Below are 144,179 nucleotides of genomic sequence, written 5' to 3'. Positions count from 1 at the left end.
CTTCATCCATGAGAAAGCTGGAGAACTGTGAGTACTGTGAGTGCTGAGGAGTGAGACTGACTTTCCAAAGTATAAGCTTCTTTGTGAACAACTTCTATATGTCTCCATCTTCGGTAACAACTATATTCTTTATTTATTTTTTAGTTGGAGTATAATTGCTGTACAACAACATGAATCGGCCATATGTATACATATACCCCCTCCCTCTTGAGTCTCCCTCCCACTCCACCCCATCCCATTCCTCTAAGGTCATCACAGAGCACCAAGTTAAGCTCCCTGTGCTATACAGCAGCTTCTCACTAGCTAGCTATTTTACACATAGTAGTGGTAGAAGGCAATGGCACCCCACTCCAGTCCTCTTGCCTGGAAAATCCCAGGGACGGGGGAGCCTGGCAGGCTGCAGTCCATGGGGTCGCTAAGAGTTGGCCACGACTGAGCGACTTCACTTTCACTTTTCACTTTCTTGCATTGGAGAAGGAAATGGCAACCCACTCCAGTGTTCTTGCCTGGAGAATCCCAGAGACGGGGGAGCCTGGTGGGCTGCCATCTATGGGGTCGCACAGAGTCGGACACGATTGAAGCGACTTAGCAGCAGCAGCAGCAGCAGTGTATATATGTAGACTATATATGTCAGTGTTACTCTCTCAGTTCGTCCCACCCTATCCATCCCCTGCTATATCCATAAAGTTCATTCTCTAGGTCTGTGTTTCTACTTCTGCCCTGCAAATAGGTTCATCAGTACCATTTTTTCTAGATTCCATATATACGTGTTAATACACGATATTTGTTTTTCTCCTTCTAACTTGCTTCACTCTGTATGACAAACTCTAGGTTCAGCGGTTAAGAAGCTGCACTTCCATGGCAGGGGTAACAGGTTCAATCCCTGGCTGAGGAACTAGATACATAGCTAGTGGGGATAGGGTCTGTGTCTGAAGCAGCGGCAGTAGCAGCAGTGGCTTGGCATTCAGAGGCAGGAGGCCTGAAGTGGGCAAGGGCAGAGAGTGCAGTGCTGCCACTGTGGGGAGCCAAGGCTCAGCAGCACCACCTTGAATTCCATGCGCTGCTTGGATGTCACCATGCACAACGTTCCAGGGACCAGGGACCATATCAATAAAATTAAAAGTTTAGATAAAATCGACAAATTTCTACACACAGAAATTTGACCAAATCAGCACAAAATGATGCAAAAACTGTGAATGATGAATGCCAGGAATCATAAATCTTTCCACCAACCCATAAAGTAAATTTCAAAAGCGAGCGATTTTAATGTGTGTGTGTGCTCAGTCATGTCTGACTCTTTGCAAACCCATGGACTGTAGCCTGCCAGGCTCTGCTGCCCTAAGGGTTCTCTAGGCAAGAATACTGGAGTGGGTTGCCATTTCTTCTCCAGGGGCTCTACCTGACCCAGGGATCGAACTTTTTATATTCTACAAAATATTTAAAGAGGAAGTGGTGCTGGTGAAGACTCTTGAGAGTCCCTTGGACAACAAGGAAATCAAACCAGTCAATCTTAAAGGAAATCAATCCTGAATATTCATTGGAAGGACTGATGCTGAAACTGAAGCTCTAATCCTTTGGCCACCTGATGCAAAGAGCTGACTCATTGGAAAAGACCCTGATGCTGGTAAGACTGTGGGCAGAAAGAGAAGGGGGCGACAGAGGATGAGATGGTGGGATGGCATCAATAACTCAATGGATGTGAGTTTGTGCGAACTCCAAGAGATAGTGAAGGACTGGGAAGGCTGGTGTGCTGCAGTCCATGGGGTTACAAAGAGTTAGACACAACTTAGAGACTGAACGATAACAACAAATGCGAACATTATATAAATACATAAAAAAATTAAGACTTGTGAACACTCCAATATAATATTTATATCAAACTTGATAAAATCAATATAAAACAGAAGAGTGACATGCTAATAATGACCTAAGTTATACAATATGAAGAACATGAAATTGCTGATATTAAATCATTTTACCCTAGAAAAATGACAATTTTATGTAGATCAACATATTCTAAATACGTATTAGCAAATCAGACCTAGTCTATGATCAGTTGAGGCAGTCTATTTTCTATCATGACCAGTTAGTAGTCCAGTCCAGAGAAGATGGGATTCCAGGCAGATCTAGGGCAGGGATGTGAACTGAAATAATCAAGCAGCATATAAAAATGAGGGAATGGCAGTGCCGGGGGAAATAGATGCTATTACCAATCATTCCTTTCTTTTTACCATTCAGTCACTATAGTCTCATCCAGGAACGACCTGGATTCTCTTCTAGGCTCTGTTTTTATCCTCCTTTCAGTCCAATCTTCTATGTGGCAAGGGAATTTCTGCTATGCTCCTTTAAACTCCCCACCTACCACCCCTTCTTACATATTTCAGCTAGAGCAAGGCTTACTTACGATCACACACCATTCCACATATATTATGTCGCAGAGAGCTTGTGAAAACTGTAATTCCTGCCCTTACACTTTATCCATTGTCTTCCTCATCATCGGATTCTACTATAAAAGGAAATGTGTTGGAGCAGTGGGTTAGAAGTAATGTGTCTCTCATGCTTCCCTCCCTTTTTCTTCTTGAATATTCAGGAGTGTTTCCCTTTCTAGCTCTCAGGGGAACCAGAACTCAGTAGTGTGATGGTGCAGGCAAAAAGAAGTAACAAAAATACAAAATCTATTTCCCTAGATTCGACTATTTAGATGCATAATTATTATTATATAAGATGTAATTGCAAAAGGAAGCACTTACCATTTAAAGAAATCTTTCAAAACTAAATAGAGACACAGACACAGGGAACAAACGTATGGATACCAAGGGGGAAAGGGGGGTGGGATGAATTGGGAGACTGGGATTGATGAATATATACTATTGATACTATGTATAAAATAAATAACTAATGAGAACCTACTGTATAGCATAGGGAACTCTACTCAGTGCTCTGTGGTGACCTAAATGGGAAGGAAATCCAAAAAAAAGAAGAGATATATGTGTTGATTCACAAACTATACAGTAGAAACTAACACAACATTGTAAAGCAACTACACTCCAATAAAAATTAATTTAATAAATAACTGGTCCATGCTTTCATGTTTATTCAGAGCTATTGTGTTTGGTATAAAAGCTATGATAATCAAGCTTTTCTGGCTGAGTGGTGAGCAGGGCTATAGTCCTTAAGTTTCTTTGTCTCAGATAAACGCAGGTGGGATGTCGCAGTCATACTCATATTCCTTCACATCCATACTTAACTAACTCAGCCGTGACGTTTGTTCAGCAGTGTGGCAGTCTGGTTACATTAACAGAAGACTTAGTTCCATTTAATACAATAACTTTGAGAACAGAATTAATATTACTTTTTTAATAAAGCCTTGCTGCAAGTCATGCAGCACCCAGCAAATAGATGTCAAGATTATAACCTAGGCCAGTGGGCCAGTGTGATTTAATCTGTTACACTGCTCACCTTCTCCAGGTGTGTGTGGGTTTTACAACATGGACCACAAGGGCATCAGAATTTGAAGTTCCCCCAGTAGGGATCCTGGAAGTCAGTAAGAGAAAAGGGTAGGATCTAGTTCAGATGAAGATGTTGAGCAGGTAGTTACTATATTTCAGCAGGCTGGCAGGGTTCAGGATCCAGCAGCTCAGAGAATCAGCTGAAATAGTCCCAAAGAACAGATCGGGCAGGGAGGCTGTCATTGCTGGGCTCTGTTCTCTTTTGTTTGCTAGATGAACCTCCACATCTAAACTGATTGTCAACAGTACCCTCAGGGCTTAGAATACGCTTCATCGTGACGCTACATGAAGGTCTCACTGGAACAAAGTTGGGCTTGGGCCAAGGCAAGGGTCAGTGACCTGACCACAAGGAGGTTCTACTTCCCTTGATGGCTAACTTTATATGGCTACTTGGGTAGGTCACTGTTCCTAGGGTTTGGTGAAACACCAGTCTAGATGTTGCTGTAAAGATATTTTTTGGTCCAATTGACCTTTAAATCAGTAAACTTTGAGTAAAGAAGATTCCCCTCAGTGATATGGCTAGGCTCCCTCTAACCAGCTGAAAGCTTTAAAAGACCAAGTTCCCTGAGGGTCCATACTCCTGGCGTGCCCTAGATCTCAGACTTGCCAGCCTACACAGTTACATAAGCAAAATAAATCTCTCTATATGTGAATACACATCTGATCGGTTTTGTTTCTCTGGGAAACCTTGACAAATCCACTCTCTGGAAGAAAATTTGACTCAGCCCTGTGGAAATCACTTTCCACCATGTGGGTGTCACTAATTGCTACCACTTTAATTCTCCCACAGTGGATCATAGAGCCAAGAGGCAGAGTCAGCATTCTGCAAGCTTTCTCAGAAGTCACACTATCTTCCTTTCAGGTAAAAATCCATTTTTCTTGTTTATTGATATTATTTAACCAAGTAGTACTACTTTTAAGTTTCTTACTTTTGACATTGACCAACCTTCACACTACTTCTAGTCGTTCATTCAAGATAACAATGTCGGGCTCCAGCCTAGGGTTTGAGACAGTCACATCTCTCTTGAAGAACAGTTGTTAGGTCTAAAACGCTGAACATTGTGAGACTCAGAGGAGGCACTTGATGGGTGCTATTAGCAATTATTATGCTTCTGTTCAGTACAGGTCCTTGTACAGCCTTATGGGGTTTCAGTAGCCCTAGGAAGACTTCCAATACTCATAGTTTCAAAGTTCTTTGACCTTTACTGCAAAATCTTTGACTTGAATTCCTCTTTGTCCACTCACTCCCCAGCAATATCTTCTATTTTGTTAGTTTAAGAGGGGAGCACGTTCTTTAAAGCTCCCCATCCACTTATCACAAACTCCTTTTATATATTTCAGCACAAGAAAATGTCTATTTAAGAAAACCATTCCTGTGATTTCCACGAGAAGGAAATTTCCCCCAACACGACTGGCCTCTTGCCCAGTGACTTTCCTTAGCCCATCAGAAGGGAATAAGGTGTTATGATCGGTTGATGGCAGCATTAGCTCACATTTTTTTCAATTTGCATGGAGATAATTTCTCAAAAGTCAATTACCACAGGGATTAAATCTCTTTCTTAAACTCAGACTAGAGTAAAATTCTAGACAGTGCATTTGTTCTTCAAGCACTAATCTCCTTTCAGGTGGTTGGTCCTGTGATGATATGGGTGGGGGAGGATTGTTGGGCAGGGAGCACTAACACGCTCATTTGGTTTTTACATTAAGCCAGCAATTTTGTTGGTGCTAAGGAGCTGGAATTACTAGCCTTAGACCTCAGTTGTCATCATCAGAAACTACTCTACCTGTCTGAAATCTTACAGGATAAAATAATAATTTCTGACAGTACCTTTACACCCATAGGTTTTCTCACATATTTTCTTATTATAACTGTTCTTTTATCTCATTAAGACCTAGCCCTGAACTGCCTCTCTGCTTTGCCATAATAACCTGGAAGGGGCTATTGGATCTGCTGTCTAGAGTCCAATGGGCTTTATGAGTTAGAAATCTCTAAAAGGTCACCGTTGAGAGACTGGAAGGTCCCTGACAGACACAAGCAAGACACAAAAGGGAAAACTCCAAAAGGGGAAAAATGTCTGTTTGGTTGTGATCTTGTTATGCTCTGAGATTCTTTAAGCATGAACCACTGGAGCCCCTGCTGGGCAAACAGTGATTAGAAGTGATGAGAAGTCACATCCTGGCTCTGGACTCTAACTTTCGATATACCTAAAGTCCCCTAACCTCTTGACCATAACTGACAACAGGTCAGAGTCAAATCCCTTCGCTGATGAATTCCTTCTCTTTACCCAAAATGAGGGCTATTTTACTTTCTTTAGGATTTCAGAAGACAGGGATAATTGATGATACAAATTTCCAGTTCCAGAAGCAGGAGAGTTATAGCAGACAAACAAAAAAGACCAAGTCAAGTTCTGTAATGTGATACCAGAGAGGGGATGTTTGGGAACGCATGTACACCCGTGGTGGATTCATGTCAATGTATGGCAAAACCAATACAGAATTGTAAAGTAAAATAAAAAATAAATTAATTAAAAAAAAAAGAAGAAATATAAAGGAAAAACAAAAAATATATAATCATAGTGAGGCATATTAAAATTTCTCTAAGAACATTTTATTAATGCAGAAAAATAATAGGAGCATTTTGAATTTGGTCATTAATAATTTAAATATAATAAATTTCTATTTATATTAGTTTTATATCTTACACAAATATATTTAAAATTTTGTATCTCAAACATTATTATTAGATGTCCATAGTACAGTTCAGTTCAGTCGCTCAGTCGTGTCTGACTCATTGCGACCCCAGGAATTGCACCACGCCAGGCCTCCCTGTCCATCACCAACTCCCAGAGTTCACTCAGACTCACGTTCATCGAGTCAATGATGCCATCCAGCCATCTCATCCTCTGTCGTCCCCTTCTCCTCCTGCCCCCAATCCCTCCCAGCATCAGAGTCTTTTCCAATGAGTCAACTCTTCTCATGAGGTGGCCAAAGTACTGGAGTTTCAGGTTTAGCATCATTCCTTCCAAAGAAACCCCAGGGCTGATCTTCAGAATGGATTGGTTGGATCTCCTTGCAGTCCAAGGGACTCTCAAGAGTCTACTCCAACACCACAATTCAAAAGCATCAATTCTTTGGCACTTAGCCTTCTTCACAGTCCATCTCTCACATCCGTACATGACCACAGGAAAAACCATAGCCTTGACTAGATGGACCTTAGTCAGCAAAGTAATGTCTCTGCTTTTGAATATGCTATCTAGGTTGATCATAACTTTTCTTCCAAGGAGTAAGCGTCTTTTAATTTCATAGCTGCAATCACCATCTACAGTGATTTTGGAGCCCAAAAAAATAAAGTCTGACACTGTTTCCACTGTTTCCCCATCTATTTCCCAAGAAGTGATGGGACCAGATACCATTATCTTCATTTCCTGAATGTTGAGCTTTAAGCCAACTTTTTCACTCTCCTCTTTCACTTTCATCAGGAGGCTTTTGAGTTCCTCTTCACTTTCTGCCATAAGGGTGGAGTCAGCTGAATATCTGAGGCTATTGATATTTCTCGTGGCAATCTTGATTCCAGCTTGTGTTTCTTCCAGCCCCGCGTTTCTCATGATGTACTCTGCATAGAAGTTAAATAAGCAGGGTGACAATATACAGCCTTGATGTACTCCTTTTCCTATTTGGAACCAGTCTGTTGTTCCATGTCCAGTTCTAACTGTTGCTTCCTGACCTTCCACACTTCTTAAGATGCAGGTCAGGTGGTCTGGTATTCCCATCTCTTTCAGAATTTTCCAGTTTATTGTCATCCACACAGTCAAAGGCTTTGGCATAGTCAATAAAGCAGAAATAGATGTTTTTCTGGAACTCTCTTGTTTTTTCCATGATCCAGTGGATGTTGGCAATTTGCTCTCTGGTTCCTCTGCTTTTTCTAAAACCAGCTTGAACATCAGGAAGTTCAAGGTTCACATATTGCTAAAGCCTGGCTTGGAGAATTTTGAGCATTACTTTGCCAGCATGTGAGATGAGGGAATTGTGCAGTAGTTTGAGCATTCTTTGGCATTGCCTTTCTTTGGCATTGGAATGAAAACTGACCTTTTCCAGTCCTGTGGCCACTGCTGAGTTTTCCAAATTTGTTGACATATTGAGTGCAGCGCTTTCACAGCATCATCTTTCAGGATTTGAAATAGCTCAACTGGAATTCCATCACCTCCACTAGCTTTGTTTGTAGTGATGCTTTCTAAGGCCCACTTGACTTCACATTCCAGGATGTCTGGCTCTAGATAAGTGATCACACCATCGTAATTATCCGAGTCATGAAGATCTTTTTTGTACAGTTCTTCTGTGTATTTTTGCCACCTCTTCTTAATATCTTCTTCTTCTGTTAGGTCCATACCATTTCTGTCCTTTATGAGCCCATCTTTGCATGAAATGTTCCCTTGGTATCTCTAATTTTCTTGAAGAGATCTCTAGTCTTTCCCATTCTGTTGTTTTCCTCTATTTCTTTGCATTGATTGCTGAAGAAGGCTTTCTTATCTCTTCTTGCTGTTCTTTGGAACTCTGCATTCAGATGCTTATATCTTTCCTTTTCTCCTTTATTTTCACTTCTCTCTTTTCACAGCTATTTGTAAGGCCTCCTCAGACAGCCATTTTGCTTTTTTGCACATCTTTTTCTTGGGGATGGTCTTGATCCCTGTCTCCTGTACAATGTCACGAACCTCCTTCCATAGTTCATCAGGCACTCTATCTATCAGATCTAGGCCCTTAAATCTATTTCTCACTTCCACTGTATAATCATAAGGGATTTGATTTAGGTCATACCTGAATGGTCTAGTGGTTTTCCCTACTTTCTTCAATTTGAGTCTGAATTTGGCAATAAGGAGTACATGATCTGAGCCACAGTCAGCTCCTGGTCTTGTTTTTGTAGACTGTACAGAGCTTCTCCATCTTTGGCTGCAAAGAATATAATCAATCTGATTTCAGTGTTGACCATCTGGTGATGTCCATGTGTAGAGTCTTCTCTTGTGTTGTTGGAAGAGGGTGTTTTCTATGACCAGTGCATTTTCTTGGCAAAACTCTATTAGTCTTTGCCCTGCTTCATTCCACATTCCAAGGCCAAAGTTGTCTGTACTCCAGGTGTTTCTTGGCTTCCTACTTTTGCATTCCAGTCCCCTATAATGAAAAGGACATCTTTTTTTGGATGTTAGTTCTAAAAGGTTGTAGGTCTTCATAGAACCGTTCAACTTCAGCTTCTTCAGCGTTACTGGTTGGGGCATAGACTTGGATTACCGTGATATTGAATGGTTTGCCTTGGAAACGAACAGAGATCATTCTGTTGTTTTTGAGATTGCATCCAAGTACTGCATTTTGGACTCTTTTGTTGACCATGATGGCTACTCCATTTCTTCTGAGGGATTCCTGCCCACAGTAGTAGATATAATGGTCATCTGAGTTAAATTCACCCATTCCAGTCCATTTTAGTTTGCTGATTCCTAGAATATTGACATTCACTCTTGCCATCTCCTATTTGACCACTCCCAATTTGCCTTGATTCATGGACCTGACATTCCAGGTTCCAATGCAATATTGCTCTTTACAGCATTGGACTTTGCTTCTATCACCAATCACATCCACAGCTGGGTATTGTTTTTGCTTTGGCTCCATCCCTTCATTCTTTCTAGAGTTATTTCTCCACTGGTCTCCAGTAGCATATTGGGCACCTACTGACCCGGGGAGTTCCTCTTTCAGTATCCTATCATTTTGCCTTTTCATACTATTCATGGGGTTCTCGAGGGAAAAATACTGAAGTGGCTTGCCATTCCCTTCTCCAGTGGACCACATTCTGTCAGACCTCTCCACCATGACCCGCCCGTCTTGGGTTGCCTTGCGGGCATGGCTTAGTTTCATTGAGTTAGACAAGGCTGCGGTCCTAGTGTGATTAGATTGACTAGTTTTCTGTGAGTATAGTTTCAGTGTGTCTGCCCTCTGATGCCCTCTTGCAACACCTACCATCTTACTTGGGTTTCTCTTACCTTGGGCATGGGTATCTCTTCACGGCTGCTCCAGCAAAACGCAGCCACTGCTCTTTACCTTGTTCGAAGGGTATCTCCTCACCGCCGCCCTTCCTGACCTTCAACCTGGGATAGCTGCTCTAGGCCCTCCTGCGCCTGCACAGCCATGGCTCCTTGGATGTGGTGTGGCTCCTCCTGGCCGCCACCCCTGCCTCTTGAGAAATCTGTATGCAGGTTGGGAAGCAACAGTTAGAACTGGACATGAACCAGCAGACTGGTTCCAAAAAGGAAAAGGAGTACATCAAAGCTGTATATTGTCACCCTGCTTATTTTACCTATATGCAGAGTACATCATGAGAAATGCTGGACTGGAAGAAACACAAGCTGGAATCAAGATTGCGGGGAGAAATATCAATAACCTCAGATATGCAGATGACACTACCCTTATGGCAGAAAGTGAAGAGGAACTAAACAGCCTCTTGATGAAAGTGAAAGAGGAGAGTGAAAAAGTTGGCTTAAAGCTCAACATCCAGAAAACGAAGATCAGGGCATCCGGTTCCATCACTTCATGGGAAATAGATGTGGAAATAGTGTCAGACTTTATTTTGGGGGGCTCTAAACTCACTGCAGATGGTGACTGCAGCCATGAAATTAAAAGACGCTTACTCCTTGGAAGAAAAGTTATGACCAACCTAAATAGCATATTCAAAAGCAGAGACATTACTTTGCCGACTAAGGTCTGTCTAGTCAAGGCTATGGTTTTTCCTGTGGTCATGTATGGATGTGATAGTTGGACTGTGAGGAAAGCTGAGCACTGAAGAATTGATGCTTTTGAACTGTGGTGTTGGAGAAGACTCTTGAGAGTCCCTTGGACTGCAAGGAGATCCAACCAGTCCATTCTGAAGGAGATCAGCCCTGGGATTTCTTTGGAAGGAATGATGCTAAAGCTGAAACTCCAGTACTTTGGCCACCTCGTGCGAAGAGTTGACGCATTGGAAAAGACTCTGATGCTGGGAGGGATTGGGGGGCAGGAGGAGAAGAGGACGACAGAGGATGAGATGGCTGGATGGCATCATGGACTCGATGGACATGAGTCTGAGTGAACTCCGGGAGATGGTGATGGACAGGGAGGCCTGGCGTGCTGCAATTCCTGGGGTCGCAATGAGTCAGACACGACTGAGCGAATGAACTGAACTGAACTGACCTGGAAGTAATTAGATGTATTCAAGAGAATCTCCTGGATTCTCTCTGCCTTAATGGTACCTGTTTCCCTTTAATACTCTTACTTATTTATTTATTTGTCTGTGTCCGGTCTTAGTTGTGGCATGAGGATCTCTGATTTTCCTTGCAGTATGCAGGATCTTTAGTTGTGGCATGTTAACTCTTAGTTGTGGCACGTGGGATCTAGTTCCCTGACCAGGAACTGAACTCGAGACCCCTGCATTGGGAGTGTGGAGTCTTATCCAATGGACCACCAAGGAAGTCCCTTATACTCTGATTTCAATATTTTTTTATTTGCCTGTTGATTGGTGGCTCAGCTGATGAAGAATCTGCTTGAAGTAGTGGAGACCTGGGTTCGATCCCTGGGTTGGGAAGATCCCCTGGAGAAGGGAAAGGCTACCCACTCCAGTATTCTAGCCTGGAGGATTCCATGGACTGTATAGTCCATGGGGGTCACAAAGAGTTGGACATGACTGAAGGACTTTCACTTTCAGTGGCACAGAGAGCCCAAATCAGTTATGTGGCAATCTCCACTTACACATCACCAGGCAAACACTGCTTACTTTTATGTTGTTATTCCTTCCTTGAGAAGGTCTTTAACCTAACATACTTCAGAATTGTGGGAATAGAGAGCAAGAGCAGGAATGTGGATTATTGGGTGTGGTAGTAAAAGAACTCTGTTCTATCTTTGTCTCTCTAGTCTTAAACCTATATATTTTGGAAATGGAATAAAAAAGCACCACTTGCAAGTCATTGATCAGGAAAAGAATGGCAATTTATGAAGCAGTATCACAGCTTTATGCATAGTGCTTTCCAGCTAGCACCATAACAAGAGTCTTCAATAGGCCATCAGTGGTCTATAAGATGAGCTGCTTCTGTGTGAAGGAGAATATGGTAAGTTCCACAGATCCCATAGGTAGGAGCTCATCACTCCTCTTCTTTTATGGTGAAATAAGTCTCTCAATTAGAAACTATATTAATACTTTGTAAGGAACACCACAGTGACAATAAGGCATTGTTGCATCTGTTCTTGGTGATGCTGGCAGAACCACTGTAGCCAAGGAAGGCAAACACACATAGGGATAATTATCCCACCCAGTGAAAACAAAGTTTCCTTTTCTTTAGGGTGGCAGAGGTCCAATACAATCAATTAGTGGAGAATGATTTGTCATGCAGGACATTAGTTGAAGATATGGGGCTTAATGTTTAATCCTGGGTATTGACAGTTGGGAGATCAATAGTTCCAATAGGTAGAAGCCATGGGGAGGGAAAATCCGTCTTGTTGAGCTCATGCATTACCCCACATCCCTCTGCAAATACTTGAGCCCATTAATCAAGTACCAGGGTTGCTCATAAAAGAGACTGATGGATGTTCACAGGATGGGCACCTTACTCACGTGGCTAATTGAGGGCTTCCCCTACAATAGGCAACTTTGGATGACATGCAAATAACTCGCAAATGTGTTCATACTTTGTGCTCATTGAAAGAGGTGAATTCACACATGTAACTTCTCAGTCATCACTAATCTTACAACTTGGTTTATTCCACGATTCTGACCAGCTGGTGTTCATGAGCTAGGGTAGATTTTTATGCTCATCCACTGTCTCCTTATCAGGCTACTAGTGTCTATTAGAGTGCAGGAACAGCCCAGAAGCTGGCTCCCTAAAGCAGAATAGTTATTTGTAGAAGATGGGGTGCCTTTTCTCCAAATCTGTAGATATTTACATGATGATTCACAAAAGAGAACTGAGTTGGGCAATTGGATTTCAAAGCTCAATATAAAATTACACTAATTAAAACAGTGTTCGCTGTAAACACACACAAATGGATCCGTGAAATAGAATACAGTCTAAAAATGTATCCAATTTTTTTGTTCTTTGAACCCTTGTCAAAAATCAGTTACTAACATATGTATCAATCCCTCTGACCATTATATAATCTATAATGGTTTTATAATATACCTTGAATTTAAATAATATAATACATCTTGAAGTTAAATGATGCCTCTAACTTTGTTCTTTTAAAAATTGTTTGTCTATTCAATATCTGAACTTTCCCATATCATTTTGTATGCACTATGTCAATTTACTCATCAAAAACCTGCTTGGCTTTTGATATTAAGCTTGGTCTCTATATAAACTTTGGAAGGAGTTTCTTGAAAGAATTTCTCTCATGTTTTGTTCAATCAGCAGCAGCTACTATTTTGCACTTGAGGAATGTCCTGTGTACCTTAGGGAAGAGCGCTCTCACTTCTTATGCTCTGTCCCCAGTCTTTGGTGTACTATTTCCATGTACAAATTAAATTTCCATGCAGGAAAAATTAGTGTTTATACTGACTTGTGTATAATCTTTTGTAAATACACTGTTAATTTTTTATAGGATTTAAAAGTCCTTATTTCTGTTTACCTTTTCTACCAAATACTGAAAGAGAAGGGTTAAAATGTGCAACTATAGTTGTGGATTTGATTATTTCTCTTTTAGTTTGGTCAGCTTTTGCTTCATGTCTTTTGAATGTCTTCAGCTAGAAGTATACATATTTATGATTTCTATGTTTTCTTGATAAATTGCATTTTCATCACTTTGTGCTGTTCCTCTTTATCTCTATTAATATTGTTTGTTCTGAAGTCTATGCTGTCTGATGTTAATATAGTAAGATTGTAATATGTTTGCTGTTCACAAAGTATATATTTTTTCAAGCATTTACTTTTAAACTTTTTGTGTATTTATATTTAATTTAAAATTATAATAATATAATGATATGATACCTCACTTTTATCTAGTTTGAAGTCTCTTTTATTTTCCTTTTACAACTTGTTTTATGCTCGATGAGTATCTCTTAGCATTCTACTACTTTCTTATTAATTATGGATTTTTAATGGTTGCCTTTGCTTTGAAATATACATCTTTAACATATCAAAGTACACTTTAAAATAATATCATATCAGTTAATGTATAACATAAGAAACACCCAAGAGTACACTTCTGTTCTCTTCTCACTCCATTTTAGTGCTGTTATTCTTTTTTACTTCTGCATGTTATAAGCTGTATTATATTTTTATTTTTCAGTAATCAGCCAATAATATTTTAAGAAAGACAATTAAGAGAGAAGAAAATGTCTTTAAATTTACCCACTCATTTACTATTTCTAGAAATTTTCTCCTCTGATAGATTGGAATTTACATATGGAATAATATTCCTTCCTCCTGAAAACTTCACTTTATACTTCTGGTAGCCTAGAAATGCAAGCAAATAATTCTTTCTGCTTTAATTTTTCTCGAGATTTCTGACTTACATTTTAACTTGATACAGAGGTTAAGGCTGATTTTTTTTCTCTTGCAGCCTGTTACTCATTTCTGTATTCTTATGTCTTGTTTCACTTCTGTTAAGAAGTCAGTAGTGATTCTCATCTTTTGGCCCCTGTATATAACATGTCTCATTTCTCTGGTTACTTTTGCTTTTAAGCAATTTAGTCATTATATGCCTTGGAGTGTTTTCCTTTGTATTTCTCCTGCTTTCAGAGTTGTCAAACAACTTTTTCTTCCCCATTGTTGAAATGATTGTTACAGAGACTGCTCCTAGCCTTCTTCTTATGTCAGAAACATTCTCTTGCATGTCACCTTGACAATTTCAAAAGAATTTCTTAGAGGTATATATCTAAATATGTCCTTCAGTTCAGTTCAGTCACTCAGTCATGTCCAACTCTTTGTGACCCCATGGACTGCAGCATGCCATGTCTCCCCATCCATCACCATCTCCTGGAGTTTACCCAAATTCATATCCATTGAGTCAGTGATGCCATCCAACCATCTAATCCTCTGTCATCCCCTTCTCTTCCCACCTTCAATCTTTCCCAGCATTAAGGGCTTTAAAAAAATTATTATTCTCTAGGCCAGAATGTTGGAGTGGGTAGCCTTTCCCTTCTCCAGGGGATCTTCCCAACCCAGGAATTGAACTCAGGTCTCCCACATTGCAGGCGGATTCTTTGCAGCTGGGCCACCAGGGAAGCCCAAGAATACTGGAATGGGTAGGATCCAGAGGATCTTCCTGACCCAGAAATTGAACTGGGGTCTCCTGCATTGCAGCTGGATTCTTTACCAGCTGAGCTATTAGGGAAGCCCAAAATATGTCCTTCAGTTTAGTTCAGTTGCTCGGTCATGTCCAGCTCTTTGTGACCGCATGAATCACAGCGTGCCAGGACTCCCTGTCCATCACCAACTCCCAGAGATCACTCAAACTCATGTCCATCAAGTCGGCGATGCCATCCAGCCATCTCATCCTCTGTCGTCCCCTTTTCCTCCTGCCCCCAGTCTCTCCCAGCATCAGAGTCTTTTCCAATGAGTCAACTCTTCGCATGAGGTGGCCAACGTACTGGAGTTTCAGCTTTAGCATCGTTCCTTCCAAAGAAATCCCAGGGCTGATCTCCTTTAGAATGGACTGGTTGGATCTCCTTGCAGTCCAAGGGACTCTCAAGAGTCTTCTCCAACACCACAGTTCAAAAGCATCAATTTTTCAGCGCTCAGCCTTCTTCATAGTCCAACTCTCACATCCATACATGATCACTGCAAAAGCCATAGCCTTGACTAGATGGACCTTTGTTGGCAAAGTAATGTCTCTGCTTTTCAATATGCTATCTAGGTCGGTCACAACTTTTCTTCCAAGCAGTAAGAGTCTTTTAATTTCATGGCTGCAATCACCATCTGCAGTGATTTTGGAGCCCAGAAAAATAAAGTCTGACACTGTTTCCACTATTTCCCCATCTATTTCCCATGAAGTGATGGGACCAGATGCCCTGATCTTCGTTTTCTGAATGTTGAGCTTTAAGCCAACTTTTTCACTCTCCACTTTCACTTTCATCAAGAGGCTTTTGAGTTCCTCTTCACTTTCTGCCATAAGGGTGGTGTCATCTGCATATCTGAGGTTATTAATATTTCTCCCCGCAATCTTGATTCCAGCTTGTGTTTCTTCCAGCCCAGTGTTTCTCATGATGTACTCTGCATAGAAGTTAGATGATATGGGGAGGGTGGTGGGAGGGGGGTTCAGTATTGGGAACTCATGTACACCCATGGTGGATTCATGTCAATGTATGGCAAAACCAATACAGTATTGCAAAGTAAAAAAATAAAAAAATAAAAATAAAATAAAGAGCAAAAAAAAACACAAAAAACAGAAGAAGTTAAATAAGCAGGGTGACGATATACAGCCTTGACTTACTCCTTTTCCTATTTGGAACCAGTCTGTTGTTCCATGTCCAGTTCTAACTGTTGCTTCCTGACCTGCATATAAATTTCTCAACAGGCAGGTAAGGTGGTCTCATATTCCCATTTCTTTCAGAATCTTTCACAGTTTATTGTAATCCACACAGTCAAAGGCTTTGGCATACTCAATATGTCATAAATACTTAAATCCTTAATTTAATGCTGTTAAGAGATTCCAGTGGCTTTCCTGGTGGTTCCAGACTGTAAAGAATCCACTTGTAATGCAGGAGACCTGGGTTCGATCCCTGGGTCAGGAAGGGTATTCTCTTGGAGAAGGGAATGGCTACCCACTCCAGTATTCTTGCCTGGAGAATTCCGTGGGCAGAGGAGCTGGGAAGGCTACAATCCATGGGGTCTCAAAAAGCTGGACATGACTAAGCAACTAACCCTTAAAGAGATTCCAGAATAGATGGGTTTATTTTCACTCCCACATGCCCAGTGTGCTAATCCTTATCAGTACTCAGTGTTATCCAACTTTTTAATTTTGCTTATCTAATGGGTAATAAATTGTATCTCCTTTTGCATTTAAATGCCTTTATCTGATTACTAGCAAGATTATTAATTTCTTGATACAAGTTTAGATGGTCAGTTCTACTTTTGTGGATTTCTTATTTACACAATGTAACAAATTATTTGTCAGATTTTGTCTTGTTCCCCTGTGATTTGCAGGCATTCCTATCTAGGTATTGATCCCTTGATATCATTAGGCTTTGAAAATATCTGTCATGTCAGACATCTACTAACTTCGTCTATACTGTCCTTAATTTAGCATAGATATTTAAGGTTGTCAAATTAATTTTTCCCATACAGTTTGTACTTTACGGTTCTATTAAGAAATACTTTGCACCCCAATATCTCAAAGACATTATCCTGAGTTTTTACTTGCGTGGTTTTTTTCCCAAAGAGGGAACAAATTTTCCTCTGGAACCCCTCTTTTTTCAACTGATATGTGATTCCACCTGTTTTTAGTCAGAACTACAATGCAGATTCAAATGACATTCTGAATATCATCAAATGAAGAACATGTTTATTTAAGAGTGGTTGGAATTAAGTAGGTCAACAAGATCCTCAAGATCTGGCTACTGTTGGAACTTGTCACTCCTCATACATTAACGACAAGTGGTGAAAGAGTGTTGTCAGAGCCTGTGTGATCTGGGCCATGGGCAGGAGCTGTAGTGGTAGGGGGATGAGCCCCCTGATGTGTGGCAACAAAACAGGAAGGGAGCAAGGAAAGAGACGCTTTGGCCTCCTTCTCTTCTCATCCTTCAGTCTCCCATGACTCTCATAGGCCAGGAGGGAAGGGCCCCCAGGTGACTGGCTTGGTAGAGAGCAGCTCTGCAAGCTAGAGAATAAAGGAAAGAAGAAGAGAATGGATCTGAGGGGACAAATGGAGAAAGACATGCATACACCAGTCACATCAAATACTACATTTACTTTTCTCATCTCTCTAGTCTGCTCCATTTGGATTTGTCTTTTTGCACCAATACCACTCTGTGTCCTTTTACTATGGTTTTATTATATATGTAAATATCTAGTACAGTGAGTTTAGAAACATTTCTCTTTACTGTTTTATGATTATCTTTGTTATTCAGTTCAGTTCAGTCGCTTAGTCGTGTCCGACTCTTTGCGACCCCACAAATCGCAGCACGCCAGGCCTCCCTGTCCCTCACCAACTCCCAGAGTTCACTCAAACTCACATTCATCGAGTCGGTGATGCCATCTAACCATCTCATCCTCTGTTGACCCCTTCTCCTCCTGCCCCCAATCCCTCCCAAAATCAGAGTCTTTTCCAATGAGTCAACTCTTCACATGAAGAGTTGGCCAAAGTATTGGAGTTTCAGCTTTAGCATCATTCCTTCCAAAGAACACCAGGACTGATCTTCTTTAGGATGGACTGGTTGGATCTCCTTGCAGTCCAAGGGACTCTCAAGAGTCTTCTCCAACACCACAGTTCAAAAGCATCAATTCTTCGGCGCTCAGCTTTCTTCAGAGTCCAACTCTCACATCCATACATGGCCACTGGAAAAACCAGAGCCTTGACTAGACGGACCTTTATTGGCAAAGTAATGTCTCTGCTTTCGAATATGCTATCTAGGTTGGTCATCACTTTCCTTCCAAGGAGTAAGCGTCTTAATTTCATGGCTGCAATCACCATCTGCAGTGATTTTGGAGCATAGATAGTTTAAATTGACCCAAATGACATGTTACATAATAAACATTGTTTCATGCTTTACTTTCAAGGGGATGCGAGTCAAGTTGAAACCTGTGCTTGCTTGAGAATTGTTGTTGCATCCTAATGGTAAAAATGAGTTTGAACAAGCAATCCTACACACTGGGTGAGGCTGCAACCTTCGCATTTCTTTTGTGAGGGAAATGTATATTTTAGGCTGGGAAAATAAGCTGTTGCACATAGGTATCCATTGGGGCTCTTACAGAAAGTCCTGCGGGTTGCCATGTGACTACCGCACATCTGCTTGTGGTTTTTGCAACAGCAGGAACCCGGCTGATCCAGGTATAGATCTACAGGCATTTGGATGAGGTCCTTTCTGAAGAGCCTGGAGCCTTTCTTAGATCTGTCTTTTATTTTGGGGAACAAGTAAATGAGAAAATTTGAGATGCTTCTATTTGGTTTCTTTCTTTCATTACTCCTTTGCTTGACTATGTAAGCTCCATATAAAGCTATCCAATATTTTTGACTTTAGGTACTTTTTATTCTGTCTGGGTTTTGTTTTGATGTTTATTTGTTTTTTTTTGTTTTTGTTTTTGTTCCTTTTTCACTTCTTTCCTTCAGAGTAATTTGCTTTAGAGGTTAAGAAAAGTTATATGTCCAGTAGGTCTCTATTGTTTTAAAGAGTAGACATTTCAACTGCCATTAGAAATGAGCTTAGAAATAACTCTATGTATACTAAGTACCAACAAGTATGTGCCACTCATTCCTTTGGATTGGTGATAATAATAAAAAAACATTGACTCTGTTCAAGGTATCTCTAAAATAGACTAAACTAATTGTTCCATTTCTAGATAGAGTAGAAGCCAAAATTGTACCTTAAGTAACTAAGTCTATGAAAATTAAAACAAAATTGTAATGAGGTGATTCACTTTATATATACATATTTGTGTATATATATTAATATGCTACATGACTTTTTATAAATCATAAATATAAATCTCCCACACACATAAGATATAATTTCAGTGATTCTTAGCCTGTATGTGTGTTTAAGAGTGGGTGAGATACATTCAAAGTATCTGGAAGGAATGTAGGTCTTTAAGCAGTTTTGGTAAGCTAGCTTACCAGTCTTAAAATGCTTGCCTTTGGTCTTTCATTTTAAGAAAACTTTAAAGATAAGTATTTAACTTGTATAAATATTATTTATAGTATATTTGCATTATAAAGAAAAACAGTAAACTGAACAACCATGTAACTCAACCCATTTAAGTAAAAAGACCTGTTTCATCATTAAATGAGGTAAGAGAAGACCAGAGGTAACTTCCAAGAGACAGCTTCATAAAGTTAAGGACCAAGCTGCTATTTTACTTTCTGCTCCACTTCAAGGTCCATGTTCTATCTTAGGTATAGCCATAGGATGGGCTTCAGTCTGGCTGTAAAGAGGAAGGGAAGGTTTCTCTTCTGAATTTAAGAATTAAAGTAAGTTCTTTATAGTTTACATCACATTGACCAGAAACCAGTCCTATAGCTCACCTGGTTGCAAGGAATCTGAAAAGTATAATCTTTGAGTTGTCCAAGTTACTCAATGAACATTGGATAGGCTCTCTAAGTAAGGAAAGATTTGTCTTTTTTCAAAGACAACCGGCAATTTGAATGGCAAGGATTAATTAATACATTTTAGATACTGAGCCTTTTGAGCTCTAGTTGTTGTAAATGTTTTCTTTATCAGAAGTTATTTTCTTTATATCTTTTGATATAAACACACTTAAATTTAATGAGGTTGAATTTAACATTTGCCATCATTTTATTCAGTCTGAGGAATTTGTTCATATCCCAATTACATGAAGAGTCTATTGTTACAAAGTGGTCTAATATTTGCATAGCTTTGGTTTTCACCTTTGTGTCTTTGATCTGTGTGTGGTGTGAATGGAGATTCCAAAGCTCTGCTTTCCTGTGCATTGTCTCAGCACCATTCACAGAACAGCAATTCTTTCTTCAGTTTGCAGTCCTAGTGTTATCATGGATCAGGTTTCCACATGTTTGAGTATAATATTGGAAGAAGAAAAAACAATCTTACTTCTTATTTCTTGTATCTGATTGATCCAAGATTTTCTGCCAGGCAGTTAGCACACTTTTATAGCTGAGATTTTTTCTGCAGGCCCTCTGGGCAGCTAGTGGGGAGTCCAGGTCCCACCTCTCTGATATGGTGTTTCCTTTGAATGTGGAAGTAGTGGATGGAGCCAGAAGGTCGTAGATCCAGGCACACCCTGCCTGTAATGGAGGAATTATGAATGTTTTGCCAAAACTGGCCTGTTGCCCATAGTAGAAGGCACACGAGTGTTTCCATTAGGAAGTGAGGCAACATCAGAGGCAGCAGACAGGGCTCCGAGTGAGTGGCTTAAGCCAAGATGCAGTTGAGGCCAAGTGAATCTGGGCTGTGCGTAGCTGAGTTCTGCATGCTGTTTATGCTCTTGTCTACCACAGCTGCCCTCCATAGTAGTCATCTAATGAAGGCATGAGCCACAGTAAAGGCACAGGAAAGAAAGAGGGAGAGGCCTGATCTCAGCGGGTCTGACACCTGTGGTTTGCTGAGTTATTCAGTGGCACATCAAAGAGAATTCCCTCAAAAGGCAGGATTTCAAAACTGTCTCTGTTTATTATTTTCCTATGTTACCCGCAATTGCTATTTCATTTTCCAGGTGTGATAGAGCCTGCATTTTCCTGAGTAACTGGATACTCTGTAGCCATTCTCTTACAAATGGTAGCACTCCTCTCAGGTAGGGTTATCTACTTGTTTTTCATGGTATGTTACATCTGTAAGGGAAAATAATGCGATAAAGGACACTGAAGGAAATGAGGAAGCTTTTCCACTGCTGTTCTCAGATTCTACCTTTTCTGTTCTGGTCTTGAGGATGGAAATGAGTGTTAAAACAACTTATAAGACATTATTTTAATTCCTGTGTCTTCCTGAGCCCCGACTCCATGCCACAGTGCTGCTATGATGTGCCAACAAGGGAGACTTCCCTCCCCGGCTCTCCAGAGGTTAAGAATCTACGCTTCCATTGCAGGGGCTGCAAGTCTGATCCCTGGTCAGGGAACTACGGTCCCACATGCCATGTGCTGTGGCCAAAAGAAAAACAAAACAAAATAAAACTACCCATATGTCTAAAACAAGAAGTGATGTGCCAAGGAGAAGACAGATACCTGTCCAACATCTACCTTTGGGAGCCTCAAATTCTCACTGGCAAATCATAATAAATAGATCCCTTATGTGCAAGAACAAACCATGGTCATTTATGTGGTAATATGAATTGTAAGTTTAGTAGGGCCTCAGATAAAGAAGTTGGTATGAACTGGAGCTGTTCACAAATTTTCTTTGAATAGACCTTAAGTCTGATAATTCAGATACCTTATAGTGAAAAGGATAAACATTGGTGGCAGAGAAATGAATGAATTCAGTATACTTGAAAAGAGGGAAAACTAAGATTATGGGAAGAGCTGTGTGATAGCTTCATAGCAAATTATCTCCAAGATTAGTGATTTAAAGTAACCATTTTATTATATCTCATATCTTCTTGATCAGGAATTCAAGCCAGTGGTCAGCTGGGTGAATCCTCTGTTCCATGTGATAGACTGAAGTCTCTTTGTATATTCAGCTTGTGGGCAGAGTGGTTCAAAGAGCTCATGGTGGCTTCATTCATATGTCTAGCATTTTGGCAGAGTAGGCTGGAAGGCTGGGATCCCGCGGCACTGTCAACTGGCATGTTAACACATGGCCTTTCTGTTATGATGGTCTCAGGGTCATCAGACTTTGTATATGGCTACTGATGGCTTCCAGAAAGAATGAAAAAAAAAAAAGGAATGATACCTGCTCATTTCTAAGACAGATCCAGATTACAGGTAGTCTTCCGCTATGTTCTATTGGGCAAAACAGTATCTGAGGACAGTTTTAAAAGGAGGGGACATAGGCACTTTCTGTTCATGGATGGAGCATCAGAAAATTTGTGGCCATCTTTAATGCACCAAAAACTGATACTGAAAAAAGGAGCTGGTATATTTGATAAGTAAAGGCTGTTTTTCAGCCATAGTGATCCACATCCCCCCTCTCAATGGTGTAAGCAATTCACATTCCTTTATTAAATATTTATGGAGTACCTCCCATGTTCAGGCAATGTTTTATGCACTGGGGATAATACAGAACATTTTTAAGAAGATACTCTGTTATTGTACAGCTTACATATTAGTTGGTTATAAGAGAAAATAAAGATAATTTAAAATATCAGTAATAATAAGTGCTATGAAGATATGACTAGGGGAAATGTTAAGTGGGTGGTGATAAACTTTTTCCCTAAGAAGTCGACACAGAAGCTGGGACCTGAGACGTAATAAGGAAGCAGGGGTGGGAGAGCGTGAAAGAAGAGCACTGCTGTCAGAGCGAAGGTATCTTTGAGAGCAAAGTTCTAAAATCAGAAAGGACTTGGCATCAAGAACTAGGAATTAGGCCAATGTGTCCAGAGCAGAGGGACCTAGTTAAAGCTTTGTCCTGTGGCCTTCGGAATGAATCCTTGATCTCCGACTTTGTCCACAGAGCAGTTCACTGTGAGCAGCTCCAGGAGCCACCAGGTGGCCCCGGTGGCAGGCCGTGCTGAGCTCAGCTGCCAGCTGTCCCCACCACAGAGGGCAGAGCACATGCGGGTGGGCAGCTGGTCTACCTGTACGAGGACGGGGACGAAGTCTCTGGAAAAAGCACTTGCAACTATGTGAATTGCACAGTACTCCCGAAGGACACCCTAGGAGAAGGCAAAGTCACCCTCAGGATCCATAATGTCAGTGTTCTCAATGGGGGACAGTACCACTGTTTCTTTAAAGATGGTGAGAGGCCATCATGGATCTGAGGGTATCAGGTAAGGACAAAAAAAAGCAATCTCCACGTTTCCTTGATAACACTGAACCACTTCCGGAGATAGTTTGCTTATTTATATATGTGCATAATGTACATATACATACATATGTATATGTCCTTGCAAACATATAGACATACAAGTATTTATCCTTATATAAATATTTATATATCCATAACTTCTTTCTAAATGCTAATACAGTATATACTTGTTTTGCCACTTGTTTTTTTACCTAATAGTGTAAACTGAAGTCGTATCAGTGTATTGATTTTTTTCCTAGTCCTTTCATGCTTGAAAAGTTTTCCATTGTGTTGATGATTCAGAATTATTTTACCCATGTCCTGTTAAAGGACATATAGGTTGCTTTCAACCTTTTCAACTCTATTTAATTATTTAAATAAATTACTACATATGTAATTTCACACATGTCCAAGTGTGTGTCTGTGTTTAAAATTTTAGCATCAGTTTGTCAGATCACACATATACTCACACAAACACGTGGACACACACTCACTCATTTTTGTGGCTTTTAATTCAGTTCAGTTCAGTCACACAGTTGTATCCAACTCTTTGTGACCCCATGGACTGCAGCATGCCAGGCTTCCCTGTCCATCACCAACTCCCAGAGCTTACTCAAATTCATGTCCACTGAGTCGGTGATGCCATCCAACCATCTCATCCTCTGTCATCCCCTTTTCCTCCCGCCTTCAGTCTTTCCCAGCATCAGGGTCTTTTCCAAGGAGTCACTTCTTCCCATTAAGTGGCCAAAGTATTAGAGTTTCAGCTTCAGAATCAGTCCTTCTAAAGAATATTCAGGACTGATTTCCTTTAGGATTGACTGGTTTGGTTCCCTTGCAGTCCAAGGGACTCTCAAGAGTCTTCTCCAACACCACAGCTCAAAAGCATCAATTCTTTGGCACTCAGCTTTCTTTATGGTCCAACTCTCACAGCCATACATGACCACTGGAAAAACCATAGCTTTGACTAGACAGACCTTTGTCAGCAAAGTAATGCCTCTGCTTTTTAATATGCTGTCTAGGTTGGTCATAGCTTTTCTTCCAAGGAGCAAGTGTCTTTTAATTTCATGGCTGTAGTCACCATCTGCAGTGATTTTGGAGCCCAAGAAAATAAAGTCTGTGACTGTTTCCATTATTTCCCCATTTTCCATGAAGTGATGGGACCAGATGCCATGATCAGTTTTCTGAATGTTGAATTTTAAGCCAGTTTTTTCACTCTTCTCTTTCACTTCCACCAAGAGGCTCTTCAGTTCCTCTTTGCTTTCTGCCATAAGGGTGATGTCATCTGCATATCTGAGGTTATTGATATTTCACTCGGCAATCTTGATTCCACCTTGTGCTTCATCCAGCCTGGTATATTGCATGATGTACTCTGTATATAAGTTAAATAAGCAGGTTGAAAATAAATAGCCTCAACATACTCCTTTCCCGATTTGGAACCAGTCTGTTGTTCCATGTCTGGTTCTAATTGTTGCTTCTTGACTTGCATCCGTATTTTTCAGGAGTCAGGTAAGGTGGTCTGGTATTCCCATCTCTTTAAGAATTTTCCAGTTTGTTGTGATTTACACAGTCAAAGGCTTTGGCCTTGACTCAATAAAGCAGTAGTATTACTCAATCAATAAAGCAGAAGTAGATGTTTTTCTGGATTCTTTTGTTTTTTCTATGGTCCAATGTATGTGGCAATTTGATCTCTGGATCCTCTGTCTTTTCTAAATCCAATTTGGATGTCTGGAAGTTCACAGTTCACATACTATTGAAGCCTTGCTTGGAGAATCTTGAGCATTATATACTTTGCTAGCGTGTGAAATGAATACAATTGTGCAGTAGTTTGAGCTTTCTTTGTCATTGTCCTTTCTTTGGGATTGGAATGAAAACTGACCTTTTCCAGTCCTGTGGCCACTGCTGAGTTTTCCAAATTTGCTGGCATATTGAGTGCAGCACTTTCACAGCATCATCTTTTAGGATTTGAAATAGCTCAACTGGAATTCCATCACCTCCACTAACTTTGTTCATAGTGATGCTAAGGGCCACTTGACTTTACATTCCAGGATGTCTGGCTCTAGGTGAGTGATCATACCATTGTGGTTATCTTGGTCATGAAGATCTTTTTTGTACAGTTCTTCTGTGTATTCTTGCCACTTCTTCTTAATATCTTCTGCTTCTGCTAGGTCTATACTATTTCTGTCCTTTATCAAGCCCATCTTTGCATGAAATGTTCCCTTGGTATCTCTAATTTTCTTGAAGAGATCTCTAGTCTTTCCCTTTCTATTGTTTTCCTCTATTTCTTTGCACTGATCATTTAGGAAGGCTTTCTTATCTCTCCTTCCTATCCTTTGGAACTTTGTATTCACATGGATATATCTTTCCTTTTCTCCTTTGCCTTTAGCTTCTCTTTTTTCATCTCAGCCATTTGTAAGGCCTCCTCAGAAAATCATTTTGCCTTTTTGCATTTCTCCTTCTGGGGGATGGTTTTGATCACTGCCTCCTGTACAGTGTTACAAACCTCCATCCATAGTTTTCAGTCACTATATCTATCAGATTTAATACCTTAAATCTATTTGTCACTTCCATTGTATAATTGTAAGGGATTTGATTTAGGTCATACCTGGATGGTCTAGTGGTTTTCCCCACTTTCTTCAATTTAAGTCTGAATTTGGCAATGAGGCATTCATGATCTGAGCCACAGTCAGCTCCTGGTCTTGTTTTTGTTGACTGTATAGAGCTTCTCCATCTTTGGCTGCAAAGAATATAATCCATCTGATTTTGGTATTGACCATGTGGTGATGTCCATGTGTAGAGTCTTCTCTTGTGTTGTTGGAAGAAGGAGTTTGCTATGAGCAGTGCATTCTCTCATCAAAACTCTATTAGCCTTTGCCCTGCTTCATTCTGTACTCCAAGGCCAAATTTGCCTGTTACTCCAGGTGTCTCTTGACTTCCTACTTTTGCATTCCAGTCCTTTATGATGAAAAGGGCTTTTAATTAGACTTCATTAAATTGACAGAGAAATTTGGAGAGAACTGATATTTCTTTCTGCACCTTGTACAGTTTATTCTCCCGCATCGGTATGAACTCTACAAGATCCTAATCCATAGCATCCCTTTTTATGTTGAAATTTCTGTGTTGGTAGGTGCCAAACTCCTTTAATGAAGGGTCTCTTCTACTTTTAGGGAACTCCAAGCTGCTCATTATTTTCAAATTGCCTCTAGGTGATCAGAAAAGCTCTCCAGGGGAAAGGCCAGTAACTGTCTGGTATCTATATGGGTATGGAGTAGGGTTGATGTACCAGGATCTTCACCCTCCTGGGCCTCTAGTTTCCAATCCTTTCTCTTTTACTCCCAGAAGTTCTCTTAAAAACAAACAAACAAACAAACAAACAAAAAAAAACACGGTCATGAGTTACATTCCTGACAAGCTATGACCAGAGGCAGAAATGGCTACATCCTCCCTGAATTCCAATCCATTACCTCTCCATGGACTGTAGTCCACCAGGCTCTCTGTCCATGGGGATTTTCCAGGCAAGAATACTGGAGTGGGTTGCTATGCCTTCCTCCAGGGGATCTTCCCAACCCAGAGATTGAACCCTGGTCTCCTCCATTGCAGGAGGATTCTTCACCAGCTGAGCTACCAGGGAAGCCCTTTACCTCTCCAAGTCCTGTAATTTCTCTGTCTTGTTAGATATTTGAGAAAATCTTAGGAGATGAGTTTCTGTTATTTCATTCACCTTTGGGTTGTCTTCAGCAGAAAGATTGGTTCAAAATACTGCATCATCATTACTACTCTAAAGACACCATTGATGTTTTTAAAGTTGTATTTATTATTTGTATATTTATCTACTCCCCCAAATAAATTGATTCCATATCTATGCTCAAAGAGTGAATGCAAATTTCAAAATAACCACTATAGAGATGGGGATACCTAGTGGAATTTGGTTTTAGCTTTGGATTTTTAAAAATTATTTTTCTTTTTGTACTGATGTATGCTTTACATACAGTAGAGTACACAAATCTTAAAGTACAGCTCAGTGAATTTTTACATATTGGGATACCCATGAACTTGCCCTTCAGATGAAGATATTACCCAGGTGGTTCCATCTTGCTCATTTGTAGTCAATACCATTCTCTTCCTACTGAGGGAAACAGTCCTTTAACTTCTATCACCATAGATGAGTTTGCCTCTTCTAGAACTTGATATAAGTGAAAACATATGTTTAATATTTATGATTACCATTACCTGCTCATCATTATTCATTTATGTTGTGACTAGCAAAAGTTTGTTCTTCTGTATTTCTTTGTAGTATTCTGTGTTATGACTGAACACTTGGGTCACTTTCAGTTTGGGGCTATTAATGAATAACACTGCCATGAATATTCTTGAAAATCCTTTTAGGTGGACATTAGTACTCATTTCTCTTACATGGTTAAGCAGGAGTGAAATTGCTGGGTCATAAGTATATGCTTAATATTAGTAGATACTAATAATTTTCCACAGAGATTGGCCCCATTTACCTCCCTGGAGCCAACCGTGTAGAAGACCTCTGCCATCGCCCTGTCCCTTGGTAATGCTGGTCCCAGTCCCGTGCATTGTAAACAGGTAAGCATTCTGTTGGGGGTAAAGCGGTATCTCATTGAGACCTTACTTTGCCTTTCTCTGATAGCCGGTGATATTGAGCATCTTTGCATGTATGTGTTGACCATCTGAAGATATATATACATACATATATATGTATATATATATATATACATACATACATAATCAAATGCTTCAAATCTTTGCTAATTTTTTGGGCTTTCCTTGTGGTTCAGCTGGTAAAGAATCTGCCTGCAGTGTGGGAGACCTGGGTTCGATCCCTGGGTTGGGAAGATCCCCTGGAGAAGGAAAAGGCTACCCACTCCAGTATTCTGGCCTAGAGAATTCCACGGACTGTATAGTCCATGGGGTCGCAAAGAGTCAGACACGACTGAGCGCATTCACTTTCACTTTGCTAATTTTAACAACCAGGTTTGCTGTCTTATTGATTTATAGTATTTAAAAAATATATTCTGGACTCAGATTCTTTCTCAAATGTATCATGAACATCTTCTCCTAGTCTATAGCTTGCTTTTTCACCTTCTACCTGTTGTCTATTGATGAACAGAAATTATTAAACACTGTAAAGTCTAATTTATGAATTATAAACATAATGATAATCTTTTCTTGTATGGTTCATACCTTTAGTGTCCTGCTATCCTGGATTTGGATTGGAGTATTCGGTTCAGTTCAGTTCAGTTCAGTTGCTCAGTCATGTCCGACTCTTTGCGACTCCATGAACCACAGCACGCCAGGCCTCCCTGTCCATCACCAACTCCCAGAGTCTACCCAAACCCATGCCCATTGAGTCGGTGATGCCATCCAACCATCTCATCCTCTGTCATCCCCATCTCCTCCTGCCCTCAATCTTTCTCAGCATCAGAGTCTTTTCAAATGAGTCAGCTCTTTGCATCAGGTGGCCAAAGTATTGGAGTTTCAGCTTCAGTATCAGTCCTTCCAATGAACACCCAAGACTGATCTCTTTTAGGATGGACTGGTTGGCTCTCCTTGCAGTCCAAGGGACTCTCAAGAGTCTTCTCCAACACCACAGTTCAAAAGCATCAATTCTTCAGCATTCAGCTTTCTTTATAATTCAACTCTCACATCCACACATGACCACTGGAAAAACCATAGCCTTGACATGGACCTTTGTTGACAAAGTAATGTCTCTGCTTTTTAATATGCTGTCTAGGTTGGTCATAACTTTCCTCCCAAGGAGTAAGTGTCTTTTAATTTCATGGCTGCAATCACCATCTGCAGTGATTTTGGAGCCCCCAAAATAAAGTCAGCCACTGTTTCCACTGTTTCCCCATCTATTTCCCATGAAATGATGGGACCAGATGCCATGATCTTCTTTTTCTGAATGTTGAGCTTTAAGCCAACTTTTTCACTCTCCTCTTTCACTTTCATCAAGAGGCTCTTTAGTTCTTATTCACTTTCTGCCATAAGGGTGGTGTCATTTGCATATCTGAGGTTATTGATATTGATATACTCCTGGAATGGAGTATTACCCTTGCCCTAATTTGCCCACCTGTATTAAACTTATGCATATAGCAGACCACAGAGAATCAGAGGAAACATTTATGTTTCAGCCTTTGAGTCCACAACAATAATTATAATGGCATTTCTGTCTTCTCCTAAAGCTCTAGGCTTGGATATACAGATTAATGTTCAGGTTCCTGACACAAAAATGCTCATGCTGGAGTGTAACTGAGGAGGATGGTTTCCATCACCACAGATGGAGTGGAGAGACAGCAGGGGAAATGTAATTCCACACTCATCAAAGTCCTCCTCAGTGGATGGAGCTGGATTATTGCACCTGAAGATGAGTGTTCTTCTCAAAAACAGCACCCGCAGTCCTGTCACTTGCTGCATTTGTAATCCAGTCACTGGTCAAGAGGAAAAGGCAGGTGGTATCCTACCAGGTGAGTGCTTGTGGCTTGGCTCTATCAAGGAGAAACTATTTTCATCTACGTGACAGATGAAAGATAAAACTGACTGAAATAAATAAATGAAATTGCTTTATAAACTACAAACTGCTCTAGACATGTAATATTTAAACCGTATTAAGTTCCTGGGAGCAGGGAAAACACAGGATGTTAAAGGGGATAATTTTTTAATGGAAATAAATATATTAATTAGATAAAGAGCCCTTACTCTGTTTAGCATGTTAAGGCTTCAAAAATTATATGTCATTCAAATGCTAGGTCCACTATTTTCTAGCTTTGTGAACTTTGTTATTTGAGGTCTATATTCACTCTTTCTAGATTTCTAGATCCACTTAACCTTTAAGACCACTCACTTTTCTCATTTGGAAATGATAGCATAGATAGATGGCATTTTGAATTTGAAATGAAACATTGCAAATGAAATGGCTTTACAAGACATAAAGCAAAATGCAGAACTAAGATTAACTTAACAATTACGGATGCCACAAGTGGTCTTTATTACCACCTTATGAATAGATATACAGAACAGTTAGTAAATATCTAGCAACCAGTAAGTGACAAATCTATGATTGGGGCCCAGTTCACATGGTGAGTACCTATGATCTAAGCAAGGCTATTTTTTTTTTCTGACAAAGGGTAAGTATGATCAGGGAAGTCAGAGGTAAACACAATAAATTGTGTCCTTTGTGCTTCAGCCAGTGACTAGGTACAGTCCCCAAAGAAGTCAAGGTGGGTGGAAATGACTGGAGGAGAGAAAAGGCCCATTTAGTTAGAACTACAGTTCAACTAAAGATTACTATCCTCAGCAGTAGTTCAAACACAACAGAAATAGTCAAATAGTTTATGAGGCTCTCTGTACTCCTTGAGATACTCAGATACCTGGGTTCTTTCTACCTTACTGCTCTGCAATCTCAAATGTTCTAGTCCTCCTTGCATGCATCATTACAACTTTACCCCAAGTCTTGGGGATGTAGAAAGGGAAGAAGCAGAAAAAAATAAATTTTCTTTCACATTTGGAAGTTGCATATATTACTCCAGTTCTATCCCATTGACTTAATATTAATTGCCACAGCTAACTGCCAAAGAGACTGATAACGTATAATCTTTCACTTGCTGACCATATGCCACTCTAATAGTTAGAATTGGGGTTTCTGTCCATGGGGTTGCAAAAGAGTCAGACACAACTTAGCAATTAAACCACAACTACAGGTCACTGGCAATTGATAGTAATGATGGGGCAAATGCTGGCATTATACTTTTTTGCACTTTGGGGAGTTTGAGAACTTCCTTGATTTATTTCCACTGAGAAATTTGTAGCTTTACAAAATATTTTGAGAAGGATATTGGGTTTTCTTTCCTAGGGGAAGTTTTATCATGTCAGTCCTAAACTGGAGAGAATTTAAACACTGAATGTTAGGTAACTCAGTTTTATTTCTAGAATTTCAGAGATTTTGTATATTTTAAAACTTTCTAAAATTTCACTGAGGCATGTCCTGATCCAGTTCCATGGCCATTGGCAACCCCAAATGTTACATGTATTGTGGTACCCAGGTCCCTGTCTGTAATTTTTTTCATTTCATGGATTTGTCCCCTAGAATTAAAAGGAAAAAAGTAAGAAGTTATTCCTCCATCCAATCCAAGCCTGTCCCATCCTTGGCCCCCAAATTCCCCAATTTTAGTCTATCCCCCAGTCCAGCTTCTTTGGACAGTAGCCTTCATCTGAGCCCGGTACATAGTGCAGAGTGTAATGGGGGCCTTGAGAGTGGGTCCTGCTTCCTTAGCAGCAGTAGTCTATGCCCAGTGGAGCCTTGTGATACCACTGCCCTGCTTATCACATCTTTCTCTCTCTCTTTCAGATATCCTGTTCAAATCAAAGTGTGCGTGGATGTTATGTGAGAACTTATACCTCCCGATATATCTGATCATTTTACTTGCTCTTTCGTGTTTCAGAATAAAATGTAATTTACTCGGGAAGGGTAAAAAGCTCTGAAGTCACCCCATTATTTACCTGATATCAAATGCCTAGGGAAGACTCATACAAAACTATAAACCCACACCTCAATGTACCCCATTCCTCCTTTTGTCAAAGAAGGTCTCAATGTCTTGAGTTATGCCAGGTTAGGCTGCCATCTTCTCTCCTCCTGTGATTCTCCAGCTATAGTGTCTATCACTACCAAGTTCTCCTGGTCCTTTCAGAGATACTGTTTCCCATCACTTGGGCCATTTTCTGAAATCTTAATGATAATAATCTGTCCTTTTCCATAGGCAGCCATGGATCTTTAAACTTATCACTAGAATGGTTCAGAATATTTTACCTGATAACAAGAATAAAAGAAAAACATAAATACAACAAAAAAATAAAAGAAAAACCAATACCCAGATTTCTTTCCCTTCTCAGTTTGCTCTCAACTCCACTTTTTCTCTTCCTATAAATTAACCTGAACATACACTCTTTTTTCCCCATTAGAAGTAGGAAATAGAGGCTTAATTTAAGCGAACTGAAAACAGGGCAGTTGAAGTTATCAGATATGTTGGAGAATGACTTTGACCTTAGGAACTTCACACCATGCAAGATGAGTAACAGAAGTGACTGCTTATGACATCAAATACTTTAGACTTTCTGAGAGAAAGAAGCTGTCATACATTCTAGGCTTTTCTGAAAGGAGGAAGAGATGGATCAGGAAACTTTGGGAGATTATCTGATATATGAAAAAATGACAGAAACACAATTCACAAGACAGGTTCCTTTTGAGAGCTGTCATGAAAATGAGACTTACCTATGATCCAGGAAATATAAAGCTAAAAAAGACATAGGGTTCAACTTGTCCAGCCTTTTACCCAACTCATAAATCCCTCTATAACCTTGAATGAGTATTTATCATATGTCAACTGATGAGACAAACAATAAGTAGTAACCACTTACTAACTTATCCAAACATTCCTATAAGGTAGGCTCTATTTATTATCATCATTCTTTAGATGAAGAAATTAAGGAGCATTGTCTTTAAGTGACTTGGTCAAGTTCAGTTCAGTGAGTTCAGTCGCTCAGTCATGTCTGACTCTCTGCAACCCCATGAATCGCAGCACGCCAGGCCTCCCTGTCCCTCACCAGCTCCCAGAGTTCACTCACACTCATGTCATCAAGTTGGTGATGCCATCCAGCCATCTCATCCTCTGTCGTCCCCTTCTCCTCCTGCCCCCAATCCTTCCCAGCATCAGAGTCTTTTCCAATGAGTCAACGCTTCGCATGAGGTGGCCAAAGTACTGGAGTTTCAGCTTTAGCATCATTCCTTCCAAAGAAATCCCAGGGATGATCTCCTTTAGAATGGACTGGTTGGATCTCCTTGCAGTCCAAGGGACTCTCAAGAGTCCTCTCCAACACCACAGTTCAAAAGCATCAATTCTTCGGTGCTCAGCTTTCTTCACAGTCCAACTCTCACATCCATACATGACCACTGGGAAAACCATGGCCTTGACTAGATGGACCTTTGTTGGCAAAGTAATGTCTCTGCTTTTGAATATGCTATCTAGGTTGGTCATCACTTTTCTTCCAAGGAGTAAGCGTCTTTTAATTTCATGGCTGCAATCACCATCTGCAGTGATTTTGGAGCCCAAAAAAATAAAGTCTGACACTGTTTCCACTGTTTCCCCATCTATTTCCCATGAAGTTATGGGACCAGATGCCATGATCTTCGTTTTCTGAACGTTGAGCCCTAAGCCAACTTTTTCACTCTCCTCTTTCACTTTCATCAAGAGGCTTTTTAGCTCCTTTTCACTTTCTGCCATAAGGGTGGTGTCATCTGCATTTCTGAGGTTATTGATATTTCTCCCAGCAATCTTGATCCCAGCTTGTGCTTCTTCCAGCCCAGCGTTTCTCATGATGTACTCTGCATAGAAGTTAAATAAGCAGGGTGACAATATACATCTTGATGTACACCTTTTCCTATTTGGAACCAGTCTGTTGTTCCATGTCCAGTTCTAACTGTTGCTTCCTGACCTGCATATAGATTTCTCAAGAGGCAGGTCATGTGGTCTGGTATTCCCATCTCTCTCAGAGCTCAAACAACCTATAAATATAGAGGCAAAATTGGAACCCAGATGTTTCAAACGTCAAACACCAGCCACCATGCTCTTCTTCATGTTGATGTTGTGTCTTATCTAGACTATGCTTAACTTATTGTACAATGATGGAGAGGGCACTGGCTTATTAAAAAATTGACTTATTTATTCAGCATATTTATATTAAACCTCTCCTAAATACTAGGGACTGTTCTAGATATAGACAATTAAGTACAAGAAAAAGCCAAAAAGTCTTTGCCCTTGTAGAGTTTACTTCTAGGATGACATGAGAAAACTCTTCCTTTTGGAACTTTCTTGTGGGTAATTTCTGGTATTTGTGGTTTAAAAAAACAAAACAAAGAACTAAGACAAAAATAAAAGCAAATACTTTCTGGGCCTTCTCTATTCTAAGCCAAGCATTCACAGTTATTTGTTCCTTGCATTGTATATTTCAGGAGTACCCGACAATCTTTTCATTTTCCTCTAGAAGTGTTAAGAATCAATAAATGAATCTTTTTCATCTTACTTGCTGTAGGAACTCATGGTTTAATAAGAAGAGATGTCTAGTCTTGAAATGATCTTTCTTACATTGTAGTAAGATTCTTAGTATATGAATATTCAAGCAAAGATTAAATAGCTAAATGACAGAGATGCCGTAGGAGAGAGGCTTTCATTTTACCTTAAGGCTCTTACATCTGTTAAATTCTTGGCTTCCAAGGTACTTTTGTCCTGTTAGCTAAATCAGAGTTTCCGCAAACTACCACTTTGTTGGTCCTATAAACTTTAGATCCTTAAGCATTTACAAGGTTATAGTGACCAGGCCCCTACTCTTTCTAGATCTTATTCCAAGGCTGATCATGTGCTGCACTATGCAGAGCGAGGTAATTCTTCCTAACCCTTCTCTATCTTCAATGTAAATGTCTGTAAGCCCAAACTTCAGCCCAACTCCTAATTTTTATGCCTGAGCTCTGACATAGGTTAAACACACATGAATAGATATAGCAATGAGACCTTTCCAAATCTTCCTGTAACCAGAATGTTTGTTGTTATTCCAATGTATCCCCAAAGACCTATCTTCCTAACTCTCTTTCTCTTTGACTTTTTTTTTTTTTCAGTTTCACAGAATAGATGGTTTGTTCTCTTTTCATACTGTATCCTTTCCATGATACATGCTGACATCTCGCCTGTCTACTTGAAATCCAAGATTGGAGGTAAACGGGACTCTGAAAATGGGATCTCTCTTGCCTGGTACCCTTGTGATTAGTAGTATTTAAATAAAGCTGGGTGATCTTTGTAGCAGCAACAGGATAAGGAGTTGGGGTTTAAGTGACATGCCAGAGGCTTTAGATTCTGCTCCCTGAACTGTTTCAGGCCCAGAGTTTTGGGCTGTACTGATAGCCGCATTTCTGCCACCACTTATGGTCATATGTGCTTGTGCTCTAAGGGAAAATATATATTCCTTCAGGCCTTATAGCCATTTCATCCAAATTTATCAAATCTAAGCATGTATTTAAAAAACCTAATTATTATTTCTTTGAAGTGTCATTGATATACAATATTGTGTTAGCTTCAGGTATATAGCTAAGTAATTAGCTTCAGTTCAGTTTGATTCAGTCACTCAGTCGTGTCCAACTCTTTGCAACTCCATGAACTGCAGCACGCTAGGCCTCCCTGTCTATCACCAACTCCCGGAGTCCACCCAAACCCATGTCCACTGAGTTGGTGATGCCATCCAACCATCTCATCCTCTGTTGTTCCTTTTCCTCCTGCCCTCAATCTTTCCCAGCATCAGGGTTGTAATATGCAGACGACACTACCCTTATGGCAGAAAGTGAAGAGGAACTCAAAAGCCTCTTGATGAAAGTCAAAGAGGAGAGTGAAAAAGTTGGCTTAAAGCTCAACATTCAGAAAATGAAGATCATGGCATCTAGTTCCATCACTTCATGGCAAATAGATGGGGAAACAGTGGAAACAGTGTCAGACTTTATTTTTTGGGGCTCCAAAATCACTGCAGATGGTGACTGCAGCCATGAAATTAAAAGACACTTACTCCTTGGAAGAAAAGTTATGACCAACCTAGATAGCATATTCAAAAGCAGAGACATTACTTTGCCAACTAAGGTCCGTCTAGTCAAGGATATGGTTTTTCAAGTAGTTATGTATGGATGTGAGAGTTGGACTGTGAAGAAAGCTGAGTGCCGAAGAATTGATGCTTTTGAACTGTGGTGTTGAAGAAGACCCTTGAGAGTCCCTTGGACTGCAAGGAGATCCAACCAGTCCATTCTAAAGGAGATCAGCCCTGGGATTTCTTTGGAAGGAATGATGCGAAAGCTGAAACTCCAGTACTTTGGCCACTTCATGCGAATTGACTCATTGGAAAAGACTCTGACTGGGAGGGATTGGGGGCAGGAGGAGAAGGGGACAGCAGAGGATGAGATGGCTGGATGGCATCACCAACTTGATGGATGTGAGTGTGAGTGAACTCTGGGAGTTGGTGATGGACAAGGAGGCCTGGTGTGCTGCAGTTCATGGGGTTGCAAAGAGTCGGACATGACTGAGCGACTGAACTGAACTGAACTGATATATATACATTTCAAAATTATTTTTCACTGTAGGTTATTATAAGATATTGAGTATACTAATAACTCCCTGTGCTGTAGACTAAATCCATGTTGCTTATTTATTTTATGTATAGCAGTTTGTATCTGTTAATCCCATACATCTAAATTATCCCTCTCCTGCCTCCTTTTTACCCTTTGCTAACCATGTTTGTTCTCTATGTCTTTGTTTCTGTTTTATATATAAATTCATTTGTATTTTTTTAGGTTCTACATATATCACATAGTATTTGTCTTTGTCTGATTTCACTTTATATGATATTCTGTAGGTCTATCCATATTGCTGCAAGTAGCAATATTTAATTCTTTTTTATGGTTGAGTAATTTTCCTGTGTGTGTGTGTGTTTCACATCTTCTTAAACCAATCATCTGTGGAGGGGCACTTGGACAAAACCCAATTTTTTAAAAGTTTATTTTATTGAACTATAGAAAAGGCAAATGAACCAGAGATCAAATTGCCAACATCTGCTGGATCATGGAAAAAGCAAGAGAGTTCCAGAAAAACATCTATTTCTGCTTTATTGATTATGCCAAAGCCTCTGACTGTGTGGATCACAATAAACTGGAAAATTCTGAAAGAGATGGGAATACCAGACCACCTAACCTGCCTCTTGAGAAATCTGTATGCAGGTCAGGAAGCAACAGTTAGAACTGGACATGGAACAACAGACTGGTTCCAAATAGGAAAAGGAGTACGTCAAGGCTGTATATTGTCACCCTGCTTATTTAACTTCCATGCAGAGTACATCATGAGAAATGCTGGACTGGAAGAAACACAAGCTGGAATCAAGATTGCTGGGAGAAATATCAGTAACCTCAGATATGCAGATGACACCACCCTTATGGCAGAAAGTGAAGAGGAGCTAGAAAGCCTCTTGATGAAAGTGAAAGAGGAGAGTGAAAAAGTTGCCTTAAGGCTCAACATTCAGAAAACAGAGATCAGGGCATCCGGTCCCATAACTTCATGGGAAATAGATGGGGAAACAGTGGAAACAGTGTCAGACTTTATTTTTTGGGGCTCCAAAATCACTGCAGATGGTGACTGCAGCCATGAAATTAAAAGACACTCCTTGGAAGAAAAGTGATGACCAACCTAGATAGCATATTCAAAAGCAGAGACATTACTTTGCCAACTAAGGTCCGTCTTCAAGGCTATGGTTTTTCCTGTGGTCATGTATGGATGTGAGAGTTGGACTGTGAAGAAAGCTGAGCGCCAAAGAATTTATGCTTTTGAAGTGTGGTGTTGGAGAAGACTCTTGAGAGTCCCTTGGACTGCAAGGAGATCCAACCAGTCCATTCTGAAGGAGATCATCCCTGGGATTTCTTTGGAAGGAATGATGCTGAAGCTGAAGCTCCAGTACTTTGGTCACCTCATGCGAAGAGTTGACTCATTGGAAAAGACACTGATGCTGGGAGGAGTTGGGAGCAGGAGGAGAAGGGGACGACAGAGGATGAGATGGCTGGATGGCATCACTGACTCGATGGACATGAGTCTGAGTGAACTCCGGGAGTTGGTGATGGACAGGGAGGCCTGGCGTGCTGCGATTCATGGGGTTGCAAAGAGTCGGACACGACTGAGCGACTGAACTGAACTGAACTGATAGGTGATTTACAATGTTACTTTTTGCTGTACAGTAAATTGATTCAGTTACATGGTTATTATATATCTTTCTGTTGTAAAACCTGATTATTGATATTACCTATAGATTGACTCCAAGTCACGATTCATAAGCAGTTTTGGATTGGAGATCATCTTTGAAAAATTAATGAAAAAATTAAAATGTAAAGTTTTGCTTATTTTTATTATCTACTCAGTTTCAAGACTATTGAAAGCTATCTCTTAACTCTCTTTACTATATATTTAGGTGTCATTTAGAAGTGAAATTATACTATGCCATATGCCTTATGATGCTAATAACTGAGAATTTAGCAATATTTTCATTAGTTTGCAATCACCGGGAAATATTTACATAGAACAATGACTGTCAAAGTAAACAAAAGAATCCCTTTATTATTTGCTAGGGCTTTTTCCAATCTATTACATATTTCTTGCTGCTGCTGCTGCTAAGTCGCTTCAGTCGTGTCCAACTCTGTGCGACCCCATAGACGGCAGCCCACCAGGCTGCCCCGTCCCTAGGATTTTCCAGGCAATAACACTGGAGTGGGTTGCCATTTTCTTCTCCAATGCAGGAAAGTGAGAAGTGAAAGTGAAGTTGCTCAGTCATGTCAGTGACTTTTAGCGACCCCATGGACTGTAGCCTAGCAAGCTCCTCCATTCATGGGATTTTCCAGGCAAGAGTACTGGAGTGGGGTGCCATTAATTGCCCACAAATAAAGCACATTTTCATCTCCAGTTTGCATCTCCAGTTATAAATCATTTGCATCTCCAGTTATATATAAACTATTTGCATGTCCAGGTATATATAAACCAATTGCACCTCCATTTACAAACCCAAGTCTCAAATCCTTACAAATATGAACACAAAGGCCAACCCTCTGAAGTTAATTAGAAAGTAGTAAAACTATGTAAGACTGTACAAGATGAAATTCTAACAGTGTGGGAGGTCTGAGTACCCTAAACCAATGTCAGACTACAATATGCATGCTGTAATACCTATCTATGTATCTACCTATTTATCTAATCTTCTAACATCTACATATTTCTCTATCACCTATCTATCATGTACCTACACACCATTAGTTTCAGGTTCGCTATTGAGAAGCATTGCTAAAAGAAAATTTTCAAACAGAAGGGAAATAATACCAGAAGGAAATATGAACATTAGGAATTAAGGAAGAAAAAGAGAAAGTGGTGGGCTTCCTGTGTAGCTCAGCTGGTAAAGAATCCATCTGCAATGCAGGAGACCCTGGGTTGGGAAAATCCCATGGAGGAGAACATGGCAACCCACTCCAGTATTCTTGCCTGGAGAATCCCCATGGACAGCAGAGCCTGGTGGGCTACAGTCCATGGGGTCACAAAGAGTTGGCCACGACTGAGTGACTAAGAGGAGCAAAAGAGAAATGGTAAATAGTTGGATATACCTATTAGAATGTCCTTCTTCTCTTGAGTTCTTGAAAAACCATTGGCTATTTCTCTCCATGTTGTCCTACAAATTGACTCTGGACAAAGGTACCATCACTGGAAGTGTATAACAAATGGCTTGATCTTGGTCCATTGAGGCTACTATAACAAAATGCCACAGATCTGGTGGCTTATAAACAATAGAAATTAATTTCTTACAGTTCTGGAAGCTGAAATGTCCAAGATTAAAGTGCCAGGATGATCATATTCTAGTGAGGGCCTTCTTCCTGTTTCATAGCTGGTACCTTCTTAGTATGTCCTAACATGGCAGAAGGGACCTGAGGAACTTAGTGTGGTCTCCTTTATAATAACACTAATCCTATTCATGAGGGTTCCAACCTCATGACCTCCCAAAGGCTATACTTCCTAATACCATCACATTTGGTGTTAGGATTTTGACATATAAATTTTGAGAGAGACACAAAAATTCAGACCATAGCAATGGAAGTAAGTAAAAAACAAACAAACATACAAAAACAACCTTCAAAAATGTTTGATAGTAGAAAACAAAAATCAATATTGTCCCACTGGATTTTAATGTATCTAGATATAGATGTAATATATAAGATGACTATAACATAAAGTAGTGACAATTAAAGGGACCTAGTTGTAGTGGTAAAATTGTGATTCCAATTAGGTTGTAGAAAGTTGAATATGTATATTTTAATGTATATTTTAGTGCAATCATCGAAACAAAAAAACAACCAAAACTGTGTAAAATGATAGAATTTCAAAACACAAAAGATAAATTAAAATACAATAATAAAAAGTTCAAAGTACCTCAAAAATTCAGTAAAGGGGAAACAGAGAAATAAGAAATAGGGAAAATATAAAAAGTAAATTTAAAAAATGATAAAAACTTAAGTCCAAAATATGAATAATTGCATTGAATATAAATGATTTAATTTTTCAATTTTTCTTTACACTTCTTTAATTTGAAGCCATATTAGGTACACATACATTTAAAATTGATAAATGTTGCTGATGAAAGAGAATATTAACCATTACAGTGTAGGTAATAATGCTTTCTTGCCTTAGTATCTACTTGGTTAAATGTAGTGTAGCTGCACTGGTAATCTTTTGTTTGCATTGTATATCTTTTTTTAACCCTCAATCTTATAAAAATCTTTATTTAAATTTGTCTGTGTGCTTATGCTTTTATATTCTTCTTGCAAAAAATCATATAATTAAATTTTAATTTTTAAATCGATGTTGATGATAATTGTCATTTAAATGGATCATTTATCCCTTTTGCTTATTGATGTTTCAAATCTCTAATAATATTTTGTGCTTATTAATATTTTGTGACCTTCTTTTATGTATGTTTCCATTCTTGCATTCACTTTTGTTGTATATTTTTAGTAATTACATTTTTATTTTTATAATTTCAAACAATTCCATCTGTTTTCACTTATAATTGTCATATAATTTATACATGTTTCTATTATCTAAGCGATTCCCTTAGAAATTGTTAACACGTACACTTCACTTACCGAGTCCAAAGTGAATTAATACTTTAAACACCATTAGAAGATAAAATGACTTTAGAATAATTCAATAGCATTTAGCGTTGTTGAGTTACATACTGTTGTTGGGAATTTTAATTCTGTGTGTAGTTAATTTTAATGCTGGGAATTTTAATTCTGTGTATAGTTAATTTTAATGCTGTGTATAGTTAAGCCTCAGAAGAGGTTATTATAACCATTGCTTTATATACCATTGTTTATATAAGTATCTATATATTTACAGTTTTTAAAAAACATTTATTCTCTCTTGGATCTCAGACTTTACAAATACTAACATTCTGACTGGCAATCTTTACCTCAACTTTATTTCAATAGTTACAGAATTTAGGTTGGAAGTTATTTTCTTCCAGTGCATTGAATATATTATGTCAGTATTTTGGCTTCTATTCTATTGAGAAATCTGCTGTCAGTTTGACTGTGACTCTTGAACGTGAACTTTATCTTCTGGCTGATTAAAGAAACTTTATTTGCCTCTGTGTGTGTGTGTGCACACCTGTACTGTGGGATTTTTAAAAATTTTCATAATAGATATTTGTAGGGCTCCCTGATTTTTTAGATTAGTGTTTTTTATGAGGTCTCAAAAATTGTCAACTACCATTGTTTCAAATTCTTCCCTTTTTCCATTCTTTAACTCTTCTTTTTTTACAGCTGTAGATAACTATCAATCAGAACTTGCTACTCCATGGTACTTGTCTCTTTCCTTTTCTTTTTTGTTTTCTCCTCATGTTCGTATCTTCCCATTTATTATTTAGTTTATTAGTTACCTCCTGAGATATGACTACTCTGTTTTGAAACCCACCTTTAAATTCTCTATTTTAGATGTTATGTTTCAATTCCATCTATTTACTACTTTCCATAGGTGCCATGTCTCATTATCTGTACTGCATATATTTCTTACATTTCTAATATTTCTTGTTTATTTCAAGTTTTGAAATATAATATGCATAGTGTTTATAAGATTCTGTCTTATAATTGAAATATCTAAAATTATTTTGAATCTGTTTTGGATTTATGCTTAATATTATCTTTGTAGTTCTAATTCATTCAACAAATATTTATAAGGGCCAGACATATTTCTAACAGGAGATTCAGCAATAAACAAAAAATTAGAAGACCCTGACCTCCTGGAGTGTACATTTTAGTGACAACATTTGCGATTAATGAAATGAAGACTACTATCTCTAACTTTTCATTTGGTTCTTCCAGGGTTTTATCACTATGACAGACTTTAAAGATTTGAATTGAGTGATCATGACTCCCTTTTATCACTGTTTGTCCATTTGTTATTTAAATAGATTGAGCTCCTTAGATATTGTGATCATATCCAGTGCATATTCAAATTTTGCCTTCCACCACTGACCTGCAGTTACACATAATTTTGTTTTAGCCACCTGCACAGAGGCCCACTGTATTATATCTATGACATTTCTGGAACATTTTGCTTCTTTATCTCCTAACCAAGAGTATAGAAGCAAATAAGAGTCTGTCTTCAGTTATCTGTGGATAAGTGAGTAGAGACGGAACGTCACAGTTTGCATTCCAGACTCAGTTCAAACTGCATGCGCACCCTGGTTCATTCAAACTAGCAAGTCTTATCTTGTCATAAAGCCTGGAGGTGTGGTCACAAACTGGGCTCAGAAAATACATGTAAATGAGGGCCAGAAGGCAGATTTTCCTTTATCAATGCTCCATCTTCTTATCAAGTGGGCTCTACACGTTTCCCTTATTTGTGCATCTTTTCCAATTCGATTTCATTTTGTTTAAAAACCACCTTTATTTTAATCCTCCCTCTTCTCCAGTCTCAGATTCGGATACCCTGTTCCCATTGTCTAGTACCTGGATACATGATATATGTGTGATCCTGACTATACTGATGATATTTTTCCCTGTATTCAGTTCTTGTCTACTGCAGACCCTGGAAGGTAAATGAGGCAGCAACGGGAGGAGCTCTGAGAATGTTATCTTCTATACCTCGAGCTGAACCGCTTGAGTGTTAAACCTGCACTCTTGAAACTTCTCTTACATAGTTAAATAAGCACACACACACACACACACACACAAAATGTAGCTTGGGTTATTCGTATGTTTTCTTCTACATTAGCAAGCAGAACAAGGGCATTTTAGGGTTTAACCTCTTGCCTTGTTAAATGCTCATTCCATTAAATTCTAAAATTCCCCTTCCTTAATAAAAGAACACAGAAGTGTGAGAATAGGGGTTTTACCGTTTATATTAGGTAAAGAGTTAGTGTCACCAGAGAAAGACCTCAGCCCAGCCACACCTAGCTGTTGACTGATTAATTATTGAAGATTTTCTTTTCACAGGGAAGGCCCTCTTTGACATCTCCATGGAACTCTTCCTTTACTTGAAGCTTATGACATGGTGATGAAGACACATATACAGGGAGGAATGGTATATAATCCAGATCATGAGCAATCTCCATGTAAGAGTCACATGTTAGCAAAAAGGAAGAGCAGATTCAATAGCGTAAGGGCCAGAGCAACGAAAGCAGATTCATTTCATACCCTTCTGAAGGCCATAGTTCCAAACTCTAATTAATTACTCAGTCATTATACTTCTCTGGGACTAATAAACAAGTGTCATTTCTTTAAGGATTTGGAGGTTACATAGTGAAGAAGAATGGAGATCACATTAATCTTCCTATTCTGCACTTTCAAGTTCATGAATAAAATGTTCAAAAAATCCTACTGAAACTTTTTCTCATTTTGCTTAAAGTTTGACATTTTAATTCTAGATGCTTTTCTCTTCATGTGGGCCATAGATACCTAAACATTAGTCTCTTTTATAATAATTCCTTCCAGTAATAGATACAGGAGATAGAAAAGAAGGAGAGATATTTAGGCAAGGTTACAGAATCTAAATCCTCTATTCTTGTTATTTACTATCCACTGATTACACAGACAGTATTCCCAAGGCAAGTAATAAACAGAGACATGGCTAGGAAAGTTACCACTCCATAGTACTGAGAACTTTCTACAAAAGAGTTAAACTTCAGTAAGTGGAGACTGAGCCTACTGCCATTTATATTTGAGTTGAGCTTCATACCATGAACTAAAGTGGCACCAAATATTTTAGACCCATAAACCCAACAATGATCTACCCTGTTGACTTTCCCACTACAATTGTGTAGGAAGGCCAGTCCAACAGGGCACAGCAGTCAGGCAAAAAAAAGTCAGGACAAGGGAAAGGAAGACAGGACAAAAGTGTGTTTGTCTGAGTTTTCTGAGCCAAACAGCAAATTCCCGTTGGCTATCTATTTTACATATAGTAATGTAAGTTTACATGTTATTCTTTCCATACATCTCACCCTCTCCTCCCCTCTCCCCATGTCCATAAGTTTATTCTCTACCTCTGTTTCTCCACTGTTGCCCTGTAAATAAATTCTTCAGTACGGAGGGAGTTCGAAAAGGGAGGGGATATATGTATACCTATGGCTGATTCATGTTGAGTTTTCACAGAAAACAGCAAAATTCTGTAAAGCAATTATCCTTCAATAAAAAATAAATTAATTTTAAAAAGAAATAAAGCCGGGAATTATAAATTTGGTGATATTAAAAAAGTGACTCTAATTGACCAGGTATATTAAAAGAAGAACAAAATAAAACTTTTAGAAATGACACAAAAAAAGCATGTTTGTCCCACTGGAGACTTATATTAAGGCTCTGCTTCCTGCCAGAGATGAAAATGAAGGTCCACATGGAGGCCGAGATAGCACACCATCCCCATACTAAACAATGTCTCCAGAGGAATAGCATGCCACCCAAAGAAAGAACAAAGTGAGAGCGTGAGAGCCAGAAAAGGGCTCTGCTCACTCTAACATAAACTCCTTTTGTCCCTCTCTTGCTACTGTTCAAGCGTTTTCCCTTCTGTCAAAAGAGGATCAGATAGATTCCAAATTGGTCCTAATTTGCTGATGTCCAAAATACCCATCAGTTCCCTAAGCTTGTGAATCAGGAATTTCCTTTTCTGAGAGGTGTCGGAGTGTGTCTTGTCCTGACTTGTTCCTAAGTCAGTCAAGCAGTTTCAGAAGTATCAGGCTTCCTTTTCCTGGACTGCAATTGCCAAAGAAATGGGTCATAGCTATGGTATTTGAGTTAATGTTCTCCTTCCAAATAATACCACTTAATGTTTTCCCTGAAAAATATATTGCAAATATTCCATCATGGAATTAGAACTATATCTGTCTTGGGAGAGATTCTATTCTCTTTTCAGAATTGTATATTCCAAGTTTATTGTAGGCAGTTCTCAAATTTTGTGGCTTGCATGATACTTAAAGCATTATCTTTGTTTGTGTCTATGTATCTCTCTATCTTTCAAGCCTTCTTGAATGACCCTTGTAATTTAAAAATGATTGCTAATATTGCTTTATGCACTAGAACTTAACTGTAAAGAACGTTACAATCAAAGGAGTTCTTCTTTCTCCAATTTTGTTTTATCTAGAAAATGTAGACCTTGACCTTGATCTCCACTGTTTTGTGGATGTCATGGAGTACCAACATGGCCTCTGGTGTACACTCCCCCATATCTAACTAATTAGACTTGAACTTATACACCTTCAATATTACTCACTGCTTCTGTAACAACTTTTCTACAATGATGGACATTCAACTTCTCATACAAAACATAGGATACTTGAAGACGGTAGAACCAACAGTATAAAACTTTGAGGAAAAAGCATTTTGGACCAAGAGCCTATACTTTTGTGTAAACCCAAATAATTGCCAATGTATGAGAACAAATTAAAATTTCTATATATAGTCTAAGAACTCCTAAAATATATCACCTATGTATCTTCCTTGCAAATTTATGTGAGAAATTACCTAAGGCAAGTGCAATTGTACCATAATTAAGATTTCAAGCTAGGAGACTATCTCATATACAGGAAAAGTGGTATGCTGAGAAACAACTAAATGTATCATAAAATCTAAATGTTTCCCTTAAATAATCCAAACATACCATCGTCAGAAATATAAAAGGACTAAAATCTTTGACTTGCAAACTGAGACTTAAATTGGATGAAGTTACAAAATAGAAGATGGTTGGTCTTCAGGACATATGCTTTGATGGTTAATTTTATGTGTCAACTTGACTGGGCTAAGGGACCCCCAGATAAGTGACAAAACACTTCTGGGTATTTCTGTGAGTATGTTGCCCAAAGAGTTTAAGATCTTAATCAGTAGACTGAATAAAGCAGTTAGGTCTCTCCAAGATGGAAAGACATCATCCAATGTGTTGAAGGTCTGTATAAATCAAAGAGGTGGAAGAAGGGCAAATTCTGTCTCTTCTTAAGCTGAGATCCATATTTTCCTGACCTCGGACATCAGAGATCCTGGTTCTCAGGCCTTCAGACTCCAGAACTTAACACCAATGACCCTCGATTCTTAGGCCTTAGATTGGGAGTTACACCTTCAGTTCCCCTGGTTCTCAGGTCTTGAATTTGGGCTGAATTATACCATGAGCTTTCCTGGTTCTCCAGCTTGCAGTTGGAAGACGGTGGTACTTCTACTGGTATCTGCAACCATGTGATCCAATTACTATAACATATGTCCTGTTATAGGTTCAGTTTCTCTGGAGAATAATGACTAGTATATATGCTTAAAACGTAATGATGAAAGCAGTTTCAGTGTAAAGGGATTTAAAAAACCTGGAACATAATAGCTATATACTGATATCAGGACTTCCTAGGCAGCACAAGTGGTAAAGAATCCCCTGCTGATGCAAGAAACTTGAGAGATGTGAGTTGATCCCTGGGTCAGGAAGATCCCTTGGAGGAGAGCATGGCAACCCACTCCAGCTTTCTTGCCTGGAAAATTCCACGGCTGGAAGAGCCCAGCAGGCTACAGTACATAGGGTTATAAAGATCCAGACATGACAGTAGTAACTTAGCATGCACACGCATGCATACTGATATTAATACTTGTAATTATAAATAAAATATAATTCATATAGATAAAGTGGATTACTATTGTTGTTCAGTTGCTCAGTCGTATCTGACTCTTTGCGACCCCATGGACTGCAGCACGTCAGGCTTCCCTGTCCTCCACCAACCCTTGGAGCTTGCTCAAACCCATGTCCATTGAGTTGGTGATGGCATCCAACCTTCTCATCCTCTGTTCTCCCCTTCTTCTCCTGCCTTCAATCTTTCCCAGCATCAAGGTCTTTTCCAATGAGTTGACTTCACATCAGGTGGCTGAAGTATTGGAGCTTCAGCTTCAGCATCAGTCATTCCAATGAATATTCAGGGTTGATTTCCTTTAGGATTGACTGTTTTGATCTCCAGGATTACTACACAGCATTTTAAACTTTAGCCATTTTGGTTGGCATGTAGTGCTATCTCACTGGGTCTTAATTTATATTTATGTGATAACTACAAATGTCACTTAGTGAAATGTACTGGGAAAAGGAACACATTTAGACATGATATACTTGTCTTTCATAGTACAAAAATCAATCCAAGGCAATGCATAAGTGTCTACATGAGACTTTAAGAGAGTGAACTGTTATACTGTAATCCAAAATGCTAGATTACAGAAGGAAAAGTTTGATGGGCACCTAACACCTCAAAGAAAGATTTCTAGAGGTGGAGTTTGAATTGGACGTTTAAGATTATTAATGTTTTGGGCTCAGAAGTTAAGAGAAATAAAGCAAGAGGAGAAGACAATTAGTGATGCTAAGGAATAGGACTGTTGTAAGAATGACTTGTTTTTAAGCAGTCTTGCTTCTCTCTTAGGTCCCCGGTGATTTGAAAAGTTCCTCTGTGAGATCTGCATGGTGGATGAGAATTAGGAACGTGTTAATATACTTCTCTGATGACAAAATTAAATGAGTCATAGAGTCTGAGTTCAGCATCTTTCTGAGAATATGTTGTATCTGGAAATCCTTCACTTTCTTGCAGGACTGAATTTTTATAAGAATATTTTTTTCAATATAGTTAGATCTGAAGAGTAAATTGAAAAGGACATTTTTTCCTAGGGCTGTACAGGTATACAGATTATTTCTTTTTCTCTAAGCCTGAAACCATCATGGTCTGTATTGCAATTCATATATTGATTTTAAAATACACATATTATTACACTATTTTAAGTTGTTATACCTAAATTTTAGAGTCACAAACACTATATGTAAGTTAAGGAAATACTTAAAATGACCTAGGAAAGTGCTTTTTACTGCCTCTTCCTTGGTCAGATCTATAAATATTTCCAACTTTTAAATAAACATCACTGTTGCTTCTTGGAGAAAAGAACTTCACTTGATTGAAATGCAATGTTTTTCACAAGTAAGTTGTGTGACAAGAAAGTAAATGAGCTCATTAAAATCACATTGTCTTGGGCTTCATTTCCTCATTGATCATTACTGGGTTTTGATAAACTAATTTGTATTGAAGTATCAGTATTTTATTTGTCATCCTTGAAATATGACATTCTACCACAATGCCCCATTACATTTTAGTAGTAGCCTCAGGTTAGATAAAGCACTAGGATAAAATTCAGTGAACTGAATTTTCAAGTATTATGGCCAGAACAACTAGTCACAAGGAGCGGATTTTTTTTACTCTTTAGCAGTTAGCAAAGAAGCAACATGAGATTTAGCTAGCAAAGTTTCTGATAAAAGCAGTAATGGCTTCACTAACCCTGTATCTGTCAGATATTTATCCCCATAAGCCTCTGTTTTGATGGTTCTCCAAAATATTTATATTACAGAGAGCTCTTTTACCTTTACTACCCCATAGTTTTATTTTCTTGTATCATCTAATTTTATGCTTTCATATATTTCTGTTAAGTTGATAATTTCATTATCTCACTAGTCATGACCTGAGACCAGATCCTGATACACTTGACAGCTAGCTGTCTTCACCATTAGTCAGTTCAGTTCAGTTCGGTCACTCAGTCGTGTCCGACTCTTTGTGACCCCATGAATTGCAGCACGCCAGACCTCCCTGTCCATCACCATCTCCCGGAGTCTACCCAAATCCATGTCCATGGAGTCAATGATGCCATCGAACCATCTCATCCTCTGTCGTCCCCTTCTCCTCCTGCCCCCAACTCCTCCCAGCATCAGAGTCTTTTCCAATGAGTCAACTCTTCGCATGAAGTGGTCAGAGTACTAGAGTTTCATCTTTAGCATCATTCCTTCCAAAGAACACCCAGGGCTGATCGCCTTCAGAATGGACTGGTTGGATCTCCCTGCAGTCCAAGGGACTCTCAAGAGTCTTCTCCAACACCACAGTTCAAAAGCAATTCTTCAGCGCTCAGCCTTCTTCACAGTCCAACTCTCACATCCATACATGACCACAGGAAAATCCATAGCCTTGACTAGATGGACCTTAGTCAGCAAAGTAATATCTCTGCTTTTGAATATGCTATCTAGGTTGGTCATAAAACGTATCAAAATCAGGACTCAGAGTTGATACACCTTTCCCTTCGGTGCTCTTAATTCTGTTTCCCACCTCCTGTATTTCTATGTTGAGTATCAGTATCTCCATTTTTATGATCTCCCAAAAAACACATCTGGGCATGGTTATTAACTTCTTTATTCTTCTCAGACTCTTTTCCTGCCCAACACATCCTCTTGTTTCATCAATACTGTTCACTTCTCCTTTAAAATATGTCTTTTAGAAGTACTTCTCACTAATGAGGAATTGGAAAATCACATTGGGAACTCTGAGGATGGCAAGTATATTAGAAATTTTGGAACAGGGAGAGGATAGGAATTGATACCATCCATATGAAAAATCTGCAGATGATAGCCCTACTTGTGTTTAAAAATGGAGTAAATTACATGAAGAAGAAAATAGAAGAAAATGATAAATAATGTATTATTACAAAACTTTATTCTGATGATAGAGACTGTTTTATGGACAAAAATACTGAAAATCATATCAATCACACTGTATCATGGATAATTCTTAGAAAAGTAAGGGATGCAGATTGTTGCCAAAATCCTATTCCTGGAGTTTGGGGTAGGGTAGGATTTAAATATTAGTGACAGTATATTCTGAGTCACAGACTAAAACAAATATATCTCTCGATACCTCAAGTTTATTTAAAAACAGAGTGGGTTAGAGATGAACTATTTTTAAATAACCCTTTTTCCAAATCTTTCACAACATATTTTCATTGGTGCACTTTTTATTTTTGAAGGGAAGTAGGAAAAAAGAAAAATTTCCTGATTATTTGACAAAGTTAGTGAATATTGATAGGCACAGTGTAGAAGAGCACAAAAACTTCATATAACCTTTGATTTATGCAAGAATCATACATATAATTCTTGTAAGTGAAATTAAACATTACATGAAAACTAACTCTAACTCAACCAAGAGGAGGATCAAAAGGATCCTTTACTATTAAGAAATTTATTAGGATAATATAATGCATCAATTATTCCAATGAGAAATATGATAATAATATAGTTGATGTCATTAGAGTTATTACATTTTGAAATAGTTTCTAACTCAAGCTAATCAAAAGAAAATGCCTATTTTAACATTATATATATTAACCTTCAAAAACAGAGTATTGGAAATATCAACTATTATTATTAAGTAGCTGAATATGAATTTGGGCAAACTCTGGGAGATGGTGAGAGACAAGGAGGCCTGGTGTGCTGCAGTCCGTGAGGTCGCAAGGAGTCAGACACAACTTAGCAACTGAAAACAACAAAAGCTGGAGAGAATGCTCCTTGTAGCTTGCATTAGCTTATTTAGGTGATGGGCTGAGATACAGAGTTTTAAAATGAGCTCAAGATCAAAGAGTTAAAAGTCCCTGTATTTTTGAGGTGTTGTTTATACCACTGGTAAAAATTTTGGAAGATCTGAGTATCCTGTGGCTTGACTGGTACTACACTTCTAGTGCAGCCGGAAATGAAGAGCTCGGATTCTATAGACCCTGACAGGGACCGTGTTTCATTTGAAAGTAAACCTTTACCAAATCAAGAAGTTAGATATAAACCAAAAAGCTGGAAAATGAATTTCAGAAAGTAAAACATAGAAACAAATAACATAAAAGCATAAGTAAAAAAATGTTCAGAATACCAACAAAAAACCTTGATTTTTCCTCTAGTAAAATAGACATATACCACTGTTAAAATTTTTTATGAAAAAAAGGGACAGGTCGTATGTAAAACTATAACAAGAAGGAGTAGATAGTTCTGCCTCAAGCCATGATGAAACAAGATGTTCCTAAACTCTTCTTTGTGAACTGTTTAAAAAGATGAGTAAAACATGTGTTTACAAAATGCTTGAGTATGTCAGTGAGGATGGTGAAGTAAGAAACTTCAAAAATCCTCCTCTGATAGACTGTTTGTGGTCCACCCCCACACCCAAAATTCATGGGTTCACACCCTAGCCTAATTTACTTGGAAATAGGACCTTTACAGAAATAATTAAGGTTAAATGAGGTCATAAAGATAGGGCCATGACCCAATAGGATTAGTTTCTGTGTAAGAAGGAACATGAGAACTAGTGCACTCTCTCTCTCTCCACTTGTACACAAAGAGGTCATGTGAGCACACAGCAAGGAGGTTGTCACCTACAAGTCAGGGAGAGAGGTCTCACCAGGCATGAGACTGGCACCCTGATCTTGGACTTCAAGTCCCCAGGACTAGGAGAAAATACACACCTGTTGTTTCAGTCACCCAGTTTATGGTATTTTGTTATGGTTGCCTGAGCAGATTGATGATTTTCCTTTATGAGATAGTAAGTACTCTAGGAAAAAAAAAAATGCCAGAAATCAACTTTTTTCAGAATTCTGGAAAGTAACCACAAATTTGCAGTCAGGGGAACAATTAGGAAAAATAGCTGAATTTCACTAAGAATAGTGAGTTTTGTGGCATTCTAACTTAACCTGTTCTTATCCCCTGCTTCCCATCTCAGTGGTAACCTTGCAAAGAATAGCCTTAATTCACCTACTAGTATTGGAAGAGGTGGTAGAATGGACTTCAATAGCAAAGATACAAAGAGGATGGAACCCACATGCATGGACTAGACCCTCATTTGTTGCTGTTATTCAGTCCCTCAGGCTTGTCTGATTCTTTGAGAGCCCTTGGACTGTAGCACACCAGTCTTCCCTGTCCTTCACTATCTCCCTGAGTTTGCTCAAACTCATGCCCATTGAATTGATGACACCATCAAACCATTTCATCTTTTGTCGCCCCCTTCTCCTCTTGCACTTAATCTTTTCCAGCATCAGGGTATTTTCCAATAAGGAGGCTCTTTGCATCAGGTGGTCAAAGTATTGGAGGTTCAGCTTCAGCATCAGTCCTTCCAATGAATATTCAGGGTTGATTTCCTTTACAATGGACTGGTTTGATCTCCTTGCTGTCTAAGGGATTCTCAAGTGTCTTCTCCTGCACCACAATTCTAAAGCATCAGTTCTTTGGTGCTCGGCCTTCTTTATGGTCCAACTCTCACATCAGTACATGACTATGGAAAAACCATAGCTTTGACTATATGGACCTTTGTTGGCAAAGTGATGTCTCTGACTTTTAATATGTTGTCTAGGTTGGTCATAGCTTTTCTTCCTAGGAGCAACTGTCTTTTAATTTCATGGCTGCAGTCACTGTCCACAGTGATTTTGGAGCCCAAGAAAATAAAGTCTCTCACTTTCCACATTTTCCCCATCTATTTGTCATGAAGTGATGAGACTGGATGCCATGATCTTAGTTTTTTGAATCTTGAGTTTTTTTTAATTAATTTATTTTTTAATTGAAGGATAATTGCATTACAGAATTTTGTTGTTTTGTGTCAAACCTCAACATAGGTATACAGCCATAGGTATACATATGAAAGTGAAAGTGAAGTCGCTCAGTCATGTCCGACTCTTTGTGACCCCAGGGACTGTAGCCCACCAGGCTCCTCCTGTGTCCATGGGATTCTCCAGGCAAGAATACTGGAGTGGGTTGCCATTTCCTTCTCTAGGGGATCTTCCTGACCCAGGGATCGAACCCAGGTCTCCTACATTGCAAGGCAGACGCTTTAACCTCTGAGCCACCAGGGAAGCCCAGGTATACATATACACCCTCCCTTTTGACTTCTCTCCTGTCTCCCTCCCCATGTTTGTGTTTCCTGAGCCATACAGCAAATTCCTATTGGCTATTTTACATATGGTAAGTTTCCATGTTATTCTCTCCATACATCTCACCCTCTCCTCCCCTCTCCCCATGTCCATAAGTCTATTCTCTATGCCTGTTTCTCCATTGCTGCCCTGTAAATAAATTCTTCAGAACCATTTTCCTAGATTTTGTATATGTGCATTAGAATACAATATTTATCTTTCTCTTTCTGACTTACTTCACTCTGTATAATAGGCTCTAGGTTCATCCACCTCATTAGAACTGATTTAAATGCATTCCTTCTATGGCTGAGTAATATTCCATTGTGTTTATGTACCACAACTTCTTTATCCATTTATCTGTTGATGGACATCTAGGTTGCTTCCATGTTCTAGCTATTGTAATAGTGCTGCAGTGAACAATGGGATACCTGTGTCTTTTTCAATTTTGGTTTCCTCAAGGTATATGCTTAGGAGTGGGATTGCTGGGTCACATGGTGGTTTCATTCTTAGTTTTTAAAGGAATCTCCATACCATCTTCTATAGTGGTTGTATCAATTTACATTCCCACCAACAGTGCAAGGGTGAGACTTTCCTCCACACCCTCTCCAATACTTGTTTGTAGACTTTTTGATGATGCCCATTCTGACAGGTGTGAGGTGATATCTCATTGTAGTTTTGATTTGCATTTCTCTAATGCCATCACTTCATGGCAAATAGATGGGGAAACGGTGGAAACAATGGCTGACCTTACTTTTCTGGGCTCAAAAATCATTGCGGATGGTGACTGCAGCCATGAAATTAAAAGACGCTTGCTTCTTGGAAGGAAACTTATGACCAACCTAGACAGCATATTAAAAAGCAGAGACATTACTTTGCCAACAAAGGTCCGTCTAGTCAAGGCTATGGTTTTTCAAGTAGTCATGTATGGATGTGAGAGTTGGACTATAAAGAAAGCTGAGCGCATAAGAACTGATGCTTTTGAACTGTGGTGTTGGAGAAGACTCTTGAGAGTCCCTTGGACTACAAGGAGATACCACCAGTCCATCCTAAAGGAGATCAGTCCTGGGTGCTCATTGGAAGGACTGATACTGAAGCTGAAACTCCAATACTTTGGCCACCTGATGTGAAGAGCTGACTCATTTGAAAGGACCCTGATGCTGGGAAAGATTGAGGGCAGGAGGAAAGGGGATGACAGAGGATGAGATGGTTAGATGGCATCACCGACTCAATGGATATGGGTTTGGGTAAACTCTGGGAGTTGGTGATGGACAGGGAGGCCTCACGTGCTGCTGTATCATGGGGTTGCAAAGAGTCGGACACGACTGAGCAACTGAACTCAACTGAACTGAGAAGTGTATGGCAACTAGTATTGGCCAATACATTCCAGTATCTTGCCTGGAGAACCCCGTTTGACAGAGAAGCTTGGAGGGCCACAGTCCACAGGGTCGCAAAAAGCTGAACATAACTGAAGTCTTTTTTTTTTGCCTGTGGCAGCTCTGCCCCTGTGAGGGTTGAGCATGAAGGTGGTGAGCTGCTTGGCTTGCAGGAACCCTGGAGGTGCCAAGTTTACAGGGACACCGACTGCCTCTGCCACAGGCGTTATGGCCCTATCAGAGTCTTTTTTTGAGCCTCTTATAGCTGGTGATCAGAAGGCCTCTTTGGCCAGTCTTTCTCTGTAGCTCTACCCATTCAGGCACTCAAAAGGCTTCCTCGCCTGGGGCCCTTCTCTGTTGTTTGGTGATTCAGGCATATAGAGGGGCCCCCGGCAGGGGTCTTTCTCTGTAGATCAGCATATCAGGCACTTAAAAGGGGCATGCTGGGTGGGGTCTTACTCTGTAGTTCAGTGTGTCAGGCGTTTGATGTGCCAGCTTCTCTACTGTTCAGCTGCCGATGTTGGCATGTGAGGAGAGAGGGGCTATGGTGATGGCTGCATCCCCTACACATGACTCAGCAGTATCGCCTTGCTTCCATGGCTGCCTGGCTTTCCTCCACAAGCATTTCCCACCACAGTCTCCTCCTTCACATCCCTAGATCCATCTCTTTGCAGTCAACAGCAGCCCTTGCCCTGAGATTGCTCCACAATCACTAAACAGCTCCCAGCTGCTGGGCCTTCTAGGGAACCTGCGTCACTGTCCAGGGTACGTCTGGCTGTGGCAAGGACTGTCTGATTCTTATTCCATTTAGGCTGCCGCAGAGCAGCTGTTTCACTCTCAGCCTTAAATATATCTCCTCTGACTCAGACACTTGCCCCAGTGTGGGGGTCAGACAGACCCCTGCTTCAGTTCTTCCACCCGCCAAGGGCCAGTGCAGTGCTACTAACACTCGTTTTTCCCTCTAGTTCCTTTGTTCTACCAAGTTTTGCGTGGTTCCATATATTCTTTTCTGCTGGTCAGGTACTCCTGTCTGCTCTCAGTTGGTGTTCTTCAGGCACTTGGAGAGATGTACTCCACATCCACCTACTCCTCTGCCATCTTGTTCTCCTCGAACGTTGTATTTTAAGCCAGCTTTTTCACTCTCCTCTTTCATCTTCATCAAGAGACTCTTTAGTTCTTCTTCACTTTCTTCCATAAGGGTGGTGTCATCTGCATATCTAAGATTATTGATATTTCTCCTGATGTCTTGATTCCAGCTTGTGATTCACCCAGCCTGGCATTTCACATGATGTACTCTGCATAGAAGTTCGAAAAGCAGGGTGACAAAATACAGCCCTGCTGTTCTCCTTTCCCAGTTTTAAACCAGTCCATTGTTCCATGTCTGGTTCTAACTGTTGCTTCTTGACCTGCAAACATGTTTCTCAGGAGGACAGTAAGGTGGTCTGATATTTCCATCTCTTAAGAATTTTCTAGTTCATTGTGATGCACATAGTAAAACGCTTTAGCATAGTCAGTGAAGCAGAAATATGTATTATTATTTCTGATCTTGTTGAAGAGGACTCCCCAGGTGGCTCAGTGTTAAAGAATCTGCTAATTCAGGAGATGCAAGAAATGCGGGTTGATCTCTGAATCAGGAAGATCCCCTGGAGGAGGAAAGGGCAACCTACTCCAGTATTCTTGCCTGGAGAATCCCATAGACAGAATACTTTGGCCAGGTGATACAGAGCTGACTCCTTTTGAAATGACCCTGATGCTAGGAAGGATTGAAGGCCAAAGAAGAAGGGGGTGGCAGAGGTTGAGATGGTTAGATAGCATCATTGACTCAATGGACATGAATTTGAGCAAACTCCAAGATAGTGGAGGACAAGGGAGTCTGGTGTGCTGCAGTCCGTGGGGTCACAAAGAGTCAGACATGACTTGGCAACTGAAAAACAACAACTTGTTGAAGAAAATATATTGCAGAAGCTAGAGCCCTTCATCTCAGTTGACTTAGCACTCAGAGAAGTCAAAGGAGGATTCATGGGAAAGTAGAGCAGTTTCAGATCTAGCTTCTGCATCATGCCAGTGAAAAGAATCAGCAGATCAGCAGCAACATATATAATACAAGCTGCAAAATGGCAGCTGCTTCCTTTTCACTCTCCATCCCCCAAGAATTTTCCTTATGGCCTACCCTAACTGGAGACACAAAAGAAAGGACTTTCTGAAAAGTATAGTCAAGTTGACACACATTTAATGATACCATCACAATGTCCTTAAATCAATATTTATTTTTACATATGAGAAAGGACAGAATCATCTGAACATAAACCAATGGGAGAAATGGACAGTGGAAACAGACCTAATAGACCAAAGCTGACTGAGATGGTGAAATTAGCTGATAAGTTTAAAATAACTTTAATTGATTTGTCCTGGCATGTCGAGGAAAAGATATTTAATAGATAGCATTACCATAGAAGTGGAATCTATAGTAGAAAAATACTTGGGCTTCCCACAAGGAGAAATATAACTTCTGAAATAAAAACTCATTAAAAAGAGTTTAGCAGCTTATTCAGCTGAAATACCATGGGATTAGTGAATTGGGAGACTATTTAATTGTAAATATCCAAACTGAAGAACAGAGAGGAAAAAGAATGTAAAATAAAGAAAAAGCATAGGGAGATGAGAGACACAGTGAAGGATCTAACAGGCATATAACTAGAGACCCAAAAGCAGAAGACATATTTGAAGAAACGATGACTGAAACATTATCATTTGGGGGGGATGTTATTTTTAAACCCATGTATTAATGGAGATACATTAACCTCAAGCAGTATCAATATAAATTAAACCATATCAAACACATTGTAGTCAAGCTATGAAAACCAAATTGAAGCAAATCTGTTTAAAGCAATCTGAGAATAAAAGACATATTGTCTTCAAAGAAGCAACAATAAGACAAATAATTGACTTTTCAACAGGTAATACAAAAGGCAGAAAATAATGGAATAATCTACTTGACATGTTAGAAGGAAATAAGTTTCAACCAGGATTTTGTTCCAGATGACACTATCCTTTTAAAATGTAGGTTAAATAAAGATGATTCCATAGAGGCCTTGGAGAATTATTCTACTTTTTTAAGGAGAAATTTACAGCAACCAAATCTCTTGGTTCTTAAATCAAATTAAACAAGATTATATGTCTATTTTTTTTGTTGTTTAGTCCCTCAGTCATGTCCAACTCTTTGCAACCACATGGACCATAGCCCGCCAGGTTCCTCTATCCATGGGATTTCCCAAGTAAGAAAACTGAAGTGGGTTGCCATCTCCTTCTTCAGGGGATCTTCCTGACCCAGGGATCAAATCTGAGTCTCCTGCTTTGGCAGGTGAATTCTTTACCACTGAGCCACCAGGAAAGCATTATATCCTGTCATAAAAACCACAGTCAGTGCCTGTATTTCTGTAAGTCAGTGTCTTTACTTGAAGATTTCTAGTTTTTCAGAAAGGTTATTACCCTGATGAACTTCCCAGGTAGCACTGGTGGTAAAGAACCCACCTTCCAATGCAGGAGAGGTTAGACACAGGTTCCTACTCTAGTATTTTGCCTGGAGAATCCCATGGACAGAGGACCCTGGTGGGCTGCAGTCCATAGGGTCACAAAGAGTTGGACATGACTGAACTGACTTAGTGGGTTACCCACTGAATGGAAATTTTTTCCAAGTTTCTTCTAGATTACAACTTGAACTTGTTTCTACCCCATGGCCTTTGTTACTTCAGTCATTATGAAAACCAATCCTGAAATAAATTTATATACTAAAATTTTCCTTATGTCCCTTATCAGAGTAAGTATTCTGGCTTCACTTGAAAACTTTATCCCTCTTACATTTAATTTAATGTACAAAATCATTCTTTTAGCTCAATGTACAGAAGATGTGTTATCTGTTTATGTAATTTTTATTATGGACTCTCATGCTAAGAGCCTTCTGATGCATTTCCCTGGTTGATGTCCTGGATATGTTTAATTGCTGATAGATATGACATTTAATTCTGATAGGTATAGATTTATTTCTACTCTCAGAGTTACTTTCATTTTCCCATGTAGATTATTGACTTTATTTCAGTCATTACCCTAAGTTGTTATCTTCTGTCTTCTGATTACTTTTCTATCCATAGTTTGTACAAGAGCTACAAATGAAATGCAAATTTGAGGGTATATTCTATTTGCTCTCCACCTGGCAATCATTTGACTTTATATAAGATTGCAAGGGAAAAATTGAATTGTGAGGGCATAGCTACTTTTCTTGGAGATCTTAGCTTACTGATCCTCCGTAATCTATCCATTGTCCCAGATGAAATGTTCGGCGCTCGCTTAATCCCTTAATTTTGTAGGAAACCAGTGGAGGAAATAAAATGTACTCAAGCTCTTGTAAATTCACATTTTACTAAAGGCAACTAGTTGAAATAAAAACTAGAGAACATATTGATCTCTTCCAAGATGCCAAAGTCATCCGTGGAAAAGCCATGAGGAAACAACTTTTATTTAGAAGTCATTAACTTGACTTCTCTGGCTTAAATCAATGAGAGGAAAATCTCTGCTGGGAGGATGTGTGTAAGGAATAAAGGTATTCTAGAAAGGAGTCTGATTTAATTTGCACAGTATCTCTTTGCAACTGAAGTAAATGGATGCCCTGGTGAAACTATAATCAATAATATATATTCACACACCTACTTTATCTCTTCCTGTCTTTTTTCTCTTTTTCTCTTTTCTGCTTCACTCTCATAACTCAAACAACAGTAAATCACTCTATGTTGTGGGCATTTGCTTGGAAAAGGCTCTCATTGCACAATGTTATCTGATGCTTAATATTACAAGGCACATCAGAAACTACGGTGAATCTGTGGACTTGCTTTTTAAATTTTTCTAAATATTTTTTTATGTATCCCTTTAACTTTCTGGAACTTGAAAAGTTGTGAAACATAAGAGACAGAATTGGAATAATTAACTTTTCAAATAAGAGAAGAACTAACTCATTCAGTGAAAGGGTGCGGAGAAAGTTGTTACTGAAAAAGCAATGAGATTCATCCTAAACCCTAATACAAACTTGGTAGAACTGGAGAAAACATTAAGAAAAATTGCTGAAAAAGTATTTGGGGCAATTATTTTTTCTTTGTAAAACAAAAGTATTTGGGGCAATTATTTTTTCTTTGACTTGATTATGAGAAATGGCTTCTTTTCTTTTCTTTTTTTTGGCCACACCCCATGGGATGCAGGATCTTAGTTCCTCAGAGTAGGGATCGAACTTCAGCCAGCCTTCAGTGGAAGTATGGAGTCCTAACCACTAGAATTCCCAATTTTTAAAAACTTAAAAATCTGGTAGCTAATGTAGAGCATTTCAATTTATGGTCAAGTTTGATCTTTTCCAATTTTGGCCTCTTGTGAGGTTGCTGCTATAGATTCTATAAGATTAGCAATGTGAGATATATTAGTATTAATAGACTGTAAATTGTGATAAGTAGAATGAATTGGGTCTTTTTAGTCAACTACATTGCACAATCTTTCTTTCAAATCAATTAATATATTTTCTTGATTCATTCATAAACATCTGGGAAAGCAAAAAAGGTAACTGACAAAATCTTTGAGTGGCTAAAGCAACTCCTTCATTGGTCTGCATGGGACAAAGAAGAGCAGTGCTGAGAAATGGCCTTATGATACCACATGTTTGAAAACAGGATTCATTTTTTAATAGCTCTGGTATCCAGTGTGAAAGACAATAAAACCTCTCCTTAATTCTAACTCTTCTTTTAATCCCACTCAGTCAGCAGGTAAGCCTGGCTTTTGAGTGAATGAATATTGGCTACAGGCTCCTTCCTGCTCTCTGCTATCACTAATCTGTGCCTCATAAGATGCAAGGATAGTGATTGAGTTGTTTTCCTCAGTGGTAGAAACTAGGCCTGAGAAGCATAAATGTGTGGGAAGCACACATTTGTCCTTGCAATTGTTTAATCTCAAAGGGTGGAATGTTTCTCAACATTGGAGAGGTAATGAAGGGTCTGTCTCCAGTCCAGATTACTATTATGTGATTCCTTATGTCAGACCATAGGAAATGACAAAGGATTTGCCTCGCAGGCTCCTCACACCAGACTTGGTGCACAGTCAGCACCTTGCCATTTCTGGAGGGAGGTGCAGTCCAGGACTAGGTCCTTCACTCCTAGCAGCCATGTTCATATGCATACCTGCATTCCTAGCCCAGGTACCTCTTTTTGGAGGCTTCCTTACTAGGGTCCTCAGCTAAAATGCTTTTCTTTTATTTTTAGTACCCTCTGCTGAGAGCTTTTACTGGGGGAGGGCATCTTGATTAAATTATTCTTCTCCACTTTGACTCAGGATTGTTCCATTCTAGTTCTCTCTTTCTCCTTCCCATCCATTCTCCCCCGAGTTTGTAAAATGCCAGGAGTCTTTTGTGCAGTGTTCTTTATAGTGAGACACTATTTCAAACCCAGGTCTCCTGCATTGCAGGTGTGTTCTTTACTGACTGAGCCACAAGGGAAGCCCCAGAATACTGGATGGGTAGCCTACCCCTTCTCCAGGTCATCTTCCTGACCCAGGAGTTAAACTGGGGTCTCCTGCATTGCAGGCAGTTTCTTTACCTCCAGAGCTACAAGGGAAGCCTTAGTGTTCTTTATAGTGAGACACTATTTCCCCAACCTGTGCTGCAGGTCACCTGACCCTTGCCCAGTGCTGGAACTATGAGGAGCCAGCACTATTTTCCTTTTTGGCCTCTTACACACCCACAATAAGGGGATAAATGCATGACTGCTGCCTTTAGTTTCTCTTGTCATCCTAACTGGCCACCTCAATACCTAGCAGCTCTCGACAGGTAGTCCAGAGAGACCGAAGAGTCAATGGATGCAAAGATGAGAGAGCAAAGTACCCATTCTTTGTGGTTCTAGGCCTTTTTAAGCTTAAGTAAAAAGCTTGTATGTATTGTCCATAATAACTCATCATAGATTTGCACTGTATTTAGGGGGAAAGAGCCTACTAGTAATTAAGAGTATATATTTTCATAACCCTGCATACATTTTTTAATGGAACATTTTAGGATTGTAGGTTACTGGTGGAACACAAGAATCAAGTATTAAAATGTTTCTTCTCTCATGTCTAGTTTTACATTTCCTTCCACTGATTTCATAAGCAGACTATATTTTGAACATAAAGCCAGGACTTTCAATGTTGGGTGTTAGGGAATTTCAAAAATATATACTCTACTGTGAAAATAGCTTCAGAAATGTTCCTGGTTCAGCCTTTGTAGATGGCTACAAGTTTCTATAATGTTCAATTATCAACTATAATATTAAATTTTTAATTCTGTCTCCAGATCAAAAAAGAAGAAAATGCACAGCATTGAATGTTTCTGGATGAAACACTTGGACCTTCCAGTTCTACTAGAATTATCACAAGTGTGAAGTCAGAACTGAGACTGTCATTGGAATCTGAGGCACTAACATTGCACTTGTAGAAACCCCAGGGAACCTCAAGATGGCTACAATCAGAGAGCATACAGGACATAAGTCTTCTTCCTTTCCCTCTAACATTCCTTCCTTCTTTCTTTCCTCTCTTCCTTCTTTCCTCCTTTTCTTTCTTCCCTTTTTTTATGAAGAGACTATATTGTGTTCATTTCTTTTCAGTGATATCAGCTGATACCTCCGTAAGAATTTGAGCGAACAGGCAGAGACAGTGAGAGGTAGTAGAGGTGGATGTTTCAAGAGATGTAGAAGCAGAGAGAAGACAGACTTCACTGGGGTAGAATCTGACCACTTCTGGTCTTCCTCCCTTCTGATTGCCTCTCTGATGTGTGTGTTTGAGCAGGTATATGCCCATGTGTGTGCATGTGATATTTATTTGAGTACACAATGTTAGATCTTTACATCAAAATTCCCCAGCTGAATAATCTCACAAGGCATGACTTATCTTCCCCATTTTGTGGAGGAAATAAAATTAGATCAGAAGAGAAAAGCCATTTACCCAAGGTCACTCAGCATGGTTAAGCCAGGATAAAACCCAAGCTTATTGGATTCAAAAACTGTGTTCTTTTCATTAAGCAACCATCCTTCTCTAGCCTGAGTATAACCTTGTCTCAAAATTACCTTCTTTCTGCCCCCCTCCGCCACTTTTGTTTATTAAACAGGGTGCTCCTCTCACCTCTTTTTTCTTTATTCAAATTCTATTTAGTTGAATTTAGAGTTATCCTGAGACTATTATTATCTTGCTTGGGTGGCTTCATTGCACGTGCAGTTTCACTACATGTACCAAACACATCATGTTAGAAAAGTATAAATTCTGGCAAGAAAATCTCTAAAGTATTATTCTTACATCAAATTCACAGAGCTTCACACACTAACAGATCAAAAGAAAATGCACAGGTCTTTGTTTTCCCCCTAGCTATTAATGCGCAAGGACTGGAAAGGTCACTTTTGTCGAAACCCCAGGAGACTCAAGAAGCTACAACCAGAGACTGTATCTGGAGATCAGTTAGAAGAATGCTGCCTTCTGAGTTATCACCCTTCCCATTCCACTTACCTCTGAGTCTAAAGTAAGCAGAGGAACTGATCACAGTGATGAAGACCATCAGAACACACAGGATCACAGTTATATCCTCCAGCCGCGTGACATCCAACTCGAAATGTGGATATGAAACGGGGACTGTAGAGAGATTCAAGCATTAGAAGAGTCACAGCAGGGAAAGGAGGACTGGATGACAAACTAACAGTAGGTTTGCTTTTCACATTCCTATTGCTCCATACTTCGGGGCTTGTATGAGGGTGAAGGAAAAGTAGGCTGGGTTGCATAGACGATCCTGGAGAAGAGCACATTTGGGCTAAGTGTGGAAGAAGGCTGTGAAGAGGCAGATATTGTTTCTTCCACCCAAGCATCATGACACTTGCTCTGGTTGGCCAGAGTCTGAAGGATGGATAGACACATTATACCTTTGTCTACTTCATGAAGTTCTGCAGGCCCTCAAGAACTCTAGACCTCTTGAGAAATATGGTGAAATAGAATAATCTGGAATGAGCAGAATCTCTGAGATGAAAAAGATATTATAATTCTCAAAAGTTATCCTCTTATCTATAGCAGACATCTTCTGTAAAGTATGTTTTCTGGGTGATTATAAAAGTGGAGAATATCCCCACCTCATAATACTGATTAATATGTCTTGTGATGGGAGCACCATTACCAACAGTTAGGGTATCTGTTTCATTACTGGTCAGCTACGCCTATTCAAAATTACTTTCCTGTATTAACTCTAGTTTGTTTCACTGACATGATTGTTCACTGATTCATACTATCTTGTAGAGGACAACCAAGACAGTAAGGATGGGGAAATAGGAGTCAGGAGTCTTAAATCCATGTCCTTGAAATAATAGTTGAAATAACTGACAATATTCTTCTTGGAGAAGAGAAAACTCAAAAGTCACCAAAATTGTTGCCCTCACAATATATTCCATATGGTCCTAGACTGCACAAATGGAGGGTAAACTGTTTCCCTGATAAATATGTACTTTACCCTATAATTTGATATAAATTCTCAGCCCTTGACTAGATTGGAGGTCCCGTTTATAAGAGTGATAGCTTGAATTTTTTAAAATAGAAAAATTTCTCTGGGAGCTTGTGCAAAATGATCAGAGAGTGAAGAGTCTACAAGTCTCTCTCTTGGTCACACACCTCTATTTTTCTCAGATTAACATTAAGGAGAACTTCAAAGCTCTTCTCCTAAGGGGTAGAACAAAATTTAAAATAAAATTGAAAGAAAAGCTTGGAAATAAAATAGCTCTAGGATGCTAAGAGTACCAGAAGATTGTGTGTGTGTGTGTTTAAATCTATGCTGACTTTTTAGTTTTCTTTCCTTTCTACATGGTTAGAGATGTCTATGCTTAGAAGGAAAGTTAAGGTCATGGTGGGGCGCGAGTGAAGAAAGACATGTCATGAGCTTAGGAGAAAAGGGAAGAAGGATGATGGCAACACATGTAACCCAATCTTCCCACCAGCTGAGACACCAGACAGGGAATTGTGACAGAATCCATAGATAATGCTAATAATAATGATAGTAATAATAGTATCAAACATTAGTGTGGTTTGCACTATGTGTGAACCCAGACTAAATGACTTCAATATATTGACTAATTTAACCTAAAATAACCCTATGAAATAGGCATTATCATCGATATTTTAAGGACGAAGAAACTACAGTTCAGAGACTTTAAATAAGTTCCTCAAGTTCACACAGGTAGTAGTATAGCCAAGAAAGCCTGACTCTAGTCTGGCACTGATTCTTGGATATAAATAGTATACATCTCTTGCAGGTTTCTCTGTGCATGACCTCCACAGAAAGCAGGAAGAGCAGAATCTGTCTGTTGGAGACTCAAGGCAATCAATTTATTGTAAAATATTCAGAACAAGGGACACATGATTCGAACCCCAGTAATAATTTTATTATTTGCTGGGTCAACTGATGTAAGTTGATCAAATTTTACATTCTTCTGTATCTGCAGCTCCAAAGTGAAGATAATAATAAACACTGCATAAAGATGTTAAGAATTAAAATATACAATGTTTGTGGAATTTCCTGGAAATTTGTATTTGTTAAATGAATTGACAAGTGCTTTCTGAATTGATAAACATCAAGAAGGAAAATCAGTCCAGAAAGTCACAACAAACAGAAAGTTGCCTAAATAAGGAATGAGGCTGCTAAATGAGATAGTTATAGAGGAAGCAATATCCATGGAGGAAAGTCCATTTTAAGTAAGGAGAAGAAAGTTCAGTAGCAATTAGAAAAGAGATTAGTGGATGGGTGTTCCTTGCCTAATTACCGGGAGTTGTGAGTACTGTGGGTGGAGGCCTCTGTGATCAATGACTTAGTTTTAGGTCTTCAAGTTAGAGTAAGCAAAAATAAAATTTTAATTCCCAGATTCACTGTTAAGGATTCCAAGTCTGCTTCGACAATGACAGTGACCTGCAACCTATTCTTGGGGTTTTCTGTTATATCCAACGGAAGCCTCATAAATCATTAAGTACCCAGGCAATATTTCCCTGTAATGATCAATTCCTTTTCACAAGACTGCTTTCTTTTTAATTTTATTTTTAGTCTTTCCATAGAGGAACAGTACACTACAGTTATTGAAACAGAGGCCTAAGTGCCTGGTTGGGGTCCGGGCATTGCCATTACTTAGCTGTGTGAATAGCTACTCAACTTCTTTGTATTCCAGATTTTATCACATATAAAATCTAGTTCACTGAAGAGTAAATGATTTAATATTATAAAATCCATACAGCACATAATAAATGTTTAATATGTACTAGCTCCACACCCCACTCCAGTACTCTTGCCTGGAAAATCCCATGGGCAGAGGAGCCTGGTGGGCTGCAGTCCATGGTGTCACGAGGAGTCGGACATGACTGAGCTTTCACTTTTCACTTTCATGCATTGGAGAAGGAAATGGCAACCCACTCCAGTGTTCTTGCCAGGAGAATCCCAGGGACGGGGGAGCCTGGTGCGCTGTCGTCTATGGGGTCACACAGAGTCGGACATGTTTGATGCGACTTAGCAGCAGCAGCAGCTATTACAATAGTATCTTGCTCCTTTCCTCTAGCACAAATGGAGAGAGTATTTAGTTTGCTAACATGCAAAGCAAGATTCAGGTATGGCTTTTCTTAAAGTGAAATATAAAAGCATTTTCCAGTCTAGTATTATTTAAGACTATTTGGTCTTTATTGCATAGGAGAAAATTAATAAATAAAATCTTCTGAATAGTTCAGCCCCACTTTGTGCCTGGGGACCTCAAAGATAGAGCTGAGGACCCATTTTAAAATATGCTGGGTTCAGCTATCCCCAGACTTTTACAATTGCCCTTTCCACTTCACCTTCAAAGAGAGTCAAAGGGAAGAATCAGTTTCAGTTGTCCATACAGACCATGAGTAGTAGTAGGGTTAATCTGGCTCTTGGTGACCCCGTGGACTGTGGCCTGCCAGGCTCCTCTGTCCATGGGATTCACCAGGGAAGAATACTGGAGTGGGTAGCCATTCCTTTCTCCAGGGGATTTTCCTGACCCAGGGATCCAACCCATGTTTCCTGCATTGCAGGCAGATTCTTTACCACCTGAGCCACCAAGGAAGCCTGAGAACAGATCATAAACTTAAGCAAAATATCTGTGGACATATAAATCATTTTGAGAAGAAGACTTTTTTCTTTGTATCAGTCTCTTAAAGTAATCTATAGCGCCCAGTGTTTAAGATATACTGAATTATTATCTCGTCTAAGCTAAGCTAAAAGTACAGAAAGAATTGGCTGGATTTTTGGCAGAATATAGCTGTTTTACTGAAGAAAATATTTTCTTTTGCTAGGGAGAAGAGGTATCAGCAGTTTGTATCATTAAACTCACAAAATTCTGGAGGCTGGAATCCAAGTCCAGTGATATGAGACCCAAAAATTTATTGTTCATGGAATTTAAACAAATATTTGAGGTACAAGAAGAAACCCAAGCTTTCAGATAAACAGCACTGTTACTCTTCTTTGGCTAAATGTTTTACCAGATACTGAGCACTTGGAGATATTTTCACAAACTTTTCATCTTTTTGGTCCCACATACCTCTTTTTTTGTAATGCAAATAGACAATGAGGGAGACAATCATTCTGAATAAAGTCAAGACTATTAGTATGCCCACTAACCAAGGACATACTGCACTGCAGGAGCAACCTGAAAAAAAAAAAATGGAGATCACCATGAGTTATTGGTGTGGAGATACTTCAGGTTGGGGGCAATGCACCAGAAAAACAAGATTTATAGTTTAATGCCATCCCTTTGTATGTATTTAAAACAGGACTAAGGGTGGGGAGTTCAGAGTTCAGTCGCTCAGGGGCGGCGGGTGGGGGGCAAGAAATATAGGGCTAAGGCTTAGGACTAGCGGATCCCAAGTATCTAACGGCTCAGGTCTAAAGCTGTTGGTCACTGGGACAAAAGCAGAGCTGTTTCTAGGATGGGAGTGGTTTGGGGCTGAGGCTAAACAGACCCAGAGGAAAGTAACTCATTTTTCTTTTTCTTCCTCTAGCCCATCAATCAGTGTGCTGCATTAGAGAGAGTGAGACAGAGCTACGCACTAGTCCTTATTATATCTAGATTCAAAATAGGCCAGAGTAGGACAGGTCTGGAGACTTCTGAACTGCCTAAGAGATCATAAGACCTCTGAAAGTAAGAATCTCATGAAAGGGTTGTTAGACAACATACTGCTTAAAATCTTATTTAGCACACATCACTGTGGTGTCATTTGGCTATCCAGTCTTCCCATGAAAATACTCTATTACATAGGGGCTTAGCAACACAGTGGTGCCCGTTCCTCCATTGTGGAGTATTATGCATAGTCCAGGGTTTCCCAGATGGCTCACTGGGTAAAGAATCTGCCTGCCAAGCAGGAGATGTGGGTTTGATCCCTGGACTGGGAAGATCCCCTGGAGGAGGGCAAGGCAACCCACTCCAGTATTCTTGCCTGGAGAATCCTATGGATAGATAAGACTGGTGAATACAGTCCGTAGGGTCACAAAGCGTTGGACATGACTGAAGCAACTTAGCAGACACACATGCACAGTCTAACTTAATGTTTAAAATCTGGGATACAAAGATTCATGAGCTTCATGGTGGCATAGATGGCTCTCATTTTTGTCTCCCCATCAACATCAAAACTGTGGCATCTATCCATAAAGAGAAGTACCTCTATAGGGCACAGAATCATACACCAAGGGGCCTGGGAAGGGGCCTGGGAAGAGTTCTGCTCACCTGTGTGTCAGGTAACAGAAGACAGTATCCAGCACAGGCTCCCAAACGTAGTGGAGATTGCAAATTGTTTCTGGCTCCTCTTATCTGTGCTCCTAGAGAACATGCAGAACACTGAGCTACTAAAGAGAGAGGCTTTGCGGAAGTCCAAGTTTTCAGCTAGAAAGAGACCTCAGAAGAATATAGTCTTGAAAGATAGAGCTATACCAGAAAGGATCTGTGAATTTGAAGGTTTATTAATTTATTTATTTTAATTGGAGGATAACTACATCAGCATGAATGGGTCACAGGTATACATGTGTCCCTCCCATCCTGAACCCCCTGCCCACCTCCCTTCCCTCCCTATCCCTCTGGGTTGTCCCAGAGCACTGGCTTTGGGTGCCCAGCTTCATGCCTCAAACTTGCACTGGTCATCTATTTTACATATGATAATGGATATGTTGAATTTGAAGGTTTTAAAACCTTCGAGTCATGAACAGCTATTTTTTTGTATGTCTTAAAATTTCCCCCTAAATCCTCCAAGTCCGTTTCCCCCGAAGCAGCTTGGTTGAGATGGATGAAAACTTTCCCCTTGGGAAAGGTAAGTTACCTGGAGTAACTCTCCCTGTATGCTCTACTTTTCTGATGCTCTGTACTATTTAAGTGACCTCTATGCAGCTGTTTCTGCCCTGTGCAGTCAGGGCTTTATTTCCTGCCCTGACAGAGTCATTGTACTATTTAAGCAGTCAAGTGAGAGATACGTGTAAACTGTGTTAAGTGTTAAATGCTAAATGTTTAAAAGCTCTCCCAGTTTGCTGGGAAAGCTATCACCATAGGAAAAAAATAATAATTTGAATTTGATTGAGGTACAAGAAAGCCCAGGCTTTCAGACATACAGCATTGTCAGAAGGTCAAGGAATGGTGAAGAGCATCTAGTAATGTCCTAAGAATTCAGAACTTTCTGAGGCACACAGGCTTGGAAATCAAGGATCATGCAGCTTTAGCTCCCCCTTCCCCCTTACATCTCCCACCCTTCAAACCCACTTACTTTGCAATCTACGATGTAGAGCAACACTGGATACCATGAAAAAGGTCAGCAGTAGAGCCAGAATTAAGCCCAGAATCAACTTCCAAACTGTATTCCATAGAAACAGTTTATCTGCAATAGATTCATCCAAACCATTCAAAACCCCACAATGCTGAGATATTAGACCTAAGCTATTTTGGGGAGGCAGTTATAATTGGGTGAGTGAAAAGCAACCAAGAGTCTGAAGTGGGACTAAGCCAAACGTGATTTAGTTTGAGATTGGAGCAAAGGTGAGTGAAGACTCCTCATTCCAATTCTTCCCATCCATTCTATCTCATGTTCCCCTTGAAATAGGGCTGGTTTCTTCCCACTAAGCCTCAGACCAACTCAGTTCTTTAGTCCTTTTGTTTAAGCAACCAGTATATATGTAGTCCTGAGTTCTCCAATGTGTTCCTGGGTCTGGCATTATTCTTCTTGAATACATTTAGAGATTATGTAAACTTTCCTCCTCTCCTATTCACATGAACAAACATCTGCTTTTGTTTGCTGATTTGCACATACTGTACATAGATACCTGTCATTTCACTGGGAATCTGATATTTTTCTCCCCAGAGAAATAGACACAAAAAGTATTCTAAAAGTAGTAAATTGCTAAACCTGTTTGGAACTTATTCCTATTATAATAATCTTGAATTGGGATTATTCAATTATTCAATCTCAATTCTCTTGAATTGAGATTATCCCTCTCAGTATGTGGCTGCAATATTAATTTCACAGACATATACAAATACTAGTATGTATACAGTTACTTAGAAGTTTCCAAGGCACTCATTTTGTTTTATTTCAATCTTTCAAGTATCTATTAATTTTTTGCTTATCAACTACATGCCATGAAATATTTGAAGAGGCTGGGGTATATCAAATACAACCAAGATCTCTACCTCTGTTTTAGAAAAGGAGATAGATAAGTGACAAAAAAACCATAATAAATAATCTATATAGTAGGTTAAAAGGTGATACTACTATATAAAAAAGAAAAATGGAAAGAGGGTAAGGTGATAGGAAATCCCAGGTAGAGGGAGGGGTACAAGTTGCATTTTTTTAAAAAATTGGTTTGTCAAAGTGGTCTTTATTTCAAAGGTGAGATGAGTATAGACTTGAGGGAGATAGGTAGTTTATTGGAATTATAGCATTCTGGCAAGAGGGAACAACTGGAGCAAAGACCCCAAAGCAGGAGCAGTTCTGGCTTAGTTGGGGAACAGCAAGGAGGCCTGCGTAATTGGACTAGAGGAGACACGAGAGAACATTAAGGGGTAGGCCAGGTAGGGATAAGGAGCACAGGTAGTGCAGGCCTTTGTGGGTCATTCTACTCAGAATAAAATGGGGAATCATTGCAGGGTTTTAAACAAAGGGTGACATATATTTCACATTTTAAATGGGTCCTGATATCCATATGATGAGACTACACTATTGTGGACAGGAGAAGAAGTAGGGAGAACTTTATAGATGCTATTGCCAGTATTCAGACCATGGACAATAATGTCTTTGACTTGGACAGCAGCAAAGTGGTAAGAAGTGGTGAGACTCTGGGTATATTTTATAAGTAAAACTAGTATTATCTCTTGACACATGTGATATCGAATATAAGAGAAAAATGGGAGTCAAGGATGACTTCAAGGATTTTTTTCTAAGAAACTAAAAATATGAAGTGTGATTGGGAAGGCAATGAATCACACAAGTTAACAGGTAATTAAGAGTTTAATTATAGATCTCTTTCATTCGCAATATTTACTAGATGTCAGTATTGAGATGTTGAGTTTAAAGATGAAACTAGGGTTTGGGAGAGAGGTCTGGATAAAAGATATCATTTGAGGAGTTACTATGATTTCATGTTAAACTATGAGATGGAATTAAGTCACACTAGAGAAAAGTGAAAGTCGCTCAGTCATGTCTGACTCTTTGCGACCCCATGGTCTATAGAGTCCATGGAATTCTCCAGGCCAGAATACTGGAGTGGGTAGCCTTTCCTTTCTCCAGGGGATCTTCCCAACCCAGGGATTGGGCCCAGGTCTCCCACGTTGCAGGTGGATTATTTACCAGCTGAGCCACAAAGGAAACCCAAGAATATTGGAGTGGGTAGCCTATCCCTTCTCCAGCAGATCTTCCCGACCCAGGAATTGAACTGGTGTCTCCTGTATTGCGGGAGAAGGCAATGGCACCCGACTCCAGTACTCTCGCCTGGAAACTCCCATGGATGGAGGAGCCAGGTGGGCTGCAGTCCATGGCGTTGCTGACAGCCCGACACGACTGAGCGACTTCACTTTCACTTTTCACTTTCATGCATTGGAGAAGGAAATGGGAACCCACTCCAGTATTCTTGCCTGGAGAATCCCAGGGACGGCGGAGCCTGGTGGGCTGCAGTCCATGGGGTCGCTAAGAGTCAGATACGACTGAAGTGACTTAGCAGTAGCAGCAGCAGCTCCTGCATTGCAGGCGGATTCTTTACCAACTGAGCTATCAGGGAAGTCCACAGTAGAGGGGGAAAAAAAAAAAAGACTCAAAGACTATGCCTTGGGAAACTTGTATTATCAAGAAGTCAGAGTGAAGAAGATGATGTAGCAGAAGAGAATAAGGAAGAAAACAAGCAAGTAGGTGAACAAAGCCAAGAGAATATAGTACCCTAAAAACCAAGTGAAGAGGGTATATTTGTTTTTCTCTTTAGTTTATAAATTTGATGACAATGGCCATCATCTGGAGAACAAACACACAGATCTCACTTGATAGGACAATGCTTGTCTTCTCCTCTTGACCAGTTACAGGGTTTTGAAGGTAGCAGGTGACCTTCCCATGGGTGCTCTGTATTAGAAGGGTCATCTTCATCTTCATGTTGAATAATTTGTCTGTATCCTGTGAATGGGATTTTGAGGAAGGTGGGGTGATCTCTTCTCTGCTGTCTCTCCATTCCATTTGAGGCTGTGGAAACCAACCTCCTGAATTACACTCCACTAAAAGACCTTTGGCATTAGGAGCACCAGAATCTGCATTTCTAGGCTTGTAGCTGCTGGAAAGAAAAGGGAAAACAAGATTCAGGTGATGGGTTGGGGAAATATGAGAGTAGGAAAAGCCCCTTTCCACTTTAAATCTTATGCCTGTAGATATACTGACAGCTAAGCACTGTAAGGTTTTGATTGTTTCTACGAGCTAATCAAAAGGGAAACAGGCTAAGCCAGACTGAAGTGTTGCGCTATACAAACTTAACACCCCAGTCCTGAAAAATCAGGACAGTGCATTTGTTTGATCTATTCATTTAGTCAGTCAAAAATATTTATTGATTATTTTCTAAACCTAGGAGACTGAGTTAGGTCATGGATGAAGAGAAACAATTAAGATCTCAGTCCTCGTAGAATTTATAGTTAAAAATTTTCTTATATTTTCATCATTAGTCTCATCAGTTCAGTTCAGTTCAATCGCTCAGTCGTGTCCGACTCTTTGTGACCCCATGAATCGCAGCACGCCAGGCCTCCCTGTCTATCACTAACTCCCGGAGTCTACCCAAACCCATGTCCATCGAGTCGGTGATGCCATCCAGCCATCTCATCCTCTGTCATCCCCTTTTCCTCCTGCCCCTAATCCTTCCCAGCATTAGGGTTTTTTCCAGAGTCAACTCTTTGCATGAGGTTACTATAATTTATTGTTAAATAGTAAATAGCATAAAGTCTAATTAGCAGCTTTAATTGAAACTTTAATTTATGTGCTCTTTGCATAAAATAGGTAACATATGACTATTGGGTTGGCCAGTAAGTTTGTTTGGCCAACCAGAATAAAGTTTTTGGCTAACCCAATGTTATCAAAACAAATTACTATGTATCGGTTTGGAGAAAATAAACAAGTTTTTGAAAAATTTCAGTATGTTGCTGGGGATGTAAGACTTGCCTAAACTGTGAATGAAGAATGAGCACAGATTTAAAAAATTACTCCATTTTACTTTACATTAAAGTTACTTTAAATTAATGTCTGTTAAAATTTCTGCAGTGATGGAAATATTCCATATATCTGTGATCCAATTTGTAGTGTTTGCTACATGGGACTTTAGCACCTAAAATGTAATCAATGAGATTAAAGAACTAAATTTTCAATTTTATTTAATTTTTACTTTTAATTTTATTAAATAAAAATTGAAGTAGCCACATGTGGCTAGTGGCTATCACATTGGATAGGTTAGTTCTAAGCCATACAGATGAGTGTCACAATAGCCAATGAAAATGTTATGTGTGAATGGGCCTTGGACCCTACACTTATGCCCTCACATTTGGGAACCCCTTCAATTAACTTTGAGTCTTCCATTTCCCCATCATTTCTGTGCTATTCAGAAAACTTGAAGACTGAGGCAATTTTGGAGGACATGGAAGATTGTGGATAAGGCTTTTTGAACTAGATTTAGAACTAGTTCAGTTCAGTTCAGTTGCTCAGTCGTGTCCGACTCTTTGTGACCCCATGGATCACAGCACACCAGACCTCCCTGTCCATCACCAACTCCCGGAGTCTACTCAAACTCATCTCCATTGAGTCAGTGAAGCCATCCAACCATCTCATACTCTGTCTTCCCCTTCTCCTCCTGCCTTCAATCTTTCCCAGCATCAGGGTCTTTTCCAAAGAGTCAGTTCTTCACATCAGGTGGCCAAAGTGTTGGAGTTTCAGCTTCAGTATTAGCCCTTCCAATGAACACTCAGGACTGATTTCATTTACGATGGACTGGTTGGATCTCCTTGCAGTCCAAGGGACTCTCAAGAGTCTTCTCCAACATCACAGCTCAAAAGCATCAATTCTTCTGTGTTCAGCTTTCTTTATGGTCCAACTCTCACATCCATACATGACCACTGGAAAAATCATAACCTTGACTAGACGGGCCTTTGTTGACAAAGTATGTCTCTGCTTTTGAATATGCTATCTAGGTTGGTCATAACTTTACTTCCAAGGAGTAAGGGTCTTTTAATTTCATGGCTGCAGTCACCATCTGCAGTGATTTTGGAGCCCCCCAAAATAAAGTCAGCCACTGTTCCCCCATCTATTTCCCATGAAGTGATGGAACTGGATGCCATGAGCTTTGTTTTCTGAATGTTGAACTTTAAGCAAACTTTTCCACTTTCCTCTTTCACTTTCATCAAGAGGCTTTTTAGTTTGTCTTTACTGTCTGCCATAAGGGTGGTGTCATCTGCATATCTGAGGCTATTGATATTTCTCCCGGCAATCTTGATTCCAGCTTGTGCTTCATCCAGCCCAGTGTTTCTCATGATGTACTTTGCATATAAGTTAAATAAGCAGAGTGACTCTCTTGCTTTTTCCATGATCCAGCGGATGTTGGCAATTTTATCTCTGGTTCCTCTGCCTTTTCTAAAACCAGCTTGAATGTCAGGGAGTTCACGGTTCACGTATTGCTGAAGCCTGGCTTGGAGAATTTTGAGCATTACTTTACTAGCATGTGAGATGAGTGCAATTGTGCAGTAGTTTGAATATTCTTTGGCATTGCCTTTCTTAGGAATTGGAATGAAAACTGACCTTTTCCAGTCCTGTGGCCACTGCTGAGTTTTCCAAATTTGCTGGCATATTGAGTGCAGCACTTGCACAGCATCATCTTTTAGGATTTGAAGTAGCTCAACTGGAATTCCATCACCTCCACTAGCTTTGTTCATAGTGATGCTTCCTAAGGCCCACTTGACTTCACATTCCAGGGTGTCTGGCTCTAGATGAGTGATCACACCATTGTGATTATCTGGGTCATGAAGGTTTTTTTGTACAGTTCTTCTGTGTATTCTTGTCACCTCTTCTTAATATCTTCTGCTTCTGTTAGGTCCATACTATTTCTGTCCTTTATTGAGCCCATCTTTGCATGAAATATTCCCTTGGTATCTCTAATTTCCTTGAAGAGATCTCTAGTCTTTCCCATTCTGTTGTTTTCCTCTATTTCTTTGCATTGATTGCTGAGGAAGGCTTTGTTATCTCTCCTTGCTATTCTTTGGAACTCTGCATTCAGATGGGTATATCTTTCCTTTTTGCCTTTCCTTTTCGCCTTTCCTTTTCCTTTATTTCATTTAGAACTAAGTAGTCAGTAAATTGAGTCAAGGAGAAATGGGAATAGGAATGATTATTAAAAAGACAATTGTAAAGATTTAAGCCACCTCTAGAGTCAGGTTTTACTAAAGTGTTGCCAAAAAATAATTGAAAAAAAAAATAGCAATAAATCCTGAAAGGATTCTGTTGATACTTCACAGATCTAACAGTGCATATGGACATGGAAAAACAGACAGTTTTTGCTGATAAAGGTAATGTGTGCAGAGACAAAATTTGCAACCTTAATCCTCCACTTTTCCCCATTTAAAGACTAAATATATGAATCTGAACTTGCTAACTGAACCTTGACTATAAAATGGTCAGAAATATTGAGAATATTCTTAATACTCAGCCTCAGATGGACTGAGAATCATGGATGCATAGAAGTCTTGGAAGGATCCATCCTTACCTGTGACCTTTACCCCTGTGATGGCCTCCTCATAGAAATCACCATCTTTGAAGAAACAGTGGTACGTCCCGTCATCATCAGCATTCACACTAAAGATTCTGAGGGTCACCTTACCCTCTCCAATGGCGTCTATGAGGAGCTCTGTCCGCTCCATGTAATTAGAGATGGTTTCTCCATACAAGTCTTTACCATCCTTGTACAGGTGAACAGGTTTTTTGTAGTGGTTCTGGAACCAGTGTATCTCCATGTGTTCTGCACTCTGTGGTGGGGACAGCTGGCAACTGAGCTCAACTTTTCCACCCAGTGGAGCCAAGATTGGCCCCTCTATGCCATTCACTGTGAACTGCTCTGGGAAGGGAGATAGTAACCAAAAGGTGAGAATATGAGCCAGGACACACCATGTACTTCATTCATATATGTACCTGCTGAATTCCTAGCTTTCTAGGTATCAATGGGCTTTTAACATTCTCTCTAAATACCACCTATAGGACCACCTTACTTTTTTAGTATCTTTCTAGATACTCCCAAATTTTCCCTTTGAATAGGATCAAGACATAAATTTCACAGAAATAGAAAAGCAGAGACCAGCTAAAAGTCCACCAGGCTAGGTACTTAATAATGATACAGTATTGAGAAGAGTTCCCTGTGCTATACAGCAGGTCCTTACTATTTATCTATTTCATACATGTGGTGGTGGTTTAGTCACTAGTCGTGTCAGACACTTGTGACTCCATGGACTGTAGCCTCTGTCCATGGGATTTCTGAAGCAAGCATACTGGAATGGGTTGCCATTTCCTTCTGCAGGGATCTTTCTGACCCAGAAATTGAACCTGAGTCTCCTGAATTGCAGGTGGACTCTTTACCACCTGAACCAGCAGAGAAGCCCCCATTTCATATATAGTAGTGCATATATGTCAATCCCAATCTTCCAGTTTATCTCCCACATCCTTTACTCCCTGGTAACCATAAGCTTGTTTTCTACATCTGTGACTGTTTTGTAAACAAGTTTTAGATTAAAAAATAAATTTTACCATTTTTTTAGAGTCCACATATAAACAACATCATTTGATATTTGTCTTTATGCCTGACTTACTTCACTCAGTTCAACAATCTCCAGGTCCATTTATGTTGGTGCAAATGGAATTATTTCAACTTTTATGGCTGAGTAATAGTCCCGTGTATATATGTACCATATCTTCTTTATCCATTCATTTGTCAATGGCTATTTAGTTTGTTTCCATGTCTTGACTATTATAAATAGTGCTGCAATGAACATTGGGTGAATGTATCTTTTTGAATTATGGTTTCTCTGGATATATATCCAGGAGTGGAATTGCCAGAACATATGTTAGTTCTACCTCATCAAGAAGCTTCCATAAACCTCTTATCCTTCTCTGTCAGAGGGCAAATAGACTGAAAGCCACAGTCACAGAAAACTAACCAATATGATCACATGGACCACAGCCTTGTCTAATTCAATGAAACTATGAGCCATGCTGTGTAGGGCCACCCAAGATGGACGGGTCATTTTGGAAAGTTCTGACAAAATGTGGTCCACTGGAGAAGGGAATGGCAAAACACTTCATTATTCTTGCCTTGAGAACCTCATGAACACTATGAAAGGCAAAAAGATAGGACACTGAAAGATAAACTCCCTATCTTTATATCGGTAAGTTCCCAATATGCTACTGGAGATCAGTGGAGAAATAACTCCAGAAAAAAAGAGACGGAGCCAAAGCAAAAATAACACCCAGTTGTGAATGTGACTGGTGATAGAAGCAAAGTCCTATGCTGTAAAGAGCAATATTGTATAGGAACCTGGAATGTTAGGTCCGTGAATCAAGGCAAATTAGACGTGGTCAAACAGGAGATGGCAAGAATGAACATCGACATTTTAGGAATCAGCGAACTAAAATGGATTGGAATGGGTGAATTTAACTCAGATGACCATTATATCTACTACTGTAGGCGAGAATTCCTTAGAAGAAATGGAGTAGCCATCATAGTCAACAAAAGAGTCTGAAATGCAGTACTTGAATGCAATCTCAAAAACAACAGGATGATCTCTGTTCATTTCCAAGGCAAACCATTCAATATCACGGTAATCCAAGTCTATGCCTCAACCAGTAATGCTGAAGAAGCTGAAGTTGAACGGTTCTATGAAAACCTACAAGACCTTCTAGAACTAACACCCAAAAAAGATATCCTTTTCAATATAGGGGACTGGAATGCAAAAGCAGGAAGTCAAGAAACATCTGGAGTAACACGCAAATTTGGCCTTGGAGTACAGAATGATGCAGGGCAAAGGCTAATAGAGTTTTGCCAAGAGAACACACAGGTCATAGCAAACACCCTTTTCCAACAACACAAGAGAAGACCCTACACAGGACATCACCAGATGGTCAATACCGAAATCAGATTGATCATATTCTTTGCAGCCAAAGAAGGAGAAGCTTTATGCAGTCAACAAAAACAAGACCAGGAGCTGACTGTGGCTCAGATCATGAACTTCTCATTGCCAAATTCAGACTTAAATTGAAGAAAGTAGGGAAAACCACCAGAGCATTCAGGTATGACCTAAATCAAATCCCTTACAATTATACAGTGGAAGTGAGAAATAGATTCAAGGGACTAGATCTGAAAGACAGAGTGCCTGATGAATTATGGACAGAGGTTCATGACATTGTACAGGAGACAGGGATCAAGGCAAACCCCAAGAAAAAGAAATGCAAAAAAGCAAAATGGCTGTCTGAGGAGGCCTTACAAATAGCTGTGAAGGGAAGAGAAGCAAACAGCAAAGGAGGAAAGGAAAGATATACCCATTTGAATGCAGAGTTCCAAAGAATAGGAAGGAGAGATAAGACAGCCTTTCTCAGTGATTAGTGCAAAGAAATAGAGGAAAGCAATAGCATGGGAAAGACTAGAGATCTCTTCAAGAAAATTAGAGATACCAATGGAACATTTCATGCAAAGATGGGTTCAATAAAGGATAGAAATGATATGGACCTAACAGCAGCAGAAGATATTAAGAAGAAGTGACAGGAATACAGAGAAGAACTGTACAAAAAAAATCTTCACAACCCAGATAATCACGATGGCATGATCACTCACCTAGGGCTAGACATCTGGAATGTGAAGTCAAGTGGGCCTTAGGAAGCATCACTATGAACAAAGCTAGTGGAGGTGATGGAATTCCAATTCAGTTCCGTTCATTTAAGCTGCTCAGTCAGGTCCGACTCTTTGTGACCCCATGAACTACAGCATGCCAGGCCTCCCTGTCCATCACCAACTCCCAGAGTTTACCCAAACTCATGTCCATTGAGTCAGTGATGCCATCTAACCATCTCATCCTCTGTCATCCCTATCTCCTCTTGCCCTCAATCTTTCCCAGCATCAGGGTCTTTTCAAATGAGTCAGCTTTTCACATCAGGTGACCAAAGTACTGGAGTTTCACCTTCAACAGCAGTCCTTCCAATGAACACCCAGGACTGATCTCCTTTAGGATGGACTGGTTGGATCTCCTTGCAGTCCAAGGGACTCTCAAGAGTCTTCTCCAACACCACAGTTCAAAAGCATCAATTCTGTGCTCAGCTTTCTTTATAGTCCAACTCTCACATCCATACATGACCACTGGAAAAACCATAGCCTTGACTAGACAGACCTTTGTTGACAAAGTAATGTCTCTGCTTTTTAATATCCTGTCTAGGTTGTTCATAACTTCCCTTCTAAGGAGTTATTTAAAATCCTAAAGATGATGCTGTGAAAGTGCTGCACTCAATATGCCAGCAAATTTGGAAAACTCAGCAGTGGCCACAGGACTGGAAAAGGTCAGTTTTCACTCCAATCCCTAAGAAAGGCAATGCCAAAGAATATTCAAACTACTGCACAATTGTACTCATCTCACACGTTACCAAAGTAATGCTCAAAATTCTCCAAGCCAGGCTTCAACAGTACACGAACTGTGAACTTCCAGATGTTCAAGCTCGATTTAGAAAAGGCAGAAAAACCAGAGATCAAATTGCTGACATCTGTTGGATCATGGAAAAAGCAAGAGAGTTCCAGAAAAACATCTATTTCTGCTTTATTGACTATGCCAAAGCCTTTGATTGTGTGGATAACCACAGACTATGGAAAATTCTGAAAGAGATGGGAATGCCAGACCACCTGACCTGCCTCTTGAGAACTCTGTATACAGGTTAGGAAGCAACAGTTAGAACCAGACATGGAACAACAGACTGTTTCCAAATAAGGAAAGGAGTACATCAAGGCTATATACTGTCACCCTGCTTATTTAGCTTATATGCAGAGTACATCAAGAGAAACACTGGGCTGGATGAAGCACAAGCTGGAATCAAGATTGCTAGGAGAAATATCAATAACCTCAGATATGCAGATGACACCACCCTTATGGCAGAAAGTAAAGAAAAACTAAAAAGCCTCTTGATGAAAGTGAAAGGGGAGAGTGAAAAAGTTGGCTTAAAGTTCAACATTCAGAAAACTAAGATCATGGCATCTGGTCCCATCACTTCATGCCAAATAGATGGGGAAACAGTAGAAACAGTGACAGGCTTTATTTCTTTGGACTTCAAAATCACTGTAGATGGTGACTGCAGCCATGTAATTAAAAGATGCTTACTCCTTGGAAGAAAAGTTACAACCAACCTAGACAGTATATTAAAAACATTACTTTGCCAACAAAGATCTGTCTAGTCAAAGCTATGGTTTTTCCAGTAGTCACGTATGGATGTGAGAGTTGGACTATAAAGCAAGCTGAGCACTGAAGAATTGATGCTTTTGAACTGTGGTGTTGGAGAAGACTCTTGAGAGTCCCTTGGATGGCAAGGAGATCCAACCAGTCCATCCTAAAGGAAATCAGTCCCAAATATTCATTGGAAGGACTGATGCTGAAGCTGAAACTCCAACACTTTGGCCACTGATGTGAAGAACTGACTCATTTGAAAAGACCCTGATACTGGGAAAGATTGAAAGTGGAAGGAGAAGGGGACAACAGAGGATGAGATGGTTGGATGACATCACCGACTCAATAGAGATGAGTTTCAGTAGACTCCGGGAGTTGGTGATGGACAGGGAGGCCTGGCATGCTGCAGTCCATGGAGTTGCAAAGAGTCGGACATGAGTGAGCAACTGAACTGAAATGAATTGAACTGAAACAAACATATGAAAAGCTTAATATCATGTGTCATTAGTAACTATAAATTAAAGCAATCAGATACTACCAAAATCCTATTAAAATGGCTGAAATTCAAACACTGACAACATCAAATGCCGACAAAGATGTGGAGCAAAAGAAACTCTCATTCATTGTTGGTAGGAATGCAAAATGTTATAGCCACTTAACAGAAGAGTTTGACAATTCCTTACAAAGCTCAATATATAATCACTATATGTTGTAGCTATCAGCCTTCTAGATATGCAACCAAAATAGGGTTGCATCCACACAAAACTAAATCCACACTAAAAGTTTCACATCAATGTTCCTAGCATTTTTATTCATAATTGCCCTCAAATTAGAAGCAAACAATATAACTTTCAGTAAGTGAATGAATAAACAAACTCTGGTACATCCAGGCAATGTAATATTATTCAGTGGTAAAAGAACTGAGCCATCAAATCATGAAGATACATGGAGGAAACTTAAATGCATATTGCTAAGTAAGGGGGTCATTATGAAAGGCTATGTATGTATTGTATGATCCCAAGTACATGACATTATGGTGAAAGGCAAAACTATGGGAACAGTGAAAACAGCAGTGGTTACTAGGACTTCAGCAGGAGGGAGTGATGAACACAAGGAGCATAGGATGTTTTTAATATGGGGTAAAATGATTCTGTATGATACTGTAATGGTAGACACATGGCATTATGCATATATTAATATAGTACATTTGAGGAATTAAGAGCTGAGCAGCGAAAAAGATATGACCACAAGGTGGCAGTAGCACCGGTATTTGAGAAGCAGTTAGACAGACTTGCATAGGTGACAGTCCCCACAGTATGAGAGACCATTTAGAGGCACAGGGAACACCATGCAAAAGGGGAGAAGGGCAAGGGAACTCACAAGGGAGAGACAAGTCAGGCAGAAGTTTTATGTGTCTAGCAATGTCACCCCACAGCACAGTGAAGAGTCAAGGGCTCTGTAGGACAGTAGCGGCTTGGGGTCTCTCTAGCTACAGGGCTTATCTTACCTATGGCTAGCAGATGTTGGGTGCAGTTCCAAGGGACATAGAAACCAGAAAGGCGTTACATAGTTAAAAGTATGCTCATTTTTTATATATTTAAAACAACTGGATGTATAAAAATTTGAGTTTGACAATGGCAAGCTTTTGAGTGAGAGGGTCTCAGCCTTAAAGAAGTAAGCAATGTAGGGCCAGTATGCAGAAGCCAGTTGCATTCATTTGTATAATAATTTGTTAACACCCAGAGAATTTTATAACACGAAGTACAAACCCTAATGTGAATTTGATTTAATAATATTAATAATTATCAATATTGGTGCATCAATTGTAGTAAATGTATTGATACTGCACTATAGAAGATGTTTGTAGTACAGGAAACTTTGGAAGGGCAGAGAGAGGAAGGGAGAATGGGGTTTTATGGAAACGCTATGTAATTTCTTTTTAACAAATATTTATTCATTTGGCTGTGCCAGGTCTTAGTTGCAGCATGCACGCTCTTAATTGCAGCATATGGGTTCTAGTTCCCTGACCAGGGATCAAACCTGGGTCTCCTTCATTGGGAGCATGGAGTCCTAGCCACTGGACCACCAGGAAAATCCCTCTGTGTGGTTCCTACACAATTTTTCTGTAAAGATAAAACTGCTTTAGAAAATAAAGTAGTAAAATTTAAAAAGTCAATGAGGATAAAAAGTAGGACAAGATAAAGGGGGATTTTGGAAACATCATAATTTACAAAATAAAATAAAATTCCAAGGCAAAAAAGCTCTCTGCATATTCAAAATATAATTAATAAATCAATAGACAATTATAGGGAGATCCCGGGGTGAAGATGGATTGATGGTGTCTGCTGGACCTGCTGCCCAGGGCCATTTGGAATGGCTGTGAACATCTCTACGAAACCCCAGGTCTTCAGTCGTAAAGATGAAATTATTTGGAGAACCTTCCTTGAATTATTGTCATAGAGTGGAGCAGATCATTCTTAGCTTCTGCATCGAATATTCTGCCAGAGGGGGAAAATGTGCTAAGATGGAAAAGCAATCAAGCAGATTTTCATGGAGGCATTTTTAAAAGCATCTTCTTAGAAGGATGATGTAATGTGAACCTCTCTGGGTGTCCCTCAATGTGGAGAAATTTTCATCTCTGACCTAGATGTTTTATCATTGGTGCTGTATAGATGGAGAAGTCTTGAGTCTACTGTAAAAATAAAACTGAAAACCAGAAGCAGGAGGCTTAAGTCCAAATCCTGAGAACACCAGAGAACTCCTGACTCCAGGGAACATTAATCAATAGCTCACCAAAAGCCTCCATACCTACACTGAAACCAAGCACCACCCAAGGGCCAACAAGTTCCAGAGCAAGACATACCATGCAAAATTTCCAGCAACACAGGAACACACCCCTGAGCTTCAATATACAGGCAGCTCAAGTTACTCCAAAACCATTGACATCTCATAACTCATTACTGGACGCTTCATTGCACTCCAGAGAGAAGAAATCCAGCTCCAGCCACCAGAACTCCGACACAAGCTTCCCTGACCAAGAAACCTTGACAAGCCACTGATACAACCCCATCCACAGTGAGGAAACTCCATAATAAAGAGAACTCTACAAACTGCCAGAATACAGAAAGGCCACCCCAAACGCAGTAATATAAACAAGATGAAGAGACAGAGGAATATCCAGCAGGTAAAGGAACAGGATAAATGCCCACCAAACCAAACAAAACAGGAAGAGATAGGGAATCTACCTGAGAAAGAATTCTGAATAATGATCGTGAAAATGATCCAAAATCTTGAAATCAAAATGGAATCACAGATAAATAGTCTGGAGACAAGGATTGAGAAGATGCAAGAAAGGTTTAACAAGGACCTATGAGAAATAAAAAAGAGTCAATATATAATGAATAATGCAATAAATGAGATAAAAAAAAAACACCCTGGAGGCAACAAATAGTAGAATAATGGAGGCAGAAGATAGGATTAGTGAAATAGAAGATAAAATGGTAGAAATAAATGAATCAGAGAGGAAAAAAGAAAAACAAATTAAAAGAAATGAGGACAGTCTCAGAGACCTCCAGGACAATATGAAACGCTCCAACATTCGAATTATAGGAGTCCCAGAAGAAGACAAAAAGAAAGACCATGAGAAAATACTTGGGAGATAATAGTTGAAAACTTCCCTAAAATGGGGAAGGAAATAATCACCCAAGTCCAAGAAACCCAGAGAGTCCCAAACAGGATAAACCCAAGGTGAAACACCCCAAGACACATATTAATCAAATTAACAAAGATCAAACACAAAGAACAAATATTAAAAGCAGCAAGGGAAAAACAACAAATAACACACAAGGGGATTCCCCTAAGGATAACAGCTGATCTCTCAATAGAAACTCTTCAGACCAGGAGGGAATGGCAAGACATACTTAAAGTGATGAAAGAAAATAACCTACAGCCCAGATTACTGTACCCAGCAAGGATCTCATTCAAATATGAAGGAGAAATCAAAAGCTTTACAGACAAGCAAAAGCTGACAGAATTCAGCACCACCAAACCAGCTCTCCAACAATTGCTAAAGGATATTCTCTAGACAGGAAACACAAAAAGGGTGTATAAACCCAAACCCAAAACAATAAAGTAAATGGCAATGGGATCATACTTATCAATAATTACCTTAAAACGTAAATGGGTTGAATGCCTCAACCAAAAGACAAAGACTAGCTGAATGGATACAAAAACAAGACCCTTATATATGTTGTCTACAAGAGACCCACCTCAAAACAAGGGACACATACAGACTGAAAGGGAAGGGCTGGAAAAAGATATTCCATGCAAATAGAGACCAAAAGAAAGCAGGAGTAGCTATACTCATATCAGATAAAATAGACTTTAAAACAAAGGCTGTGAAAAGAGAGAAAGAAGGCCACAACATAATGATCAAAGGATCAATCCAAGAAGATATAACAATTATAAATATATATGCACCCAACATAGGAGCACCTCAATATGTAAGACAAATGCTAACAAGTATGAAAGGGGAAATTAACAATAACACAATAATAGTGGGAGACTTTAATACCCCACTCACACCTATGGACAGATCAACTAAATAGAAAATTAAGAAAGAAACACAAACTTTAAATGATACAATAGACCAGTTGGACCCAATTGATATCTATAGGACATTTCACCCCAAAACAATGAATTTCACCTTTTTCTTAAGTGCACATGGAAACTTCTCCAGGATAGATCACATCCTGGGCCATAAATCTAGTCTTGACAAATTCAAAAAAATTGAAATCATTCCAAACATCTTTTCTGACCACAATGCATTAAGATTAGATCTCAATTACAGGAGAAAAACTATTAAAAATTCCAACATATGGAGGCTGAACAACACACTTCTGAATAACCAACAAATCACAGAAGAAATAAAAAAAGAAATCAAAATATGCATAGAAACAAATGAAAATGAAAACACAACAACCCAAAACTGTGGGACACTATAAAAGCAGTGCTAAGGGGAAAGTTCATAGCAATACAGGCATACCTCAATAAACAAGAAAAAAGTCAAATAAATAACCTAACTTTACACCTAAAGCAACCAGAAAAGGAAGAAATGGAGAACCCCAGGGTTAGTAGAAGGAAAGAAATCTTAAAAATTAGGGCAGAAATAAATGCAAAAGAAACAAAAGAGACCATAGCAAAAATCAACAAAGCAAAAAGCTGGTTCTTTGAAAGGATAAATAAAATTGACAAACCATTAGCCAGACTCATCAAGAAACAAAGGGAGAAAAATCAAGTCAATAAAATTAGAAATGAAAATGGAGAGATCACAACAGATAACACAGAAATACAAAGGATCGTAAGAGACTACTATCAGCAATTATATGCCAATAAAATGGACAACGTGGAAGAAATGGACAAATTCTTAGAAAAGCACAACTTTCCAAAACTGAATCAGGAAGAAATATAAAATCTTAACAGACCCATCACAAGCACAGAAATTGAAACTGTAATCAGAAATCTTCCAGCAAACAAAAGCCCAGGTCCAGACGGCTTCACAGCTGAATTCTACCAAAAATTTCTAGAAGAGCTAACACCTATCCTACTTAAACTCTTCTAGAAAATTGCAGAGGAAGGTAAACTTCCAAACTCATTCTATGAGGCCACCATCACCCTAATACCAAAAGCTGACAAAGATGCCATAAGAAAAGAAAACTACAGGCCGAAATCACTGATGAACATAGATGCAAAAATCCTTAACAAAATTCTAGCAATCAGAATCCAGCAACACATTAAAAAGATCATACACCATGACCAAGTGGGCTTTATCCCAGGGATGCAAGGATTCTTCAATATCTGCAAATCAATCAATGTAATACACATTAACAAATTGAAAAATAAAAGCCATATGATTATCTCAATAGATGCAGGGAAAGCCTTTGACAAAATTCAACATCCATTTATGATAAAAACTCTCCAGAAAGCAGGAATAGAAGGAACATACCTCAACATAATAAAAGCTATATATGACAAACCCACAGCAAACATTATCCTCAATGGTGAAAAATTGAAAGCATTTCCCCTAAAGTCAGGAATAAGACAAGGGTACCCACTTTCACCACTACTATTCAACATAGTTCTGGAAGTTTTGGCCACAGCAATCAGAGCAGAAAAAGAAATAAAAGGAATCCAAATTGGAAAAGAAGAAGTAAAACTCTCACTGTTTGCAGATGACATGATCCTCTACATAGAAAACCCTAAAGATTCGTTGCGGGATATAAAATCAACACACAGAAATTCCTTGCATTCCTATATACTAATAATGAGAAAGTAGAAAAAGAAATTAAGGAAACAATCCCATTCACCATTGCAACGAAAAGAATAAAATACTTGGGAATATATCTACCTAAAGAAACTAAAGACCTATATATAGAAAACTATAAAACACTGATGAAAGAAATCAAAGAGGACACTAATAGATGGACAAATATACCATGTTCATGGATCAGAAGAATCAATATAGTGAAAATGAGTCTACTACCCAAAGCAATCTACAGATTCAATGCAATCCCTATCAAGCTACCAGCGGTATTTTTCACAGAGCTAGAACAAATAATTTCACAATTTGTATGGAAATATAAAAAACTCAAATAGCCGAAGCAATCTTGAGAAAGAAGAATGGAACTGAAGGAATCAACCTGCCTGACTCCAGGCTCTGCTACAAAGCCACAGTCATCAAGACAGTATGGTACTGGCACAAAGACAGAAATATAGATCAATGGAACAAAATAGAAAGCCTAGAGATACATCCACACACCTATGGACACCTTATCTTTGACAAAGGAGGCAAGAATATTCAATGGATTGAAGACAATCTCTTTAACAAGTGGTGCTGGGAAAACTGGTCAACCACTTGTAAAAGAATGAAACTAGAACACTTTCTAACACCATTCACAAAAATAAACTCAAAATGGATTAAAGATCTAAACTTAAGACCAGAAATTATAAAACTCCTAGAGGAGAACATAGGCAAAACACTCTCCGACATAAATCACAGCAGGATCCTCTATGATCCACCTCCCAGAATACTGGAAATAAAAGCAAAAATAAACAAGTAAAATTAAAAGCTTCTGCACAACAAAGGAAACTATAAGCAAGGTGAAAAGACAGCCTTTGGAATGGGAGAAAATAATAGCAAATGAAGCAACTGACAAACAACTAATCTCAAAAATATACAAGCAACTTATGCAGCTCAATTCCAGAAAAATAAATGACCCAATCAAAAAATGGGCCAAAGAACTAAATAGACATTTCTCCAAAGAAGACATACGGATGGCTAACAAACACATGAAAAGATGCTCAACATCACTCATTATCAGAGAAATGCAAATCAAGACCACAATGAGATACCATTTCACACCAGGCAGAATGGCTGCGATCCAAAAGTCTATAAGCAATAAATGCTGGAGAGGGTGTGGAGAAAAGGGAACCCTCTTACACTGTTGGTGGGAATGCAAACTAGTACAGCCACTATGGAGAACAGTGTGGAGATTCCTTAAAAAACTGCAAATAGAACTGCCTTATGACCCAGCAATCTCACAGCTGGGCATACACACTGAGGAAACCAGAATTGAAAGAGACATGTGTACCCCAATGTTCATCGCAGCACTGTTTATAATAGCCAAGATATGGAAGCAACCTAGATGTCCATCAGCAGATGAATGGATAAGAAAGCTGTGGTACATATACACAATGGAGTATTACTCAGCCATTAAAAAGAATACATTTGAATAAGTTCTAATGAGGTGGATGAAACTGGAGCCGATTATACAGAGTGAAGTAAGCCAAAAAGAAAAACACGAATACAGTATACTAACACATATATATGGAATTCAGAAAGATGGTAATGATAACCCTGTATGTGAGACAGCAAAAGAGACACAGATGTAAAGAACAGACTTTTGGACTCTGGGAGAGGGAGAGGGTGGGATGATTTGGGAGAATGGCATTGAAACATGTATACTATCATGTAAGAAATGAATTGCAAGCCTAGGTTTGATACAGGATACAGGATGCTTGGGGCTGGTGCACTGGGATGACCCAGAGAGATGATATGGGGAGGGTGGTGGGAGAGGGTTCAGGGTTGGGAACTCATGTACACCTGTGGTGGATTCATGTCAATGTATGGCAAAACCAATACAGTATTGTAAAGTTAAAAAAAAAAAAGACAATTATAAACTGGTAAGAAATAAGTGGGATAGGTACTACAGATTAAAAATTCCCAATATTTAAGAGTTCTTAAACAGCAATGAGGGAAAACCAACAGTACTAATAAGATGTGGAGTAGAGACCTATGTAGGCAGTTCAGAGAAAATGAAACAATTTTTGTCTGAAAGATATTAAGTCTCACTCATTAACAAAAAGGCAAAATACAATCACTATGAGAATTTATTTTTCATCTGTAATTTTGGAAAAGATAAACAGCTCTGGTACCTGTAATATCTGAAATAGTGATATTGCCTGTTGGTGGAAATGTAGACTAGTAACAATTTCAGAATGACATATTCAATACCATAATTTAAAAAACACATAACCTTTGACCAGCAGGTCTATTCATTGGAATATTTGCTACCTTTGTACTCATAGGTATGCTCAAAAATATATGTGTAAAGACATTGGTAGCAGCACTATTTTATTAGCCAAAGGCTGGATCCCACCTAAGTGTGCATCACTTAGATTTCTGTCATTTAGTAAGTAGCTTTTTGCTAGAAATGTTTAAATCTTATACTCCATTTGATGTCTCAGGCTTTCTATTGTTGTTGTTGTTGTTCAGTCACCCAGTTGTGTCCAACTCTTTGTGATTCCACTGACTGCAGCAGGCCAGGCCTCCCTGTCCCTCACCATCTCCCAGAGTTTGCCCTAGTTCGTGCTCATTGCATTGGTGATGCCACCCAGCCATCTCATCCTCTGACACCCTCTTCTCCTTCTGCCCTCAATCTTTTCCAGCATCAGAGACTTTCAGTGAGTCATCTGTTCATATCAGATGACCAAAATTCTGGAGCTTCAGCTTCAGAATCAGTCCTTCCAGTGAATATTCAGGGCTGATTTCCCTTATGATTGGTTGGTTTGATCTCCTTGATGTCCAAGGGACTTTCAGGAGTCTTCTCAGCACCACAGTTCAAAGGCATCAATTCTTTGGCATTCTGCCAAAGAATAGACAGGCTTTCTATTACCTACATCTAAATATACTATTATTTCCGCTTTGCATAGATCCCTTTACAAATGTGGATTTTCATCACCTGTCAAGTTTCCACCAGCCTATCCCATCTTTATTTTACTAATAATTCACATGGATTCCAGTATGGATCTGTGACTTATACCACTTCCTCACGGTATAAATAGTACTTAAATCTGTCTCCTAAATATGAATATTGGTTCTCAAGGGCAAGTATTAGGTCTTTATTTGCCTCTTCTCCATGGAACCTAACAAAAATCTGGGTACATGAAAAAGAAGGCTCGCTGATTAGAAATATTTAGTTTTTCTAACCATAAACTGGATCTTATAGTACACATCATCATAACATAACTACATAGTAAATCTAAAAACAATGCTCCCTTTTGTTTGGTTCTTGTTTTCCCTAACCTACTTGATATTGGTGTGGCTCAGAAGAGTAGGAGAAAACTTCATACCTGAACTTGGTGTTATCATCTGCAGGAGGAGCATGGCAACAAAGTATCTAGAGAAAGATTGTCCTGTCTTTTCCATTAGCCTGTGATAAGAAATGAGGCCAGTTTAGAGACAGTGTTAACAGAAGCAAGAATTTGCAGAAATCACATATCTCCACATCTTTTTTTCTGCAGTAATGGACTGCCAAATAATGTTGCCAGATAAAATGTAAGACTTCCAGTTATATTTTAATATCAAATAAAACAGTGACAGCTTTTTTAGTGTACATGCTTTCAGTACAACATTTGGTATCCTGTAATTTTTATTTACTAAATCTGGCAACCTTGCTCTTAAGAATGGCCATTGTAATCATCAAGTCCAGCCACTGGCTTCTTTTCCATTAAAAGATCACTTCCACTCAGGTTAGATGTCATTTGTCTTCTGGTTTGTAAACTCCATTTGGTGAACTACTTCCCCAGGGAAAGTGTGTTAATCTCTCAGTCATAACTGACGCTTTGTGACCCTAAGGACTACAGCCCACCAGCCTCCTCTGTCCATGGGATTTTCCAGGAAAGAATACTGGAGTCGGTAGCCATTCCCTTCTCCAGGGGATCTTCCTGACCCAGGGATCGAACCCAGGTCTCCTGAAATGCAAGTGAATTCTTTACTGTCTGAGCCATCAAGGAAGCAGGGAAAGTGGCTGCCTGTTTAGGGAATAGGTCCTAATCTCGAAGGTCCTAGTGTTCTAAACATAGACACAGTCAGTTACATTTAGTTATAAGGGAAAATCTAAAGACAGAGATTTAGCCTATCTGGAGGGATGAACCAAGTGGCCATTTTAGAAGGTAATCTGACTTTCTTCCCTTTAGTTGGCACAATCCCTCTGAATTTTCTGCTCCTGGAGGACTCACAATTAGAGACAAATTTGTGGACTATATGGCCAGTAAAGCAAGGGAAGAATGAAATGGTCTTTCTTAGCCAATCGTGAAAGATTTTGCCAGTTCTATAATGACTTGGCTTTTGACTCAGCACACAAATGTGATGGGCATCTTTTATGCCCTCAAAAAAAAAAGTTTATTAAGTGCTAGGGGATTGTGGTAAAATGAACAGACAGTGAATGGTTATAATAACGTGAAAATGCCATGCTATGTGCCTGATATACGGATGCCTGGAAATAGAAGTGAGCCACAGAAGCCAGTAGGCTGAATTCAGAGCAGTTGGGTTGGTGATCACTCATGATGACCCTGGGCTGTTCACCCTTTGCACTGACAGTTGGACTGCTCTGAAGGGATGAACCCCTTGGCTTGGACAATGAGAAGCCAAGGAGGTGATGGTCATGAATAAGCCCTCGTGGGGTCAGGATTGCTAGAAAGATATTTGGATTTACTTTCCAGAGCCTGAGGTAGTCCTCACTATCTTCCATGTCCCTGCTGACACCCCTTAGCAACAAGCAGCTGATGCCCTAGCTTGGGTATGTGACCTGGCAACTGATCTTTCAGTAAATATAGCAGATTGGGTGCACAGAAGGAGTGGTTAGGTAGGATGGCACATTGCCAAAAATGGTGGATTTCCCTTGAAATACAGAGACATTTTGTAGTAATTTTATATCCTGCATGTTCTAAATAATATCCAATGCAACTGCCAAAGGAGTCTGGGGTATTCCAGCAGACTTAAATTGATTATATTGGCTCCCACCCTCCAGATGAGGGTTCTAAGTTTGCCCTGGTATGTGCAGCTACTGTATTTGGCTAATCCAAGCTTTCCTCTGTCCCTGTGCAAGCCAGGCTGTCACCATTAGGGCATTATGAAAACAGTACCATGCAGGATACCCTCACTGAACAAACAGTGATCAGGGATCATGTTTCAAATGTCATGATGTGCAAGACTAGGCAAAAGTCCATAACAGTGAATGGAGATTCCACCTTCCCTAAACCCCACAAAGAGTAGGGTTAGTAAAAAGAAAAAATGGAATATTAAAGCAACAGATTAAATGTCTAGCAGGTAAAACCACCTCAGCCAGGTGCACTAAAGTACTGTCTCAGGCTTTAATACATTTGAATGGTCAACCAGGAGAGCTTGTTGCTCCATATGCCAGACTGGAGATCCTTGCCAAGATAATCAATTCTTTAAATGCACACTGAATGTACACTTAAAAATGACTAAAATGGTAAATTTTATGTTATGTAATAGTTTACTAACATAAAAATATTTTTAAATGTTCAAACAAAAAGCAAATAGGCCAACAGAAGACTATAAAATCTAACACAAATCATGTTGTTTAACCTGCCAGGAAAGTGAATCAGATCACAGAAAAAGAGATCTTTAAGTCAGGGGGATCATAGGAAAATTTCCTATAATACAGAAGCAGTTAAATCCACCCCTGTTCTACTAAATTTTTTTTAAGCTAAATCAAGTGTTTCTGATATATGTTCCTTACCTGTTTAGGGTGACTGAGTGAAAATATTTTTATGAAGGTCATTCATGTTACATTTTTTAAGCCAATAATTCTGCAGATATAATTTTTCTAAAGTCACCATAAATGTTCCACACTGAGGTATTTCTGTTTATCTTTATTTTTCTTCATCCTAACTAATAACATTAGAGAAGAGGAATCCTAGTTGCAGAGAATACTATGCAATGGGGACTGCTCACACTACTACTGTATGACTAAGAAATGACATGCATAAGAATAATATTTTTGGTCCTGATCAAAACAGACTCTAGCAGTTGAGCCCAGCACTTGTTCTGACATGTGCACGCACATGCACACACACACACACACACACACACACACACACACAAAACTAAGGGAAAATAGAGACAAACAAAAATACCTCACTGTGGAATATTTATGGTGACTTTTAAAAACTGAAAAAAGATTTTCCCTAGAGGTGACTGAGACTTCTCAGTTCACCTCATCCTTTAGAACCCCAAAATCTCATAGTCTTCAAACAAGACTCCAGAAATGCAGGGACCGGAGACTTCCCAAAAAGCACAAGGAGGAAGAAGAGATGGAAGAAGTGATAACCATCTGTGAAGAGAGGACCTTGTCCCTGAATCTTCCACTTACTTGAGCCTGGAGATCCTGAGTCAGCCCTTCGTTGTCCTTAGAGAAAGCTCCTGCCAGGTCACCTGGGCTTCCCCCAGTGTAGAGGCTGATGGGCACCAGGCAAACTACCTACCAAAGTCCCTTCTCGCTGTGCCCATCCCACTCTCAGCACCTGATGCTGTCCCCTTTCCAGGGGAAATTCTGAGGAGCCTGGCTGCCTCCCTCTGTGGGAAGAAGTCTTTGTTCACAGTCAGTGACTGCATCTGGCATCGCTGTGCCAGCATTGCAAGTACTAACATGACCTGCCTTGCTCTGAAAGGAGGCCACACATGCTCTGATTTAGACATTCCCAGTAACTCGTGCTGAGTAAAATGACCATGATAAAGACATTTATTCTGAATGCTGTACCTGCACCCAGAGGGGAAAGGAAAGGAGCTGTGGAAGTGTAAGTAAGAGACACTGAATTCAGATTAGGCATCGAGGAAGCTTCAACGAGCTAACAAAGGTTCAGAGAAGATTCTTGAAACAAAATGGACAGTTAGATATGTGAAAAAAAGGAGCAGAGCAGGCTTTCCAGGCTGAGGGAGCAGCAGAAATGGTAAATTCAGAAAACTTGAAGTAGTTTGCTGTGGCCATAATGAGAGATATGATGTGAAAATGATGGGAAATGAACTGTAGAGAGAAACAAAGGTAAAATTATAGTTTGTCATTTTAAGAAATATCTATAATACATAGTTAAGTGTATACACACACACATATATATGAAATTAAATCTCATAATATAGGAAACACACATATTTAGGTATTATGCTGCTGCTACTGCTAAGTCGCTTCAGTCGTGTCCAACTCTGTGTGACCCCACAGACGGCAGCCCAGCAGGCTCTCCCATCCCTGGGATTCTCCAGGCAAGAACACTGGAGTGGGTTGCCATTTCCTTCTCCAATGCATGAAAGTGAAAAGTGAAAGTGAAGTCACTCAGTCATGTCCAACTCTCAGCAACCCCATGGACTGCAGCCTACCAGTCTCCTCCGTCCATGGGACTCTCCAGGCAAGAGTACTGGAGTGGGGTGCCATTGCCTTCTCCGATTTAGGTATTATAATGCATAGCTATATACATAAACATATACATGTGTGCTTCCCTAGTGACTCAGATGGTAAAGACTCTGCCTGAAATGTGGGAGACATAGGTTCAACCCCTGGGTTGGAAAGATCCCCTGGAGAAGGAAATGGCTACCCACTCCAGTATTCTTGCCTGGAGAATCCTATGGACAGAGGAGCCTGGTGGGCTACCGTCCATGGGGTCACAAAAAGTCAGACATGACCAAAAAATGACTTAACACATACATTTGTGCACAAATATATGGATATATTTATTCTTTATTACACATATTTGGGAATATATGCTTATAGACATATAAATACACTTACATATGCATGCATATCCTAATGATGCATATCTGTACATGTGTATGTGTGAGTGATGATATATGCACATATGATTAAGTCTATGCGGCTATATTTATGCACAAACACATAGACTTATGTATATATGTTAATATAAAAATATAAATGATATGTACATGAAGTCAGGAAGAGGGCAATGAAACCTTAAAGTAGTATCTGAGGTGACAATGCATAATTGGGAACATTTGAGATCTATTTAGCATGTAGAATTGATAGGGTGAATTGATTGAAACTGGGGAAATTGAAGACTTTCAGGATGTCTCCTAGATTTCAGCATTCCACTAACCAGATGAATGGAGAGAATATTATTTGAGGTGTAGCTGAGGGAAAGAACATTTTTAACACAAAAGGGCAAAATATGGTGATTGGGATGAGTGAGTTTGATTTGGGATAGATGGATTTTAATGTCCCTTTTAGCTCAGTTGGTAAGGAATCTGCCTGCAATTCAGGAGACCCCGGTTCGACTCCTGGGTCAGGAAGATCCACTGGAGAAAGGATAGGCTACCCACTCCAGTGTTTTGGCCTGGAGAATTCCACGGACTGTGTAGTCCATAGGGTCGCAAAGAGTTGGACACGACTGAGAGACTTTCACTCCACTTTTGGAGTCTTAAGGTTATGTTCAAGAAGCACTTGGTTGTTTTGGGTCTAGAGCTCATGATTTGTCTTTGTTCTCCTCTTTGAGAGCTGCAGTGATAGGAGCTACCGGCCTTTTCCCTGAGAAGTCCTCAGGAAGCCTCCTCAAGGCCTTCTGCTTTCCTGCAGGCCCCAAGGCCGAAGGCTGCCCTGCTGCTCCCTGTGGCTGTCCCCGTCCACACTCTGCATTGCTGTCCGACCCTCAGAGCCCTTCCTCCTTGATGCACTCCAAATAAGGCGACTGAGCTCTTTCTTTTAAGCATGTTGCTGTCAGTTCTTTAAGAGCAACTTTTGTTGTTGTTCAGTCGCCCAGTTGTGTCTGACTCTTTGTGACCCCAAGGACTACAGCACGCCAGACCTCCCTGTCTCTTACCATTTCCCGGAATTTCCCAGGACCATGTCCATTGCATTGATGACGCAATCCAGCCATCTCATCCTCTGACGCCCTCTTCTTCTCCTGCCCTCAATCTTTCCAGTGTCAGGGACTTTTCCAGTGAGATGGCTGTTCACATCAGGTGACCAAATTGCTGCAGCTTCTGCTTCAGCATCAGTCCTTGCAATGAATATTCAGGACTGATTTCCTTTAGGGTTGACTAGTTTGATCTCTTTGCTGTCCAAAGGACTCCCAGGAGTCTTCTCCAGCACCACAGTTTAAAGGCATCATTCTTTGGCGCTCTGCCTTCTTTATGGTCTGGCTCTCGTAACCATACATGACCACCGGGAAAACCATGGCCTCGACTGTATGGACTTTTGTCAGCAGGGTGATGTCTCTGCTTGTCAACACTCTGTTTAGATTTGCCATCGCTTTCCTGCCAAGAGGGAATCGTCTGATTTCACGGCTGCAGTCACCAGCTGCAGTGTTTTTAGAGCCCAAGAAGAGGAAATCTGTCACTGCTTCCACATTTTCCCATTCTATTTGCCATGAAGTAATAGGGCTGGATTTTAGTTTCTTTAATATTTAAAGTCGGCATATTCACTCTCCTTTTTCACCTTCATCAAGAGGTTCTTTAGTTCCTCTTTGCTTCCTGCCATTAGAGTGGTATCATCCGTTTAGAAAACTTAGAAGGTTAATGAAGTAATGTAGGTGGAGATGCAAATAATTCTAAAATATTAAAAGATGCTTGAAAAACAGATCCCTGGCCTATATAGCTCAATATACTCCAAGAAGAGTATGGGGTCCATGGTGGAACTCTGCCATTTCATCTTTACACATGGGATGAGCAGAAGACCATTAGCCTTCTTTTTCCTGGTCCCTTCCTCTATGGTTATCCTCTGTATGCAAAGCAGAAATATCTACCTAGGTGATTATAACCTATGTTGGGACCTCTCAGAAATCAGTCTGAGAGCCTCATAGGACTAGATACTTGAGTAAGAAAGAGAGACCTGAGAAAAACCCCAAGGAAATCTATACACTCTCCCCCAGGACCCCTTCTTGGCCCCCTCTCCTGGGGATCATGCTACAAGATGGGGTTCTAGCCAAGGCAAACCGTTAAACCTGACCACTCACTCATGTGCCTGAATCTGGTGTTCTCTTCTCCAGATCCTTCTGGTGAAGCCCTGGGCCTGTGATTGTATCTGAGCTAGCTTCCAACACAGAGCTGAGCAGAACAGGTGCTAAGACATGTGCAGAGAATCTGAAGAGAGTTCATGAAGCACAAACATGTGAAACTCCATCATCTGTGATTATAACAAATACACAGTGAAATATCTGGAGACAGAATTCCAAAGTTTTCTGTTGTTCAGGTGATGTCATTCCTGGAGTGAAATTAACCCCAATAAAAACATTTGTTAGCATTAACAAGATTATTTTTCTTGTGAAATTCTTCTGCCCTATAACTCTTTCCCTGCCTCACCCAAGCATCCACCCCACACTATCAATAGCCCTCTTTATCAGATTCCACCCATCCAGCCAGCCTACACATTTGAATCATCTGGGGACTATTTTAGAACTACTTTGGGGTGGGGAATCCCATTGGTTTAATTAATCAATTAACTATGATTTTGTTTATTTTAATTGAAAATTAATTCACATAACATAAAATTTACCCCATATAGAAGTATACAATTCAATGATTTTCAGTTTATTCACAATGTTGTATAACCATTATCGCCATCTAATTCCAGAATATTTTCATCACAACAAAAAGGACGTCTGTGCCTCCCAATTTCCCCTCCCTAATCCCTTGGCAATCACTGATCTACTCTCTGTCTCTATGGATTTTCTTATTCTGGTCAATTCATATAAGTGGAATTACATAATATGGGTCCTTTTGTGACTGGTTGTTTTTACACTCATCAAAACACTTTCAAAGTTCATCCATATTGTAGCAGATATTCCTTTTCATGGGTTGATAGTACTTTAATTATGGATATACACTTTTTTCATAGCCAAGGAAAACTAATTTACAGACTATTCAGTTTTAATCGTTTTTATTTTCTTTAACTCTGCCTTCCTCATGATAGTAAACTACTTTTCTAAAAACCAACATATAATTAACATTTAAGTTTAAGGTATATGATGTATTGATTTGATATGGTGAAATGTGATTATCACGATAGCATTAGGTAACACCTTTAACATGTCAAATAATTTTATCGTTTCTTTTTTTGCGGTGAGAACAATTCAGATAATCTCTTATAAGCTTTGAAGTTTATGACACAGTAATGTTGCCTGTAATCGCTATGAAATGCATTTGATCTTCAGAACTTACTTATCTACTGATGGCAAGTTTGTACCATTAAACAACATCTCCCCAATTCCTCCAACCCCCAGCCCCTAGTAACCACCATTCTTCTCTCTGTTTCTATGTTTGGTTTTTTAGATGTCATTGGCATTTTTAAGTTCCCCAGATGATTACAGTATGCTACCCAGGTTGAAAACTATGCCTCTATAGCTAAAGGAGATTTCTGACTTGGCTTTAAAATTTTTGGGGGCTGTGACAAAAAGATCTTTCTGAGAGGTAGGATAATGGAGTTTTCTCAGTTAAAGGTATTGGAAGTGAATCCCAAGTCCTATTAGCTCTGATGTTGAGTGACTATTTTTATTCTCTTTGCTGAGGGTGGGATTACTGTGTTATGGAAAAACAAGCTTCATCTTGTAACTGAGAAGAGATTTCACTCATTTCCATCTATTGTACAACATAATAAGAATGCTTGTTTTGACTCTGTTTATAGAATCAGAGTTTCAAGGTGGTTGATGGGAAAACTCTGCTCTAAACCAAGGAGGACGGTTTATATGATCTTAAATTTTTTCTTCCATTGGTCACACAGGTAATCATCATAAAAGAAGAAAACAAGGAGTAAAATCTCATCAAAATTTAAGATTTTCTCACAGACAAATACAACATGAAGGATTTCTGACTTCTACTTGGGAGTCACAAAACTGGAATCCTAACAACAAAGAAAGGCTGGATAATCAGCAAAATCATAAAATTTTCTTGATTTCTGCTGAATTTGCAGGGAAAACCTCAATGGAATTTAGAGTGAACCTGAAATTTCCATGAATGGAAGAGACACAAGCACTGACTTGGCTGAGCAGAGCATGGAAAAAAGAGGAACCACTGTAGAAACTGGTGTGAAAACTTGACTAGTTCAGTTCAGTTCAGTTCAGTCGCTTAGTCGTGTCTGACTCTTTGCGACCCCATGAGTCACAGCAGGCCAGGCCTCCCTGTCCATCACCAACCCCTGGAGTTCACTCAGACTCATGTAAACTTGACTAAAATGGTAGTAAATAGATAAGCGCCAAGTGAGGGCTTTTATGAGCATACAGATCCCTAGGAGAGGCAAACATGAAAAAAGTTTGCACCTGCCTGGGTGTTCCTGAGAATGTTCCTGGAGGCAGGTTTAGAGACTAGAGAAAGCCATCCTATGATGCAAACCAGGAGAGGGCAGCCGCCTACTCTGGGAAAGGAAGAGGCTACACCCAGATCACCTTCACTGGAACAATAGCATTAAGTGCAACCAGAGGGATTTCCCTAGAAGTCCAGTGGTTAAGACTTTTCCTTCTAGTGAGGGGGGTATGGGTTCGATCCTTGGTTGAGGACCTAAGATCTCATGCCTCACGGCCAAAAAATCAAACATAAAGCAGAAGCAATATTGTAACAAATTCAATAAAGAATTTTAAGATGATCTACATAAAAAAAAATTCTTTTTTAAAAAATTTATTTTAATTGGAGGTTAATTACTTTACAATATTGTACTGGTTTTGCCACACATCAACATGAATCCGCCACAGGTATACACGTGTTCCCCATCCTGAACCCCCCTCCCTTCTCCCTCCCCGTACCATCCCTCTGGGTTGTCCCAGTGCACCAGCCCCAAGCATCCAGTATCATGCATCGAACCTGGACTGGTGATTCGTTTCATATATGATATTATACATGTTTCAATGCCATTCTCCCAAATCATCCTACCCTTTACCTCTCCCAGAGTCCAAAAGCCTGTTCTATACACCTGTGTCTCTTTTGCTAAAAAGAAAAAAAGATGTTGGCAGAAGGACAGCAAACTCTATCACCTGCAGGGCATAGGTGCAGACCTGTTGTTATATCAAAATACAACAGAAAAATTTCTCTAGCCTTGAAGGAGGGGCAAGAAACTTTACTGTGATTAGACTATTGAGACAACTCCCAATGGAGGAAACCAGGATGACTGAGAAAGCCTCCTATCCAAGACCGAGGCACATGAGACCTGCTTAAATTAGAACTAAACTGGGATAACAGAGAACACACCCCCAAAGCCCTACACAAGGGTAGCAAGCACTGAGTGGCAAACATTAGTAGATTCCTATTAAGGGAAGGATGGGAGCACAGACTCCTGATACACAGGCTCACAAGGAAAGCCTACTGCTGGCTTCTGTGGTAGCTCAGATGGTAAAGAATCTGCCTGCAATCCAGGAGACCTGGGTTCAATGCCTGGGTCAGGAAAATTCCCCTGGAGAAGGAAATGGCAACCCACTCCAGTATTCTTGCCTGGAGGATCCCATAGACAGAACATGGGATCACAAAGAATCAGACACAACTGAGTGACTAACACTTGGGATAGGACAATAACGTTGAGAAAACACCTCTAACAAACCAGTCCCCCACTTCCAAGTAAAAGTACATCAAGATCAAGAATGACAAAGAAAAGTTAAGATGATGTAATCTAATATATATATTTGACTATGCTTAGTTCCTCAGTGGTGTCTGATTCTTTGCACCCCTGTGGACTGTAGCTCGCCAAGATTTTCTGTCCATGAAATTGAATATATACATATACACCTACATACATATATACATATCTTACATAACATATTATGTAAATATATGTATACATTATCATGGGCTTCCTGGGTGGCGCTGTGGTAAAGAATCTGCCTGCCAATGCAGGAAACATGGATTCTATCCCTGGCTTGGGAAGATCCCCTGGAGTAGGAAATGGCAACCCAATCCAGTATTCTTGCCTGGAAAACTCTGTGGACAGAAGAGCCTGGCAGGCTATAGTCCATAAGGTCGCAAAGAGTCAGACACAACTGAACATGCATGCACACATTATCATACATCCCAATATATGATACATCTGATATATCTATATATTCTTATTCTTGTGTGTGTCTTTTGGTAGAAAAGATCGCTAATACCTGTTGTTATTCAATCACTAAGCCATGTCCAACTCTTTGTGACCCCATGGATTGCAGCGTGTCAGGCTTCCCTGTCATTCAACATCTCCCTGAGTTTGCTCAAACTCATGTCCAGTGAATCAGTGATGCCATCAACCATCTCATCTTCTGTTATCCCCTTCTCCTCTTGCACTTAATCTTGCCCAGCATCAGGGTCTTTTCCAATGAGTCGGCCCTTCGCATCAGATGGCCAAAGTACTGGAGCTTCAGCTTCAGCATCAGTCCTTCCAACGTATATTTAGAGTTGATTGCCTTTAGGATTGACTGATCTCTTTGCTGTTCAAGGACCTAGAAATAAATTACTGGCTCATATGGTATACATATGTTCACTTTGAATGGGGCTTCCCCGGTGGCTCAGAGGTTAAAGCATCTGCCTGGAATGCAGGAGACTGAGTTTGATCCCTAGGTCAGGAAGATCCCCTGGAGAAGGAAATGGCAATCCACTCCAGTACTCTTGCCTGAAGAATCCCATGGAGGGAGGAGCCTGGTAGGCTACTAGTCCATGGGGTTGTACCTTTTCAAATTCTAGCAATTTACACAAACAATACTACCAGCAAAATCCTAAAATTTACAACATGGATAACCTGGGGGACATTATGCTAAATGAAATAAATCAGATACAAAAAGATAAAAGCTGTATTATCTCACATTTATGTGGAATCAAAAAAAAAGTCAAACTCATAAAAGTAGAGAGTAGAATGGTTGTTGCTAGGGGCCAGTAGTGTGGGGAAAGTGGAGCGATGTCAGTTAAAGGGTACAAAGGTTCAGAAATGCAGGATAAAAAAATCCTGGAGCCCTAATGCACAGAATGCTGAGTACAGTTAATGATTGTTGTTGCTGTTTAGTCACTAAGTTATCTCTGACTCTTTTCAACCCCATGGACTGCACTGCAGCCTGCCAGGCTTCCCTGTCCATGGAATTTCCCAGGTAAGAATACTAGAGTGGGTTGCTATTTCCTTCTCCAGGGGATCTTCTTGCCCCAGGGATCAAACCCATTGTCTCCTGCCTTGTTGGCAGATTCTTTACCACTGAGCCTTAAGAGAACTTAATGATATTGTATTGTATATTTGACATTTTCCAAGAGAGTTGATTGTAAGTGTTGTCAACACAATTGTAAATACAGGAAGTAATGAGTATGTTAATTAGCTTGATTGTGGCAATCATTTCACAATCCTTTAGTCAGTTCAAACTCTCAGTCACGTCCAACTTTTGTGAGCCAATGGACTGCAGCACACCAGGCTTCCCTGTCCATTACCAACTCCTGGAGCTTTCTCAAACTCATGTCCATTGAGTTGGTGATGCCATACAACCATCTCATCCTCTGTCATCCCCTTCTCTTTCTGTCTCCAATCTTTCCCATAATCAGGATCTTTTCAAATGAGTCAGTTCTCATTGGGTGGCCAAAGTATTGGAGTTTTAGCTTTAGCATCTGTCCTTCCAATGAATATTCAGGACTGATTTTCTTTAGAACTGGCTGGTTGATCTCCTTGCAGTCCAAAGGACTCTCAAAAGTCTTCTGCAACAAAACAGTTCAAAAGCATCAATTCTTTGGCACTGAGCTTTCTTTATGGTCCAATTCTCACATCCATACATGACTATTTGAAAAACCATAACTTTGACTAGATGGACCATTGTCAGTAAAGTAATGTCTCTGCTTTTAAATATGCTGTCTACGTTGGTCATAGCTTTTCTTCCAAGGAGCAAGTGTCTTTTAATTTCATGGCTGCAGTCACGATCTGCAGTGATTTTGGAGTCCAAGAAAATTAAGCCTGTCACAGTTTCCACTGTTTCCCCATCTATTTGCCATAACGTGATGACTTGATGCCATAATCTTTGTTTTTTGAATGTTGAGTTTTAAGCAGGCTTTTTCACTCTCTTCTTTCACCTTCATCAAAAGGCTCTTTAGTTCCTCTTTGCTTTCTGCCACAAAGGTGGTGTCATCTGCATATCTCAGGTTATTAATATTTCTCCTGGCAATCTTGATTCCAGCTTGTTCTTCATCCAGCCTGGCATTTAACATGATGGTGGCTCAGATGGTAAAGCGTCTGCCTGCAATTGGGGAGACCCAGGTTCGATCCCTGGGTTGGAAAGATTCCCTGGAGAAGGGAATGGCAACCCACTGCAGAATCCTTGCCTGGAAAATCCCATGAACAGAGGAGCCTGGTGGCTACAGTCCATTGGGTTGCAAAGAGTTGGACTCGACTGAGCAAGTTCACTTTGACTTTCACTCTGCATATACGTTAAATAAGCAGGGTGACAATGTACAGCCTTGATGCACTCCTTTCCCAATTTGAAACCAGTCCATTGTTCCATGTCCAGTTCTAACTGTTGCTTCTTGACTTGCATACAGATTTCTCAGGAGACAAGGAAGGTGGTCTGGTATTCCCATCTCTTGGAGAATTTTCCAGTTTGTCGTGATCCACACAGTTAAAGGCTTTAGCGTAGTCAATGAAGCAGAAGTAGATTTTTTCTGGAACTCTCTTGTGTTTTCTATGATCTGACAGATGTTGGCAATTTGGTCTCTGCTTCCTCTGCTTTTTCTAAAACCAGCCTGAACATCTGGAAGTTCTTGGTTCAGGTACTGTTGAAGCCTAGCTTGGAAAATCTTGAGCACTACTTAGCTAGTATGTGAGATGAGTGAAATTGTGTGGTAGTATGAACATTCTTTGGCATTGCCTTTCTTTGGGGTTAGAGTGAAAACTGATCTTTTCCAGTCCTGTGGCCACTGTTAAGTTTTCCAAATTTGCAAGCACATTGAGCACAGCATTTTAACAACATCTTCCCTAGGATTTGAAATAGCTCAACTTGAACTCCATCACCTCCACTAGCTTTGTTCGCAGTGATGCTTCCTAAGGCCCACTTGACTTCACATTCCAGGATGTCTGGCTCTAGGTGAGTGATCACACCATTGTGGTTATCTGGATCATTAAGATCTTCTTTGTACAGTTCTTGTGTGTATTCTTGTCACCTCTTCTTAATATCTTCTGCTTCTGTTAGGTCCATACCATTTCTGTCCTTTATTGTGCCCAACTTTGCATGAAATTTTCCCTTGGTATCTCTTATTTTCTTGAAGAGATCTCTAGTCCTTCCCCTTTTATTGTTTTCCTCTATTTCTTTGCATGAACACTGAGGAAGGCTTTCTTATCTCTCCTTGCTATTCTTTGGAACTTTGTATCCACATGGATATATCTTTCCTTTTCTCCTTTGCCTTTAGCTTCTCTTCTTTTCTCAGCTATTTGTAAGGCTGCCTCAGACAACCATTTTGCCTTTTTGCATTTCTTCTTCTTGGGTATGGTTTTGATCACTGCCTCCTGTACAATGTTACAAACCTCTGTCCATAGTTTTCAGGCACTCTATCAGATCTAATCTCTTGAATCTATTTGTCACTTCAAGGGATTTGATTTAGGTCATGCCTGAATGGTCTAGTGGTTTTCCCTACTTTCTTCAATTTAAGTCAGAATTTGGCAATATGGAGTTCATGATCTGAGCCACAGTTAGCTCCTGGTCTTTTTTTGCTGACTGTGTAGAGCTTATCCTTTTTTGGCTGCCAAGAATATAATCAATGTGAATATATGATATTGACCATATGGTGATGGCTATATGTAGAGTTGTCTCTTGTGTGGTTGGAAAAAGGTGTTTGCTATGACTTGTGTGCTCTCTTGGCAAAACTTTGTTAGCCTTTGCCCTGCTTCATTTTGTACTCCAAGGCCAAGTTCAGTTCAGTTCAGTTCAGTTCAGTCACTGAGTCATGGCCAACTCTTTGCGACCCCATGAATCGCAGCACACCAGGTCTCCCTGTCCATCACCAACTCCCGGAGTTCACCCAAACTCATGTCCATCGAGTCAGTGATGCCATCCAGCCATCTCATCCTCTGTCGTCCCCTTCTCCTCCTGCCCCCAATCCCTCTCAGCAACAGAGTCTTTTCCAATGAGTCAACTCTTCGCATGAGGTGGCCGAAGTACTGGAGCTTCAGCTTTAGCATCATTCCTTCCAAAGAAATCCCAGGGCTGATCTCCTTCAGAATAGACTGGTTGGATCTCCTTGTAGTCCAAGGGACTCTCAAGAGTCTTCTCCAACACCACAGTTCAAAAGCATCAATTCTTTGGCGCTCAGCCTTCTTCACAGTCCAACTCTCACATCCATACATGACCACAGGAAAAACCATAGCCTTGACTAGATGGACCTTAGTCAGCAAAGTAATGTCTCTGCTTTTGAATATGCTATCTAGGTTGGTCATAACTTTTCTTCCAAGGAGTAAGCGTCTTTTAATTTTATGGCTGCAATCACCATCTGCAGTGATTTTGGAGCCCCCCAAAATAATGTCTGACACTGTTTCCACTGTTTCCCCATCTAAAACTTACCTGTTACTCCAAGCATCTCTTGATTTCCTACTTTTGCATTCCAGTCTGCTATGATGAAAGGACATTTTTTTTTTTTTTTGATGTTAGTTCTGGAAGGTCTTGTAGGTCTTCATAGAACCGTTCAGCTTCAACTTCTTCAGCATTAGTGATTGGGGCATAGACTTGGATTACTGTGATATTGAAAGGTCTGCTTTGGAAATGCAGAAAAATCATTCTGTCATTTTTGAAATTGCACCCAAGTACTGCATTTCAGACTCTTTTATTAAATATGACTTTATTTCTTCTAAAGGGATTCTTGCCCACAGTAGTAGATACAATGGTCATCTGAATTAAATTCACTCATTCTGGCCCATTTTAATTCACTGATTCCTAAAATGTAGATGTTCACTCTTGCCATCTCCTGTTTGACCACTTCCAATTTACCTTGATTCGTGGGCCTAACATTCCATGTTCCTATGCAGTACTGTTCTTTACAGCATCGGGTTTTACTTCCATCACTAGTCATACCTCCAGCTGGGCGTTGCATTCACTTCGGCTCCGTCTCTTCATTCTTTCTGGAGCTATTTCTCCATTCTTCTCCAGTAGCATATTGGGCACCTACTGACTTGGGAAGTTCATCTTTCAGTGTCATATCTTTTTGCCTTTTCATACTGTTTATGGGGTTAAAGAAATGTACCAGTGTTATACACAATATTGGTGAATCTCAAAAACTTTATATTGAGTGGAGGAAGTTAGTCTTAAAAGATTACATACTTCATGATTTCATTCTGTGACTTTCTCAAAAAGACAAAGTTATCATGATGGAAAACTGATCATTTGTTAGGAGTCAGAGGGTGGAGCTCATGTCCATTGAGTCAGTGATGTCATCTAACCAACTCGTTCTCTGTCATCCCCTTTGCCTCCTGCCTTCAACTTTCCCAGCATCAAGGTCTTTCTCCAATGAGTTGGCTCTTCCCATCAGGTGACCAAAGTATAGGAGCTTCAGCTTTAGCATCAGTCCCTCCAATGAATATTCAGGATTGATTTCCCTTAGGATTTACTGGCTTGATCTCCTTGCAGTCCAAGGGATTCTCAAGAGTCCTCTCTAATACCACAGTTCAAAAGCATCAATTCTTCAGTGCTCACCCTTTTTTATGGTCCAATTCTCACATCCGTACATAACTACTGGAAAAACCATAGCTTTGACTATATTATATGGTAAGAGTATTCTATTAAGTAAGAAACCACTCAACTGTCCAAAGTGGCTGTACCTTTTTGCATTTCTCTCCAGCAGTAAATGAGGATTCCTTTTGTTCCCCATGCTCAGCACATTTGGTGTTGTTAGTGTTTTGGATATCACATGCTCAGTCACTCAGTCATGTCCAACTCTTTATGATCCCATGGATTATAGCCCACTGGACTCCTCTGTCCATGGAATTTTGCAGCCAAGAATACTGGAATGGGTTACTATTTCCTTCTCCAGGGGATCTTCCCAACCCAAGGATCGAACCCATGCCTCCTGAATCTCCTGTGTTGGCAGGCTGATTGTTTACCACTGAGCCAGTTTTGAAAAGCCAGTTTTGGATATTATCCCCTCTTAATAGTGCATAGCATTATCTTGCTGTTGTTTTCACTTATAATTCCCTCATAATTTATGATGCTCAGTATCTTCTAGCATATGTATGCCAATCGAGAAGTAACAGAACTGTGTATGGAACAACTGACTGGTTCAGGATTGAGAAAGGAGTTTGACAAGGCTGTTTATAGTCACCATGTTTATTTAATTTATATGCGGAGCACATCATGAGAAATGCTGGGTTGGATGAATTAAAAGCTGGAATCAAGATTGCCAGGAGAAATATCAACAACCTCAGATATGTGGATGATATCACTCTAATGGCAGAAAGTGAACAGGAACTAAAGAACCTCTTGATGAGGGTGAAGGAGGAGAGTGAAAATGCTGATTTAAAGCTAAAAAAAAAAAAAACAAAAAACGAAGCTCATGGCATCTGGCTCCATCACTTCATGGCAAAAACAAGGGGGAAAGGTAGAAGCATTGACAGATTTTTTATTTCTATAGAAACTTTCATGGAGACATTGGCAGGGATTACACTGAAGTTGTATATGCTTGCAACAGAATTACTGAAGAATTTTTCTCATTTGTTCTGTCGTGGTTTTCATTTCTACAGTTGGTGGATTGTATCTCTGTCACTTTGTATAGTGTATTTATCTTGTTCTTTATGTCCTGTAAATTGGAGGTTAAAAGGGAGGTTTAATCTGATTCAGGTTTCTGAATATAACTATTTATTGTTAAATTAATATTTTATTGATAAAATTATTTTTCATATTTATTATTCATCTAATATTTTAGACATTGTCATTTCCATTTGGGGAAATTTTTTTCTTAGATAATTTTCATAGAGACTACAGTAATGGTACATTCTGTAAGTCCTTGACTAGTTTTCATTTTTACTTATGAGAAATTATTTGAAATGGACAAAATTGTAGGCTCAAAGCTCATTTTGCCCTCAGAATTCTATATACGTTATTGTTTCTTCTGACATCTAGTGATACACATTGAGTATCAATGTTCATTTAACATTATGAAAGAAATTATACTAAGAAAGCAATGATGATTACTCATGGCTTTTGAATTGCAATCTGATTACGGGAAATTTTGAAAGGAAGATCATTATCTGAGGTTTCTTGGCCTTCATTTATAACAGAAACAAAATTTTAGCAACAAAATCAGATACATCTCTAGCTTAATACATATTACTTGGGATTCTTTGGGTGAACAAAGATGGAGAAATGGTGAGATTTGTTCAAGAAAACAGGGTGAATAGAGTTAACGTTCAAGTAGTATCAAGTCTTTGTAACTTTCAGGGAATGGAATAATGTATAAGAGCAGGTTAAATTGATCTATGTGGAAAGCAATGTCATAAGATGTGCTCGGAGAGGCATGTATTTTGTTTTCTTGGGGCTGCTGGAGATAGAGATGTCAACCAAAAAATTGCCCACATATTACAAGAGAAGGGTAATAAGTCTGAGGAGCACAGCTATGATTCCGTGTGTTACTTGCCAAAAGAAAGGACAAAAGAAGCTTGAGTCACTCTTTGCTTGAACACTTGAAGGGCTATAACTTAACCTTAGTTATTAAGTAACCATAGTATGTTAATGTATAACTTGACAAAACATAGATTTGGGCCTTTGTCTTTTCTCTGGAAACAGGATGAACCTTGGGCTGAAAACCAGGTGGGAAGTGGGCCTTTTCAGGGAATGGAAAATAAATAGGTGCTGGAAAAATGATAGCCTCAGAGTCAAGACTTTCCCCACCCACTTACCTCTCAGCGTCATGCCTAAAACAATGATTAATAGACTGAAAAATGCCATTGGAAAAGCTATAACTATTGCCATATCCCACATCCAGTCATTGTACAAGGGAACCAAAGGATCTGAAATAGAAACTGAAAAAAAATTAGTTGAATTGTGAATTAGGGGGAGAGAATATTCATGAAATAACATTTAATATTACTTATACTGAGAATTTATTCTTTAGAAGTCATTGTCCTACCACTTAAAATGGATTAATTCAGTTAATCCTTACAATAAATATATAAAATAGATTCATTAACAGTCTTTTGTTATAATCTTTCTTATCAACTTTGAGTTGAGTTTATAAGATGAAACCTTTGGATGAACAGAATGGCTTTTGTGTTTGGGAGGAATGTGAATCTTTGGGAGCTAGTCTACTGTAGACAGAATGGGCCCCTAAAAGTATCTGTTTCCCAATACCTGGAACTTGTGAATATGTTACATTCCATGGAAATAGAGACATTGCAGAGGTAATTAAGGTTATGAACCTTAACATGGGGAGATTATTCAAGTTTATTCATGCAGATACAATATAGTTATATGAGTCCTTAAATCAGAGACTTTTTAAGACTGAAGTCAGAGAGATGCAGCAGAATGCAAGGTTCAGTTCAGTTCAGTTCATTTCAATCGCTCAGTCGTGTCCGACTCTTTGCGACCCCATGAATCGCAGCACGCCAGGCCTGCTGTCCATCACCAACTCCCGGAGTTCACTCAGACACACCCATAGAGTCAGTGATGCCATCTAGCCATCTCATCCTCTGTCGTCCCCTTCTCCTCCTGCCCCCAATCCCTCCCAGCATCAGAGTCTTTTCCAATGAGTCAACTCTTTGCATGAGGTGGCCAAAGTACTGGAGTTTCAGCTTTAGCATCATTCCTTCCAAAGAAATCCTAGGGCTGATCTCCTTCAGAATGGATGAAATGAACTTGACCCACCATTGCTGGAAGAGCCACATGGAAAGCATGTGAAGAAATCCAGGCAGGCTGCAGTCCTCAGGTTGACAGTTGATAAGGAAATGGGACCTCAGTCCCACAACTTTAAGGAACAAAAATTGGCCAAAAATCTAAATAAATTCGTGAGTGAGGCTCTATAAGTATAACCCATACTATGGCAAAATTCCTCTTCATCTTTGAAAAATGAAAGTGCAAGTCATTCAGTCGTGTCTGGCTCTTTGAGACCCCATGGACTGTATAGCCCATGGAATTCTCCAGGCCAGAATACTGGAGTGGGTAGCCTTTCCTTCCTCCAGGGGATCTTCCCAAGCCAGGGATCAAACCCAGGTTTCCCTCATTGCAGGCAGATTCTTTACCAGCTGAGCCACAAGGGAAGCCTTTCATCCTTGGGACCATGGAACAGAAAACCAATTGTTTACTCCTAAAATATAATGGTGCAGCAGGTATAGGAGAATATTTTAGCCATTCTCATTGAATTGTGAAGAAAATGAGAAGGAAAAAGTAGTCACTGTTCCCAAGTAATTTCAAGGTCAACTGGGAAAACTCCATTAGGTTTCAAGTCTTGAGGATAAACACATATGACTCATGACTCTAGCCTCTAGGCTTACAGCTCTGTTTTTGGAGACATTCTTCCTTCATGAAGGGTAGCACATGTGTGGAGGTGGTTTAGTCGCTAAATCATGTCCAGCTCTGGCGAACCCATAGACTATAGCCTGCCAGGCTCCTCTGTCCATGGGATTCTCTACACTGAAAAATAGATCCCAAAGATATTTAATATCTAATTACAAGCTGGAATAAAGGTTGCAGGGGAAATATCAACAACTTCAGATATGCAGATGATACCACTTTAATGGCAGAAAGGAAAGAGGAGCTAAAGAACCACTTGATGAAGGTGAAAGAAGAGAGTGAAAAAGCCTGCTTAAAACTCAACATTCAAAAACGAAGATCATGGCATCCGATCCCATCACTTCATGGCAAATAGATGGGGAAACAGTGGAAACAGTGACAGATTTTTTTCCTTGCATTCCAAAATCACTCAGATGGTGTCTGCAGCCACAAAATTAAAAGATGTTTGCTCCTTGGAAGAAAAGCTATGACCAACCTAGACAGCATATTAAAAAGCAGAGACATCACTTTGCAGACAAAGGTTCATAAGTCATAAGTCAAAGCTTATGGTTTTTCCACTAGTCATGTATGGATATGAGAGTTGGACCATAAAGAAGGTTGAGCACCAAAGAATTGATGCTGTTGAACTGTGGTATTGGAGGAGACTCTTGAGAGTCCCATGGACAAGGATATCAAACCAGTCAATCCTAAAGGAAATCAGTCCTGAATATCCACTGAAGGACTGATGCTGAAGTTGAAGCTCCAGTCCTTTGGCCACCTGAAGGAAAAGACCCTGATGGTGAGAAATATTGAGGGCAAGTGGAGAAGGGGACAACAGAGGATGAGATGGTTGGATGGCATCACCAACTCAATGGATATGTGTTTGAGCAAACTCTGGAAGTTAGTGAAGGGCAGGGAAGTCTGGCATGCTGCAGTCCATGGGGTCACAAAGAGTTGGACACAACTTGGTGACTGAAAAACAATAACCCATGGAACTCATGCATGGTACCTTATGTGATAAAAGAGTATTTAGAGATGTCATTAAGTTATGAATCTCAAGGTGGCAATTTTATCCTGGATTATCTGGGTGGGCCCAATTCAATCACAAGTACTCTTAGAGGCAAGCAGAAGCTTACTGTATACACAGAGGAGAAGGCAATGAGAAGACACAGCTGAGAGAGTTTTTAAATGTGTTTCTACCGTCTTTGAAAAATGTAGGAAATATTCCATTAACCAAGAAATGCAAATAGTGCAACTCTAGAAACTGTAAAAGGCAAGAAAATGGATTCTCCTTAGACCTTCTGAAGGAATTGCAGGTTTTGTGACATATTGGATTTAGCCCAGTGAAATCCATTGCAGACTTTTGACCTCCAGAATTTAAGATAATAAATATATGTTGTTTTAAGATACTAAATCTGTGGTAAGTTGGTACAGTGGCCATAGGAAAAACTTTTGTACTGCAAATAACATCATCAGGGGAATTCCCTGGTGGTCTAGTGGTTAGGACTTGGTGCTTTCTCTGCTGTAGGCCAAGGTTCAATCCCTTTTCAGGGAACTAAGACACCACAAGCTGTGTAGTATGACCACACACACACACACACACACACACACACACACACACAAAAGGGAAAAGAACACTTTTGGGAAGCAAAAGGATAACCTACAGAATATGGAAAGCAGAGGCAAGTCATATATCTGATAAAGACTGTGTATCCAGAATATATAAAGAAATACAACTCAACAGTTGAAAGACAAGTAACACAATTTAAAAATTGGCAAATGATTTAGACATTTATCCAAGGAAAATATGCAAATAGCTAATAAGTACAAGAAATCTCTTCAACATCTTTGCTTATTAGAGAATTGAAAATCAGAAATCATATAGAGCAATGCTTGAGCTCAACAAAAGAATATACATACCATATGGCTAATAGTGAAAGATATACAATAATAAGTGTTGGTGAGAATATGTAGAAATGGAACCCTCACACAGTGCTGGTGAGAATTTCAAATAGTAAAGCCAATTTGGAAAATATTTTAGCAGGTATAAAAAAATGTGAAACACAGAATTAATGTGATCCAGCAATTGCATTCCTAGGTGTATATCTAAGAGAAATGAAGACATATATCCACTCAAAATATTATTCTCAAATACTCATACTGGAAGTATTAATAATAATCAAAATTGGAAACAAACCAAGAAGCATGATTAACTGATGAGTGAATGAACAAAATATTCTATATTTATATGATGGAATACTATTCAGCAATAGAAAGGAATGAAGAATTGATACATATTAAAATATGAATAGACCTTTAAAACATACGCTAAGTGAAAGGAGTCAGTCAAAAATGAGTAAATATCATTTGATTCCACTTATATGAAATGCTCAGGAAGAGCAAATTAAAACCGAGATGAGATACCACTGAACACACTAGCTAAAATTAGAAAGATTGAGGGAAACCCAAGACAGAAAACATGAGGAATAAATGTCCTCTTATTCATTGCAGGTGATGTGTAAAATAGTACACACAGTTTAGTGGTTTCTTATAAAGTTAAAAGGAAGGAAAAGTTAAAAGTTGGAGAAGGAAATGGCAACCCACTCCAGTATTCTTGCCTGGAGAATCCCATGGACGGAGGAGCTTGGTGGGCTACAGTCCATGGGTCGCAAAGAGTTGGACATGACTGAGCGACTTCACTTTCATAAAGTTAAAAAATTCACCTAACACATGATTCTGTGTTGCTCAGTAGTAAAGAATCCGCCTGCCAAAGCAGCAGACATGGGTTCGATCCCTGGGTGGGGAAGAGATGGCCACCCGCTCCAGTAGTTTTGCCTGGAAAACCCCATTGAGAGAGGCGTCTGCTGGGCTAGACAGAGTCCATGGAATCAGAAAAGAGTAGAGCATGACTGAGAGACTAAACAACAACGTATGATCTAGTTTAATTGCTGAGTCTTTATTTAAAAGAAATTGCTGACCACAGCCAGGTGATCGTTAAACCTGAGCGGCGGGGGGGGGGACCTTTACAATCAGAAATAATTTATACTTCCTCGGGCAGCTCTTGTAAAGACTCAGGTGGTCTATACCCTAGTCTGTTGGCTCCTCATGTCTATTTCTACAGAATCCTCAGGAGTAAGTGTTCTGACTTAGTTCAAATTAACAAGTCCAGAGGAATTTTGGCTTAGGTCGACTATTTTTCTCAAACATCATATTCAAGTGCTTGGTTTGTTTGTACAAACATTAATTTTCCTCTTGGTAATAGAAAGTAGGGTCTTTCCATCCATTGATTTGGTAACTTCTGAGGCAAGTTTAGCAATTTTCAGTGGACAGGTTAGAAATATAGGACTGTGCATGTTGTGGTTCAAGGCTGCCTAGCCTGAGGAAGGGAGGAGAGGGAACCGAGAAAATTCTGCTAGTGACCACCCTAATTCTCTAAAATTCTCTTCTGTGGTTTGACAGGAATGCCTCCAGTAAAATAAAAGGTTTCTTTGCCTTGATTAGATGGCAATTATCTCGTACATACATATTCCTTAGACATCTCTAAATTAGGAACTGCTAAGTGCTAAAATCATTTTTTTGAATACCATTTTATTAATTGATCAATTTCACCTCTAAATGATGACCATATTTCATAATAGTCCAAGGAAAGAAAGTGAAAGTTGCTCAGTTGTGTCTGACTCTTTGCGACCCCATGGACTATACAGTCCATGGAATTCTCCAGGCCAGAATACTGGAGTGGGTAGCCTTTCCCTTATTCAGGGGATCTTCCCAACCCAGAAACTGAACTGGGGTCTCCTGCATTGCAGGTGGATTCTTTACCAGCTGAGCCACCAGAGAAGCCCAAGGAAAGAATCATAAGCTTCCTGAACCTGCATGTAGATTTAAGAGGTATATGTGAGCACTGCGATTGGATTCATGCTAACATTATATTTTCAAAGTAGACTCTAAGCCTCAAAGAGATAAGAAGCATTGACCTAGAGTCATGAATGCACACCAACAATGGCATAGTAAATCAGTGACTGGACCCAGTCATGTTTTCTGAAGCCAGAGGGTTTCTTATTCCTTATAGCAGAAGGAGTTATATCCTTAAGGGCAGTTGAAAACACTGGTGGCAGTCAAAGCAGCTTCAGTCTTTGATACCCACAATAATCAGTGTCAGAATTTGGTCCTCTGAGATGTCACCTAAACTGTTGATCTTCCTGGTTATGAGGAAAAAGTCATACAACTCTTGCTAAACAACACCAAGAAATCAGATATCCAGGGAAAGGAGATCTGTTAAGCTCTTAGTAGTAGTCACCATGATTAACCCCATTTACCTTGTCTCCGGAACTGCAGATACATAATGAGCATTCCAGGAAAGACTAAAAGACATGGTAATTGAATGACGCTTGAGCTCAACCAACCAGTGAAGTCATATAGGAACACTAGAACAGAGAGAGTTCGTATCAATCAAAGAGGAACGCAGGAATATGGGTTACCATTGACCTCAGAACCATTATGAGAAAAAGCATAGTCATTGCTTCATGCCCACTCAACCTAGGTAGGGCTAGGATGTGAGTTTACTTTGTGGGTGGTGGCTGACCCTAGTAAAACTGGACTTATGGACACAGCAGAACTAAGAGGAGTTTTTTTCCCTAATTCTCACCACCTAATCTAGCACTGAATTAGTCTCGGGGAACAGAACAGATGCCCTGGGATCTTCATTAGATTTCTGGAGTTCTGAGGATTGTGAGATTAGACAGATGGAGCAGCGAGACACTGAGGTGACTGAAAGAAGAAAACACACTTTAAACACCTCAGCTTTAATTTCCCTGTCAAGGGGCTTATTTCTACAAGTTTAACAGAGATAATTAAAATGTTTTACCATACATTTATTTTTTGATCTCTATCAACTTCCAGAAGGAAATAACCAGAAATAATGAGATACTCCTCAAAGCAGCTCAGTTGAAGTAAAATTATGACCTCAAGCCTTTAAAAGACTTTCCTGGGGAAGACAGAGAAGAGCCACTCATTGTGATGTAATTGGTAGAAATCATGGATCAATAGATTGTATTTCCAAAGTGAAGAAAATTCCCATGGTAACTATGGAATAGGCATGTTTCCTGAGTTTGTAACCTCCTCAGTCATTAAGGTGTGCAAGCAGAAACCTGTAACCAGTTACTGCAAATAATCATAATGACTAGAGCATGAGGATTGGAACCAGAGACTTCTGCCTTCCAGTCTTGGCTCTATCACTTACGAGCCATGATTTGTGACATTTTCATCTATAAAATGGTGACAATAAAAGCAAGCCTTTAGGATTAATTTAGGTGACTTTGGTAAAATGAATATTATTGATACAATGCCTAGCATAAGGTAGGCACCCAATAAATGTGGTACAGGGTTTTATGGATTAGGTAGGGAAATGGGTCCAATAGATTATATCTTCTTCTTTGACTCATCTCCTTTTAAATTATCTAGAGTCAATCGCTAGATTCACATGCCCCATCTAGCAGCTTACACAACTATATAGAATCTATTTTGCCCAGACATACGTTGGGAAAAGAATTGTTTTTAAAATTGTTCTATGTCTTTTTACCTAATAGATCACCATCATTCAGTGATATGCTCACTCAGAAGGATGATACATTCATTCAGTTTAACCACAAAACCAGATGGAAGAGTCTCGTTGTAAAGGACTTGTTGGTTTAGAGACCTATCTCTTTTTTATGTTGACATTATTTAAGTTCTAAAAGGGAGGTGGTATCTTGAAAGTTAATGAGAATCTATATACACAAAAAGACTATCATCAAATTAAGTGTATTCTAGAGGTAGACTCATAGGATTCATCCATCACAAAGTGATTTTGCATGAGGCAGAGGCTGGATTCACTTCATGTTGATTGAATATTTACTTAAGAGAGAAAGCACTTCCCTTGAGGGCATAGAACTAACTGTGGGTCTGAACAACTCAGGAAACATCTATACTGACCTTGTTCCTAAAAGAGCATTGTCCTGGGAAGTTCCTAATTAAGAGATGTGAAGTTCAACATTTCTAAAGTGAGAAACAAGCCCTAAATCTTGCTATGATTGGCATTCATCGACAAATGTTGTACAGCTTTGCCTAAACACCCCATGTGACTTACACATCACTTTAGGAGAGATTCTCTTAATGACTCCACGCTGGTTGCAGCAGTTATCTCCTTTTGTGAAACATTGACAACAAAGGAGCACAATAGCCAAAAACAATATCACAAACAGAAGCAATACAGAGAATGTCATCCAAATGTGATTTGGGTAAAACAGGTCGTCTGAAAGAAAGCGCAGAGCCATATGAAGATCAATAAAACCACAACATGGAGCACCATTGGATTAGGAATTTTGCTGCTAATAAAGCAAGATTCTCTTTCAGGTCTTGTTTTTTCTTTACTTTTTTGTATGTGGGTGGGGGCTAAAGTTCAGTGGAGCTGTTTTAGTGGCAAATGCAGAGCCTGGATTTGAGTTTGTTTGGGGGATAGAATTTAACTTGAGGCTATAGTTGATAGAAGGAAGTCTCTCTCTCTCTCTTTCTCCCCCTCCCTCACTCTCACTCTCATTTCTGATTAACAATTCCACTGCAAATGCTTCCTAATTATAAAGGAAACAATCAAGCAGAATCCTGTACACCCTGCTTGTGGTTGAGAAGCTCAGTGGCTATAAGACAGCCTCAAAACTGTCTCTAGTGAGTTCTTAGGGTGTAAAGATAATGGAGACAAACGGATATTTCTTTACTTTTATGATCTGCACTTCTTGATAAGGTCTCTTTAATACTAGGGTTAATGGTATATCCCTTAAAAATGTTTATTGTTTCACTTTTAACCTTTGACTTCTAACCTATATGTAATTTATTTCTGCATATAATTATATGTATGAGTCTTTTTCTTCCAGAAATATAGACAGTTATTCCAATATCTTACAGGAACTTTTTCATTTTTTTCAATGCACTAAACTTTATACTTCATAATTTGTTATACTGTTTTTTTATGATTTGAATCTCTTTTTGCCCTTCTTAGTTTTTAGCATTGATACAATGGCCTACTCCTGTGATGGTACATAATATGCTATGGTTGGAAATCACCACAAACTGTTTAACATTTATTCACAATTACTTTATTATAGTCAGTTTTTAATCTGATAAAGGAAATTCTTCTTCATCTTTAAAATTATTTTGCCATTTACAGATATTCATTTTTCCATACTAACTTCAAACTTACCTTATCCAACATATTTTTAAGGACTTCCAAGGGATTTCTATCTGGAATGTCTTTAAATAAATAATTATAATAATTTTAGTTTATTTTTGTCTTCAAGGAGGTGAATATTCCTGTTAAAAACTGACTATTCCTCCACAAATATTTATCTCTTTTTGAGGTCTTTTAGGCAGAATATGTGCTATATTTCATAGTTCTGCATTTACCTTGTGATGAAATTTTGTGGCTAATGTTAAGCACATGTTACTTTTTCCAGATTTTCCTTGGGATTGAGCTTATTATTATTAGTCCTTGTTCTCGTTCCCAATTAACACCCATAAATATATGGCTTTTGGTTGCATATTTACCACATATTTGATATTTTTTAATATTAGCAACAGCATTTGGGGGGCTAGTTTTTCAGGGAAAATAACGCTTACCTTGCAGTGTTTTTGTAGATTTTATATTTATTTTATGTTAAATTTTAATCTGTATGAATATGTGTGAATTGGATAAAAGTCTGAGAGCTGTATTTATTATATGGGATGTGAAAAGTTGTAACAAGATTGTTCACACAGCCTATTAAAGCCATTTTTTTCAAAATTATTATTACATGATTCAACTTTAAATATTAATTTAATTGCTTATGATACAGTTTTTTCTCAAATATTATGTTTATGTTATAGCCTATTCCAATTTGAATCTTATCTGAAACTAATAATTGAATATATATGCACGCGTGCATGCATGCTCAGTCATGTCTGACTCTCTGCTACCCCAGGAACTGTGGCCCACCAGGCTCCTCTGTCCCTGGGATTTCCCAGGCAAGAACACTTGAGTGAGTTGCCGTTTCCTGCCCCAGGGCCTCGTCCTGAACCAGGGGTCACACATCGCCTGCGTTTCCTGCACTGGCAGGTGGATTCTTTACCACCTGGGAAGCCCAGATATATCTATATAATGTCACTAGTCTGAATAAGAAACAACGACCTTTAGTGAAACAATAAGAAACACTTGAAAGATTTAGAACAGGTTCTGAAGAAAATTCTTCTTTACCACTGATAAGAGAGATCAAAACAAATGCTTCTAAATATTTATTTTTGCCTGCTGTGCTTATGTGTCTTCCTCCTGCCTCTCTCCCTATTCCTACTCAGTTAATTTGCAGATTTCTCTTAGTCATCTAAAGGACATCTAAAAGGTGAATGCTCCACAATTCAGTTCTAGGAACCTGGTTTTTAATTTTTTCTATCCTTATTCACTTTGTATCTGTCCAATTCCATTGTTTTAAATATTCTTCTTAAAGACATTCACATATGTCTCAAGCCTGGTGTCCTCCACAGAACTTTAAACTCACTGTCTAACTCCCAGTTGATATTTCCTTTGCAAGTCTTATCTCTAAGATAGGCTCATTTCACAAACTTCCCCATCTCAGGAGATGAAAACATTTTTTCATGACTCAAATTATCCTATTAATTTTTCTTTATGTTGATATATTGACAACGAAACTCTGACAAATACCAGCCAGGATGATATTTGTTCGTTTCTCTTCACCTGTTAGAGGATTGCGAATGTAGCAAGTCACGTTGCCCCATGACTGGTTTCTAAGGACAAGAGTCATCTTCATGTGAAACAACCTGGCTCCATCCTGTGAATAGGATTTTGATGAATGTGGAACTCCCTCTCCTCTGCTGTCTCTGTACCCCATCCGGGGCTTTGGGAACCACCCTCCTGAGTTACAGTCCACCACGAGTCTCTCAGTGCCAGGAGCCTGAACATGGATTTGTGTTTCCAAGCCTAATGCTGGGGAAAATGGGACAGAAAGATCAAGAGAGTTGTTGCTTTGAGGTTGGATTGGAAATCTGAAAAGAGTCCCATTAACATTGTGATCTTCAACAGAAGAAGAGGCAATACTCAAATGCACATCCAAATTACAAATTAGGCAAATTCTGATCACTCTGCATTGTCTGTCCACTATATAATATATTCTTGCATTAGATAAGTAGATTTTTCTTATTATAGTATTTGAAACATGTTTGAAAATGTGAAAAAATAAAAAGAAACATTGATTTATTTTCATATATTTCAGCTTAAAGAGTCACAAGGGCATTGGTATGCAACATTCCGCCATGAAACTTACCTGCTCTGCTCAGATTCATGCTGGCCACATCATTGATGCCATTACCTTTAAATGAACACCGATATGATCCATCATCAGAAACACTGATGTTACGAAGCCTGAGAGTCACCTTGCCCTGTCTAACGGTCTCTTTCACAAACTCTGTGAGGTTTACATATTCTGGGGCAGCGTCTCCATTCACTTCATGGCCATCCCTGTACAGGTGAACAAGTTTGGAATTGTCCCCTCTGAACCAGCGCACCTCCATGCGCTCTGCACTTCGTGGTGGGGACAACTCGCAGCTGAGCTCAGCGTGTCCTCCTACTGTAGCCACCAAGTGTCTCGCGGGAATGGTTACTGTCCAGTTTTTTTTTTTTTTTTTTTTTGTGGAAGCAGATAGAAAACCAGGATACATGTGAGGCCAACAACTTCTTTGTTGCTATACATTGTAGGATACACTGAGTTCTTATCATCTGACCTGGCCATTCTAAATGTCCAGCTATGACTATATCCCTTTCTAAACATCTCACTACAAAAAAATCAACTAGACACAGAAGAAATATGTAATGAAGGAAATGAGAGGCAAAACGCTATGAAATATACAAGAATAAAAATTCATTACTTTAAATGTAAATGGACTAAACTCTCCAATCATCAGACAGAGTTGGGAGAAGGGATAAAAACGCATGATACAACTAGGTATTGTCTGCAAAAGACTCACTTTAAATCCAAAGACTTGAATAAGTTGAAAGTAAAAGGATAGAAAAAGTTATTCAATGTAAATAGTAACCAAAACAGAACATGCCTTGCTATAGTAATATCATGCAAAATAGGCTTTTTCTCCAGCTTTATTGAAGAATAATTGACAAAAATCAGTCCTAAATATTCATTGGAAGGACTGATGCTAAAGCTGAAGTTCCAATATGCTGGCCACCTGATACGAAGAGTCAACTCATTAGAAAAGACCCCAATGCTGGGAAAGATTGCAGGCAGGAGGAGAAGGGGACAACAGAGGATGAGATGGTTGGATGGCATCACCAACTTGATGGACGTGAGTTTGAGCAAAGGAGGAGTTGGTGATGGACAGGGAGGCCTGGCATGCTACAGTCCATGGGGTTGCAAAGAGCTGGACATGACTGAGTGACTGAACTGAACTAACAAAAAACTGTATATTTAAAGTGTACAGTTCTCAGTCATTATTGTTTCAAATATTTCTTCTATTTCTCTCTTTCTTTTCATACTATCATTCCATTTTATTTTTTTAGTTGTCCCACATTTTTTAGATTTTTCTCTTCCTTTTTTTTTTAACTCTTTCTCTGGTTTTCAATTTTGAAAGTTCTGCTGATAATCCTCAGGCTCAAAGATCCTTTCCTTGGCCATGTCCAGGCTACCAATGAGCCCACGAAAGGAATTCTTCATTTCTGTTACAGTGTTTTTAATCCCTATGACTTCTTTCTGATTTTTTCTTAGAATTTACATCTCTTTGCTTGCATTGCTTATCTGTTGCTGCTTGTCATCTACTTCTCCATTAGGATCTTTAGCATATTAGCCACAGTTGTTTTCGATTTCTAGTCTGACAGTTCTAACAATCCTGCCATATCAATTTCTGATTTGGATACTTTGCTCTACCCCTTCCACCTTGTGTTTTGCCTTTTAGTATGCTTTGTAGTTTTTTGTTGGAAGCCACACATAATGTACCAGGAAAAAAACAAAACTCCGATTAAAGGCATTTAGTGAGTTAGTGGTACAGTGCAGGAGGAGGGGAGATAGTCTTTAGCTCTGTGATTAGATTTCAGTCTTTTAGTGAGCCTGTGTTCTTGACTATGAAACTTCATAAGTGCTTCTCAGTTGCATCCCTCCTTGCTGCGTGTGTGTGCTCAGTCCCTTCAGTCCTGTCTGACTCGTTGCAACCCCTTGGACCTCAGCCTGCTAGGCTCCTCTATCCATAGTATTGTCCCAGCAAGAATGCTGAAGAGGGTTGCCATGGCCCCCACCAGGGGGGATGGATCAAACTAATTTCTCCTGTGTCTCCTGGACTGCAGGCAGATTTTTTACTCATGAGCCACCAGGGAAACCATATCCCTCCTTAATGGGACACAAAGGATACAGCAGACAGGAGTTGGATGTTTTCCTGCCCCCAGGTAAGTTAGACTCTGAGAAAATACCAATAGGTTAGGTTCTGGTAAAATATTGTCTCTTGAGGGCAGGCCTTGCTAAGAAGAGCATATTTCAAAGTAGTTGTTCTTCCCCTCCTCCTGCTAAAAACACAATGGCATTTCCTCCAATATTCCCTGTGAGAGCCTAGTAAAAACCATGGAGATAAAACTCACAAAAGTGAGCTTTCTCATGATTGGGACCTCTTGGGGTTTTTAACTTTCAGACTTGTCCACACTGAGCCTGAAAGTGAAAGTGAAGTCGCTCAGTTGTGTCTGACTCTTTGTGACCCTTTGGACTTGTAGCCCACCAGGCTCCTCCGTCCATGGGATTTTCCAGGCAAGAATACTGGAGTGGGTTGCCATTTCCTTCTCCAGGAGATCTTCCCAACCCAGGGACTGAACCTGGGTCTCTGGCATTGCAGGCAGATGCTTTTACCATCTGAGCCACCAGGCTTCCCTGATAGCTCAGTTAGTAAAAAATCTACCTGCAATGCAGGAGATGCTGTTTTGATTTCTGGGTCAGGAAGATCCCCTGGAGAAGGGATAGGCTATGCACTCCACTATTCCTGGGCTTCCCTTGTGGCTCAACTGGTCAAGAATCCACCTGCAATGTGGGAGACCTGGGTTTGATCCCTGGGTTGGGACGATCCCTTAGAGAAGGAAACTGCTACCCACTCCAGTATTCTGGCCTGGAGAATTCCATAGACTGTGTAGTCCACGGGGTTGCAAAGAGTTGGACACGATGAGTGACTTTTACTTCAGTATCCGCTTATGTATTTCCCTAATTTGGGAAGGAGCAATTTGTTCTATTACCTCAATTCTCTGTTGGATCTAGGAAGAGTTGTTGACCTTCAGTTTTTTCAGTTTTTTACTTGATAGTAGGCCATAGTAATGACTTCCAAGCTCCTTACATTAGAATGGACACTATATACCTGCCCTAGGTTCTTTCCACAGCTGTGACTCAGTAAGAAGAGAGTGGACGCTCTTACCTGAAGTTGATATCATCACCTGTAGAAGAAGAAAGCTCACACAGGACCCAGAAAAAGAAGAGGATTTAAGCTTCCTCATGCCTGGAAAAAGAGACAAGTAGAAAGTCATAGACTGAGATATGAGGCCGGAAATGTCAGGATACTCAAAATTAAATCAAGATCATCAACAGGTCCAGCTTGGGACTCTCCTTTCAGAGTATAACCCCTCTCAGTATTCAGTAAAATGTCTGAATTTTGCCATGTCTCCCCACTTGGTTCTTATCAGCAGAGGCCTTCTTAATCGCTCTTTCCCATGAATTCACACTCTGCTTTTTCTCTCTTTCACTTTATGACCTAACTGACTAAATGAGCATTTTCTATGGCACATGTAACAAATGGAGCCAAAAAAAATATCCTAAGTGAATAAATCAGGGGAGGGAATAAAAAATGGCAAACACAAAAGCAAGAATTCTTAAATATGCGTGATAAAATAAGGAGAATGTTTTGGATTCATGTCCTTGAACAATTAAGATGAGATCAAATTATGGTGGCACTAAAATAGCTTGTCAACAATTTTATATGTTAATTATAAAAAAGAAATAGTGCTGATATGTTAGCTAGGTATCTTGTATTTTATCTGGCAACCCTCCTATAACTCATAGTCAGAAACATGTAGTTGGATTATGAAGTCAGTAAGTAAAAAAACAAACAAACATGAGAGGATAACAAGAAAAAAAAGGGGTTCAAATATTTATATATCTTTAAGGGAAATGTAAGGCTGTATTCACATCATAGCTGTGTGCTAAAAAATTGAGTTAAGAGCTAAAGGAAGAAGTTCCTCTGGTCATGGGAAACAAAATCTGTCTACTATTGAAACTAAACAAAATTTATCTACTGTTGAAATAAAAAATAAGAAAGTCCTATTTGGCCTTTATAAAGCCCATGTGAAAATATTTAAAGTAATTGTGCTTTAAATTTTATTATTGTACATATCTGATAGATATGACAAATGATTATCAGCCATGCTAATCTTTAAACAATTCACATCAATGGACAAAAGTAGGCAACTGGTTGGCATGACACCCAGAAAAACAGATTACAATTTCCAAAGGAATGTAATCTCTAAATGACTCATAGTTATTTTGGTATCTCCCTCTACTACCTCTCATTCCTATTTAGAATCATTAACTTAAAATTTGAATTTATGAAAGATAAATAGTCATTTTTAAAAGCAAGCTATGAAAGAAATAAAGGCACATGTTCAGACTTATGACAAATGTTCATGGTATTTTTATTTGTAATACTCAATAGCTGAAAATAGCTCAAAATTTTACATACAGATAAATGGATAAGCAAGTTGTGATATGTCCATATGATGTAATTAACTCAGTAATAAAAAGGGATGAATCATTTTTACACGTGTTTGAATTTTGAAAGGATAGTGCTGAGTTAAAGAAACCAGACAGAAAATTATACACATTATTCATTTAAAAAGTATTCAGTTTATTATATTTCAATTATTCCTCATTAAATTTTTTAATCTACTTTAAGAAATACAATTAAAACACTAGTAATACTCTTTTATGGGGTACTTATATATACCACATATACTTAAGGAAAGGATTTTGGTCACTGGGGATACCTACCATAGCATCTAAAGCATTGGCATCGCTGTAAGCTTTTTTGATGTCTTTAAAAACAGAGGCTAGGGAAGGGGTTCCATTTCTGGGACCCAGGGAAGATAGGACTGGTCTTTAATTTTCGGCAGTCAAAAAATGAAATATGAAAGCAGATCTTCCTTTTTTTTTTTTTTTAAGCTGCCCTGAATCTTCACTGTGGTTCATGGGTTTTATTTGCCCCATAGCATGTGGAATCTTAGTTCCCTGACCAGGGGTGGAACTGTATCCCCTGCAGTGGAAGGCAGATTCATAACCACTGGACCACTAGGGAAGTCCCCTAGATCTTCTCTTTTGAAACACTTCACTGTCTGTTACTTTTCTAAATCCACAAGTATCACTAGTCTCTGATGAAAGATTGGGAAAATACTGCACAATTAGAGCTAAAAGAACCCCTAACACCATGTTTAAGGAGGTGGAATATAGCCTTACCCCTATCTATCTTTCACAATCTGGTCACTAACTTGAGCTCTGGAATCCAGAAGAAATTTCTTCCTAGGTTCTTCATTAAGTTGTCTCAGTGTCCAAGAGTGAATCAGCCATGCTGCTGTACTGATAGTTGGTAAGAGAAACTACAAAGTGGGTCCTGTGTACCAGAGCGTCCACCTATTGCCTGCCAGCTGAACTTGATTTTATTCTAAATTGAAATCAATATCCTTTAATAGAGACAACAGCAAGGTGCCTGTTGTCTGTATTATAAAATCTCAAAACCACTTGCAGCTGCACCTTGCATCACCTGAGAGAACTCATGTGATCTTTGCAAGAGACGTGTATTGACATGACATGCCTTAGCCTGAAATGACATCTGAGCTCATCAGTCTTTATGTGTATTCTCCTGGATTTTCCCTTTACATCATGAGAATTCTGGGAAAATCTTAAGGGGAATTCTTTCTCTTATTAACAGACATATGCCATGCAAGTTACCTACATAAGCACAATTTAAAATTTCCTCTTACTCATCCAGCCCTACTGAATACTGTCTATTCTTCCCTACAACTGTTCTGTTTTCCTGCTGAAAACCATATTGCATTCAATTTAGACAAGGGCACAGGACAAACAGTGGAAAAATAATTTTCAAAGCTGTTTTTAGTAATGAAACAATGGAATTTTTAAATTAAGAGGAGCCTAGAGAAAGCTTAGACAGTCTGTGCTAGAAATTATCTGGTCCATAGGGGACTTTAATGATAGTGTTCTAAAAAGTACATGAACCTAGGTCACTAGTGCCACAAAGTACAGCTATACAATGAGGCTTATGAAGGACAGAAATTACAAGCTGATACAGGACCATGGACTAACCTCTAATTCTCCCTCTTTCATCGAAAGCTGTTCTGAGGCCAGGCACTGATGAACTGAAGGCAGCATGGATAGCGTTCCTCCTGTAACCCTCTGCTGTAATGCTCTACTTCTAAGACATGAGAAGTAGGAAGCATTCACGTGACTTTAGTCTTATATGCATGCTAAGTTGCTTCAGTCATGTCCGACTCTGTGGGACGCTATGGACTGTAGTCTGCTAGGCTTCTCTGTCCATGGCATTCTCCAGGCAAGAATACTGAAGTGGGGGGGGCGTGCCCTCCTCCAGGGAATCTTCCTGACCCAGGGGTCAAACCCAAGTCTGTAATAAGTCTGTGAATATGTCCTACAATAGCAGGTGGGTTTTTTTGTTTTTGTTTTTGTTTTTGTTTTACCACTAGTGCCACCTGGGAAGTACTGACTAGTTTTAGCCTGCTTTCTTGAGCTAACTCAGACCTTTTGAACCATTTCTGCTGAGCTACCAAAAGGAAGGTTTGGAAATGAGGGCCATCTAGACTTTTTCCTCTATATCTCTGACACTTGGAGGTTCAGTAAATATTTCTTCCCACTGTGTACACAGACTGGACTAATCTGTTTTTGGACCAGAGGAAAGTTTCACAAGGATTCAAAATTTGCTATTCTTTCATCCACGTAAACTTTAGGATTACCTAATAATTTTCAGTTAAAAAAACACTATTGGGATTTTGATTAAAGATAATTGACATATTAAGACTTCTGATCAATGATTATGGGTATTGCTCAACTTATTTGAGTCATTTTTATCTGATTACTAGCAAATGTAATAATCTTTTTGTTAGACATTAGGGGATTTCCCTTTGTGGAAAACACATAATAAAATTTTCTCTTAGATGAAGATCCTGGGAAACTGTCTCTAAAATGTGGAATTGGATATAGGAAGTTTAATTGGAGTATATACTTGGGATCAACACCAACAGTCAAGTGAGTGAAGTAGGATTTAGCAAGAACAGTTGTTGAACTGTGATGAAGCAACAATGAAGGTTGGTACCACAGGAAGTTGGGATGGTCCATTAGGGTTGCTCTATCATGAGGTGGGGTTGGGAGCTGTAGACCCTCATACGACTACAAGGACAGTCATTGGTACAGACTTTCCTTGTGCCTGAAGAGGATGCGTGACCTGTGACAAGGAAGCTTTGGTTTGCTTTGGTTGAGGACAACTCCAATGAAGGCACTTAGCAGAGAAACTGTAGTCACTGGCAACTTGGGAATTGCTGACTCAGTCTTGAAGGGAGATCTGGAGGGGCTACCAGAGCATCTGCTATATACCACCCCATGCACTGCTTGACCCATGTGCATTCAGTAGTAAATTAATCTAGAAGGCTGCATGCTGTCTTTTCCTAGTGAGCTTACAGCTGATCTTAGGGCCACAACTAACACCATCTCCCTCTTCTACTGCTTATTCTAGATTCCTCAACCTTTCAGCTGTTCTTCTCACAGCATCTCTGTGAGCCTATGTAGCTCAACTAATAATGAGCTTCTGATCCCTGAGATATGTAAGACCTTTATTACCACAACCTTCTCAAGTGATGAATGTTACATTTTACCATTTGCTATCAATATTTGACAACTTGGGTGTCAAGCAGCAAGAAGGAACTTTTGGAGGTCATGGAAAGGTTCTATACCTTGAATGTGGTCATGACTACAAGATAGAGATTTCTAAAAATGCCTCACACTGTATTTTAAAAAGGTGCATTTGCTGTATATAAATGGTATTTCAATAAAACTTTTTAAATTGAGAAATGGAGTAACAGATGAAGCTCTAATGGATTATCTGGCTGCCAGACTATGTAAATTATATACTAAGAACCTTAAGTGTTTGTTGAAATGACTCAGAAGACTTAGTTTATTAAAAATGGCTTTATTACAAAGGACATAATCCAGTAACAACAGAAGGACGTACACTGAAAAGAGTTTGGAATTCCCAGAAGTGGGCTTCTTGGTCTACCTGAAGGGTAGCCTCACACAGAACATGCATTGCCTCCAGATCTCAGATCACCACTGTGTTTGGTGAAGCATTCCAGGGCTAGAAAGCCCCAAATCTACCTATGGTGGGGGTCCCATATTGAACTGTTCACATAAATCTATTCCAGCTATGTGACTAGACTTAGGCTTTGAACCCTGACATTACCTACTCCCTGCCCCCACCAAAATCTGGTGCTAATCTTAAATAAGATTATCATTCCTAAGCAATGAAGACAGACTGATGCTTCTTGCTTTGTAACAACTTACAGACCCATGGTTTCAGAACACCATTTATCTTTAGTTGATAGATTTTACATTATTTACCAAGGGTCAATAGCTCTAGAGATAAGTATTCAGTCAATCCAGACCAGCTGAGATTAACTGATGCTGTAAACAAACACAGTCTTCCCTCCCTCTGTTGTATACCTCTTCCTGACGATAAGCATAAATTGCCCCTGTCAAGATAGTGGCAACTTTCCTCACCTGCTATTTACTTGGCCTGAGAAACCCAAACATTGGGTGGAACTTCTGATTCCGGCTATGATGAAGTAACAAAAATAGGACCTAAGATTAATAAACAACGATTAAACAAGAAAAATAAATAAAATACATGAAATAAATTTTAAGAAATGGATTTTTTTTATTGTGGAAACAGGCACAATAAAATCAATGAGGCAAGTTCTAAATCATCTAGGCTTCTGGGAGGCAAGATTTGATTACAGTTAGAGGAACAGAGAAAAGAAACAAAAGGCCTGGCTGAGTTGAGAAGATATAATAGATTTCAGGAAGGTAAGGTGGAAGGAAAAAGTAAGGATGAATTCCAGGAAGAAGGGATCCATGAAGGAAAAGAGCTACTGAAATCTTCAGTTAAAGCACCTTGAAAATTTCTGATTATTAAATAGTGCATGTATAAAGTAAAACACCACAAAACTGGGCAAAGGATGATTAATATTGCCTTACTACCAACACCAAAGGCACTACAAGAAAATTGCAGACCAAAATCCACTGTGAAAACTGATTCAAAAATCCTCAATACAATACTAGTCAATAGAGGCCAATAGCATATTAAATCCTATTAAATCCATATTAATCCTACATGATCAAGTAGGATTTATTCTTAGATTAAAGGGATGGTTCAATACAAAAAAATTGATCTAAATAATATACCATATTAACAAAATGAAAGGAGAAAAACCACACGATCATCTCAATTGCTACAGAAGAAATATACAACAAAATTCAAAATCCTCACATGATATAAAAAAACAACTAGAAAAAGAAGAAAACTGTCTCAACATAAAATATATGAAAACCCACAGTGAACATCATTCAGTTCAGTTCAGTTCAGTCACTCAGTCGTGTCCGACTCTTTGTGACCCCATGAATCGCAGCACGCCAGGCCTCCCTGTCCATCACCAACTCCCGGAGTTCACTCAGACTCACATCCATCGAGTCAGTGATGCCATCCAGCCATTTCATCCTCTGTCGTCCCCTTCTCCTCCTGCCCCCAATCCCTCCCAGCATCAGAGTCTTTTCCAATGAGTCAGCTCTTCTCATGAGGTGGCCAAAGCACTGGAGTTTCATATTCAGTGGTAAAAGATGGAAAACCTTTCCTCTAACATCAGGAACAAGGTAAGGATGTCTTTGGGACTTCTGTAAAATGGTAGATCAGCAGTAAAATAATCTGCTTGCCAATTTGGGAGACATGTATTCAATCCCTGGGTTGGGAAGTTCCCCTGGAGAGGGAAGTGGCAACCCTACTCCAGTGTTCTTGCCTGGGAAGCCACATAGGCAGAGGAGCTTGGTGCGCTTCTGTACTGGCAGATGTATTCTTTACCAGTGTGTAATCTGGGAAACCTGTGTATATACCACTTACATCTTTTGTCTATTGATGGATACTTGGATTGTTTCCAAATCTTCAGCATAGTGCCTAGTTCACAATGTAGTATTGTGCTCTTCAAATTTTGTTGAAAGGATAGACCTCATGTTAAGTTGTCTGACCACAAACACACTCACACAAAATTAAACATAAAACAAAGGGACACAGAGAAACTTTGGGAAGTACTGGATACGTCTGTTACCTTGATTGTGGTGATGGAATCACAGGGGTTGGGGTTTGTTTGAACTCATCAAATTGTACTCATTAAATATGTTCAGTTCTTTGTATGTCAATTAGACTTCATTAAAGCTCTTTTAAAAAAGAAAAAGAGTTAATGATTAAAGTACAAGTGCTCTTTCTCCTAAGCTATTGACAGAAATGTTGCCTCTCAATACTGACAAAGATTCTTTGCTTGATCTAACATTAGTCAGGGTCATGAGGCTTTCCTAGGCCCATCTGTGCACTTCCTTATAAAATTTCATTTTACCAGGAACCTTGCTAAATCAGTTTAACCAGAATCCCCACACCTCCCTCATTATCCAATAGCCTCAATGTCTGACCAGGTTCCTCATCCCCCACCATTACCTGTATCATGCCTGATCACCTTGACCTGTCTTCATTCAGCAAAAATCCCTTGTCAGATTTCCCCTTACTCCTGATGTTTCCTCTTAGTGCTTTTGTTCTCTGATTTCCACCCTGCTGCTTGGCAATAAGTTCCCACTTGCCCCTGCTGAATTTGGAGTTGAGCCCAATCTTTCTCCCCCACTGTAAAATTCCATTCCACCCTACTTGATGGTCCTGCAGAAAGAATGTATCACCATCTTTAACAAGTATCATTCAATAGTTTTGGTACCATGGTGGCTCCCTTGGAGAGAGAGTTTGGGGCTTAATCCTAGTGGTCTTCAATATTTTGTTCACATAGCCTCTAAAAGGATTTAAGTAATTCTGTAATCCCTTGAGAGCATCCTAGGTGGTTCAGCAGTAAAGGATCGGCCTGCCAGTTCTTTGGCAAAGGCAGCAGATGATCTAACCAGTTTAGATGTTGCTGTAAAAGTATTTTTAAGATATGATTAACATTTAAATCAGTAAGCTTAAAGAAAAGAAGACTACCCTCCACAGTGTGAGTAGGCCTTATTCAATCAGTCGAAGACCTTAAGAACTAAAACTAAGATTTCCCAAAGAAGAAAAAATCTGGCTCATTGCTGTAATCTAAAAACCCTGCTTCTGTTTCCAGTTTGCAGAACTATCCAGCAGATTTTGGACTCAAGACAGCAATGTCAGCTCTTCCTCAGATCTCTAGCCTGCTGGTTTGCCTCACAGATTTTGAACTTGCCAGTCTCCACAGCAATCTCCTGACTCAGTTCCTCTAGTATATATATTTATACACAGATATTCATATATATGTGTATTATATATATGATAAACTAATTCAGTTCAGTTCAGTTCAGGCGCTCACTCGTGTCCGACTCTTTGTGACCCATGAATTGCAGCACGCCAGGCCTCCCTGTCCATCACCAACTCTCGGAGTTCACTCAAACGCACGTCCATCGAGTCGGTGATGTCATCCAGCCATCTCATCCTATCAAAAATGGAAATTAATATAATTACCTCTCCCTGACCCAAATGATAGAATTCCTTAAAATCGCTGAGCCCAAAGCTAAAATCCTAAAAATAACCTTGCTTCATTTGCTAAATTAGCAGTTTCTCTCTCTATTAGTCATTTGGAGACCTGAGTTTGATATCTTTTATTATATTTTTACAGGTATAAGTGCTAATAAAAGTTTCCAAAAAACAAGCAATATCCCTCCATTTCTAAAACTCTGCTGGAGAAGAGAAACTAAGCCAGAAGCTACTTCTTCAGAGAGATACAATTGATGAATCTTTGACAATACTAATCATGGGGAAAAAAGTAAATATGAATAAACAATATTAAGAATGGAAATCACAATGTAATTGCAAAGTCAAGAAAAAATAAATGTAATAAGATTGAAGCAATGATTGTATACTAACATATTTGAAAATAGATGAAATGAGAAAATTCACAGGAAACAATCAACAGATTATGGCAGAGACTACCATTTTTCCTACAATATTTGTTATCTTGTCCTTCTATCTCATTAGAACATTTGTGTTTTTTTTAAGTGAATACATAGCCCAATGAAATATAAACCACATTATTCAGCAACCTTTGTAGTCCTGTAGACAGATGAGACAATTAAATATAAGGGTTAATGATGAATTATCCACAGAAAGAGGATTTCTCTTTACTTTGGTTCAGGTATTTTTATGAACTACATGGAAAAACAATACAATTGAAGAGATAACTGGTGATTGTGAAATGGACTTCTTGCCTTAGTGGAGAGAGAGAAAAAAAGACATTGCCATCCTGTTTAAGCCATGACCACCTGGAGTTTGCAGTAACCTGCATCTAAACCTAATCCTAGAAAAAAACAAAATTGATGAACTGGATTTCATCAAAATTAAAAACTTCTTATCAACAATACCATTAAGAAACTAATTGAAAAGACTTCAGTCAGAAGAAAGTATTTGCAATATATACATCTGACAAAGGGTTTGCATCCAGAATATATGAATAACTTTTACAACTCAATAAAAAATTTTAAAACAACCCAATTGAAAAAGATTTAAACAAACACTTCAGAAAAGAAGATATATGAATGGCCAATAAGCATGCTAAAATGTATGCAATATTACTAGGTATTAGGGAATTGCAAAGTAAACTACATTGAGATTTCACCTCAGAGTCACTGCAACAGCTAAAATAAAAACACTGACAACACAACACGTTCCCAAGGATGTGATAACTGGAACTTCTATATACTGCTGTTGTGTCCAAGACTGGCAGTTTCTACTGAAGTATATATCTACCCAATAACTCAAAAATTTCTCCCCCAAGGCATTAATCCAAGAGAAGTGAAAACACATCTACAAATCTCTTTGTATAAGAATGTTCATAGTAGTTGCATGGTCAGGCCACTCAGGATGGCTGTTCTCTTGCCCTCTGCACCTCTCCTCTGCTCCACCAGTGTTTGCTCTAGCTATTGCTTAGTTACATGACTGACCTTCTTACTAGCCCCAGGTCCCAGCTAATGATTGTTCCAGCTTTAGATCAGACACTCTCCTATGCTTCTCAAAAGGATGGTTAGGGGCATGCCTCTCTGCTGTTTCCCTGGTAAACAATGAGCCCACTAGATATCAATTGCCACTATAACTGATAACCTCCCCCTGCCATCAGACTTCCCTTGTGGCTCAGCTGGTAAAGAATCTGCTTGCCATGCAGGAGATACAGTTTCAACCCTTGGGTCAGGAAGATCCCCTGGAGAAGGGAATGGCTACCCACTTCAGTACTGTTGCCTGGAGAATTCCATGGACAAAGGAGCCTGGTGGGCTACAGTCCACGGGGTCTGAAAGAGTCAGGCACAACTGAGCGACTAACATTTTCACTTTCCCCCTGCCACCAGGAGTGAAGTCTGTCCCCATGTCTTGCCTTGCCATCCACATTACATGGTGGAGTGTGGCTCTAGGACCTTCCTTCAGACATGTAAGCTCCCCCATTCATTAAACCATTGATATTTCTGTTGCTGACTCTGGGCTCTTTCTTCAGTCTTGAAGCTGGGTAAGCACAGCCCTTGTAGTCCTGTCAAAAACCAGAAACAGTCCAAGTGCTCATCAAAAAGTAAACAGATAAACTGTGGTGTACGGATAAAGGAAATGTGCTGTAGGGCACAATGAACAAGCATAAGCATTTTTCAAAATTCTTTGAACTGCACACATGATTTATTTGTTGCACTGTAGTGTTAAACCTTGATTATAAACAAGAGAATGATTCTATTGATTATCCTCATTGTTAAGGGTGGGGAAAGATAAATTAATTGATAATCAGTTGGCCTGGGATGGGAATTTTTCTAACTCCCCCTAATTTTTTCCTTCCCTGGGGACGTTTACCTGTCTCTACATGTTAAAATCTCCTTGACATTTAACAGAGCTCATTCCTAAGGTATAAGTGGGAAAGACAAAGGATAAAGAGGAAAATACTGAGCCAGGGAAATCTTAGAAAATTTTATTTTTGAATATTGGCCAAAAGCAATAGTAAAACATGGTAAGTTGTTCATATATGAAAAGATTCACTATAAAGAAAATCTCAAGGAATTGCAAACATGAAACAAAACAAAAAACTCCTGGAACTGATAAGCAGGGATAGCAAGGTTGTACGATATATGGTTAATATCCAGAAATCAACTGCTTTTGATTCTATCTTTGCCATTCCTTGGGAATATGTAATTATCTAAAAATTAAGATTCTAAAGTGGGAAATTTTATCTACTCTCATAAACTACAAATATCTGTAATCTTGCCTACTTTTGATAACTGGAATGCTGATAATCCATCAAATGACATCAAAAATTGCTGCTCCACCCTATGAGATTTATTGATGGGACATAAGCCAAGAAACCCACAAAAATATCTGAAAAATGAGGTAATTTATTTTAAAATCATCTTATACTGAAACACATGCACATCTGTAGCCCTCTCTCTCAAAGAAAATTACTAGTAATGTAAGCAGCTTTTGGCAGGATGTAGTTCTTTGCAGGAAAGAGCTCTTTACAGAAGGCCCCTTTGTCTTGTCACTAACCTTAAACCAGGCACCTCTGGCTCTACTCATCTCCAGCCTAAAAGCAACTTTCAAATATTTTGATCATACAATGCCTTGACTAATCTATTGGTTCTTTCCATAGGTCAAAGTAGAAATGAAGAATAAATAATTAACAGATGACTAGATCTTTTCTCTAGATCCCCTTCAGTAATTTTGGCAACAAACCGTGTGAACAAGACAGAATCTAAAGAAAAGTCACAAGAAATTGACAAGCCTACACAGAGTGGGGGATGGAGTCTGCGTTGACCCCATCTCAGTGATTAACTGAGACTGTTACTGAATTCGAGCTCACTCTGCTAGCCACATGAGAGGCCAATAAATCTGAGGGACGAGGTACTGAGGCAAAGAATATGGCTATTTGGAAAGTCGGCTGACCTAGGAGATGGCAGACAAAGTTTGTCGGAGTCCAGATGCCAGGTTCTTTTATGGGTCAGAGACAGAGGCAATGAACAACTTAAGTAAAAAGGCAGAATAGAGAGAGAGGGGCAGTGAGGAACTAAAGTCAAAAGAGTCCTCAGTCTGGCAAAACATCTCAGGGAAGGGCTAGCCTTTGGAAGGGGGTGTGTTAATCTCTTCTATTCGCAGGTGGGCAGGGTCAGATTATCTTTCTGAACCAAGGCACTTTAGTTTACAATCAGGCAGAGGGGCGGGGTCTTCTGAGGCAAGTTGTTATGTATGATTGTAATAACAAAACAACGAAAAGCAAATCAAAGAAACAGCTTCCAACATGGAGTCAGAATTGGCTTCTTACTGACTCAATGGACATGAGTTTGAGAAAACTCCAGGAGATGGTGAAGGACTGGGAAGCCTGGCATGCTGCAGTTCATGGGGTTGCAAAGAGTTGGACGTGGCTGAGGGACTGAACAACAACAAGAAGACTGCTTTCCCTTTTCCCTTTAAAAAACTTTCATGACAAAGCAGAATCTTCAGAAGTAGTTTTTTTGGGGGACATTGAGTCCATCATCTCCCCAGATTGCTGGAATTCTGGCTAAAAGCAACTTTGCTTTCCACCAACAACTTCTTCTCAGGTATTGATTTTCCAGCAGCAAGCAGCCAGTCCTAATATGGTATGAGTGAACTTCCTGATGTTCAAGCTGGTTTTAGAAAAGGCAGAGGAACCAGAGATCAAATTGCCAACATCCGTTGGATCATGGAAAAAGCAAGAGAGTTCCAGAAAAACATCTATTTCTGCTTTATTGACTATGCCAAAGCCTTTGACTGTGTGGATCACAATAAACTGTGGAAAATTCTTCAAGAGATGGGAATACCAGACCACCTGACCTGCCTCTTGAGAAATCTGTATGCAGGTCAGGAAGCAACAGTTAGAACTGGACATGGAACAACAGACTGGTTCCAAATAGGAAAAGGAGTGCGTCAAGGCTGTATATTGTCACCCTGCTTATTTAACTTCTATGCAGAGTACATCATGAGAAACGCTGGACTGGAAGAAACACAAGCTGGAATCAAGATCGCCACGAGAAATATCAATAGCCTCAGATATGCAGCTGACACCACCCTTATGGCAGAAAGTGAAGAGGAACTCAAAAGCCTCCTGATGAAAGTGGAAGAGGAGAGTGAAAAAGTTGGCTTAAAGCTCAACATTCAGGAAATGAAGATAATGGTATCTGGTTCCATCACTTCTTGGGAAATAGATGGGGAAACAGTGGAAACAGTGTCAGACTTTATTTTTTTGTGCTCCAAAATCACTGCAGATGGTGATTGCAGCTATGAAATTAAAAGACGCTTACTCCTTGGAAGAAAAGTTATGATCAACCTAGATAGCATATTCAAAAGCAGAGACATTACTTTGCCGACTAAGGTCCGTCTAGTCAAGGCTATGGTTTTTCCAGTAGTCATGTATGGATGTGACAGTTGGACTGTGAAGAAGGCTGAGCACTGAAGAATTGGTGCTTTTGAACTGTGGTGTTGGAGAAGACTCTTGAGAGTCCCTTGGACTGCAAGGAGATCCAACCAGTCCATTCTGAAGGAGATCAGCCCTGGGATTTCTTTGGAAGGAATGATGCTAAAGCTGAAACTCCAGTACTTTGGCCACCTCATGAGAAGAGTTGACTCACTGGAAAAGACTTTGATGCTGAGAGGGATTGGGGGCAGGAGGAGAAGGGGACGACAGAGGATGAGATTGCTGGATGGCATCACGGACTCGATGGACATGAGTCTGAGTGAACTCTGGGAGTTGGTGATGGACAGGGAGGCCTGGCGTGCTGTAATTAATGGAGTCGCAAAGAGTCAGACAGGACTGAGTGACTGAACTGAACTGAACTGAACATTTTAGTAAGTGTTTCCCTGGTGGTTCAGGTGGTAAAGAATCTGCCTGTAATGCAGGAGACCTAGGTTGGATCCCTGGGTCAGGAAGATCCCTTGGGAAGGAAATGGCAACCCACTCCAGTATTCTTGCCCAGAGAATTCCATGAACAGAGGAGCCTGGTGAGCTACAGTCCATGGGGTTGCAAAGAGTTGGATATGATTACATAACATTTTGGCATATTTTCCTGAGTGCTTACAAAACTTCAGCGTGCATGGGAATCACCTAGAGAACTTGTTAAAAGACATACCACTGGGTTCCACCCAGAGAGTAGGTGGAGTTTCTGATTCAGTAGATATAGGCAGGTGGAGTCCAAGAAGTTCCAGGTAGTGGTGATAATATTTATGGATATCGAGATCACAACTTTAGAATGACTGATAAACACCATAATTATATTTTCCAAAATAAAACTAAACTGAGAAATAATACAAAGATTAAGGCAGATTGTGAATTAAAATGTCATTGCAACGTTTTAGTCACTCAGTCATGTCTGACTCTTTGTGACCCCATGGACTGTAGCCTGCCAGGCTCCTCAGTCCATGGAATTCTCCAGGCAAGAATACTGGAATGGGTTGTCATTCCCTTCTTCAGGGGATCTTCCCAACCCAGGGATCAAACCCAGGTCTCCTGCATTGCAGGCAAATTCTTTACCATCTGAACTATCAGGAAAGCCCTTATAAATCACTGGTATAAGATAAAGTTAGCATATATCAGTGGGCGGGTGATTCATGACTCTAGCCTTTAGGCATATGACATAGAGTCAGACAACTGCTAAATTTACCTCCACTGAGAACACCTATGGTCCACTGGAGAAGGGAATGGCAAACCACTTCAGCATTCTTGCCTTGAGAACCCCATGAACAGTATGAAAAGGCAAAATGATGGGATACTGAAAGAGGAAATCCCCAGGTCAGTAAGTGCCCAATATGCTACTGGAGATCAGTGGAGAAATAACTCCAGAAAGAATGAAGGGATGGAGCCAAAGCAAAAATAATACCCCGTTGTGGGTGTGACTGGTGATAGAAGCAAGGTCCGATGCTATAAAAAGCAATATTGCATAGGAACCTGAAATGTCAGGTCCAAAAATCAAGGCAAATTGGAAGTGGTCAAACAGGAGATGGCAAGAGTGAACGTTGACATTTTAGGAATCAGCGAACTAAAATGGACTGGAATGGGTGAATTTAACTCAGATGACCATTATATCTACTACTGCGGGCAGGAATCCCTCAGAAGAAATGGAGTAGCCATCATGGTCAACAAAAGAGTCTGAAATGCAGTACTTGGATACAATCTTGGATACAAAAAGGACGGAATGATCTCTGTTCGTCTCCAAGGCAAACCAATCAATATCACAGTAATCCAAGACTATGCCCCAACCAGTAATGCTGAAGAAGCTGAAGTTGAATGGTTCTATGAAGACCTACAAGACCTTTGAGAACTAACACCCAAAAAAGATATCCTTTTCATTATAGGGCACTGGAAATGCAAAAGTAGGAAGTCAAGAAACACCTGGAGTAACAGGCAAATTTGGCTTTGGAGTACAGAATGAAGCAGGGCAAAGGCTAATAGAGTTTTGCCAAGAGAACACACTGGTCATAGCAAACACCGTCTTCTAATAACACAGGAAAAGACTCTATACATGGACATCACCAGATGGTCAGCACCGAAATCAGATTGATTATATTCATTGTAGCCAAAGATGGAGAAGCTCTCCATACAGTCAGCAAAAACAAGACTAGGAGCTGACTGTGGCTCAGATCATGAACTCCTTATTGCCAAATTGAGATTTAAAGTGAAGAAAGTAGGGAAAACCACTAGACCACTCAGGTACGACCTAAATCAAATCCATTATGATTATACAGTGGAAGTGAGAAATAGATTTAAGGGACTAGATCTGATAGACAGAGTGCCTGATGAAATATGGACAAAAGTTTGTGACATTGTACAGGAGACAAGGATCAAGACCATCCCCATGGAAAAGAAATGCAAAAAAGCAAAATGGCTGTCTGAGGAGGCCTTACAAATAGCTGTGAAAAGAAGGGAAGTGAAAAGCAAAGGAGAAAAGAAAAGATATAAGCATCTGAATGCAGAGTTCCAAAGAATACCAAGGAGAGATAAGAAAGCCTTCCTCAGCAATCAATGCAAAGAAATAGAGGAAAACAACAGAATGGGAAAGACTAGAGATCTTTTTGAGAAAATTAGAGATACTAAGGGAATATTTCATGCAAAAATGGGCTTGATAAAGGACAGAAATGGTATGGACCTAACAGAAGCAGAAGATATTAAGAAGAGGTGGCAAGAATACACAGAAGAACTGTACAAAAAAGAGCTTCACGACCCAGATAATCATGATGGTGTGATCACTCACCTAGAGCCAGACATTCTGGAATGTGAAGTCAAGTGGGCCTTAGAAAGCATCACTACGAACAAAGCTAGTTGAGGTGATGGAATTCCAGTTGAGCTATTTCAAATCCTGAAAGATGATGCTGTGAAAGTGCTGCACTCAATATGCCAGCAAATTTGGAAACCTCAGCAGTGGCCACAGGACTGGAAAAGGTCAGTTTTCATTCCAATGCCAAAGAAAGGCAATGCCAAAGAATGCTCAAACAATTGCACTCATCTCACACGCTAGTAAAGTAATGCTCAAAATTCTCCAAGCCAGGCTTCAGCAGTACATGAACCGTGAACTTCCAGATGTTCAAGCTGGTTTTAGAAAAGGCAGAGGAACTGTTGTAGCCACACATTCCGGGAAACAAACTCACTCAGAAGGACAATGCAGATAGTGGAGTGCAGTTTATTACACCAGCAAGCCCAGGGCAGAGTCTCCTCTTAGCCAAAGACCCTGATCAGTTTTTGTGAAAACCTTATATACCCTAAATGTACTTGCTGAAACCCAGCTCCCCAAATTCCTTGAAACTAGTCTGGACAAGGTAAAAGAGAGATACGATCAAAGTTAACCTATGATTCATGTGTCACAAGACTAGATAAACAGTGGATATTTTAAATAGGCCTGTGGTCATATCCTGATAAACATAATAGAATTTACCACTTTGTTCTGTTACAGAGACAATTAGCATATTCTTTTAGGCAACGGAGAGTTCAAGTATGAGTCCTGAGGATCTTTTATCGGGGGGAGCTGGTTTTCCATTGGTGTGCTATTTCTATAGACACTGGGCACAAAGTTCAGAGTCCATTGGGAGGGTGACCATGCATGTAGCCTAATGTTTGCAGCCTGGCCTAAGACGGAGTCCAGCTCTGTCTGTTTCCTCCTTCAGAACCAGAGATCAAATTGCCAACATCCACTGGATCATCGAAAAAGCAAGAGAGTTCCAGAAAAACATCTATTTCTGCTTTATTGACTATGCTAAAGCCTTTGACTGGGTGGATCACGTAAAACTGTGGAAAATTCTGAAAGAGATGGGAATACCAGATCACCTGACCTGCCTGCCCCTTGAGAAATCTGTATGCAGGTCAGGAAGCAACAGTTGGAACTGGACATGGGACAACAGACTGGTTCCAAATAGGAAAAGGAGTAAGTCAAGGCTGTATATTGTCACCCTGCTTATTTAATTTATATGCAGAGTACATCATGAGAAACGCTGGACTGGAAGAAACACAAGCTGGAATCAAGATTGCCACGAGAAATATCAATAGCCTCAGAAATGCAGATGACACCACCCTTATGGCAGAAAGTGAAGAGGAACTCAAAAGCCTCTTGATGAAAGTGAAAGAGGAGAGTGAAAAAGTTGGCTTAAAGCTCAACATTCAGAAAACGAAGATGATGGCATCCAGTCCCATCACTTCATGGGAAATAGATGGGGAAACAGTGGAAACAGTGTCAGACTTTATTTTTTTGGGCTCCAAAATCACTGCAGATGGTGATTGCAGCCATAAAATTAAAAGATGCTTACTCCTTGGAAGAAAAGTTATGACCAACCTAGATAGCATATTGAAAAGCAGAGACATTACTTTGCCAACAAAGGTCCGTCTAGTCAAGGCTATGGTTTTTCCTGTGGTCATGTATGGATGTGAGAGTTAGACTGTGAAGAAAGCTGAGCACCAAAGAATTGATGCTTTTGAAGTGTGGTGCTGGAGAAGACTCTTGAGAGTCCCTTGGACTGCAAGGAGATCCAACCAGTCCAGCCTAAAGGAGATCAGTCCTGGATGTTCATTGGAAGGACTGATGCTGAAGCTGAAACTTCAATACTTTGGCCACCTCATGCGAAGAGTTGACTCATTGGGAAAGACCCTGATGCTGGGAGGGATTGGGGGCAGGAGGAGAAGAGGACGACATTGGATGAGATGGATAGATAGCTTCACCGACTCGATGGACATGAGTTTGGGTAAACTCCGGGAGTTGGTGAGGGACAGGGAGGCCTGGTGTGCTGCTATTCATGGGGTAGCAAAGAGTCGGACTCCAAATGCCCGGCTCTTTTCTCTGGTTCCAGTCTTAACTGAATTTTCCCTGTGGGAAGGGATTTGATTTCCACCTTCTTCTAAACCGAGACAGTTGTAGCACAGAACTAGAAAGTGCAAATTCCTAAAGTTTGTCCCAGATAGCACCTGTTTTTGTCCCATATCCGTTTATGAAATGATAACAAGCTGTGTAGACAGCTGCCACAAAGGGTAGAGATGGTCAGAAAAAGACCCCCCTGATGAGAAGAACTGACTCATTGGAAAAGACCTTGATGCTGAGAAAGACTGAGGGCAGGAGGAGACGGAGATGACAGAGGATGAGAAGGTTGGATGGCATCACCTACTTCAGTTCAGTTCAGTCGCTCAGTCACGTCTGACTCTTTGCAACCCCATGGACTGCAGCATGCCAGGCTTCCCTGTCCATCATCAACTTCCGAAGACTGGCGTGCTGCAGTTCATGGGGCCCCAAAGAGTTAGACACGACTTAACAACTGAACAACAACAACAACATACAGATTTTTAATTTTTGAGACTTACAGAAAGTCAGCATTTTGAGGAGTTTCAGAATATTTCAGGGAGATAGTTGGTGTCCCCAAAGTTTCAGAGAAATACAGAAAACTCTAGATATTTACATATTTCAGAGAGATATTGAGAGAGTTGATCAGAAAATGTGAAAAAATCAGAGAAAGATTGAGATACTTCCCTGACACACTGACTCCTATATGCCGGGAATGTCTCAGAGAACTTTTGACATCTTGCTGCAATTGAAAAACCCCATGAATCCCTCATCTCTCTACGGATATTGTCTGTGGGAGTTTAGCTTTGATCATGGGTGTGAGAGGGAGTGAAGAAAGAATTCTCACCTATTGGTGCCTCACCTATTAGAACTAAAGAGCCTCTTGAGAGAATGAAAAAGCTGGCTTAAAACTCAACATTCAAAAAACTAAGATCATAGCATCTGGTCCCATCACTTCATGCCAAATGGGAAAACAATGAAAACAGTGACAGACTTTATTTTCTTGGGCTCCAAAATCACTGCAGATAGTGACTGACTACAGCCATGAAATTAAAAGATGCTTGCTCCTTGGAGGAAACGCTATGACCAACCTAGACAGCATATTAAAAATCAGAGACATTACTTTGCCAATAAAGGTCTGTCTAGTCAAAGCTATGGTTTTTCCAGTAGTCAGGTATGGATGCGAGAGTTGGACCATGAAGAAGGCTGAATGCCAAAGAATTGATGCTTTTGAACTGTGGTATTGGAGAAGACTCTTGAGACTCCCTTGGACTGCAAGGAGATCAAACCAGTCAATTGTAAAGGAAATCAACTCTGAATATTCATTGGAAGGACTGGTGCTGAAGCTGAAACTCCAATGTTTTGGCCACTAGATGCGAACAGCTGAGTCACTGAAAAAGACCCTGATGCTGGGCAAGATTGAAGAAGGGGACGACAGAGGATGAGGTGGTTGAATGGCATCACTGACTCAATGGACATGAGTTTGAGCAAGTTCTAGGAGATGGTGAAGGATGGGGAAGCCTTATGTGCTGCAGCCCATGTGGTGGCAAAGAGTCAGACGTGGCTGAGCTGAGCAACTGAACAAAAGTTTAGTTCAACCTCCTGGGTTTTTCTGCCCAGGATGGTGGGATGGAAGATGCTAAAATTTGTCCTATGTCTCCTTCTTGTGGTCATCTGTTGAACTTCACATTCTGAAAAGTATGTTTCAGGGGCCCAGGCCCAGAGACTCATCCCAGTCTGAATCACCCACTTTAAAAGCCTAGATCTTATAATTCACACATGACTATCTCCCTTCCCTAAATCCCTATCTCAATTTAAATAGTTACAGTTGTGTGCATTCATCCTGCATTTGACACCACCAACAGAGCATTTCCCACGGATGCAGAACTGGGCAAAGTGTTTCCTATTCTCTCTTTAGTATTCACAAGCAAGCCAAGGATCCTGAACACTGAGCCTAAGAGAAGTGAATTCACTTGTCTACAGTCACACAGTTAATAAGCTGAAGTGCTGTCGTTAAGACCTACCCCTGTCTTATTTCAAATCCCTCATCCTTATTCTCTGTCCCCACCCCTGAGCTCTTCAGCTGAATTTCCTTAAAGGAGGGCATCTAAGATCTGCTTTATTTCTGCCAATCACTGGCCAAGCACAGGGTTGGATACACAGTAGAAACTTGCTGAATGATGATAACTTAAAACTAATTGATGACTGACTGTTCGCTTATTGATCAATGCCTGACTGGGGTCAGTGACTGTTTAGATAGCCCTCCCAGGACAGATGGCTTTCCTGAAACCTAACAGGCTTGGTGAGACCACTGAGATATGGTACACCTCCATTTGCTGCATGATAAAAGCAATTTTTTTCCTGCATCACATTTGCCAGCATTAGCACAGGGGAGCCAGGAGCCCTACCGAAGAGGGTAAACTTCCAGAGAAAAGTTCCGCAGGGAAAGGAGAGGAGGGGAAATGCTGCAGACCAACCAGAGTGTCAGAGTCTAAGCTTCACAGTATGGAGTCTAACAGAGCAAGCATCACACCGCTAAGTTGTATCCGACTCCTTGCAACCCCATGGGCTACAGCGTGACAGGCTTCCCCGTCATTTAATTGTCTCCTGACGTTTGCTCAGATTCACGTCCATTGAACTGGTGATGCCTTACAAGAGGCAAATCTCTCCCTCGGTGAGACTCCTTCTTTCCAGTTGTTGGCATGTAACTCTGACAGCTCCTCACAGGTGATCAGGCTTCTAGCTGCGGAATAAAATCCAGGTGAGGGGCCTGGTCCAGTCTGGCAGGCGTGGGGCCTTGCTGGGGACTGGAGCAGTGGGAGTGGGCTGGAGAGTCTCTCAGAGTCCAGTGCAGGAGCAAGTCCAGCTTAGATGTCAGGATACTGTGCTCAAGCCTTGCTCCACCACTCGCTTGCCTCCTGACCTTGGACAGAGACTGGAATTCTCTGAACAAGGACTCTAACTTGCTTGTGGTCCTTTCACTGAGTCCTTGGGGAGCCCCCAGGCTGTTCAGGGTCTTAGCTCATGGCAGCCCATCAGAGCTGTTGTCACCCTAGCTGGGGACATAGCCAGGAAAAGCCCAGAGTGGGCAGTGCTCTGATGCGGAGTGCACGGCCCCCCAACCTGGCCACTAGAAAGGCAGCAAAGAGCAGCCTGAGGAGAGGAGGGGAGGAAGGGAATGATCTGTCAGTCAGCAGACCCCCTGGAGGAGCAGGAAGGGCAAGGGCTATGCAGCCAAGGCCTTAAACACCCACCCTAGTCCCGTGTGCCCGAGCAGGAATCCTCTGCAGTCTCCTGACAGTGGGAGCTGTCCAGCTTTAGCGCTCCAGACCCTGGCCTATCCTGCTGGTGTCTCTCCTCCTTTCTCGATGCCCTGAGTCTA

General features: G+C 39.8%; 2 protein-coding genes and 2 long non-coding RNA genes across 4 annotated transcripts; 1 reads left to right on the top strand and 3 right to left on the bottom strand.

The window, feature by feature from the left end:
- Window positions 1-42,657: 42,657 nt before the first annotated feature.
- On the top strand, window positions 42,658-43,582 carry LOC120856179. The gene is made up of 2 exons (XR_005719404.1): window positions 42,658-42,798; window positions 43,199-43,582. It is a non-coding gene; the product is annotated as an uncharacterized LOC120856179 (long non-coding RNA).
- Window positions 43,583-66,753: 23,171 nt separating this feature from the next.
- On the bottom strand, window positions 66,754-93,227 carry LOC120856178 (putative selection and upkeep of intraepithelial T-cells protein 1 homolog). The gene is given in 8 exon segments (XM_040231223.1): window positions 66,754-67,043; window positions 68,118-68,209; window positions 69,142-69,252; window positions 71,898-72,149; window positions 72,152-72,178; window positions 75,638-75,985; window positions 90,027-90,106; window positions 93,074-93,227. Coding segments are annotated over 7 exon segments (939 nt in total). The 5' UTR covers window positions 90,103-90,106; window positions 93,074-93,227; the 3' UTR covers window positions 66,754-67,010.
- A 13,929-nt stretch (window positions 93,228-107,156) lies between these two features.
- Window positions 107,157-114,496, bottom strand: LOC120856177. Its single transcript, XR_005719403.1, has 3 exons — window positions 114,395-114,496; window positions 108,491-108,613; window positions 107,157-107,391 (listed from the first exon to the last, which is right to left on the bottom strand). It is a non-coding gene; the product is annotated as an uncharacterized LOC120856177 (long non-coding RNA).
- Window positions 114,497-115,313: 817 nt separating this feature from the next.
- LOC120856593 (selection and upkeep of intraepithelial T-cells protein 7-like) lies at window positions 115,314-119,813 on the bottom strand. Its single transcript, XM_040231946.1, has 4 exons — window positions 119,420-119,813; window positions 118,801-119,082; window positions 116,203-116,367; window positions 115,314-115,342 (listed from the first exon to the last, which is right to left on the bottom strand). The coding sequence occupies exons 1-4, from the start codon at window positions 119,811-119,813 to the stop codon at window positions 115,314-115,316; spliced, it is 870 nt and encodes a 289-aa protein (XP_040087880.1).
- Window positions 119,814-144,179: the final 24,366 nt, after the last annotated feature.

This window comes from Oryx dammah, unplaced genomic scaffold, assembly GCF_014754425.2.
Source record: "Oryx dammah isolate SB20612 unplaced genomic scaffold, SCBI_Odam_1.1 HiC_scaffold_28, whole genome shotgun sequence".
In the NCBI taxonomy this organism is placed as follows: Eukaryota; Metazoa; Chordata; class Mammalia; order Artiodactyla; family Bovidae; genus Oryx; species Oryx dammah.
This window is presented reverse-complemented; position numbering and strand designations above follow the sequence as displayed.

Coding starts and splice junctions, on each gene's coding strand:
- LOC120856593 (XM_040231946.1), bottom strand. CDS start 119,813: ATGTATCCTGGTTTTCTATCTGCTTCCACAAAAAAAAAAAAAAAAAAA. Junction 119,083..119,419: donor CATGAATCTGAGCAGAGCAG/GTAAGTTTCATG, acceptor CATTTTCCCCAG/CATTAGGCTTGGAAACACAA. Junction 115,343..116,202: donor AATCTCTCCTAAAGTGATGT/GTAAGTCACATG, acceptor ACCATTTTATAG/ATGAAAATGTCACAAATCAT.